This window comes from Alnus glutinosa, chromosome 10, assembly GCF_958979055.1.
Source record: "Alnus glutinosa chromosome 10, dhAlnGlut1.1, whole genome shotgun sequence".
NCBI lineage: Eukaryota > Viridiplantae > Streptophyta > Magnoliopsida > Fagales > Betulaceae > Alnus > Alnus glutinosa.
In genome coordinates, this window is record NC_084895.1 from 10,970,436 (window position 1) to 11,114,614 (window position 144,179).

General features: G+C 35.8%; 2 protein-coding genes, 2 long non-coding RNA genes, 1 other non-coding gene and 1 pseudogene across 13 annotated transcripts; 5 read left to right on the plus strand and 1 right to left on the minus strand.

The window, feature by feature from the left end:
- Window positions 1-6,997: 6,997 nt before the first annotated feature.
- LOC133880062 (probable E3 ubiquitin-protein ligase BAH1-like 1) lies at window positions 6,998-33,763 on the minus strand. Its single transcript, XM_062318936.1, has 6 exons — window positions 33,561-33,763; window positions 31,214-31,467; window positions 30,868-31,125; window positions 28,949-29,086; window positions 14,804-14,862; window positions 6,998-7,226 (listed from the first exon to the last, which is right to left on the minus strand). The coding sequence occupies exons 1-6, from the start codon at window positions 33,712-33,714 to the stop codon at window positions 7,121-7,123; spliced, it is 969 nt and encodes a 322-aa protein (XP_062174920.1). The 5' UTR covers window positions 33,715-33,763; the 3' UTR covers window positions 6,998-7,120.
- Window positions 33,764-42,514: 8,751 nt separating this feature from the next.
- Window positions 42,515-42,593, plus strand: LOC133880792 (small nucleolar RNA R21). The gene has a single exon (XR_009902409.1). It is a non-coding gene; the product is annotated as a small nucleolar RNA R21 (small nucleolar RNA).
- Window positions 42,594-61,426: 18,833 nt separating this feature from the next.
- LOC133880119 (uncharacterized) lies at window positions 61,427-65,612 on the plus strand. Of its 2 annotated transcripts, none has more exons than XR_009902190.1 (5): window positions 61,427-61,683; window positions 62,539-62,770; window positions 62,984-63,166; window positions 63,575-63,803; window positions 65,253-65,612. It is a non-coding gene; the product is annotated as an uncharacterized LOC133880119 (long non-coding RNA). The 2 variants fall into 2 exon arrangements; XR_009902191.1 differs by having other exon boundaries at window positions 62,539-62,709.
- Window positions 65,613-74,315: 8,703 nt separating this feature from the next.
- Window positions 74,316-78,267, plus strand: LOC133879030 (protein INVOLVED IN DE NOVO 2-like; annotated as a pseudogene).
- An 11,847-nt stretch (window positions 78,268-90,114) lies between these two features.
- On the plus strand, window positions 90,115-95,985 carry LOC133879472 (uncharacterized). Of its 5 annotated transcripts, none has more exons than XR_009902092.1 (11): window positions 90,115-90,268; window positions 90,361-90,476; window positions 90,557-90,673; window positions 90,867-90,954; window positions 91,235-91,323; window positions 91,749-91,867; window positions 92,141-92,253; window positions 93,090-93,128; window positions 93,426-93,475; window positions 94,697-94,860; window positions 95,553-95,985. It is a non-coding gene; the product is annotated as an uncharacterized LOC133879472 (long non-coding RNA). The 5 variants fall into 5 exon arrangements; XR_009902090.1 differs by lacking the exon at window positions 95,553-95,985 and adding an exon at window positions 91,486-91,605 and having other exon boundaries at window positions 94,697-94,739; XR_009902091.1 differs by lacking the exon at window positions 95,553-95,985 and having other exon boundaries at window positions 91,235-91,338; window positions 94,697-94,739.
- Window positions 95,986-126,342: 30,357 nt separating this feature from the next.
- LOC133880511 (uncharacterized) lies at window positions 126,343-128,123 on the plus strand. 4 transcript variants are annotated; one of them, XR_009902313.1, is made up of 5 exons: window positions 126,343-126,624; window positions 126,827-126,901; window positions 127,133-127,423; window positions 127,513-127,606; window positions 127,790-128,123. XR_009902313.1 is itself a non-coding variant. In XM_062319462.1 (5 exons), the coding sequence occupies exons 3-5, from the start codon at window positions 127,121-127,123 to the stop codon at window positions 127,831-127,833; spliced, it is 441 nt and encodes a 146-aa protein (XP_062175446.1). In that variant the 5' UTR covers window positions 126,343-126,624; window positions 126,827-126,901; window positions 127,102-127,120; the 3' UTR covers window positions 127,834-128,120. The 4 variants fall into 4 exon arrangements, 3 of the variants coding, with proteins under 3 accessions (XP_062175446.1, XP_062175444.1, XP_062175443.1); XM_062319462.1 differs by having other exon boundaries at window positions 127,102-127,423; window positions 127,790-128,120; XM_062319460.1 differs by lacking the exon at window positions 126,827-126,901 and having other exon boundaries at window positions 127,102-127,423; window positions 127,790-128,120.
- The last annotated feature ends 16,056 nt before the right edge of the window (window positions 128,124-144,179 follow it).

Here is a 144,179-nt window from a genome sequence, read left to right on the forward strand (position 1 = left end):
GTAAGATGATTTTATAGCATGAAGCATAAACATGGATATGAATGAGAAGTACATAAGAGATTAAAGTATTGGGACGAGTCCCCAGCATTACACTAATGGACGAAGTCCATTGGGGCGAGCCCTCGATGCTATAAACCTAATGATCATGTTATGGAGGACGAGTCCTCGGAATGAGTGAGTTGCGAGCTCTTACTACCTAGGGGCAAGTCCCTTATGATGTGGTAGTGCAGCAGCAACTATGTAGATTTTAAATTTATAAGTTTACCTCTCGCAATAGTACATATCGATTGTACTATAGTAAGGGTGATCGAACCACAGAGATTATTGATTGTTTTGCGTAATGGAATATTAAAGAGCGTATTTACTTAACTTAAAGATAAAAATAAAAGTAAAGGTTGTAGAATTGAAGCTACAACAATAAAGTGAAGGAATGAAAGCGGAAATTGAAAGCAAACTTAGAAGAAACTTAGGGTGTTGATCTTATCCAATTCTCAACCAATGAAATGCTTAAAGTTTATATGGTTTTTCCTAACACGCATGAGATGAGCGCGTAATGGGCGTCAACCATTACGACGACCTCGACGTGAAAATACTTTCGTTAAGACGTAGTTATAAAGCACCTAGTTTTACATTAATCTACTCCACGTAAAGATTAGTCTATAATTGAAAAACGTTTACACTACGAAAGGTGTGGAGTGATTAATGCTCCCTAACTTACTACTCTACAACACATCCTAATAAGTATACACAATACATGAAAATCCTAATTAGGCCACAATGATAAGATATCTAGTTTCACACCAAACCATTTCACATAAAGTTTAAACTACAATTGAAAAATATTTTAGACTACCAAAGGTGTAAAATGATTGGTGTTCCCTAGCATACCCAATAAGGTGACTCTAATGAGAAATCACACATCATGTCAAATAGCATCATTACACAAGACATCATTCTCTTTCAAAAATGTTGATTTTACTCACGAAATCGAAGAAAACTCATAGACAAGCCTAACTCTTTTTCATGAATAATTTAGATTGGAATCTTGAAGACAAAACCTTTTAGCATGGGTTTTGCAATCCTCTAGCCTTACACAATCATCAAACATATTAAGAAAAACTCAAGAACATCAAGAACACTCCATGGCTTTTGGAAAAGATTTGATTAAACCCTAAGATGAGATTTAGCTAGACATAATTGAATCTAATCTAAACATGAAATTAAAGGAAAACATTAAAGAAACAAGAAAGAAATGCAGAACAACTATATTTAACTTCTAAAATTCGGATTACAAAAAGGAAGAAAAACCTAAGCTAGAACATGAAGAACAAAAGGGAAAAAGAAGAAGAAATTGCTCTATGGAATTAAGCCCAGAAAACGTGCATCAAAGTAAACTAAAACATGAGAAATTAAAGTGATACACTTGAGAAAATCCGAACAAACCCCAAAAGATGCATGTCTAAACCTAAATCCCTAATCTCATATATATAGAGAATTGGATTTACAAAAGACCATCAAGAATTAATTCTAGCCAAGTATTCAGAGCTGGTCGGCGTCCATTTCTGTCCACAAAATCCAACTTATGATTTGAATTGCATAAAGAATTCAAAAGATCTTGAAATATCTGATTTTCTAGAAGACGGAGAAATCAATCGATGGATTATAAAGTCGATCGATCGCATTTCGCTCGATCGTAGTCGGGCTTGTCCTGGTTCGATCGATCGAGTTTCGCTCGATCGACTTTTCTTCGACTGATGAACTTCGATCGATCGATTATAAAGTCGATCGATCGAATTGCCTTGGTCCATTCTTCAACTAACAGGAACAATCTCGAACTCTGGAAATGACTAAAATACCCTTGATGTATTTCCAAGTCTAATTCAAGTGTTTTAAATTAGATTTCAATTAAGACCTGAAAATAAGACAAAACACAAAAACTACAACCACATGTTATATATACAACAAGAATTAGATCTAACAAATATAAATTAAGGGGTCTTGAATCAAATAATTCAAGACTTATCATGATGTTAAGTATGTATGTGAAAGGATATCCTAGAAGCCATCAAGACAAGTCCCAGAGTGATAAGAAAGAAAGAATGTGAAAGAATGATGTACAAGAAAGCATGCATGGCATAGTTTTATATGATGTTTTTATGAGATGTTTTAAGTGAGTTTTCAAGTTAGACGTATCGATATGCCTATGAGTTTGAATGGAACAGAGTATATATATATGGTTACGGCTAGAGCGCATATAATGTTTTAAAGACATTAAGCTTAATTGTGCTTAGATACTTATATTTTCCAAAGGTTTGGAAATGCTTGTATCTCTGTATAGCTAGGTATGATGCCACTTGTTTTCTACTTAGATGTACTTCTATGCTGGTATTTCCCAAAGGTTGAAAGCTTGTATACAAGTATAGCCGAGTCACATAGTATGTATGTAAAAATAGTATAATGTAAATGGGCTTATATGTAAGTGCTTCCAAGCGGTAGATTGGAATGCGTATATATTCACTGCTATGTAGTATGATGTTCACATGTTTATGAAATATCAGTGTTTACTTTATCAGCTACGAAATGTTTTAAAAAAGAAATGTAATATGAATGATAGTTGGTATTGTAAATGTATGATAGAAGGAAAGAAATGTCGATTCAATGCAAAAACTTAGTGAGTATTATACTACGAAGTTGGTGAACTCATACTTTCGCTTATACAGACGTGGCTAACACTACGATCGTGTAGATGTTGATGCTTTGGCAGCAGGCAACGTGGATGTAGATGATGACCTAGTGGCCTTATATTTGGAGTACTATGATTGAAGCTAATCGGGACGGTTATATGTCACGGACTCAAGGGTAGTCCATATTTTGTAGACTTTTGTATATGGCTTGTGCCGCTTGTGACACGTGTTTTTGTACAGGCATTCTTTTAGTGTGTAATTAATACTTTTATTAAGCCTTAAACAGATAGACTATTGTATGGCTCTGTTGTTGTAAATAACACTTGTTAGTTTTATAAGATTTAATTTCCGCTGCATAGATGTTATACTCTGATATACCAATTATGGGATGTGTACTTAGTGTGACTAATCGTCATGCCGCTATGCGGTTCCATTTTGTAAAAAAGAAATAAAAATAAAAATTGGGTCATCACATCAGTGATTGCTGTAGAAAACACATAACTTATCTTTGATATCAATTGATACGAGCCAACTAATACGAAACATAGGAAAATGATAGATAGGCTAGTTCGAGAGAGTCGTGACCTCCAATGGCTACTTTAAGAGCCTGATCTCTTAAACACAGTAAACTGTATTGTACCAAACAATATTCATTATGCATATTTCTGCATTAAATAATCCTAATCGGTTACAAAGATAACTAACAATTAAAATTGGACTCTTAAATTATTTAACTGACCGACTGGGATTAAGATTGACTCTATTAATTCTAGACTACAATACTACACTACTGAAAAGATGCCCTTTGGTGTTGTTTGGGTTAGTGTCGTTGACACCAAACGACATTAAATAGCGTCATTTGAACAATAAACAATGCTATTTAGAGTCATGTACTGTTCAAACGACACTAATTTTAATTTAATATCATTTGAACAGTAAATGACATTAAAAAAATTTGAATTTAGTGTCGTTTGAATGGTAAACGATACTAATTTTAGGAATTCGGCCCTTTCAACGAAGCTTTCAAGGACGCGCTCCGCTGTTCCGCAGAACCAGGCCCAGCAGCCGCAAAGGAGTCAGGCACCCGAGATGTGCCAGAAGTGTAACAAATTTCACTGGGACGTGGTAGAGTAGGGACAGGCACCTGTTATCGGTGTGAACAATTCGGTCATTTCAGTAAGGATTGTACGGCGAAGGTAGGAGCCCACTACAACAAAACGCACTGAGACTGTTGGCTACAACGTGAGTCTATTCACTTATTCCTGGAGAGTTGGAAGGAGATACGGAGGTGGTGACAAGTATTATCCCCATCTTTGGAATTAAGGCATCAGTTTTATTTGATTCAGAAGCTACGCACTCCTTTGTATCTAGCATGTTTGTGAAACTGCCTAGACTATCTGTTAGAACCCTAGAAATTGGCTTAGTTGTAACAACTTCAATAGGGAAAACTGTAACTTGTAGTAGAATAGCACGTGGATGTCCTATAGCCATCAACGTGAGCATTCTTCCAGCTAACCATTGCCTTTGCACGGGTACGACGTAATCTTAGGGATGGATTGGTTAGCTAAACATTTCGCTAGTATTGACTGTGCGCACAAACTCGTAACGCTTAAACCCTGGGAGAGACAGAGATTTCGTTCGTAGGATCACGAGTTAAGTCTCTACCTTCAGTAGTATCTACCGTTTTTACGAGGAGGCTCATAGTCAATGGAGGCCAAATGTACTTAGCATTCATCAGGATAAGGACTTACAAGAAATTCTTGTAGTATACGATTTTCCAGACGTCTTCGCAACAGACTATTTTGGGTTACCGCCCGAAAGGGAGGTCAAATTTGGAATAGAATGCATTCCGGGAATGAGACTCATATCGAAGGCACTGTATAGGATGGTGTCGATGGAGCTGAAGTCCCAGCTGTAGGAGTTATTGGAAAATGGGTTTTATCCACAGAAGTTCATCCCCATGGGGAGCGCCTGTACTGTTCTTGAAGAAGAAGGATGGATCGATGAGGATGTGCATCGATTTTCGGGAGCTAAAAAAAGTCATGATCAAGAACAAATATCTGTTGCCCAAAATAGATGATTTGCTAGACCAGCTGCAAGGCACCAACGTATTTTCAAAGATCGATCTACACGCTTTTGACAGAAAAATATTATAATATAAAATTTTGTCCATATATGAATATAAGTGCTTTGGACAAAATGTGATATAAAAACTAAAAAGTATAAAAAAGTTAGAATGTTTTTTTAAAAGTTAGAATTAATTTTTTTTTTTTTTTTTTTTTTTTTTTTTGAGAAGTGAAAAGAAATAGAGGGAGAGTTAGAGTGGTTTGCCAAAACAACTCCGCTCTATTTGCTTATCCGTTGCTTTTTAAATCAGTTTCTATAGCTCTTGACAAGGCTGTTTCTTTGGATGAAATGCAAGGAAATCAATGATTTTATTTTATTTTTTCAAATCATTTTTCTATTTAAAAAATACTTACACGCATTATACATGTGTTAGACACCTAAATGTATACAATATATATTATATGTAAGGGAAGGAGATTAGCCGTTATTAATTGCTTCCATTTACTCTAAAATCACTAACTGCAACGTCCAAGACAGTTAGCGATTTTTTTAACCACCTATAAAAGCAGTTATGCCGTGAACGTTTATTAATCGGTTAATAACCGCCTGCTTAATTGTACACCCATGGGCGATATGATGGAAGACAAACATGTTCGCAAGGGGAAGATGTCTGGAGTATGTGTGTGTGAATGTAAGTACTTAAATCCAACATCAGTAAACAAACTTGTTAAGGTGATGTTCCAAAAAGTTAGAATAAGCTCTTACGTGGAGATTTACGTAGTTGTTCTAAGAACTGACCCAAAAAAGAGGATAATAAATAATTATTTATGAAAGTAATATCAAAGTCAGGCTAATTTGGCCAATTTATCAAAGTTATCAATCCAATTTATCTGGCTAATTCCAGGACAAAAATTAGTTACAAACTGGTTTAATAAATTGACAAATGTCTTATAACATGTGAGAGACATATGTGACTTTTAATAGACTTTAATGGTGTTAACTTTCCAGTTTTTCTTTTTCTTTCTTTGCTTTTGAAACCTTTCTTCTTCTAACCTAATCTCTTTTAAATAAACCTGACCTTTAATTCTTCTAGCCCATTCTTCTTCGTTGTTTTTTTTTTTAATTTTTAATTTTTAATTTTTTCCTTTCTTCTAACCCTTCTTCTTCATTTTTTTTTCCATGTTCTTTTTCCAATTAATTGGCTTTCACGTGATGAGTAAGAGTTTAGTTGTGAGAGATTTTTTTTTCTAAGTTTTTTCTTCATAGTATGTTCGTGATGGTTTTTAACAAGTTTACTTGATGATTATTTTATGCTCATGAGTATTCCTTTCTTTTTTAGCTAATTTTTGTCCTTTCTTTTTTCTTTTTCTTTTTCTTTTTTTTTTTTCTTTTTTTTTTCTTTTTTTTTTTTTTTGGCATTTAGGATAGCCCAGCAGGACCTAATTTTTTTTTGTCCTAAACCGAACAATTTTGGTCCTAATTTTTTCTTCTTTTCCTTTTTTTTTTTTTTTTTTTTTTTTCACTTGCTCATCACGTGAAAGTCAATTAATTGGAAAGGGAACATGTAAAAAAAAACCCAAGAAAAAGGGTTAGAAGAAAGGGAAAAAAAAAATGAAGAAGAAGGGGTTATAAGAATTAAAGATCAGGTTTATTTGAGAGAAAGATTAAGTTAGAAGAAGAAAGATTTTTTTTTTTAAAAAAAAAAAAAAAGAAAAACAAACTGAAAGTTAACACCATTGAAGTTTATTAAAAGTTACATGTGCATCTCTCATGTTTTAGGACACTTGTCAACTTATTAAACCGGTTTGTAGCTAATTTTTATCTGTCATTCCTATAGGAATGGAATGACTATTCCAAAGCTAAAAATATTACCAAGCTATGGAATAACTATTCCATTCCTTTGGTTTAATCCTTGTACCAAATGTACGGGTCTCAACTTTGTCAATCCCATGTGCCAAAAGGCAAGAAAAATAGCTCCTTTTTCCTGAGACTTATATCTTGTAACCTCTACTCTTTGTCATAGCTACAACAAAAAATAACTTGGAGCATAATCTATCAATAAGATGATAAGCAATCTCAAGACGTTTCTTCTTTTCTCTGGTCATTATAGATCGGTACAAGTAACAAGCAACATTGCAATTATGTCAAGAAAGAACATCGCACACATATTCAATAATTTAGAAAACAGCACAACACTACCATGTCAAAATTAAGTACATACAGGATATATGCCAAATCAATCCATCTACAAGAAACATAATATCTATAAACAGTAGTTAAATCAAATTCGTGTGCGGTTTCATTTTTGGATACGTACAAAGTTTTCACATTTTTACCTAACACCAGCTATAGATGTAGATAACACCCAATTAGATGCCCAAAAATGCTTGAGATTGATTTTCCCAGTGGTGCTTTGCCTGCTGAATCCTCTCTGTTCTTTCTCTCTTACGTCTCTGCTCCCAGTAATCAGGGCATCTGTTCAATTACGGATGCCAGAATATATAAGGAACTACCAAGAGGCCAAAAAACACAGAGAATTTTTTATTTATTTATTTTTATATTCATTTTATTAATGTTCTATGTTTTTGTTTTACATTTTCACTGCACTCTAATCTTGTTAAAAAAGATAAGTATTGTGCAATAGACCACAAATACAATAAATAACATAAAATAATTACACAGAAGAACACCATAATTTATGTGGTTCCCTTAGTGTGAGGCACGTCCATAAGCAGAGGTGATCACAAAGAACTCACTACAAAAAACAAGTAGTTTCGCTATGTGGTAGATTACCCACGTCGCGATTTCACCAGGTAGGTAATCCACCACGTAGCGAAATGTTTGGCGTGGGTAATTAGCCATGTGGATTGTTGCCACGTTGCCAAGTAGCCACATGGATTATTGCCATGCTGCCAATTAGCCATGTGGCTAAAATATTCATATTTTTCCATAATTAAAATTTTTTCAATCTTTTTTAAGATTTGAAATTTTAGCCATGTGCTTTATTGACCATGTGGCAAATAAACCACGTGACTAATTTATTAATTTTTTTTTTTTTTGAGAATTTAAAATTTTAGCCACTTGGGTTATTTGCCACATGGAAAATAACCCACATCTCCATTTGCATATATATATATATATATATATTAAAAAAAAATGTTTACAATTGGTGTACGTTTCGTGTCCCGCGCGCACCAATTTTAGAATTTCAAATTTGACTTTTTTTAATTAATTTTTTCATTTTTTTTCTTCCTAAAAGCTGTCACCTGGCCTCACATTTAATGCATTTACTCTTTCTCTCTCTCTTAGCTCTCTTCTCTCCCCTTAATCAAAAAAGAAAAGAAAAAAAAAAAAAAACTCTCTTCTCTCTTCTCTCTCTCTCTCTCTCTCTCTCTCTCTATCTCGTTTCTCTGATCCGTCTCACTCTCTTCTGATCTCATTTTGTTGTTTGCATTTTTTTTTCCACAATACAATCGACCACTCACCCCCACGGGCCCGGCCGCACGACTCATCGCCACCACTCGAGGAGATCGGGCGACTCAGAGAAGTAGAGATCGAGATCAAGAGAGGGAGGAGATTCGGCGACGGAGGAGGCCTCCTTTTTGGTGATTTCTAGTCCTTTTTTATGGTGATTTTTGCTCCTTTTTGGTCGTTTTTGTTGGTCACCGGAGTTTGTGTTTTTTTGATGATTTTTGGTCCTTTTTGTCGGTGACGGAGATGAAGGGTTGAGATCTCGCCAAGGAGTCGGATTTTAATTTTGGGTTGGATTTCATGGGGGGAGGAAGGGGAAGATTTCGCCGGCCCTTGAAGAAGTTTCTGGGGAAGGCCAGAAACAGAGCATCGTTGGCGATGGGAGCAATAACGCCGGGATCCCGGCATTATCCGACAAGGGAACAAAAAAAAAAAAACTTGGCGAGGGCCAGAAAGAAAAAAAGAACTCGCCCGATTTTTTATTTTTGATTTAAAAAAATATGTTTTTAGAGATGTGGGTTAGGGGTACGTGGCTAATTGCATTTATTTTGCCTTTTTTAAAAAAAAAAAAATTAAAATTACATTTAGTCACATGTCAGTGGCACGTGGTTAAATTCTACTTCGCTAAATAACCACGTTTTTGGAATGCGCGTGGCTAAATTGCATTTTACTACACCCTGATTCGCTACGCGGACCCCACGTCTTTAATGGACACGTGGCAAACGTCCAAATTTTACTCTCACACAAAAGATATTTTCCCCCCAAAAAAAAAATTAAAAAAATTAAAAACTTCCCTTGTTGTTTCTCTTTTTCTCTTTCACTGTCGCACGACTTCACCTCTTTCTCTCTCTCTTAGTATTTTTTTTTCTTCTTCCTGTCATGTGGCTAAGTGAGCTATCAAAATTTCCCTCATTTTTCTCTTGTGTGATGCCTCAAACAAAGAAGAAAATGAGCCCACCTTTGTCTTACTACAAAAGACATAATTTTTATGTTGGGAAGCATTGTGAGTTACTTGAAAGAAAAGTAAAAAATTAGGCTCTTACGTGGCAAAACAATTAAAGCCACATATCACAAATATTTACCTTGACTTAATTTCAGTACATCTTACAATGTGAAATTCCTTAAGATATCTCCACAAAAGCCCCTAAGGGCAGTCACAATTTACAAGCACAACTCAAGTACTTCAAGCATTTCTTGAAGTTGAGCATAGGACATGGTTAGTCATGCCATGCTTCTTTACCGTTCTCATTTGCCACAAAGCTTTATCAGCTAGTTCTGTCTTCCTGTCGATCCAATTACCCTATAGCCTTCTTTCTCTTAGGCAATTCTACCAACTCCCAAGTTTTGCTTTTCTGTAATGGCTACCTCCTTCGGCATAGCATTTTGAATGTACAATGAATAACATCTACTAAAGCAAAAGAAACTATATCCTGAAATCCAAACTTCTTCAGTGCCTTACGATCACGTTTCTCTTTTCCTTTTGCTAAAAAATAAGGCTTTTCTTGGTGTTGTGAATCTCTAGAAAACAGTTTAGCATCACTTTTATCCATGGGTCAACTCTAATAGTCAAACTCCACATTCACAATTGTCTCCCTCGCTAGTTGTCAGTTGATGCTTCATCTTCACCTTTTCTTAGCGTACAAGCCTCATCAAATACTACATCTCTACTAACAATTTTCGTAATTGAAACCAGATCCCACAGCCTCTAACCCTTAACACCTCTCTCGAAACCAAGAAATATTCACTTTCTTGACTTTGGATCTAATTTTTACCGTTCTCTAATTTCCATGTGAAAATATGCAGGGCAAACAAATATTTTCAAAATTGAATAATCAACCGGTTTACCTGTCCATACTTCCTTTGGAACATTAAAATCAATCGTTGCCTAATGGATTTCGGTTTGTGATGAAGCATAATAATTAACTGCGTAAGCCCAAAATTGTTTTGGCAATCTTGGATTTAACCTCTTGCATCTTGCCTTTCCCACACAATGTTATGTTCATCCTTTCAACAATCTCGTTTTGTTGTGGAGTCCCTTTAATCCAGAAGTGACGAATAATACCTTTTGTTTTGTAGAACTCCAAAAATTCAACATCCCTATACTCTAATCCATTTTTGGATCTAAAATATCACTTTTCTTTAGTCAGATTTTCCACCTATGCTTTCCATTGCTTGAACATGGTGAAAACCTCTCACCTTAATTTGTTTCATAAAATAAATCCAAACCTTTCTTGAAAAATGATCAATGAAGCTGACAAAATAGTACACATCTCCATTTTGAAGATACTGCTCCTAGTCTCCAAACATTTCAATGATCATAGTCGAGAACACCTTTGCTTGTATAAGAAGTCAATTTAAAACTAACTTTTTGTTGCTTCCTATACACACAATACTTGCAAAAAAACCCAATTTCCATAGTTTCAAGCATTTTAATAAATTCTACTAGTGAAGCTCAAACATACCACGCTCGCCTAGATGGCCAAGCCGCATATGCTACAAAACTGTTTCATCAATATTTGATTTTCCTAAAGTAGTACCTCCAACTCCACCTGTAACTGTGTTCCCAAATAACTTATACAAATCTTCAATTTTTACCTTTCGTTACCACTAAAGTACCTTTAGTTATTTTCATAACCCCATATCTAGCTAAATAACTATAGCCTAAGAATCCAATGTGCCTAAAGGTATCAAATTTTTCTTCAAGCTCTAAGGCTTATCTAACATAAGTAAATGTCCTCAAAGTCCCATCAAACATCCTAACTTTTATGGCACCTATTCGAATAGCCTTACACATAATATCATTACCTATCAAAATAGTACCAACATTATGGGATTTAAATGTCTCAAACCACTACATATTGAGACTTATATGATATAAGCAAGCGAAACCCAAAATCTAAGAATTTATAAGAGAATTGGAACACGTAGAAACTCAGAGAAGACATGCGCTAACCTCACAATCATCATACTTCTAATTGGAAACATTGACTCAATCCATGAAACCTTTTTTATTCTTTTTATCTTCAAAATCTTATATCAATACCTTGCAAAATCGTCAATAGTGCCCCATTTTGTGATAATAATATCACTCAACTTCTTTTTAATCTAACCAAGATTCCTCATCATTTGTCGATCGTGGCTTAGATTGAGATTATCTTCTTCTATCATTCTTCCCCTAAGACTTAACCCTTCTGTGCTTTGGGTCAGACCTCGCGACAAGCCCATCAGTCTGATCATTAACTGGTTTTCTTTTTGTTTCATGTTACAAGAGATCTCCAGTCACCTTTTCCAATTCTAGTGTTTTTTTCCCATACAATAATTTTGTAACCAGGTGATCATACCAAGGGGGAAGCGATGCTAATAGAAGTATCTTTTTATCTTCTTTTTCAATTTTCACTTCAATGTTCAACAATTGTGTATTCAACATGTTAAACTTGTTGAGGCCCTCAAGCAAATGTATAGTTTTTTCCATCTCTAAACCATTAAACTGCTTCTTCACGTACAACTTATTCGTCAAATTTTTTGTCGTATATAGACTCTAATTTCTACCAAATTGTCTGAGTCTTTTCTTCATCAATAACATTATGAATAACTTCATCTCACAAATTGAGATAGATCACATTGGTAACCTGGGCATACATCTCTTCCCACTTATCATCATCAACCATATATAGCACTTTGTATACTCATTAAATCAAAAGACACAAGGACACCAAAATTTATGTGGTTCCCTCAATGTGCGCTACGTCCACAGGTGGAGGCCATCATGAAAAATTCACTAACGAGAGATTGAGTACAAAAATAGTGAAGAGAAAACCAGTCAAAACCCCAATAAACCAAAATGTCACTCTCAAACAAAAGTGATTCTTTCCCAAAGGAGAAACAAAAGTAAAAACTTATCTTTTGCTGGGACAAGCAGTGGTGTTGTTTTTTTTGTTTTTTTTTCCTCCTTGGCATGAGGCTATGTACCACCTCACTACAAAATTATAGCAAAGCATTGTTTGAAGATTCGATTTTTGAATCCTAAGATGACATTCACCAATCTTGGAATGGTTACCACGGTTTGCATATCTAAAAGATCTTTTCAGATTAAGTCACACGTGCAATTCTAAGACCCATAGCAAAAGTTATGCATGTTTTTATAAACACTGCGCAGTGTTGTCTAGGACCAACGATCGAACATTCAGAGCAACGATTGATCGGTGGGACCTGGACCAAAAAAAATGTCACTTTTTGAGTTATAAAAAGGATGTTTTGGGGCTAGAGTTCCATTTTGTGGGCCCCCAAACGTCAAAACATGAACCAGCAGCCCCATGAAAGAGAAAATAGAGAGAGAAAGAGAGAAATTAAAGGAAAGTTAAGAGATTTGAGAGGAGAAGAAGAGAAGGGAGTGTGCTTAGAGCAAGCTTTTCTTTTTTAAGTTTTTTGAAGTTTCAAATGATTTATGGTACATGGAGCTACTTTTTCGAAATTTATGTGGTGTGTTGGTATTTGGTTCATGGGTTTGTGTGTTGGGTGAGAATGTTAGAGGAGAAGGTCTCTTCCATAAAAACACCCAAGGTTTTATTTGAAAAGCTTGAGACTTTGGGATTATATGGTGAAGAATGTGTTGTACAAGGATGGAAAACGAGATTAAAAGAGTGTGTATGTGATTTATTTTGAATTTGTATTGATGCTTTGAGCTATTTAATTTTCCAAGTTGTCCAAAAGTAGATCTACGATTGTTTAAGGTGTTGATGTGTAGTAAAGGAAAGCCTTGTTTTTGAAAGAAATGTTGGACTTTTGGTAAAAAAGATGTGGAATTTGATGTTTGGATGCTACTTTGAGGATTGATTTGTGCTTAGGACAGTGTAAGGAAGCCTCTTTAGGCCTTAGAAAGAGCTAGATATGTCAAAGGTAGGATATTTTTGGATTCTTAGAGTTTTTGCTTAGTGAACGATTGAACAATGCGAGGAACGATCGAACGGTCAGAATGATCGAACAATCCTAGTAACGATCGAATGGTGCCCCGGCCTAGTGCAGTATTTGGGGTTTAGGCTCTAAGATAGGGTTTTTAGATGGTATCTTTCTAATTTTGGAAATTATGTGACACAATTGTAGGGTTTGTGTAAAGACTTCAAGAGGATTTTTCAAGGGATTGAATGCAATAATAGGATGATATGCAATGGTGAGAATCGAAAGGGTAGTTTAAGTGAGAAAGGTAAGTAAGCTACCCTTGTGCTTGTATTTTTGTAAATATTGACCCTCTACATTTTATATGCAATGTTATGCAAAGAAAAACCCGAGTTTCCTTTTGAGCATTATGAAATTTTTATGCAGGAAATGTATGACGTGGATTATTTTTAAAAATATTGTCTCAAATTATGCATGAAATGACTAGCTTGGTGTGTTTAAATGGGATGGCTATGCGATATTAAATATGATATTTTTTAATGAAATGATGAAAGTGATAAATGTGATGACATCGATCCAGTGTGTGTTTTAATAACTTTGGAGACAATGCAACATGTCATTAGTTGAGGTGTAGCCTTACCGGCTATTAGGCCTAAGTAAGGGGGGCTAGGTCGATAGGATTTCGTAGAGAGCGTATGTACGAACCAGTACTTCTTGTCGAAAGGTGATGTGCATGACAAGCCAGTGATGTAGAGCTAGTGATATTGTATAGATACTCTATGTAGGAAATGATGATACTTACAAAGGGAGTGTCTTCAGTAAAATGTTTTAAGAGAAATCTTTCTAAAAAGGTTAATTTTGGAAAAGAAATTTGCATTAAAGATACTTTTATCAAAATAATGAAATGTTCACAGTCACACACTAGCACCAGATTACTGGCTTTCTAAGTCGCAGACTTACATTTTACCTTTTTCACCTGTTAAATACAAAGGAGTCATATAGGTTTTGGTAAGAAGGACCTCAAGGCAAATGAAGCCATTTGGCGTAAGATATTGATAAGGTTAATGCTTAATGACTCATTGCAGGATCTCAGAGGTTGCTCATAGTAATTAGTACTTTTGGGTGACGTTGCAAAATTAGTGTTTTGAGACGGGTTTTTGTATTAACATTTAGTATGGATCTTATTTATAGCAATGATGTGTATAATGTACTGATTTAAGTTAATGTGATGATTCTTAGTAAATGCTCTGGTTGTAATGATTAATATAATGTTGAAAGAATAAAAGAAAAGTCATGTATTTTTTCTGCTTAGCAATCTGATTTTGAGGAGTAGAGAATCTCTTAGGGACTTTTTTAGGTGGTATATAGGTTCCCGGTGGCACACCATGTTAATTAATTTCGGAGGCATTACAAGTTAAGTCCACTGCCAAAAGTTTCCTCATTTTTATCTTGTGCAGCACCTCAAACAAAGAAGAAAAAAAGCTCACCTCTACCTTACCAAAAAAGATTAAATTTGTATCTAGGTAATCTTCCTAGGTTACTTGAAAGAAAATTAAAAAAATTGGCCAAACAATCAAAGCGATATCTCAGAATACGAATATAGAACTTGAAGAATGATATCAAGCTAAGTTGTCTCAAACGAAAGGATATAACTCAAGGAGAACATAGAACATAATACACAAACATACCTTTTGCTTAATAGAGTACTAAGCTCATCCAAGCGTACGAAACTTGCAAAAACTCCTTTCTAAAACCAACACAAGTAACTATTAAGTTAATATTCCAAATTGATGAGGTGCTACAACTTAATTCCTACACAGAAGACAAAAACAAGTGCTTCTATTTTTCGCCTTTTTTTTAAAAAAAAAAAAAAAAAAAGGAAAACAAAAATTTATGAAATGAATGAACTATCCCAAGATACTTGAACATGTAAAATTGCAATTAATGTGACCAAATACCCTAAGGAAAGGGAAATGGTTAATCCCAATCATAGGAGGAGCTGATGAAAAATTATAAAGAGACCACACACATTTTCACATAAAACATACTTAAGAAGATTAAAGTTGTAAATGAACAAGGCGATTCGACAACCCGGTTGTACAAAATCGACTCAAATTTGGTTTGTTTAATAAATAACCCAATCGTGAACACAAATAAGGCTTGATTATTAAATGATCTATACTTGTATAAACTCGGCCTGACTCGTATAAGCTTGTATAACTTCATTTTTTTATAGTATTATTCTAATTTCATAATTAGAACATTTTAAGTAAAGAGGAATTATATTCCTAATATAATAGATATAACTTGAATTATTGTTATTGTGAGTCATATACATATATGTGTGTGTTTGTGGCGCATGTCGCACCGTACCCTTTCTTTCTCTGGGAGGTTCCCCATTTCGATTCCCTCCATGTTAGGTCTTTTCGATCAATATATATATGGAAGACTTTATATAAATACTAAAAAAACACATATAAACTCGAGATTAAATTATTTAAGAATCAAGTTAATTTGTTTAATTAACTCAAATGATAAAATCTCAACAATAATTAATTAACTAATAATTAATATGGATTTATGAAGAAAAAAATCATGATATTTACTTTATATAAGAAATGAATAAGTTAACTGAACAACTTGTGAACAAGTTTGAATTCGCTGGAAAAATAAATGAGCCAAGCCTAATTAATAAACTATCTAGTTTGGTGAAAAGATCGAGGATGGCTTGTATTCGAAATAAAAATTAAATGAAGCGAGTTTAAACATTCAATACTCGGCTCAATTACAAACTTAAAGAAGATTATTAAATGTCTCCATACCAAGAAATAAGAGCACAAAAGAAGAATAGTTTCACTTGTAATGGACCTAAGATGGATGCATATGTTTTGGATCAAACACACTAGCAGTTTTTGATAGAAATATGAGTTGTGGGTTGAAGAGATGAACATGATGAACATCAGGTATTGTCATGACCTAGATATATATATACTAAATCACCTCTCTTTGCAATCAAATAGTAATTGATGTTTTATGAAACCGTCTATATATTTAGCTCTGATTTTATATGAAACATAGTCCACATGTCTGTGAAGTGGCTTCATAATCTATTCCATATTATTCTGAATATCTAATCTTATGTTCCCTCCTCCAAATAATCCAATGATACTACTACAAGAAATTAAAATTCAGTTTTAGCCACAAGATTTTTAACAACGACAAAAGTTTCATTGCTAAAAGTCACTTTCAGCAATTACAAATGAAACTCATTTCTAATTATAAGATGAAAAAAAAAAAAAAAAAAAAAAAAAAAAAAAAAAAAACAGACAAGTATCCTATTATTGTGGGAGAACTCTTCTCGCCACAACAAATTAGAAAGGAAACTTTTTTTAGCTGACCCTATTATTCTATTTTTTACTTTTTGCTAAAAAGTTTTATTTACTATTGATTGACGACAAAAATAACATGTCGTTGCCAAGTAAATACTAGCGGCAATATTTTTTTTTTCTTAACTATTAGCGACGATTTGCTCGATGAACTCCATAGCACAACATAATTCACAGAATTAGATCTTTGAGCCATCAAATTAGGCTCTACCCAAATGAAATTTACAAAACCGCTTTCCCAACAAACAATGGCCATTATCTTTTGTTCTTTATTGAGATGCTTCATTCTAGTATTTTTTTTATGACATTCTTATTTAAATTGCATCATGGGAACTCCATATTTCTCTACTTAACAATTTTTGTCTAAAGCCAACCAAGTCTGCTTTCAGGAAGACAAAACTAGAGTATTTGGCCTACATCATCACTAATAGGTGGAGTATTGGTAGAGATCCAATGAAGATAGCCTACATGCAAGAATGGCCTACGCCCAAGACTACCATTGAGCTATGGAGATTTATGAGATTAACAGAGGTAGTGATGAAGTTGAGAGTTTATTTGTTAAGGGTCGTTTGAAAGATTTCTATAAGTCTAGAGGTCAATCTAGTTAGAGGGGCTCAAATAAAGGTAAAGGACAATCAAGAGGCCGATTGCAATCCAAGTCGAAGAAGAAAGTTAAGTATTACAATTGGAAAAACTATGGGATAATAAATATGAGTGTCTAAAGCTGAAAAATAAATAGAAAGATGATAATAAACAGAGGTATTGTTGAAGAAAGATATCATTGTTCAGAACATGTCCTAGAAGTTAGCGTTTCTAAAATTCACTTTTACAATGGGTGTCTCCTTATTTCTGCCTGTAAATTTCATATGTGCCCCAAAAGGGATTGGTTTACTACCTATGAGTCAGTGAGTAGTTGTTCAGTCTTGATGGGAAACGACGTACGTAGTCTGCAAGATTGTTGGTATTGGTACAATCAGAATGCATGACAGAATTGTTAGTACTTTTATAGATGTTCAACATATACTAGATTTGAAAAAAAAAATGTTATTTCTTTGGGCACTTTTGACTCCCTTGGTTACAAGTATTATGGTGAATGGGGTGTTCAGGATAGTGCCCTAAACTCCAATTATTTTATATGACATTTTAGTTTTAATGAATAAAGTTTTTTATTCACTGATTTATTTAATGAGCATTAGGCATATAAGTTGTTTACATATGTGCTTTTAATAATTATTATTTATCATATATATGTAAAGGTCCAAAGGTTGCATTGAAAATGGTCAAGGTATGAGCAATGAGATTATCATACAGAAGATCTTAAACAATAAACCTTGCAATTTGTAAAATATTGTTCGTAGTCACTAATAGAATTGGACATTCTATTTGATATGACTATAACACATTAATCATAATGATTTATCTTAATCATTTGGAGAAAAGACTTCTGATTGATGTATTGGTGCGGATACAATGCAGTACTAAACGGATCATGTGAGTTGTCATTCTTTTATAACACTATAAAAAGACAAAAGTGTCAATCGCCTCTTTATTGGAATAATTGGCAAAAGACAGTTGTTGGGGCAGTAAATTATTCAGGATACCCAGGACAAGATAGTTCTTATCCAACATAGGATGACAGCTGCTCAGAGTCGACACAAGAGTTATGCTGACAACTGAAGACGAAAGTTGGAATTTAAGGCAAGGAATTATGTATTTTTTAGGATATCCCCTATGAAGGGCGTGAGATTTGGGAAGAAAGGGAAACTAAGCCCTCAATTTGTTGCACCTATTGAGATAGTAAAAGGAGTAGGTAAGCTAGCGTACCGAGTTGCCTTACTGCCAGATTTTGCAAGTATGCGCGATGTTTTCTATTTTTTTATTCTAAGAAAATAAATTTCCATCTAGAAACTTGTGGTGGAATGCGAGCCATTGGAGATTAAAGAAGGACAATCATGCGAGGAAATGCCTATGTGGATCTTGGACCGTAAAGGGTAAGTGTTGCGCAACAAGAAGATTCCTATTTTCAAGGTCTTGTGGTGCAACCATAGAGTTAAAGAGATCATGGGAGGCAATGCAAGATATGACAAACCCACACTAAAAGCCAAATGAAACGTTAATCAAGCATCTAAAACCCTAAATCGGTTAAAATATGCATTATGTCATAGTATCGAACTTTCAGTATCTTCGTGGAAAGATTGGCATCGATCGTTCCGTAGTCATGTCGAGCGTTCAGTCATGGGTAGAAACCAATCTAAGACCAAATCCATAAACAAACTTTAATATAACAAGATGTGTGGTTCCAACACTATTCCTCATACGGTCTTATCCATCAATATAGCCTTCACACACACCGGAGTTTGTCCATTTGCATTAAATATCCAACCCAAGTCTCGATCTATCACAAATCTTCTAAAAAAACACAAGGTAGTCCAATTCATTGCCTCATCATTCTCGATACAAGCGCTCTTTTCATCTTTAGTCCATTCAGTTATCGCCTTATCTAGGCCTTCCCAATCACACTTGATGATAGTCCAAACGTCCATTATAACACCGCAGTCAAATTAATTAACTAGGAATTAACTTCATCATTCACTTCCTAGCAATATTCCCTCAGGATGAGAATCAAGGATCTCACACTCTCCGAAGAGAGCCTACAACAAAAGAATTTACACTTACCTATAGAGATAGCTATTAATTAAACCCACAATCTCATAAACAAGCAGCGCAAAACTAAAAAATGATAACATAGATAGCTTCTCCAAATGTTATGGTCAAAGACAAGTCATCAACACAACATAAATATTACAAACCAAATCTAAGAGTCATAAAAGCATAAACTCCAATGCCTAGTCTTAAGAAGATAAACTAGGTAAAGGATCTCAATCATATGGTGGTGAATGTCTCCATTACCGTCCCACAAGTCCTTCAGCCACACAGAATTCAGCTCCTAAAAAATAATCCTGATTATGTCCTCCAAAAGATCGTGACACCTTACAGGGTCCATCATATACTAAACTATATATAAAACAACACATGTTTTATAGGTGAAAAAGATACAAGTCTAAGTCCATGACTTAGTGAGTATAAATACGCATGATTTACATGTTGTCATATGATGAACTCAGATGTTTAAGGTATAAATCACGTACAGTAATGTAAAGTTCTAGTTCCTCATTTGATCAGATGATCATGAATTCAATATAAATATAGTATATGCTATAATAAGTGAATCATGTCATAGCTGAACTCTATATAGTCTATCCAAGCCCTTAACCCCTTCTTGGTGGGTTTGATGCTGTCCCGAGGTAGCCATAGTACAATTCTGATGCCCAGAATATCAAGTGACTCATGCTACTAGTAGCCCAACCGAGTCTGACAGCGGGTGACTCATGCTACTAGCAAAACCATTGTGGTGGCCCCATCCATACATGGTGCGCCGGTCACAAAGAACCATTGGATTCAAGACTTAACATAAAAGCTCTTTGACCATAGGGCTAACCCATATAATAGTAAGCCTATGGCTAGTATCCCACATGTACCAGTGTACTATGTCATATGATGCAATTTAATATTCATTGTCTTTTACATGCATGCATTTACAAACACATCATTTTTATTATCTTGTTATACATCAATCATTCTCACAAAGTAGATTTCACATGAATCTAAAATGCATTTTATTTTAGTTGTAACGGATTTGATATTTAGAATAATCATGCCACGCGGAAAAATAGTAACAAGTATCCATGTGAGTTTTACTCACTTTAGTTGTATAGTTCCTCCACAAAGTCCTCTTGAAGCTCCACAGCCTCAAAATATATGAAAAGACCTTATATTAGTTCTAATGCTAAGCTAAATCAAGCCTTAAGTCCTAAAATGCTAAAAATAGGCTCACTGCTCAACCATCAAACTTTTGGACATAATAGATCGAGCGTTCATCTAGAAGAGGGTCAAATGTTCGGTGCTAGACAAAAACCCATTTTGAATTAAAATCTCCACCAAAACTCATTTTGACATGATATAAGGCCTTAACATGATTTCTAAGACAATCCAAAACTTAAATAACATTCCCATGCAAAACATGGTAGTTCCAACATCATTGAGTCATTAATCAACCACTAATCTTGTATTGAAACTATAAATCAGAAAAAACTAACTAAACAATATATTAAAAAAAAGATAACAACCTAATAACACTGATAAAAACAAGTTAGGCTAGGAAAGTTACCACATTCGAAGAACAAGAACCAAGAGAGCTAATTATCTCTTTCCAAATCACTCTCTCACTCGTACTAGGGTTTTAAATCTATAGGAAACCGAAAATTTGGCTTAAGGGTTGTAATGATCCTTTTTATAGGTGTGAAAAAGCTAAGGATAAGACTGAACCATCTAATTTTTCAAGTATTGCAGGCATCAAATGTTCGGTGTACGATTAAACCAAAGGACTTAGGGTTTCAAGCGAATGTTCAATTGTACTATCGAATGTTCGGTGTACCATCGAACCAATGGTCTTAGGGTTTTATGCAAACGTTCAGGTATACTATCGAACGTTCGGTCTAGGTCTACAATTGAATGTTCGGCTATACTATCGAACCCTCATGTTCTTATTATCCCAATTGAGGTTCACTTAACCCTATTTAGTACTTTGAGGTATTACATTTTTCCCTCCTTATAAAAATTTCGTCATCAAAATTTCAAAATGAGAGAAAATAATTAAGAGGAATAGTAATGTTACCTTATATCTGTAGTTTCGCAAGATCTGTGCTTGGTAAATTCTTCGGTGATCTCGTCCTATTCATTTTTCGGCACTAAAATTCCCTCGTCTTTAAAAGGATACGGAAATTCAACCTGCAGATCATCTAGAGCATCGTAGTCGATGTTGCCTGTGCTATACCAATCTTCGTCGATATCAACTCTCAAATATATCAACTTGCAGATGGAGTTGTTCCACGTGCATTTGGGATCCATTGGTATATTTGCCATGATCCTAAGCTTCATGATCAAGAAAACACACTAGTCTTAGTCGTCATTACTCAAACCATCTTAATCGATAACTGCACAAGTTCAAGATAATTCGAAAGTAACTAATCATACACATAGGATTTTCAAATAGATGTGGATAACGGTTCCTCATATCCCGTGTTGCTTTCCATGATGCTTCCTCGACTCAATGGTTCCATCATAACACCTTGACGATAGGAATCGTCTTGGTGCGCAACAATTGCTTCTTGCGATCCAAAATATGTATAGGCATTTCCTTATATGTTAGTCCTTCCTCAATCTCCAATTGCTTGTACTCGACTACCAAATTTGGGTTAGGGATGTACTGCCTTAGTATCGAAACATGGAAGACATCATGCATCCTTGTTAGATCCGATGGTAGGGCAACTCGATAAGCCAACTTCCCTAGTCTTTGAGTAATCTTGAAAGGTCTGACAAATCGAGGGCTCAGCTTTCCCTTCTTTCTGAATCTTATAAATCCTTTCATTAGGGACATCTTAAAAAATAATCGGTCACCCATTTCTAATTTCAGTGTCCTTCTCTGTTTATCAATGTAACTCTTTTATCGACTCTAGGCTGTTGCCATCCTTTGTCTAATAAAGATTACTTCGTCCCGAGTCATTTCAGGACCCAATAGTTGTCGCTCCCTTTCATTGATCCAATTCGAAGGCGATTGACACTTTCGTCTGTAGAGTGCTTCATAAGGTGGCAACCCAATAGTTGCGTCTTACTACTGCTGTAGGAAAATTAAATCAAACATAGATATTGAAAATTTAAACAAATGTAGATATTGAAAATTTAACCAAAAGATATTGAATCCAAAACACAAGCTTGCAACATATCTTCTAAGATCAAAATGGTTTACTCCGACTGACTATCAGTCTGCGGGTGAAAGGCAGTGCTAAACTTAATTCCTTCCCCATTTCATTTTGCAAGCTCTTCCAAAATCTTGAAGTAAATTGGGAATCTCTATCTGAAATGATTGTTGAAAGGACTCCAAGAAGTTGTACCGCATTTTGCACATATAACCTTGCCAACTTATCCATCAGATCCTTAAATTTCATGGGGATGAAATGAGCAATCTTAGTCAAATGATCCACAATAACCCAAATGGAATCGTCTCTAGTTGACATTTTTGGTAAACCTAGTATGAAGTCTATTGCTAGTTTGTCCCACTTCCACTTGGGCTTGAGTAGTGGCTTGAGCATTCTTGTCGGCCTCTGGTGTTTTGCCTTCACTTGTTGACAAGTAGGGCATTACTCAACATATTTGGCAATGTCTCACTTCATGTTGGTACTTCCAGGATGTACATTGTATAGAGAACGATGAACCTCATACTTGCTTGAAATGGGTGAGCATCCCATCAACCCTTAGGTGAAACTCCTGTGCCTTTCCTTCTTCAATGTGTTGCTTGTTCTTTAAACACTCTTGATCGTTAATTTGACCTATCTTGATCCTTTATAGTAATTATGGCTAAATCACCATAGTAGACAAAATCCCAGGTTTGCCGTTACCAACGACTTCCAACTTTAACGTCTCGAGCTCCATAATCTATTGAGGTTGAGAAATCCCAAGGGAAACGAACTTGATTGTTGACTTCCTACTTAAAGCATTTGCAACCACATTGGCTTTACCCAGATAATAATTGATCTCACAATCATAGTCTTTGATTAGCTCCAACCATCTCCTTAGACTCATTTTTAATTCCTTATTAGTGAAGAAATACGTTAAGCTGTTATCATCCGTGTAGATCTCGCACTTTTTGCCATGCCAATACTTTAAGCGAAAAAAATGGCTGGCAATTCCAAATCATGCGTCCACTAGTTCTGCTCATAGCTTTTCAACTGACATGATGCGTATGCGATCACCTTACCATCCTGCATAAGTTTGCTCCCCAGTCCATAACCACAAAATTCTCAAATTATGTACGTAACATTAGTACATGTATTGATACTAACCACTTCTTCAACCCTTAGATGCTTTCCTCGCAAGTTTCCATCCATAATTAGCGAGTGTTTTTCCAAGTGAGGGTGGTCAAAGGCGTTGACAATTTGGAAAAACATTTAACAAAGCGTTGGTAGTAACCAGTGAGTCCTAAGAAACTTTGAATCTTGCGTACACTGGTCGGCCTTCCCCATTCAACAATTGCCTTGACCTTATAAGGGTCTACTGACACCCCTTCTCTAGAGATCACATGTCCAATGAAGGACATGCTATCCAACCAAAAGTCACACTTTTCGAGTTTGGCGTAGATTTGCTCTCGTCGAAGCCTCTCCAAAATCTTTTCACAAGTGCATTTCGTGCTTCTCCAGACTCTTGGAATAAATTAAGATGTCATCGATGAAGACCACTATGAATTGATCAAAATATTCATGGAAAAATCTATTCATTTTGTCCATAAACACTACGGGGGCATTCATCAATCCAAATGACATCACTAGAAACTCGTAATGTCCGTAATGAGTTCTAAATGTTGGTGGTAGCCTGACCACATGTTGATCTTTGAGAATACGCTAGCTCTTTGTAGTTGGTCCAGCAAATCATCCATCCTTCGCAGGGGATACTTGTTCTTGATTCTAACCTTGTTCGGCTCCCGATAATCGATGCACATCCTCATAGTTTCATTTTTATTCTTAACAAACAACATGGGCGCTCCCCATGGAGACGAACTTAGGCAAATAAAACCCTTGTCCAGTAATTCCTGCAATTAGATCTTTAAATTCTTTAGCTTTGTTGGTGCCATCCTATAGGGAGCCTACGATATAGGACCAGTACCTGGAATACACTCTATTCCGAATTCAACCTCCCTTTCAGGTTGAAACCAAGAATAGTTCGTTGAGAAGAAGTCCGGAAAGTATCGTACTACCGGAAAATCTTGCGAGTCTTTGTCCTTCTTTTCTGCAAGTTTGATGATGAATGTCGAAAAGCGCTTAGTCTCTACTCAAGACAAGCTTCCCAGCCTAAACGGCCGATACGGTAGATGGTAGGGGCTTCACTCGCAATCCCATGAAAGTGACCTCTACTTCTCTCCAAGGCTTAAGCATTACTTGCTTTTGAGTGAAGTTGATACGAGTATAATGCTTCGCCAACTAGTCCATTCCTAGGATAACATTGTAACCGTGCATGGAAAATACTACTAAGTTTGCTGGAAGAACGTTTTCACAAATGTTTACAGGGCATCCGAAAACTACTCGTTTACATACTACAGTTTTTCTTATTGGAGTAGCGTCTGCCAAACCAACTTTTACAGGTCTTACTGCTAGTCTAGTTAGTCTTACAAACATTCTTGATATGACAAAATGGGTAGCCCCTGAGAAAAAAAAAAAAAAAAAAAAAAAAAAAAAAAAAAAAAAAAAAAAAAAAAAAAAAAAAACTAATGCCTTAATCCAAGAATAGAAATGACTACATAAATTCTTCATGGTTCATCCATTGCTTACTACAGGATGCCTTGCTTCCCTCCAATTCGCCATATCATAAATAGATGGGTGATCGAGATTGACAATTGCATCGAGTCCAGGTTAACATCTCCTTGAACAGGAATCTCCATAGTCTCAATATGGACGTCCTCTCCAATGTCTCCCAATTCTAGAGCATTGGAGGTCCAGTATATGGATTCCTTCGAGGTGGAATCTTTTGCAATAAATAAAATAGTCAAAACCAGCTCGGATAGAATCAAGCAACTAACCTTAAGATAAGGTCCTATCGATTAATTAGCCTAAGCTATTGTGTAATCATCTTCCTAAGGCTATGTCTACTAAATCCAATAGTCATCAAAGCATTGCACTCTGATACCAATTGTAACGCCCATATAAAATTAATTAACTGGTAATTATCTTCATGGTTCGCCTCTAAGCCATATTCCATAAGGAATAAGACTCAGGGATCTCATACTCTCCTAAGTGAGCCTGTGTCGGAAGGCTTTTCACTTACATACTAAAATAATTGTTTATTAAACCCACAACTTGATAAATAACCAGAGAAGAACTAAAACATCATAACATCTATAACTTCTCCAAATGTTACAGCACAAGACGAATCATCGGCACAACATAAATATTACAAACCAAATCTAAAACTCGTAAAACATAAAGTTACAGGCCTAGTCTTAAGAAGATAAACTAGGTAAAGGATCTCAATCATATCGTTTGCGATTGTCTCCGTCACCATTTAGCATGTCCTTCAGCCACACTGAATTTAGCTACTAAAAAATGATCCTAATTATGTCCTCCAAAAGAACCTAACGCCTCATGGTGTTCGTCATATACTAAACTATCTATAAAACAACACTTGTTTGATAGGTGGAATAGACAAGTGTAAATCTACAACTTAGTGAGTATAAATATGCATGATGTACATGTTATCATATGCAGAAATCAAATGTTCAAGGTCAAATTCACATCTAGCAATGTAAAGTTATAGTTCCTCATTTGACAAGATTATCATGAATGCAATATAGATATAGTATATGTTGTAATAAGATAATCATTTTATACTTCAACCCCGTATGGTCTATCCAAGCCCTAAACCCCTTCTTGTTAGGGTTGGCACTGTTCCAAGAGACCCGTAGTGTAATACCGATACCTTGGATATAGCATACGTTCATATACTAATAGCTCATCCGAGTCCGACATCGGGTAACCCATGCTACTAGCAAAGCCGTCATGTTAACTCCATCCGTACATGGTGCGCCGATCACAAAGAACCATTGGATCCAATACCAAACATAACAGTAAATCTATTTTACCATAGGGCTAAGTCGTATGATAGTAAGTCCATGACCATTATCATGCACGTATTGGTGTACCATGTCATAAGATGCAATTTAATATTCATCGTCTTTTACATGCATGCATTTACAAAGTCATCATTTTCATTATCTTGTTGTTCATCAATCATTTTCACAAAGTAGAGTTCACATTAATCTAAAATGCATTTCATATGAATTGTCAACATGCGAATTTGATATTTAAAATAGTCATGCTAGGCGGAAAAATAATAACAAGGATCCATGTGAGTTTTACTCACTTGGGTCGTGTAGTTTATCCAAAAAGTCATCTTGAGGCTCCACAACTTCGAAATCTATGAAAATACCTCATATTCGTTCTAACGCTGAGCTAAATCAAGCCTGAAGTCCTAAAATGCTGAAGATAGGCTCACTGCTTGACCATCGAACGTTCCGACATAACAGGTTGAACATCTGGTCACGACATCGAACGTTTTTCTGGACGAGGGTCGAGCATTCAATGTTGGACATAAACCCATTCTAAATCACAATCTCCACCAAACTTCATTTTGACAAATTTCTAACACAATCCTAAACCATAATAACATTCCCATGAAGAACATGGTACGTCCAACGTTATTGAGTCATTAATCCAACACTAATCTTTCATTAAAACAAAAAACCAACAAGAAATTGAAAACCATAAGTTAGGGCACGAAAAACTAACTAAACAGTAGGTTAGAAACAAGATAACAACCCAATAATACTAATGAAAACTAGGTTAGGAAAGTTATGTCGTTTGAAGAATAAGAACCAATTACTCGCTCAATCTTTCTAGGCTTTTAAAACTAAAGGAAACCAAAAATGGGGCTCAAGGGTTGTAAGTATCCTTTTTATAAGCGTGAAAAAGCTGAGGATAAGACTAAACCCTCTGATTTTTTAAGTACTGTAGGCATCTAACGTTCAAGCTGTACCATTTAACGTTTGTTGTACGATCTGACTAACGGTCTTAGGGTTTCAAGCAAACGTTTGGCTATACTATCGGACCAATGGTCTTAGGGTTTTAAACGAAGGTTAGGTTGTATTATCAAACGTTCGGTCTAGTGCTACAATATAATGTTCGGTTATACTACTGAACGCTTGGATGAGACATAAGTCTAAAATCTTCCCCTTAATGAACCCTAATATCCTTACTAGCTAAACTAAGGTTCACTTAACCCTAATTAGTACTTTGGGGTATTTCATGTATAGACTTAAGATACACTCTCATACAGATCATCCAATAAGCTTAATTGGATTTGTCAAAACAGGGAATGGCATTGGGAATTTGGGATTGAGAATGAGACATTTGAAGATGAGTCAAAGATCACACTGACGAAATTAATCATTCACTGAGTGAACCTTAAGCTCTGATACCATTGAAAAATATAGCCCTACGACTCCACTAACACCTAGAAGGAGGTTGAGTAGGTGTATGTCAAAATAGTGCATAATTTAAAAATTTACGACCATAACCAAACTTAATTATACAGCAAATTAAAGAATAAAAATTCTATAGTAGTTTGATAATGGCAGACCACAAAGTATCAAGGCCACAAAATCAACATAAGGATTTTGGTGACGAAGTAGAAATCCTTTGAACACCTCAAAGGTAAAACCATTACGGGATAGCCAACCAAAAAAATCAATCTATTATAGAAGAATGAGAAATTAGAAAAAGTTCATACTTACAAAACCTTTATAAAAGACACATACCTAAACCTGGCAAACGACCCGCTTGCCCGCTACCGCAGTAGTTCCCTTAGAATCGCTAAAAATTTTTTTTACTTGATATTCTTTACCGAAACTCTAGTAGGCTTCACTTGTTGTTTATGAACGGTAGTGATTTTTTTTTTAAAAAAAAAAAAAAAAAAAAAAAAAAAAAAAAAAAAAAAAAAAGTAAAAGAGACTCTAAAAGAGGAGCAATTGAAAGCATAAAAAACTAAACTTTCTCTTTTAGTACATTTTTCTCTGGAAATATTACATTCAATCCTCTTAAAAATCGTGCTCCAAAAGCCCTTAAATTGGCTTGAGAAATTAGCCCTAAAAACTTAAAGTTGCTTACCCAAAAATTGCATCTATAGCTTGTTTGGACGAGATTAATTGCAAATGAGTCATACTGCCAAAAACTTGTCTGCAAACTCGTTCGAACAACTTTGCACATGAAACAGTCTATCTAATTTTTTTGTCATTTATTGACAGCCCGTTTTGAACCAGTAAACATTGGAATTAGAAATTTTCATGAAATACAAAGTTGTAGAATTTTGAGTTAGCTTTCAACGCCATCAAGCTTTCTTCAATTGGAGCTCAAAATAAAAAATTATGACAATTTTAATATGACTAGGTCAATGTTGATAGCATACACAAACTTGAATAATCATGTCTTCGATTTACTTTTTCACCGACTTTACCCCAGAATAAAACATACAAACATGTTTTAACACTAAATTTGCCAACACTAAAAACCTAACATATTTGAAACTTAAATGAGATGAGACTCTTGCAGGTCAAAACTCATCAACTACATACGTATCCTACTGGAAATAGTGAAGTTCTATCCTACTAAGTAGAGATAAAGATATTATGATCCGTAAGATTAATTTAGCTTACGACCAGTCTATTCCAATAATCCAATCTCTGTAACTTAAGTCAAGGTAAGAGAAATGATGCAGATATCAAGTTACCTGTCGGCACAAAGGACATTTTTTTTTGGGAGCTGCCGCCTTTAGTCCATCAACAACAGTCACAGACGCAGCTGAGCAGCCACACATGTAGCAAAACATATGACCACAACTGAGTGAAACTGGGTCAAAGACGGTCTCCTATTGAGAGCAAACAAAGAATAACATCATCAATTGTCGATAAATATTCTTGAGATAAGCAAAAGGACATGACTAATGCTATACTCTCATTCTTATATTCTTTCATGTGGTGATTAAAATTACCATTAATTTGGAATGAATTACTATTAAATTTTAGATCTAATGGTTATTTTAAAGGCCACGACAGAAAGTGTCAAAGTGAGAGTGTATATCGAAGTAGTTCTAAGTAATGAAACTAGAATAGTAGAGTGTGGTATGTATCATAGTTACCGAATATGATTCATACAACTATTGGCAAGAGTTGATTATTAATTAGCAAGAAAACATGAGTTTTAAAAACTGACGTACATTCATGGTCCTGTTAGAATATTGCTGAAGTGAATAAATTCGTCAATTTTTTTTTTATGAGTTTAATTTTTTAAGATAGTTGATAATTTAGCATGATACCATATATAGTCTTTCTTAGCTTTCGCGTTACGAATAGGTAGCCTTGGTCTACTTGGCCAGCTAACCTTTCTTCATTTTTTCGTCATATCTTAGCATACCAATTCTAGTATTTTCAACCGCGCGCCCTAACCTTTAATTTTCTCAGCACGTTAAGCCACAAAAAATTTACATTTAGCATATACGTGTAAGTCTAAAAAATTAAGTCTTACATTGAAAAGATGTTACAAATCTGTGGAATTAATATAGTATAATTGAGCTCAAACTCAAACGCTTAAGTTTTTGGGTTGAGTGGTGTCCTAACATGCTATATTATGATCTTATTAAAAGACTCTCCAAGTTGCTAATCTCTCTAACAAGTAGTATCAGAACTAATAGTGGTGTGCGATATGGTAGTGTTGTAAATGCATGGACAAGGGTCCCTGGAACAGGAACAAAAGGTGCAACCGTGCAAGGAGCGGAGATGGACGAAGGTCGACCTTGAAGTAAGGGGTAAAAGTTCATGGCACGAGCACAAACGAGAGTCCATAGAGTAGGGACAAATGTGCATGGCATGGACAAACCAACATAGCACGCAAGTAATCTTAGAGACGACCCATAAAATTTATATAGAGAAAACTTCTGATTTGAGGGGAAGTGTAACAATGCGGTGACGGATACACACACAAGGAGAAAATTGTTGAGTATACACATGTGAGTGTAAAAAACTTAACTCTCATATTGAAAAGATGTCACAAGTGTGAGCAATTGATATAACGTACATAATTAGGCCAGAACTCATAAACTTAAGCGTTTTGGTTGAATGGTCTCCAAACATATTATAGTATTATGCTTTCAATGAAAGACTCCCTAAAGTGTTAATCTCCCTAACAATTACAATTGTAGCCATCACTACCACTTATCTCACTGGATCCTCTTATTAATTATGTAAAATTCCAAACAACCAATTCTTCAAACTTTCATATCTTTCCTCAATCCATAAAGCTTTAAGGATTTGATTAAGTTCATAAATAACTATAGTTTTTGGATTGATTTATCTCTTTCCACTCTATGGGATTGATTGAAATTATCTCAACCAGTCTTTTGCATCTTAAATTATGATACATGCTCTATTGATCATTTCTTTATGGCTTTGAGCTCCACAGAGAAATTGCTATTAAAGCGTCAATTTCTTTACTTTTAAAGAGATCACAATTAGTTTTATGGTCTTAAAGTTCACATTTATGGAACAGGAAATTCTGGAAATCTGGTTAGAACTTCGTTTTGGGATACCTGACTATAGTGTGAGTCGTGTGTGTGTGTGAAGCACCTTGGCAAATCGAAAATGGGAAACTTACCAAGCATATAGAACAAGTCAAGTCGATATCAAGTTTGGCAAAATCAAAGATCCCACAAGTGAGTGATGGTTTTCCATCACTAAATATAAGGTCAATTCCCTCGGACGACGACGCTGCTGCCTTGTCTGATTTGAACTTGCTTTCCCTTATATTGATGCAGAGAGCCATAAGCTCGTAAAGCCAAGGATTCTGAAGAATTTCAATTTGCATACTTTTGGTTTGGGTCTTGAAGATCTGCCCTTTATTGCAGCAATGGATCTGTGCTTGAAATTAAATTTTTATTTATTTATTTTTATATATATCAAAACCTAAAAAATACATGTATATGGGTTCAGCTAAAAATCACCTTATCATATTTCTTAAGAATTTTTTGAATTGCAGCAGCGTTGATAAGTGCATAGGTAACATGATCTTGACCTTCTTCAATTAAGGCAGCATGGTCGCTTAGTAGGTTGGCTCTGAAGAGTCTGAACCAAAGGAAATACTTGAGAAAGCTAGAGGCAAGATGTAGCTCACGCAACTTCTGCACACGCTCATTGAAGTAACCTACAACTGACGACATTTCCTTGAGAAGAGAGGGAAAGAAGGTTTCTTCGCACACTGCACATATAGCCAACAAATCCATACAAACATTAACTTGTTAATCGAGGTAATTAAGTATATTTGTATATCAGAAAGTCGTTAATCCAACGTGGCATGCATGGATTGTAAAGGTATTAATGTTATATGATAAGGTATTAAAGTTATATATAAAGCTTAATTTAACCTAGTAAGGAACCAATATAAAACTTAATGCCCATACATGCATGCCACGTTGTGCATTTAGTTTTATATTGGTTTCTTATTGCTGTCTCGTGGGGCATTGATTGACTTAATCTAGGTCAATGTCTAGTAATGTGGTGACTTATACATTGTAATAGTAAATTGGGATGTATTGATGTTGAGTAATGATATAGAAGCTTGGTTAGTTTATTTGATACGTTTATTATGTCAATTTATAGCCAAAATTATTACTAGTATTTCCGCTGCTATGTATATTTTCTGATATATTATATATTCATGTTATGAGATGTTTAATGTTAATGTTTGTTCATAGCATGTAGTCATGCCACTTCAATGATCTATATATATATTAAAAAAAAATATTGGTCGTCATAGTACATATCCAATAAATCCATAGAAATGTTAACTTGTCAATCGAGGTAATGAAGTATATTTGTATACCATGCTGAAAGTTAATAAAAGATGGGTGCATTGTAAATACATTAATTATATGGGTGTTAAGTTTTATATTGGTTCTTTACTAGGCTAGACTGTGCTTTATAAGTGATTTCAATGAACTTCAATTAGAATATTAACTAGAAATTTTTAGTAATAGCAAAAATATAACTAGTGTTTTTGTGGGTTGATGTGGACCGTGAGTTGGTGACGAGGACCTTCAAGTCGAAAGTTAGCTAGTCTTTTTGGAGCATATGGCTAGGGTTTTTTTGGGCTAAATGAGCCTTGACAAGAAAATTGAAAATTTGAGTAGAAAAGATTATGATAATCTAAAAAATTAGTCTCATATTAAGTAAGTTTATAAGTGATTTCAAAGAGGTCCAGCATAACTCTGGCTACAGTTGTTTTGAGATAGTAAGGCTGGACACTCATCATTACTATATATAATAGTACTATCTTTACATTTCATCTTCCTCAGTCATTTAAAGTAGTAAATTCTGCACCAATTTTTTTTTTTTTTTTTATCTAAAATAAAAAATATTTAGCAAGGTTGTTGGAAATTATAGAACCATTTATCTGAAAATATCATATTCTAATAATACTCATTTCTGGATAGGAATGGTTATTGAGTTTTTTTTTTTTTTTTATTAACTAGTTACTGATGTTGCGTGAATAAGGATATATATCAACTAATGTTAACCTCCATTTCCTGAAATGATTGTTGCTTAATGCCGGTTTGTTTCGGCGTAAAATATATTTTAAAATATATTTTTGGTATTTTTCAGTGTTTAATAGGGGAGAAAATAACTTTCAATCGTAAAATGATTTCCGTTTGACAAAAAATGCTTAATAAATTTCGAAAATCATTTTTTCCAGACGGTGCATTCAACCCCCTCTTTTAAACAACGCAATCTACCTTCATGATCAAGCAGTCGACTACCGCCAGAAACTTGCTAGTGCTGGAATCCGGTCCCCGAAATTCGGCTAGGTGCGATCACCGTTGCCGAATTTCGGCCAATGGCCGGAATCCAACCAACCTATATTCTGGCAAAACTGGTTGGAATCCGGCCGTTTTGGCTAGATTCCGGCCATTTTGGATGGAATCCGGCACAAATGGTCATATTCCGGCCACCTTCGCCGGATTCCGGCAAACCCAGATTCTGGCAAAACTGTCCGGATTTCAGCATTCATTACCGTAATTCGACCACAGTAGCGGCAATCCGGTGAAACTGACTGAAATTCTGCTGGTCAATAACGGAATCTTGTTATTAGTGATTTTTTCATACGTGTCAAACATCCAAAAAAAAAAAAAAATTGAAAAATGATTTCGTCGAAAATATTTTACGACAGAAATCATTTTACCTCAAAACAAATAGAACATTAAAGTGGGAAATAAATGTAAAAGGGATATGATCCGGGCAAGAGAGAAGCTCAAGCACCCTAAACAAAACTACGTAATTCTTTTCTAGATTTACCTGGGCAATGATCCGCGGAGGTTTGGCTGCCAAGGACGCACGAAAAGTCTGCCCTGCACTTCTTCAAGATCTTCTTGAGCTTCCGGAAGCCATGTCCGGGGAGTTCTTCAGATTTCCCTTGCATGTACTCCCCGTGTTTGGTGAAGAACTTCATCTTTAGCTTTTCTTAAGATGTTTTCAGGTCTCTTTTTCATTCCATCTGGCTAATCAAACGTCCAACCTGAAAAGTTGACTTCCAACTCCCCGATAAAAAGTCAATGGATCGCCAATACTCTCGTCTTTACTAGCTTAATTCCCAGCCTTCCCCCACGTACTGAAAAAGTAAGTAATTCTTTAGAAATTATTGGAGAGCAATGTTATTGCTCGATTTAAAGAAAAAGTGGACTGAATATTAAACCCGGCCAATCACATTCTGAATATATTAATTAATATATGACTGCCCAAAAGATTCGCAGGCGACAAATCATCCCTTATTCACGTCCTGGTTCATTCTGACTTTAGAAGAACGTAACGTACAAAACTAAACAGTTTAATTAATTAGGGTTAAATACTTTTTTTATATTTGAGTTTTGAAAACTTTATTTTTTAGTACTTAAAATTTAATTTGTATCGTAGAAGATATTTGAGTTTTGGGAAAAGACGAACTTGATAACTCTATTAATTTTTCCATCCAATATTTAATGGATTGCGACGAGTCAACCCCTGACGGTTTAAGCGTGACACAATATAAAAAAAAAATAATAAAAAAAAATATATATATATATATTAATTAAAAAATAATTAAAAAAAAATTGAACAAAAAAAGAAAAAGAGGGTTGGCTAAGCCACTCTTTTGACCGGTCTAGTGTGGCGGAACTATCCCCATGTGAGTGCTCGGCCACCCATGGGCAAAGAAAAAAATAAAAAAAGAGTTAGTGTTTTGGCCACCCCATGACCAAACCTTAGGAAAAAAAAAAAAAAAAGTAAAAATTTCGATTTCCACGTGACATTACGACATCATCAGAGTTAAAGATTTGACAACGGAATTTTTTATTTTTATTTTTTTCTTAAAAACTTGAAAACATAACATAACACGTCAGAACTGACTGAATTACCTTAATATATACAAATACGAACTATATGTTTTAATATAATAAATATACTCAAAGAAATAATATATGCGCCACATGCGGTACTAATAATACTCAACCACACTTTTACCCTAAAAGGAATCAATATAAATAATAACGTTTTATTCCTGTGATCCGACGCACACACAGTGGACGGCACAGAGAGCTCAGGCGAGTGAAAGACTTTGAGAGAGTCCTTCTTTTCTGTGCGCACCTGGGCCGACAAAATGGGAGTATCCTTTCCTGTTTCTGTTGCACCCGAGAAGAAGAATTCTTCTTCTCTTCTCTACTATTGATCGAGAGGTTTAAGAGCTGGAAGAGGCTGTGGGTTTTGAGAGAAAACAGAAGAGGAAGAGCATGGTTTCCATACTCTGTTTTTCACAACTCACAGAGAAAGAGATGAACCAAAGAGAAGAAGAGAGGAACAGAGTTCCTGCTGGAAAATGGAGAGAAACCGAGAGAGAGAGAGTTTTGAAAGAATTGAAGAAGAGAGGTGTGCCATTGAAAATGTCTCTGTTTTATACTGAATTGGGTGGTCAAGATTTCTTGGATCAAAATTGATCCAACGACTGTAACCGGATCGTGGGCAGTAAATTTGCTAGAGAGGTGAAGATATTTTGTGCAAAAATATGATAAGGGAAAGAGGGAAGAAGATAACTGTGGATGGGGCTTCACTTGGACTTGGACTAGGTTCGTGGACAGCAATAGGAATGGGCTGGTTCAACGGGCCGGGCTGGGTTCATGAAGAACTAAAATGAGCCCATAAATTATTAATGTTAAATTTTCGTCCAAATTAAGAGTAGAATTTTTCTCGAGTGTTATTGCGCCCTAAACGGAATCCAAAAAATTATAAAATTCAGAGGGTAGCAAGAGGACTTCAAATAGAGTTTTCTAGTTTTTGAATCAACCAAAACAGAAATTGTTTGACTCTATTTTCATCGTTCCAAATTTTAAGGTCTGTTTGAACTTTTATCAAATTGAAAATATAAACACGTCTTAATCAATGAATGAATATTTAATCTTATAAATATTCATATACTAAGGTAAAATACCAATGAATATTTATTCTCATAAAAATTCATATATATATTCTTTTGCTTTATTATTAGGTCTTAAATTCTATTTTAAGACATTATATTTTATGTCTTAAAATCTATGGCGTTATACCGAACCACCCCCAAGGTCCAAAGACCACCCTTTTTTTTTTTTTGCCACCCCAAACCGGTTAAGGGGGTGGCTTCTCTTCTTTCTTTCTTTTTTCAATTTTTTTTAAAGTTTATTATTTTTAAAATTTTTTTTTTTTTTTTATATATTTTACCACGTGTCAACCCTTGCCTTAGGGGTTGACACTTGGCAATCTGTTAAATATTGGAAGGAAAAATTAACGGAGATACCAAGTCCGTCTTTTCTCAAAACACAGGTACCATTTGTGATACGAATTGAAATTCATATAGTAAAAAATAAAGTTTTCAAAATTCAGATACTAAAAATGTATTTAGCCCAATTAATTAAGGTGTTGCGATAGCCACGAGGAAAGTCAATTTTGCGCCGCGTGAATTTCTCTCATTTGTAAACAATACAAAAAAACTTGCTCATTAGAATGAACTCTTTGTCACTGCTAATGGTCCGACACTAACCGCAACTTGTTGGGTCGATGCTAATTATGATCAGTCAACAGCAGTCATGACAAATGTCGCTACTAAAATATTTTTTGTCGACCCAAAAAATTATAGATCTGAAACCATTTGTTGCCACTAATGATCTATATTTAGTGGTGACATCTTGAATTGCTGTTAATAGCTTCCCACAACAGCCCGTGCATGGTGAAAAATTCCCACGAACTTTTTAACGGCGACATATTTGCGTCGACCCAAAAGTCGCTGCTAATAATCTAGACACTAATGAAGAAAGTTCTTGTAGTGGAATTATAATAAAGGTAATTGTGCCGACTTTCTTAGTTTGTTTTCAATCATTTTTTTTATGGTAAAAAATCATTATTGACAATTCTAGATAGACTAAGATTTCTTTTAAACTGGGTTCTATAAAAATGTCATGTGTCCATTTTGCATGCACTAAAAAACGACTTTTTGAGCCGTTTTCGTTGGAGCCGTTTTAACAAAAACAGCTCTGATTAGAGCCATTTTAAGTAAAGTTGTTTTGTTAAAAAGGGCTCTAATTTTATATATATATATATATATATATATATATATATATATATATATATATATATATATATATATATATATATATATATATATATATATATATATATATATGTATTAATTAATTTTATATATAGTAACATGCGATTGATCCTAAGTACTAGTCTGATTGATCATGATAGAATCATAGGATCGATAGAAGATCTGATTGATCCAAATGTATTACTCTAATCGATCGAACATTCAATCAATTAGCCTAGTGCATTAGTCTGTTCGATCATGATAGGATCATAGGATCGATAGAAGATCTGATCAATCTAAGTGTATTACTCTGATCGATCAAACATCCAATCAATCCTAGTGCATTAGTCTGATCGATCATGATAGAGTTCGATCAATCAAATTTGACAAAGTGAAAGTTCGATCTAACGTACGATTAATCCTAAGTACTAGTCCAATCAATTATGATAGGATCATAGGATCGATAGAAGATTTGATCGATCTAAGTGTATTACTCTGATCGATCGAACATCCAATCAATCCATGTGCATTAGTCTGATCGATCATGATAGAGTTCGATCAATCAAATTTGACAAAGTGAAAGTTCAATCTAACGTACGATTGATCCTAAGTACTAGTCTGATCGATCATGATAGGATCATAAGATCGATTGAAGACCTGATCGATCTAAGTGTATTGCTCTGATTGATCGAACATCCAATCAATCCTAGTGTATTAGTCAGATCGATCATGATAGAGTTTGATTAATCAAATTTGACACAGTGAAAGTTTGATCTAACATGCGATTGATCCTTAAGTACTAGTCCGATCGATCTTAAATTGTCCATCTCGAACTAGAGCCGATCTATGAAATATATGTTCAAGCTCGGCTCGATCGTTGAAAACTCAGGCAAGCTCAAACTCCCACTCATGGAGAATGCCATTTGAGTTCATAAACTAATTAATGGTATATTAATGTGAGCAAGTAGCGAGTCTAATATATTCTAAATAACTAAGCAACTATAATATAATTAAGTACAATATATAGCTATTGTTAATTAACCAAGTTTGATGTCAGTTAGATTATAGTTAACTACGATATAAATATATATACACATAGAAATATCGAGTAACATATAATTAAATATATGTACTTAGTATATGTTAATTAATTAGATAATATGTTAGTTTATAAGGTACCTAGTCAAATTTAAAAGCAATCATAGTACAAATTGAAATAGAATTCGTCTAGATTTGCATTCTTATATTTCGGGACACTTTTGGCATAGCAGAAATCTGAATTACGAAAATCCTATTTCACAATTATTTGTAGTATTTTGAGTTAGCTTTCCAACGCCGCTGGTTTCATTTTAATCCAGTATTTAAACGGAAAGTTATGGCCAAAATACTATAACATATGCAGAATCTTAAATTTAATCCAATCCGATTTTGACTCCAATTAGAGAAATTTCGATTTAATCCTTTCAATGATTTTGTTAAACATAACCACATCATCTAGGTCTTCTCAAAGTGTGCTTTCTTTCAAGTTTTGTATTTTTCACCTTAAAGCTGCCGTTTTCTCTCAATGTCTAGTAAAACATTAGAATACCAAAACTAACCAAAAACATTAGAAAATAACGAGGCTAAAGGTTTAACATATGCAAATTAAGGGGTCCAAATATACAATATTTTGCACTCATCATAAGCACTTTTACATCTTATTTATTTCGGCAAAACCTTCGAGTACTAGTCTCATGAAGGACTAAATTTTGGCTTCACAAATAAAGCATTCAACAGATAAAGTACAATAAACAAAAAGGTGTATGAGGATGTGCGCAAGTCGATATACAAAGAGGTCCTTATGTGTAAACCGCTTCTCTTTACCTTAAGTTTCACTGGAAATCAATATTCAAAGAGGTAGGCTATTTTTCACCGAATGTTTTTGTTCATTGTTCATTGTTCATTGATTTTGATTTACTAACATGGAGGAATATGCTGAAGAGTTGAATACTTAATTTTGGAACACAATGAATTTTGGATAAACTGAACTTGCCTTCAATCTTTCATGTAGTTTCTCAGGATTGTCGCTCTCCCCTGCTAATTTAGAAGAAGCCATTGATGCCACGGCTAGATGTCCTATGTAGTCCTCAAATAACTCATTCAGTTACAATTAGCAACACTTTTTCTTTTTCTTTTTCTCTTTCTGCGCAGAAAAAAAAATAAAAAAATAGCAACACGTTTTTAAACAAAAGAATTTAATTGAGAAAAGATGCAAAATCCAATTCATGAATCCAGATTGTGCAATTGGTTGAACACCTATACTATAGGGCATCCCAAAAAAAGACAATACATCATAACCCTACACGAAGATAAAATTGGTAGAAAATGTGTTGGAAATTTATGTTTTCTGAAAGCAAATATTATACCTAAATTTAAAGTTTTCCCCTGACGAGTGGATTTAATTTGTCTTGAGAAGTTGGCATTGTTTTTAAATTTATATATATTTGTCTAATTCGAATTATGATTGTCTAATTTAAATTTATGTGTTTAAATTTTGTCTGGATTTGAATATTTGACTTGTTGAGCCTATTCTTTTGCAGCTCTTTGTTTCTTCCCCCCTCTCTCCCCTCTCTCTTCCCTTGTAACTTTATATGTGGAAAATATTTGATTGAGTAAGGAACTTCTTATATTCCACACTCAATTCTTCTGTTTAATTTAAGGATCAAAAGACACCTAAAGGTGCAATAGCCAAGGCGAGGGCCACTTTTCCTAAAGATGTTCGTCAAGAACAATGGCCTTTGATTTGTAACTCATTTGAATCACCCACATGGAAGGTAAATATATATTCTTAAACTGGTTTGTTAATTAGGATTTATTATATTTGATTACAACTGTAAGAAATATAATGAATATTTGATTTTTGATTGAACACTATCAAGAGAAGTGTAGACGAAATGCGGCTAATAGATGCGAAATGAAAACAAACCACACTGTTGGCACCTACTCATTCATCAACGTTCTTCACAAGAAGGTAAGAAGTTTAAAGTATACGTCTGATCACAGTAATTTTAGTTTATTACCATTAATTATGTGTTTTATATGCAGACAAAAATAACTGGTGTCAAGCCCGGTACTCTCGAATTTTATAGTGATATGCTCAAGAAGAAGGATGAGTCTTTTGTGAATGAAGTTGTTGAGAACTTATATGTAAGGGTGTAATTTCAGATCGGTTATAACCAGCCGGGAAATCGACTCCGGGTAACCGAAAAACAGGTTTGGTACCCGATTATTTATAAACCGGGTACCCAGAACCGGAGCCGGTTATTTAATTTCCTAGACACTCGGTTATAACCGGGTAACCGGGTCCAGCTATATATACTATTTTGGGCCTGATATATATATATATATTGAATATGGGCTTTTTCTTTAGAGGCAAAGGACCGGTCCAATATTGTTCAAAATAAGGGTCCTTGTAGTGCTGTAAAACACACTAACCTCGAGCCTCACCCTTCTGTGACCTCGGTATACTCACGCACGTCGCACGAATCCCACTCTAACTTTTCATTTGAATCATTTCTTTCTTCTTCTCCCTGAAGCTTCTTCTTTTTCTTTTATTATTGATGAATCCCTGAAGCTTCTTCTCTAATGTCTCTTTCCTTCATCCTTCCTCCTATCCATGGATTATTTTCAAATCACTGTAAAAAAAAACCTCCCCTTTTGCCTAGACGCCTAACAAATGATGAAAGCCATAGGTGGTAGGCGAAGCCGCCCAAAGGAGTCGTTCAACCCACCACCACCGTCGACCCCTCTAGAGCACCTCCGCCAATTCGAGCGAGACTCTGAAGCCAGCTTCGCCAGCAGCCGGCCCTCTGTCGGCATGGGCCGCGCTCCCTCCGCCGCAGCCTCCTTTGTGCTCTACAAGAACCAGTCTTCTTCCTCCTGGTTTACCACATTGGATTAATTTGGTTGTGAATTTTTGCTGTTTGGTTGCTGAGAAAATGTGGGAAATGAATCGAATTGGAATTCTGGCTGCTGTTTGGTTGTTTTTTGTTTTTTTTTTTTAGTATCCAGTCTTGATTACCGGTTTTACCTGGGTAATAGGGTAATTCCCAGTTCTGATTCCGGTTACTGAAATTCAGTAACCGGGGAACCCACACCGAGTTTACACCCCTACTTATATGTAAGTAAATAAAATGATTATTCGTAACGAATATAAATAATTAATTTGTGTGAATAACTTAGTTAATGTTCATTTTGCTTGTGCAGAATGAAATGGAAGCAAGAGCAAACTTAGACAACGTAAATTGCACTGAAGAAGCTAGAGATATTCTCCCAAGTGTTAGGGGTTTCACGCTCAGGACATGTTCGAGGGATGGGGTGTGGTGTCAGGCCTACCCGGTCAAATTCTTCTTGAGCACGTTCCACAAGCCGAATTGACATTCATGAGGAATGCTAGAAGCATCGGCAAGAGATCGAGGCATCACATCAAAGGATGCGTGAAGAGATGGCCACATTGCAGACAGAGATGGCCGCATCACAGGAAAGGATGCAGGAAGAGATTTGGGCAGAGATGGAAAGAGTACTATCACAATTTCAAGGGTTAGAGAACTTTTCCAATCGCAAGAATTTTCATACACACATATTTGATATGTAATTGTTACAAAGATTATTGATTAAGATATGAACTCTAATCTTACTAAGCATGGAGGGAGCTCTACCAGAGGTCAATGAAGCAAAGATGGTCATTTGAGGGCACTTTGGTTGTAGTTTTTCTTAGACTTTTTATAATAGTATAAAAGATTCGAACAATTATGGTTTCTATTTAGTATAAGAGATTCGGACAATTATGTTTTGTATCTAGTTTAAAAGATTCGAACAATGATGGTTTGTGTTACAAGGTAAGAGACTAAGACAATTTTTTCGTTAAAGAACTTTGAATAGTAAACTTCCCTTGACATGTTTACCAAGGTTAAAGAACTTTGAGTAAACAAAGTAAGGGAGTAAAATTATATAACAAAATTTTCTTTTTAAGTGTTTGCAGGATGGCAAGAGAGAAAGAAGGACAAGAAATTGCGATGCTAAAGGGCTCAAGTGATCGATGGTAAGTTATTTCAATCCCATTGTCATTCACTTATTGGTGGAAGTATTGTAAGATGTAGCAAGCAGGAGGCTCATTACAAGGTAAGAGATTAAGACAAATTTTTCTTTTAACTTTGAATAGTAAACTTCCCTTGACATATTTATCAAGGTTAAAGAACTTTGAGTAAACAAAGTAAGAGAGTAAAATTATATAACGGTTTTTTTTTTAAGTGTATGTAGGATGGCAAGAGAGAAAGATGGGCTAAAAATTGCGGTGCTAAAGGGTTCAAGTGATCGATGGTAAGTTATTTTAATCTCATTGTCATTTACTTATTGGTGAAAGTACTGTAAAATGTAGCAAGCGGGAGGCTTGCATGGAATTATATGGATGAGTACAAATTATTTGGAGTGTTTGGCTATTGGCTATACATGTTCAATGGTTGTTGGTTGTTATAACTGTTGGTTGGATATATGGTTCCCAGTTTTGCCAAGTGTCTTAACATTTCACTATTTACGGTTGTGGTTTTGGTGATTTTGTGGCTAGTTTGAACAAGCATATGCCTTTATTATTTATATGTGAATTTTGTTCAAGAATTTTGCTTTCAATCCCAGTGAAGAATTTATATGAAATTAGAAGCAGTGGACTCGATTTTTATTTGATGAGCAATGGATTCTGAGGGATTGTCTTTTCACATTATAGAGTTGCAAACTCATACTAGTGGTTATATATTTGTTTGTGAATCTATTGGTTGGAACTATAACTATCTTGGTCTCTAATTTCATTTAAATTATTTTCTATCCATTTCTCATGTCCAGAGGTTACTTAAGGCAATGCAAAAAATTGTCCTCCGCAATTAGAGAGATGATGTGCTTCTCCTTTATGATTTGGTCTAAAGATTTGTTTGTTTCAACTACGTTTTCTTAAGGATTCTTTTTATTGAAGTTTCTTAAATGCACACCATAACAAAACTAGCAATAAAATTTCTTGTGTTTGTTGTGTTGCTTATTGTGTAACACCCCGGTCCCATATTGGGAAGAGATGAATAGTTCACAGAGTGAGTAGTTTATAAAGATACTCATGGGTGTTAAGTCCCACATTGCCTAGTTACTAGGTGAAACTGGGCTTTATAATAGATTCTAGGGAAGCTTCAAATTGACTAGTCCTTTTGGAGTGATAGCGCAGATGTGGCTAGCGCTTTTCCTTGGGTCGTTACAAATGGTATCAGAGCCACCTAGTAACATCAGGTCATGTGGTACTGGAGCACTGCATGACGTGGCCCTGACGGGGACGTCAGGGGTTTAAGGGGGGAGTTTGTAACACCCCAGTCCCATATTGGGAAGAGATGAATAGCTCACATAGAGTGAGTGATTTATAAGAGATAGATGAGTGCTAAGTCCCACATTGCCTGGTTACTAGGTGAAACTGGGCTTTATAATAAATTCTAGGAAAGCTCTAAATTGACTAGTCCTTTTGGGGTGATAGCGCAGATGTGGCTAGCGCTTTTCCTTGGGTCGTTACAAATTTGTAACGACCCACCCCCAATGACACAATATTGTCCGTTTTTGGCTTTTCATACCAGACTTCCCAGGAGGTCACCCATCCTGGGATTGCTCTCGTAGAAGCACGCTTAACTGCGGAGTTCTGATAGGTTCATGACCATCACGGCTTTAAAACGCGTTGTTGTGGTATCAGAGCACGCCGCAGCCATGGTGACCCACCCACAATATTGTCCTCTTTGGTATCTTGGGACTACTCGAACCCTCAACCTCAAGGCTTTGTTCCTTACACCCAACCATCTGGGCTCCAGACGCGTTGTGTCATAAAGAGTGCATTTATACATATAAGCACATCCTCATTCCCAGACGATGTGGAACGTCACAATCACCCCCTCTTTGGACCCAGCGTCCCCGCTGGCGTACCTCATTGGGCTTATGCACGCTCCCACCATCTCAGACTGGGCAATGGCTCTGATACCATTTGTAACGACCCAAGGAAAAGCGTTAGCCACATCTGCGCTATCACCCCAAAAGGACTAGTCAATTTAGAGCTTTCCTAGAATCTATTATAAAGCCCAGTTTCACCTAGTAACCAGGCAATGTGGGACTTAGCACTCATCTATCTCTTATAAATCACTCACTCTATGTGAGCTATTCATCTCTTCCCAATATGGGACTGGGGTGTTACATATTGTGTGTTCCTTTGTTGTCTCTAGCTAGTGCCCATTTGGTTAGGACTGACCCTCTTAAGTCCTCTTGTGTTTGTTGGCTTCCATTATATCTTTTTGTTTAATTAATGTTTAGTCTCAATTTTTTTTTATTTTTTATTTTTGCTTGCATATGCCTTGATTGCTCTCTCTTTTAAAAAAATTTAACTTAATTGAAACTTAGAGACCAACTATAACATCTATATGGATACCTAATCCCAATATCCCAATTTAGGATATTGGGATCCAAATTAATTCTGTGTTTTTGATAATCAAAATACGTAGTTTATATTGATAATTAAGTTTGTGATTTCATGTTATGTTAGGAACTTGGAAAATAATATTATGGGTAAAGTTGATCCTGAAATGAAATTCCTTTAATGTTTTGCACTTGTGCTTGAAGCACTAGAACTCATGTACTTTATTGGCCATGCTCTATTTTAATATTGTTGGGGTTTTCTGAAGGTGAAGATTCGTGTAAAGTGTGTATGCTTTTGTTTCTTTTTACTACTCTTAAATGTCTATCGTATTCTCTATTACAATATTCTATATGAAAATTTTTATTTAAGAAACATTAATGGCAAAATATAGGAGTTTTTCCCATCCACTTTGTAAGATAGTTGTCAAAGTCTTGGGCCATTTTTTCGTGCGAAGTTTAGCATATTTGTTGCTTCTTTTGAGGAAATGTGTTGTCAATGAGGAAGTTGGGATCGTGGGAAAATTATTTAGCATACTTAGTGCTCCTTTCGATTTGGAATTTGCATATTCAAAAGCCAATATGTTCGCATTGTTTGTAAAGTTTTTTGGGAAATTAAGAAGTTTTGATGTCTCTTCCTTTTATCATAATGGAAAATTAGTGGACATTGGACAGAATCATTATCCTTTATAATACAAATTTTTGACTCAATTTTTGTGGTTCTTGGCTCAATTTCAATTTCTTGATAAAAATGAGATTAGTCTAGCTCTTTCACTTCCATATCCTTAATTATAGCAAACTTTAATACTAATGATTACCTTTTGTATAATCATTACAATTGTTTTTTAAAGATATGGTGTAGAAATTATTATATATATATATATATATATATATATATATATATATATAAGCCGAGTTTTTCCTTAGAATGACATAGAATAGTGACACGTGGCATGAACCCATATTTTTTAGTGACTAAACCGGTCATTTAAATACTGAGCCGGTATTTTAAATAAAATTGAACCGGTCTATTTAATCTCTCCCCTTCTCTCTCTCTCTCTCTCTATTAATGATACAAGTAGCCCATCTCTCTCTCAATTAATGATATAAGTATGACTCTTTGGTATTTTTATATTTTTTGTTGAAATCTAAATATAACCGGTCTATTTAATCTCTCTCTCTCTATTAATGATACAAGTAGCTTCTCTCTCTCAATTAATGATAAAAATATGATTCTTTGGTATTTTTATATTTTTGGTTGAAATCTAAATATGTTTCCATTTTGTTTGTGAAATTTGTGATTGAACAATTCTTCATTTGAATGTTTATGAGATTTTTTTTTTGTTCATTTGCTTTTTCGAATGTTCAGAATTATATAGGATTCAAATATAATAGGTATCACACCAACATAAAAAAAAAAAATTCCTACTAATTTTCTATTTTATATTTTGATAATCAAAATCGTGGTTTTCTTCTTGCTATTTTTCTTCTTCATACTTATTTTCATTCTAAACTACACCTATGTGAATAAATATTTTAACATGTTTTAATTTATATGAATTAAACTAAAAATAAGGGTCTTATGTATTAATTGATTTAAATGTTTTATGGGATATTAGTTTTTCTTTTATGTGATTTTTACGATTTTCACTTATTTTTTGTAAGTGTTATTCTGCTTTTGAAAGTCAAAAAATGCAAAATTTTATTTGATTATTGTGCACAAAAGGAATATAAATGCTTTTAAAACACTAAAGAGTTAATTAAGCTTTAAATTTGAAATGTTTTTTTTTCTAATGTTCAAAATTATATGGATTTTATTTTTATTGAAACATATCATATCATATCATATCATATATAAAAGCCGAGTTCTAACTTAGAGTTGACCTAGAATTAGGACACGTGGCATGAATCCATACTTTTAAATATTGAACCGGCCATTTGAGTAAAAAAACTAGTAATTTAAGTAAAACTAAACCGGTCTGTGTATTTCAAGTAAAATAAATGGTGTATTTAATATGACTAATTAACTATCTTATATTGAATAAAAAATGAATAGAAACGTACTCCTAATCAAATCTCTTCCATTGAATAGAAAATGAATAGAAACATTTAATTTTGTTGTTATTAAATTCTCACTAATTTCTACCTCTCTCTCTTCCTTTAAGTAAAATCTTTTACTCTAACACTACTTCCTCTCCCACTAAATGTCCGTTACAAACTAAACCTCAAAGAGTCAAATGTCAGTTTTTTTTTCTTTGGGAAATGTCAAAAGTCACTCCAATATTTCTCGCTTTCTCAAATAAATATATGGAGAAGTAATGGTTTGTGTCTATGCAAAACTGAAATGTTGTTTACATTACCGGAGAGTGGTGCTCAAAGCAAAGAGAGCGAAGTTTTTGCTATTGTTGGAACATTTTTGTTTGTAATATTGCTATAACCTTTTTTTTTTAGTTTGTCTTTCAAGTTTGTCGAGGTTGAGTTCAATAGAATTGTAAATAATATGTTTGTATTTATTTTATGTGCTTCTGTTTTTCTGATTTGATTTTCTATCATTATTTTTGCATTGATAATTTATATTATTTTTTTTTATTTTTGTTGAAAAAGTAGTTTCTTTTACGCAATATATAAGAATGATGGTCGAATTAAAAAATATCTATCTGACCGTAGTTTCTTCCTATACCTACAAAGTTCTTTGGAACTGGAAAAAGTATATAAAAAATAGTTATTTTCTATTATATTAATGGTTATCATTTTTTTTTACTTTATTTTCTATGATTTTGTTCTTTCTTTACATTTTTGTTTTGTCCCTATTTCCTAATTTATATTATTTTTTTGTTCAAATTGCTTTTTTCTTTTTTTCTTTTTTTCTTTTTTTCTTTTTTCTTTTTCCTTTTCTAAATTTTACATTGAATTCAAGGAAACCATGGAGAGAGAGAGTTTACATTAATTATTGTTTTGAGTACGAGGTATGACGATTTTTTAATTTACATTGTTCACTGATTTTTTTTCCTTGTATAATGCACATTGTTAACGTGCTTAATTGATAGACAATATTGATTTTCAAGATTTCATATGAACCGGAAAAGTATATGGAAAAGAAAACTCTAATTTATTCTATAAGTATTTTTTATTTTTCATTTTTTGTCTATATTTTCTATGGTTCTCTTATTTCATTTCCTCTCTTCTTCTTTTTTTCTTTATTTTTTATGTAATTAATATATTATTTTTCATTCAAATTACTTATTTTATCTTTTGTAAATTTTACACTAAATTCAAGAAAATGATGGTGAGAGAGAGTTTTCTATGGTTGTTTTTTGTACGGGGTATGATGATTTTTTAGCGTATTATGTTTATTGAGTAGTTTTTTTATTACTTTGTGTAATACAAAAAAGATAACACTATTATATGGACAAAAATTTCTTACAATCCACATATAAGATTGACATGTGTCATTTGAAATGTGAGAAGCATATGTTAATTAAATAGCATGTACTTCGTAAATACTTTTTTAATAGCATTAATAAAAAAAAATGTGCTTCTCACATGTTTGAAGGATACATGTCTTTTTTAAATGTGAGTTGTAGAAAATTTCCTATAAACCAGTTTATAAGAAATTTTTGTCCCTATTATATTATATTAGTGTTTTTCAGTTTTCATTTTTTATCTATATTTTCTATGCTTCTCTTCTTCCCTTTTTTTTTTTTTTTTTTTATTTATTATTTTATGAAACTGAATTATAAGGAAGAAACCCGCGCATAGCATGGGTTACGAGCTAGTATATATAAAAGCCGAGTTCTTCCTTAGAATGACATAGAATGGTGACACATGGCATGAACTCATATTTTTTAGTAACTAAATCAGTCATTTAAATACTGAACCAGTCTTTTAAATAAAATTGAACCGGTCTATTTAATATCTCTCTCTCTATTAATAATACAATTAGTCTCTCTCTCTCTCTCAATTAATGATACAATTAAAGGTGTTTCTTTAGTATTTTATATTTTTAGTTGAAATCTAAATATGTTTCCATTTTGTTTGTGAAATTTTTGGTTAAGCAATTCTTCATTTGAATGTTTATGAGATTTTTTTTTTTTTTCTTTTATGTGATTTACACGATTTTCTCTTATTTTTTGGAAGTATTATTTTGCTTTTGAAAGCTAAAAAAGGCAAAATTTTATTTGATTATTGTGCACAAAATGAATAGAAATGCTTTTAAAACACTAAAGAGTTAATTAAGCATTAAATTTGAAATGCTTTTTTTTTTTTAATGTTCAAAATTATATGGATTTTATTTTATTTATTTTTTTTAACAGGATTTTATTTTTATTGAAACATAATAGGTACGTATCACACTAACAATATTATAGATTCCTACTATTAATCATACTATTAATGCTTTGATAATCAAAATTCAGATTTTTCTCTTCCTATTTTTTTTTTCTTCTTTACATCTCTTTCCATTTTAAACTACATATATGAGAGTATTTTAAATGTTTTAATTTATATGGATTAAAACTAAAATTATGGCTATTTTGAAAGTAAAATTTTATGTGATTTATATATTCATCCAATGTTCTTTGTACAATGGAGAATTATGATACGTGGCGTGAACCCATAATTTTTAAACACTACACCGATTTTTTAAGTAAAAAAAATCGGTTAATTTTAAAGGTTGAACCAATTTTGTCATAATTTTAATAAATTTATTATGCTTTAATGAAAAAGATCATGGGTGTTAATTTTAATGAGACCAAAATAAGGATTTTTTTTTGCATTATATCATTAAGTATCATTATAGCCAAATTAAGTTGTGAGATGTTTTAAAAAAAAATTAAAATTAAAATCATGCATTAATTATAAGTGGTCAGTTTTTTTTTTTCTCCAAAATTTTATTTCAAAAGTTTTCCTTATATTTTCATTAAGTTCAAAATTTTAATATACAATATTATGATTTCAGAATTTACAACTCTCCAAAATTATAGAGAGACAAAATTTAAAACTAAAAACGTACTGCATTAACTACTCATAATTAATCATACAGGTATTGTATGCATTAATTCTAAAGAAATCATACAAGTAAGCTAAAAAGTCATATGATTCTCTTAGATTGGTTATTTATACATCTCTCTCTTTAGGGTTTGAAACATCTTGAATTGTGAAATCAAGAGCATCCAGCAGCAACATTCAAGAGAAGAACAGAGTGTTGAAATACATAATTTTGTTTTGTTCTTCTGAAGGACTTTACTTTCTTTTCTTTTCTTTTCTTTTTCTTTTTTTTTTTTTCTTTTTTTTTTTGTTTTTGGTTTTGTGGAGTGCGATAAATGTTTAATGAAAGATTTTGTTTTATTTTGTATTCATAAAAAAATATTTTGTTTAGTTTGTTCAGTATTTTTTTAAAATGTTTATTATTACTTGGGTTTTATTTGTATTTAAATATAATAGGTATCACACTAACAATATCATAAATTCCTGCTAATTTTTTACTAATGCTTTGGTAATTAGATTAAACCATGTTTTCTTCTTGCTATTTTTTTTTTTATTATTTATACTTCTTTTTCGTTATAAACTATTCATATTGGCACAAAGATTATAACATGTTTTAATTTATATGGATTAAACTAAAATTAAGTGTCTTATTTTTTAGTTTATTTGAATGTTTTAACGAATATTTTTGTTTTCGTTTGTATGATTTACTCGATTTTCAGTCATTTTGTTTAGTTTGCTATATATATTTTTTAGAATGTTTAGAATTATATAGGTTTTATTTGTATCGAAATGTAATATGTATCACACCAATAATATTAGAGACTCCTGCTAATTTTTTTTATTAATGCTTTGATAATCATAATTTACAGATTTTCTTCTTGCGTTTTTTTTCTTTTTTCTTTTTTCTTTATACTTCTTTTAAACTACTGATATGAGAACAAAGATTTTAATATGTTTTAATTTATATGGATTAAAATAAAATTAAAACGTCTTATTTTTTAATATATTTGAATTTTTTAATTTTTATTATTTTTTGGTATGATTCACTCAATTTTTTTTTTTTTGAAGTGTTTTTTCTACTTTTGAAGGTAAAATAAGGCAAAAAATTATTTCATTAAGCATTGAACGTGATGTGAGAGGATTTATTTGATTCATTAAATGTTGAGTGAAAAATTTTATTTTATTTTGTAGGATTTGGCTTAGGTGCTGTAAAATTTTTAAAAAAAAAAAAAAATTACAACACTATCTTGACCATTGAAAAAACTACAACACATATGCTGTAATATTTGAAATTTAGATTTTCTTTTTGCTATTTTTTTTTATACTTCGGGTCCGTTTGGGTTTGCGATTTCAAAAAGTGCGATTTAAAATAACGATTTTAAAATGTGCGATTTGAAAAAAGTGATTTTTAAAAACGCAATTAAGCGTTTGGCAAAATCACAGTTTAGCCTTTAAAATCGCGAATTTACCTTTTAAAATTCTGCGTTTTCAAAAAAGCATCATCTTATCTGCGATTTGAAAAAGCAGATTTTCTGCGTTTTCAAATCGCAATTTTTAAAAACGCAATTCTCAAACGGTCTATGTTCTGCAATTTGGTTTAAAATCGCACTTATTGTCTACGAAATCGCAATCCCAAACGCACTCGAACAAATATTTTAAAAAGTTTTGCTTTTTTGGGTTAAAATAAAATTAAGAGTCTTACCGTTTAGTCTTTTTATTGAAAGATGTGTGATAATTTTTTTTTTTTTTACAAGCATTTTTTAACCTATAATAAAAAGTACGATAAAGATATGTTTAAATTTTGAAACTAAATTATAATGAAGAATCTCTCGCATAGCGCGGGTTATGAGTTAGTATATATAAAAGCTGAGTTCCAACTTAGAGTTTGCCTAGATTAGGACACGTGGCATGAACCCATACTTTTTAAACATTGAACCAGTCATTTAAGTAAAAAACCGGTAATTTAAGTAAAACTAAATCGGTCCATGTATTTCAAGTAAAATAAATGGTGCATTTAATATGACTAATTAACTCTTATATATAAAGCCGAGTTCCAACTTAGAGTTGACCTAGAATTAGGACACGTGGCATGAACCCATACTTTTTAAACACTAAATCGGTCATTTAACCGGTAATTTAAGTAAATCTAAACAACACGTGGCATGACCCATACTTTTTAAACATTGAATCGATCATTTAAGTAAAAAACCGGTAATTTAAGTAAAACTAAACCGGTCCATGTATTTCAAGTAAAATAAATGGTGCATTTAATATGACTAATTAACTCTTATATATATATATATATATATATATATATATATATATATATATATATATATATATATATATATATATATATATATATATACACACGTGGCATGAACCCATACTTTTTAAACATTGAACCGTTCATTTAAGTAAAAAACCGGTAATTTAAGTAAAACTAAACCAGACCATTTATTTCAAGTAAAATTAATGGTGCATTTAATATGATTAATTAACTCTCTTATATTGAATAAAAAATGAATAGAAATGTCAAATTTTTTGTCATTAAATTCTCACTAATTTCTACCTCTTTCTCTTCCTTTAAGTAAAATTGAAAAAAAAAAAAAAAAAAAAAGAGAAACAGAAATGCTCAATGTATTTCAAGTGAAAATAAACGGTGCGTTTAATATTCCTAATTAACTCTCTTCCGTTGAATAGAAAATGAAAAAGAAATGTTTAATTTTGTTGTCATTAAATTCTCACTAATTTCTACCCCTCTCTCTCTCTTCCTTTTAGTTTTTTTTTTTTTTTTGACATGTCCACACAAAAGGGGGAGGAGGGATTCGAACTAGTGACCTCCGCTTCATGAGGCGTGATCCCTAGCCGATTGAGCTACCTCTTGGGGACCTCTCTTCCTTTTAGTAAAATCTTTTACTCAAACACCGCTTCTCGTCCCACTAAATGTCCGTTACAAACTAAACCTCAAACAATCAAACGACAGTTTTTTTTTCTTTGGGAAATGTCAAAAGTCACTCCAATATCTCTCGCTTTCTCAAATAAATATATGGAGAAGCAATGGTTTGTGGCTATGCAAAACTGCAATGTTGGTTACATTATCGGAGAATGGTGCTCAAAGCAAAAAGAACAAAGTTTTTGCAATTGTTGGAACCTTTTTGTTTGTAAACTGTTATAGCCTTTGTTTTTTTAGTTTGCCGAGGCTGTGTTGAATAAAATTGTAAATAATATGTTTGTTTGTATTTATTTTATGTGCTTCTGTTTTTCTGATTCAATTTTCTATCCTTATTTTTGTATTGATAATTAATATTTATATATGTTGAAAGAGTTGTTTCTTTTACGCTATATATAAGAAGGATGGTTGAAATAAAAAATATCTATTTGACTGGAGTTTCTTCCTATACTTATAAATTTCATTGGAACTGGAAAAAGTATGTAAAAAAAAAAAATAGTTATTTTCTATTATATTAGTGGTTATCATTTTACATTTTTTTTTTTTACTTTATTTTCTATGATTTTATTCTTTCTTTACATTCTTTTGTCCCTATTTCCTAATTTATTTATTTATTTTTGTTTAAATTGCTTCTTTTTTTTTTTTTTTCTTTTTCTAAATTTTACATTGAATTCAAGGAAACCATGGGGAGAGAAAGAGTTTACATTAATTGTTGTTTTTGGTACGAGGTATGACGATTTTTTAGTTTACATTGTTCATTGAAATGTTGAATTGTTTTTTTTCTTCTTGTATAATGCACATTGTTAACGTGCTTAATTGATAGACAATATTAATTTTCAAGGTTTCATATGAACCGGAAAAGTATACGAAAAAGAAAACTCTATTCTATTCTTTTAGTATTTTTCATTTTTTGTCTATATTTTCTATGGTTCTCTTATTTCGTTTCCTCTCTTCTTCTTTTTTCCTTATTTTTTGATGTAATTAATATATTATTTTTCATTCAAATCGCTTATTTTATCTTTTTTAAATTTTACACTAAATTCAAAAAAATGATGGTGAGAGAGAGTTTCCTATGGTTGTTTTTTGTACGGGATATAATTTTTTAATTTATACTGTTTATTGAGTAGTTTTTTATTACTTTGTGTAATACAGAAAAGATAACACTATTATATTATATTAGTATTTTTCATTTTTTATCTATATTTTCTATGCTTCTCTTCTTCCTCCATTTCCTCTTTTTATCATTTTTTTTGTTCTGAAATTAAATTATAATGAAGAATCCCGCGCATAGCGCGGGTTTCGAGCTAGTTTGCTTAAAATTTGAGTTTTTCGTTCCCAAATTGAATTGAGAGTAACTTCTACTTAATTGTTTTTTTTTGTTTTTTAAGTAAGCAAAAAATTTATTAAAAAAAGCGTAAAGGAACTTCTACTTAATTGTTGAGAAGTTGCTTGCAAGATTTTTATTTTATGATAATAATTGATGTGGGTCGTATGCCAATCAGTTCTTATTTATTTATTTTTACTTATAAAAAAAAAATTATGATAATAATTGAAAAACACAAGAGTGATTACAATTATTTTACTCATTGATAAGCACATATATGATTTGCTTTGCCTCGAAGGGATTGCTCAAGGCCTTTGAATCTTCAATGAGAAGCAGGAGATACCGACATATAAAGTGGCTAACATCAGCAGAGAATCAATGATTAAAATGCATGTGAAACCAGAGGTTGTCATATCAGAAATTCACAAGTTAATTATGGGTATTTATTTTCTTTTGAGTGCCACATTGATTTTATGGCGTATGAACTCTTTAATTATTTTTTTTCCCCTTACAGACATCTTCAATTCGTCCCTATGTTGTTTGTGCTGTTTTGAGGGGTATAACATTTGATGAAGGAAGTTATAACAGCTTTATTGATCTCCAAGATAAGCTCCATCAGAACATTTGTCATTATTGACTCACTGCTTCATTCATCATTATTATTATTTTTTGATAATTAAGTGCAAATTTTATTAAAAAACATTGTAAGGAGTATACAAGAAGCAACAGCCTTAACACAGCTTCATTCATCATTATCAACTTGGTATACTTGGTGTCTGCCATGTGTAACTGATTGTACAACTGTGAATTGAAATGTTTCTGAACCATTAAAAGTTGAAGAATTTCGGTGGACTCTTGATTGTGTTTTTCCACTAATTCTAGAGAGGGAAGGGTTGATTTGTATGGTGTATGTGCAGTTTATCTATTAGTTTCAAACACAGATTGACTAAACCATTTGACTCAACTATGTAAATGAATTATTGGAATGAGAGTTATTGAGTGCTTCAAATCCTTCAGATTGACTTAAAGTTTGGGGCCACTTCATGCAAATCTCCTTCTTAGGTTCTTGTTCTTCGGAAAGCCCCTTTGTTTAACCGTCAGTCTCTGCTTATACTTTTTTACTTCGTGTAATTAAATCGTTTCATCCTTTTATCAGTAAAGGTGAGGAATCTGTCAAACATGTAAAAAAATCATACTAAAAAATTTTTGTTGCCTAAGTATGAGAAAGGAGAAACGGAGAAAAGTAAACTAATAATATTCATCTTGAGGTGGTGTAAGCAAACTAGGACCGAGGAATGAGTTCGATTGAAACTTCAAATGGGATAGCTCTTTAGTTTTATTTTCTCAGTTTGTCAGTTGCAACTTACATGCTTTCTAGTGTTTGATTAGCCTTAAGAATTTATGTTGGGAGGTGCTGATAGTGGTGTCTAGTATTACATGAGATAATTTTTCAATGACGATGATGCAGGCAACAATGAGATGGTTTTAATTTAATTTAGGTTTACTTGTTTATAGAAATCAGAGGTATTTTGGTTTTTCCATACTTTTCCCAGCAGCAGGTTTGTTGGGCTTGGTTATGTATGAGGTCTATGTTAAGGCATGGATTAATCTTTCTAGAAGTCCATAAAAAGAAGGATGGATAGAGGCCTACTATGTAAGGCACGTATTGATATTTGCAATGAAATATATGTAAAACGCTGCTCCTGGTTGGACGTGTGATGCATCTTTCTCTTGGGTGTTAATAGTGATGCGCGCTCAAGAACCCAGTGGGATGCTAGTTGACTTCATTTTTTCTTTCTATTTCCCTTTCTTGTTACTTGCTGTTTGCTGTGTTTTATCCCCTTACTCAGACTTTTCCAGCCCTAAACACTAATATCCCTGCCCCAAATACAACCTACAAACCTAATATGTACAATTTGTATCAGATCTGTTAGTATCTTCTCAACCAGCCCCAAAATTCTTAGTTATTAGGTGCTGAACTATAAGATTCTGCACCATAATTGGTGTCAGAAAATTATCTGCCATGATATTTTCATATGATGGAGATTTCTACATCAGTGGATTTGCTTGGGAAGAGGGTAAGGCTCTTCTTCAAGAAGAAATTCTTCTACGAGATCTTCAGGATGATTTTCATGATCGACTGAATACTCTGAACAAGGTGATTTGTTTTTAATTGATTTTGCAAGGAAATGTAAGGAAGTATTTATCAAATTTTGGAGCGGTAGAGAGTGATCATATGACTATCACTATATTCAAGAGTGAGCCAAAATTTGAAATTAAAAGAGAGATATCTCATGTATTTTGAGAAAGTCTGAAGATGCAACTGAAAAATGGGTATCCGGTTTGAGATATTCATAAGATTAATGAAGAAAGTACAATTTTCAAGCCCAAAAAGAAGGCTGAATTGCCACAACGCATGCAAGATGGCCTTAACAGCAAGACTAGACAGCAGAAAGGCCTAAACAAATAGCTAAACTGCCCCAAAAGGAAGCTGAAAATCCAGAAAAAGGATGTTTGCCAATACCATTCCCACTTAGACCATGGGATTCCTTCTTCCAAGACACTCTGTCAAGAAATTGATTCAGCCCTTAGAAAGTTCTGGTGGGGGATTTCCTCAAACCAAAAGACACAACTTGACCCTCCTTGCTTGGAACATTCATTTGCACTCTCAAATCTATTTGAGGGCTCAGCCTTAAAACTATGGAATTTCTGATACGACTCTCCTTGCAATGTTGGGCTGGAAGATGATGAACAATCAATCTTTGTTGTGGGTTGATGCTCTAAAAGCTAAGCACCTGACTAATGATGCTTTTCTTAATGTTCCAATCAAACTTGGGCTTCTTGGCTTTGGAAAGGAACTCTAAAGAATTGACGAGTAGTAGAAAAAGGTGCTTGTTGGGCTATTTCAAATGGGGGCAAAAATCAATATCTGGTCTTTCTCTTGGATCCATTCTCTTCTTAGTTTCAGACTAAATCCTAACCCCAACCTTTTGAACCCACCTGTAATGGGTATATTAGTAGTGTATGGGCTGGGTTATTAGTAGTGGGTTGAATGGGCTTGGCCCATTCCAATTAATGGAGTCTTTAGATAAGGGGTATGTCTATATAAGGCCTAATAGAGTAATGGTAGGATTATGAAAATGAGATTAGTAAATTGTTTACTGTGGTAAATTTGAAGGCTAAGCACCTCGAATGCTCTGGAGACCGGACATCTCGAATCGTCCAATTCTATCCTTTTGTTCAATTCAATACAAATACATTACCGATCAATTTCTTCATCAATTCATCATTTTATTATGTTTTCATCTCAATTTCCTTTACAATTCTGAAATATAAACCCTAAATTCCTAAACAGATAATAAATCTGTTACACCACCATTCAAGTAGCTGATATAATAAACCCCTCTCACCGATCCTGGAATACTGTCATGTTGCATCTCCTTTTTAATCCCATCATTGTCCAGCAAATTCAAAAACATTCATCTAGCACAGAACAACTCAATTGATCGATCGATTTGGGCCCCCTTCCCTCTGGCCAATTTTCAATTAAATCAACCTAGTAAGTGGTTATCCAAAACTCAACCCACCAGCGCCGCCCCCCTCCTTTAGATCCTCAAGATTGGAACTGTCTGTGGAGTTTAAAACTCCAACGCAGATTGAAGCACTTAGTTTAGATTTTTTTTTTTTTTTTTTCCCCCCTTTACGTACTACGTACTGCAATTAATATTATTATAAACAAATTAATTATCGATCACACTTTTAATAATGATAAATATCGATCGTTCAGGAACAAATTAAAAAGGGAATAATAAAGGTAGATGGATTACAAGAATTAAAAAGTAGTGATCGAGGATTAATAAGGAAAGAGGTAACCTACAGGCTACAAGAATTAAATCGAGCCTGATTGATCGATCGATCTTCGAGTTCTTAGAGTTGAAGCATGATCGATGATGGGAGTGCTGTCTGTCTGGTTTCTTCAAGACCACCTTGGCATGCAATTAACGAACAGGAAAGGAAGGCGATCGAAGGAGGCTAGGCGTACGTATGGTAAATCCTAGAGATGTGTATGTACTGTGGATTTATATATACAAAAATTTTCTTCTGCCTTCTGCCTTCTCCTTATAAAATATAGGGTTAAATACTCTAGAGGTACTTGAGTTTTACGTGTTTTTAAATTTAGTACCTCAGTTTCATTTCGTATCACAGGTAGTACCTAAATTTGGAAGAAAAAAGCCCTAGGTAGTACCTGTCAGATTTCTCGTGGGAATTTCAACTTCTCGCCACGTGTCAACCACTGAGGTTGACACGTGGCACCACATAAAAAAAAATTAAAAATTAAAAATTAAAAAAATGATTAAAATTAAAAAAAAAACTAAAAAAAGAAAAAAAAAAAAAAAAAAAAAAAAAAAAAAAAAAAGAAAAAGAAAAAAAAAAAAAAGAGGGGTGGCTCAGCCACCCCCCTTGGCCACCCCCTTGGCCGGTCTGGCCGATCTGGGGTGGCCGAACCACCCCACCCACAGTTGAAAAAAAAAAAAAAAAAAAAAATTGAATGGTTTTGGCCCTAGGGGGTGGCCGGCCACTCCCATGGTGGCCAAGGCCTCCTTTTTTTTCTTTTCTTTTTTTTTCATTTTTTTTATTTTTTAATTTTTAATTTTTTTTTGTGCCACGTGTCAACCTCAGCGGTTGACACGTGGCGAGAAGTTGAAATTTGGACGAGAAATCTGACAATGATTTTTTCTTCCAAATTCGGGTACTACCTGTGATACGAAATAAAATTGAGGTACTAAATTTAAAAACACGTAAAACTCAGGTACCTCTGGAGTATTTAACCCTAAAATATAAATAACCGACCCAAAATTAAATTTAATTGGGTTTTTTGCTCCATTCCAACTTGGAAAAGGATGGAAGCACTTGCGCTGCCTTGTCTTCAGTCTATTAATTCACCCGTGGTCCCTGTTGAGGAAAGGAACGTGTGTATATAGGGTTCTTATAGATCCAATGATTAATTTAGAAAAAATATATACAAATATCATTTCTATTAACAATATCCAATGGTCGATCCGAAACTTTCATTAGTAGCTAGGAGCATTAATCCTAGTAGCATTTTTGCACTAAATTTGGCTGCTGTGAGTGATTTTTCTAAGAGCATTCCTATTAGCATCACCAAAATAGTTTTTTAGCTATTTTGGTGAGCCAATTTGATAAAAATCCTGAAAAATCACTCCCAGCAGCCTCACAATTTTAACCAAAAAAATTTGATGACTGAAATTACTAACCAAATTAGATGAGACATTTTCACTCAACAACCTACTCACCAAATTTTGTTTCACCTTTCTCTCTCACATGATTAGCACATTTTTTTTTTTTCATTTGTTCTCTCATTTTCTTCTCCCATCTCCCATCTCTCACACGATAATGTCCTTATTTCATGGATATGAATAATTTTTTGTAAAAAGATTATATAGAGAAAAAATAAATAAATATGAAAAAAAGTTATTATTTAAATGGAATAATGAATATTGACTAGTTAAAATGGTGAGGCTGCTGGGAGAATTTTAATAAAGTGGCTCACCAAAATAGAAAAAAGTAATTTTTAGTTATTTTGATGAGTAAAATTTGGTGAGGCTACTAGGAATGCTCTAAGGCAATGCGGATTCGATTTTTTTTTCTAATAAAATAAATAATAATAATAATAATAAATATAAATATTCCTTAAATTATTATTTAATTGTCTATGCGTACCTAAATTAGCAATTGTGTCAATGTTTCTACATAAACTATAAAAAAAATGTTAATAAAGCACAATTAACATTGTTTAATAGTTTAGAAAGAATATGAACACAATTAATAGTTTAAAGAACACACGATAACAATTGAGCGGTGGTTTAAACTTTTAACGAGAGTAGATGTGCTTAAACTTTTCCATAAATTTTGAAAGAAATAATTTTTATATAATTTTATTTTGTTGTTTTGTTTTTATATAATTTTATGGAGGGTATATTTATTATTGTATGGCACGACAAATTCATATTGTTTGGTAGTTTAAGAGGAGAGAGCCCCTTCTATACGGTAGAGGCAAAAATCACTGGTTTTTTGCCGACCAATAACCACTTGACACATCAGCAAAAAGCAAAAAAATTAAAATGATACTGAAGTAGCTAATCCCTCCCCATCTCTCTTCTAAACTCTCTTCTGAGTTGATTCTTCTGAAGCCTCACGATTCCAACAAAAGAGACAAACCCCACTGCCCAAATCACGTCCGCCGGTCCGCCAGTCTGCCATCCGTCGTCCGCCCGTCAGCCGGCCCGCCGGTCCTTCCCTAATCACTGCACGTCCGCCTGGACTGAACCACGCAGCCCGCTCGTCCGTTCGTCATCCCCAAATCCGTCCGTCCGTCCTCCCCAAATCCTCCGTCCGTCCGGCCCAAATCCATCCATCCGCCGTCCCAAATCCCCAAATCACTGCACGTCCGCCTGGACTGCCCGCTCGTCCATCCATCCACCCCAAATCCGTCCGTCGGCCCCAACCCATAAATTTTACCAGATGAAATCTTCCCCACACCATTTTCGGTCAAGCCAACACAACCCATAAATTTTTCCATAAAATCAACCAAGTTCAACCCACAGTCAACAACCACTCAGCCACCAAAATCAAAGCCAAAGTATCAATCAGAATTCCACATACCCAATATCAAGGCCAAAGTATCAACCATTCGTTCTCTTTCTGTCTCTCTTGGTGTCTCGTGTTGCAGCAAACCGAAGAGGGAAAGGGGATGACCGCTGGGTTTCGACGATAGAAAACAGGGGATTTTCGGTGGGTTTGATATTTTTTTTCCTTAGGCTTTCACTGCACGTCTGCTGTGGGGAGGGATTTTACAAGGGAAAAATGGAAGAATGGAGAAGCGAGAGGATCAGCATCTTTTTTTCATTTTGAGTCGACGTGTCAATTTTTGATTGGTGGGCAAAAATCCCAACCTTTCTGCCACGACCGGACAGAAGTTATTCCCTTAAGAGGAATATTAACACGATTGATAGTTTAAATAACACACAATAACAATTGAGTAGTAATTTAAACTTTAAGTGGAGTAGGTTTACTTAAACTTTTTCATAAATTATGAAAAAATAAAAAAAAATTATGGAATTAAAATATATGTGAGAATTATTAAAAATGAAGGTGATAACCGAGAATGCTCTAGAATTATTAACTTTTTTTTTTTTTGAAGAAAATACAATACGTCCCCCCAAATCGCCGCCCCTCTCTCTCTCTCTCCCTCCCGCCCAAAGTTCCCCAAATTTTTTTCCTCCCCCCAATCCGCCGCCTCTCTCTCTGTCTCTCTCTCTCCCTCTCGCTCAAATTTCCTCCCCCCCCACCGAAACCGCCGCCCCCCCTCTCTCTCTCCCTCCCGCTCAAATTTCCTCCCCCCCGAAACCGCCGCCCCCCCTCTCTCTCTCTCTCCCTATCGCCGGTCGAGCCCATCCCTCTCCCTCTCGCCGGTCGAGCCCATCCCTCTCCCCCAAATATTCCCCCCCGAAACCGCCACCCCCCCTCTCCTCTATCTCTCTCTCCCTCTCGCTCAAATTTCCTCCCCGCCCACCGAAACCGCCGCCCCCCCCTCTCTCTCTCTCTCCCTCTCGCCGGTCGAGCCCATCCCTCTCCCCCAAATATTCCCCCCCCGAAACTACCGGGAAAAAAGTTTGTACACCGGTGAGATTTGTTTAACGAAGTGACAGCTGGCCAAGAAGATGAGGAACACGCCGGAGGGGGACGGCCTGCCGGAGAGCGAACGAGAGAGAGGAAATTTGGGGGTTTCAGTGTTGGGGGGAAATTTGGGGACTGCGTGGGGGGAAATTTGGGGAGAGTTGATTTCAGCTGGTTTTAGTTTTTTGTTTTTTCAAAAAAAAGAAAAGAAAAGAAAGTGCTACGTACGCAAGGGTTGGTAAGAAGTTGTGCTTTTAGGTGGCTGTGAATCACTTCTCGAGGCTGGAGCTGTCGGCCGTCCGTGAGACACCCATTCTCAGCCTCAGATCTCTGTTTCCTGACTCTTTTATCAGCTTATACCTCCACATATATCTCTTCCTTAACGCGCTTGCATCGGATCGGGTTGTCATGGGTGAGGAGATCTGAAAAACATGGCCTTTTATTTTAGGACAAATTTTTATTCCCATTTTTTTTTACATGATTTATGTGATGGGTATTTCTAATTTCTAATTTCTTTGATAGATCTATTTGCTTCTTTTTCTTTTCCGATTCTATGATATATTTTGCTACGGAGTATTTTAAGCTTTTTTTATTCGAAAGTTTAGGACTTTATTTTGTATTAAAAAGTTGTTTTGTGATGTGTATTTCTAATTTCTTTGATAGATCTATTTGCTCCTTTTTCTTTTTTCATTTTTCTTTTCCGATGATATGATATATTTTGCTACGGAGTGTTTTAAGCGTTTTTGATTTGAAAGTTTAGGACTATGCTATGTATTAGTTGTTGGGTTTCTAGCTCTTTGCTAGTTAGTTCGAGGTTGTATTCTTTGTTGTGCCTATGAAATAATTCATTCATTCATCCAGAAAAAGAAAAGAAAAGAAAAAGAAACATAGAATATAAGCAATCATCCAATTTGATTGACATTTTGTTTGGGTATTGCACTTTGTTTGTGTATGTTTGTTTGGGTATGTATGTTGATACTGTGTTCATGATTCGATTAATCATTAGCCTATGCGCTTTATGTTTGTTACTATCTCCTCTGTTGTTATAAGCCTAGAAATCTGCTGTCAACTCTTTTTCTTCAAGTTTGTGAATGCGTGTATATGGGCGTGTTTTATGCTTTTAGTCATGTTCTCTTCAATTATATGTTTTGTTTTTCTTTTGGTTAGCCTTGACAGCAGTTGCCCATGGTCATTTACTTGAATGAGAAGAAAACGGTTTCCTTATATTTTATTATGGTCTAAATGGTTGTTCCTTGTTACATTGCAGCTCTTTTGAAAGTGAGGTTGGACCTTTTGAACAAATATTGCAGAAGAGAACGCCATCATTCTGAAGCTGAAAAAGCCCAACATATAAAGCAGATACATGACTTTCAAGAACATATTCAAGAGAAAGAGAGACAGCTTATTGAGTTGCAGGAACAGTTTATTTGCGTTTATGGTGTGTACTTCTGTTGTCATATTCAAGTGAAAGTTAAAACTTCAAGTTTCCTAATCCATGTGTAAGTACTATGTATATGTTGAATAAAGCATTTTGTGTTCTTGTTCAAAGTTTCCTAATTACATCATGATAAATGTTGTTGTTTGGAGAATGCTAACTTAAAACAATAGATAATCGTCAGGTTATAATTTTTCCTCTTTTATCCTCCTGGAAGCTATCATATACTTGCCATTGCTTTGGAGGTTCATTGCCTGATAATGATCTAATCTTGCAGCATAGGGTTGCTCAAGAGGCCATTCATTATAAAGATGAACAATTGAGGGAACCCAAGCCTGGATTGCTCGTGTTCAGGAGATGGATGCCTTTCATTCAAATACTAACCATTCTATACGAGCTGAATTGCGAGAACGTACTGAACAATATAACCAGCTGTGGTATGGAAGTTGTCAAAGACCAGGTTAGCTTGCTTTTGAATTCTATTTTGCGGTTTTGGAGTGCATTGAATTGGGAGAATGCTCAGAACACTTTAAACCTTTCTTTGGATTGTCAAAGACAGGTTGTCTTATATGCGGATGCACATGAATGCGTAAATGTATATTATTCTGTCTTTTTCTTATTAGCTTTATACTGGATCTCTGAGGTTGGCCTTTTGAATTTTCATGTATCTGTACGTTTATCAGTGATACTTAGGTCAGCTTTTGTTGACACTAATATATATGCTGCAATAGATAAAATACAATGCGGTTTAATTTCTGCCACGTGTAACCTGTTTGTGTCTTTAATTTTGATTTATTCATTTTTTCTTTTTGGGTAAGATAGATATACAATTTTTATTATTGTTTGCGTTTTGGGTTTTTGTTGTTAGTTTGCAGAGATGGAAAGACTTCATCTGCATGCGTTACAACAGCTCCATCTTGAGCTTGCTGATGCACGGGAAAGGAAAGGAGTGGAACTTACAATGGTGAGTCGCGTTTATCCCAAACAAATTCAAAGGACGTATCTCGGTTTGCACAGAGCAATGGAAAGCAACTAGATGGAAACCAACTAGAGCAATGTTTTCATCTTTTGCTTCAATTGACGGTGCATCAACGCAGGTAAATTGCACTTTTTGGATTGTCATTGTTGTTTATCTTTATAAAGAACTGGCGCCTTTTCCATTTATCATTTTCTGCTGCCAAGTCTTATAGGTAGAACCATGTATATTGGACATGCATAATGGATAACATTCCTTTCTTTAAAAAATAATATAAATTAATAATCTACAAAATTCTGACCCAATGCATCCCTGGACACCGATGGAGAACAGGAATCGGATCCTCTCCATTTCGTTTGAAATTGAGAGGAGCCGATTCATGGTCTAGATTGGCTTAAAAAGATGTAAGGTTATAAATTTGCCTCGTCATTTAAAAGCTACTTAATAGCATCCAGAGAAAACGTTCAACATTCCAAACCAAACCAAACCATCCCACGTGAGAATTGTGAACCAAGGACAGTTCCAGGTGGATCAGAGAGTAGTCTGAGCCTGGGGGGGCACATGGCAGCGCGTCACGGTGGCCCTCGGTTAGCGGCAGTGGCTCCGTTCTTGCTGGGTGTTGGGAAAGCTCTTCGGTGTGTCGTTTCTGGGGAAAGGGAGATGTGAGTGTAGATCGGGCCGACGTGTCTGTGTGGCCTGGAGGTGTTCTGCGGCAGTGTCCTTCAACGGCGCCGGCCGGGGCACCTCGGTGGTCTTTGTCTTGTGTCTTTTTCTGTTCCTCCGTACCTCTAGAATTTCTGTCGTTTGACCTTGGGGGTGAGTTGTGCAAAGGGGCACAATCTTCTTAAAGGGGTGATGTAGAGGCTGGTTCGGTGAGTGAAGTGGAGGCCAGGGAAGAATGGAACGGGTTTATTTTGTTTATTTCTTCACTTCCAAATCATTGAACGGGTTGATTTTGTTTATTTTCTCTTTCTCAACAGCTAAAAAATTAATGGAATTTTCTAAAATATTAGTAGATTTTTATTTTTTTTTATAAATAAAATATTAATAGAATTACAAAGGTCTAAGAATTCCAAGAAAGACAATCAACGAGATCACCGACGGATGCGGACCTCATCCAATCGAACAGTGAGTTCAAAAGTAGAGTCAATCTCAATCTTGGTAGCTTTGTTCCATCAAAGGTCCTAGCATTTAACTCCCTCCAAGTAGTCCACATAGCAAAGTGGTATAGAATACTAAGTGGCGCTTGTTGTAATGATTTCTCCAACATCCCAAAAACTCCATTGATATAGGTATATTCCTAGAAATCCCAAACAAAGAGAATACTAACATATTGGGAACGTTCCTATCATGATGGATTTGACAGACTACAAGTATAAGTTTTGTTACATTTTTTAGTGATAGCTTGTGTGTATTTTTGCTTGTATTCTTTTATTCTATTACTCTTATATGGTTGTAGACAAATATTCTTACTGTTTTGCAATTGTTTCGACCCCTTCATTTAGCTTGATGTTTTGGTATGTGTATGAAATTCTTTAAAGTGGTCGGTAACCTTGCATTAGTTTTACAGGTTGGACAATGGGAGAATAGCCAGAACAGCAAAGTAGGTTTAATTGCTGAAATACTGGAAGGGTATTTGACGAGTCAATTTTTACTATGAAGGTTTAATTTAGCGGATGACTTCTCAGAGTTGAATATGCATATTTGAAAGACTACTATACTGTATATTCACATGAATTTCACATTTACTTATCAAAGCAAGTCGAGTCTACAAACAAACAACAGATATATTTCTTTATGTTTTAAGTTTTCATATTTGTGAATTGAAAATTTGAAATGCTTTGGCCAAACAGAGGTATCATGAGAGTCAAAAAGCTGTTTGGCCCAAACAAAGCAGCAGATATATTTTTATTTACCTATTAGGTTTTTTCATAGCCCTCTTCTCTACTTCACAGCTTCTCTCTTCTTCGCGATTTTAGCCTCTCCTTAGACTTCTTGTTCTTCCTCCTGCAACATTCTTCATTGTGTGCAATGAATTTTGGAAAATTGATATCGTATCGATTCCAGGTTTTTCCACACAGGCTACAGCTCCATGGTTCTTGTTTGGATTCAGTGCTGATGTTAAAAAGAAATAATTTCAAATAAATCTGTTAGTTGATTTTTTAATGCGAAAATTTCAAATAAATTTGTTAATTGATGTTTTTATTGCATTTTACGAAGTAATTGTTTCATACCTGCCGCTGGAGATAGATTTTCTCGAGGGTTTCTACTTCTTGGGCGCCATGAGCGATTGGCTGTGTGTTCCGCTAAATTCAACTCTGAGAGGTCATCCGTTAAATTAAACAAACCTATCTCCGGCGGCAAGTATGAAACAATTACTTAGTAAAATGCAATAAAAACATCAATTAACAGATTTATTTGAAATTTTCGCATTAAAAACATCAACTAATAGATTTATTTGAATTATTTCTTTTTAACATCAGCACTGAATCCAAACAAGAGCCATGGAGTTGCAATCTGTGTGGAAAAACCTGGAACCGATACGATATCAATTTTCAGAATTCATTACACACAATGAAGAATGTCACAAGAGGAAGTACAAGAAGTCTAAGGAGGAGGCTGAAATTGCGAAGAAGAGAGAAGCTGCGAAGTAGAGAAGAGAGCTATGAAAAAACCTAATAGGTAAATAAAAATATATCTGCTACTTTATTTGGGCCAAACAGTTTTTTGACTCTCATGATACCCCTGTTTGGCCAAAGCATTTCAATTCACAAATATGAAAACGTAAAGAAATATATCTGCTGTTTGTTTGTAGATTTGACTTGCTTCGATAAGTAAATGTGTAATTCATGTGAATATACAGTATAGTAGTCTTTCAAATATGCATATTCAACTCTGAGAGGTCATCCGCTAAATTAAACAAATCTATTTCCGGAGATAGATTTTCTTGAGGGTTTCTGCTTCTTGGGTGCCATGAGCGATTGGCTGTGTGATTTGTTTTCGATATATTTTATAATGTATACCCTATTCTTATTATTATTATTATATCTAAAGTGAAGGCTCCGCACAGTACCAAACAGTAAAGTTTTCTTACACCCCGAAGGTTCCGCACAGTACCAAACAGTAGAGTTTTCTTACACCCCATGAAATTACAATTTTACCCTTCGACTTTCTTCATTGGATCTAAAACAGGCAGGAATATTGTCTTTCAACATTTTGTTGATTTTCAAAATTACTATTTTACCCATGATATCTTTCTTTTTTAAAAGAAAAAAAAAATTACTGAACAAAATTACATCAGAAAATAAATTACACTTAAGGGTTGAGCAACTCAAAATTTAATCTGCGCTCCTCACGCTCATTTTCTTTCTCAAGCGCTTTTTTTTTTATTATTATTTTTTATTATTTTTATGTCTTTTGATTTAGATTTGGTCAGATGGGTATCAAATTTAAATTTTAAGTTTTATTATTGTGGCAAGTTTTATATGTTTGAATGCAATGGACGGTGAAAATTAAAAAATTTGAGAAAAATTTGAGTGGTGGCAAGGTACATTTGGCTTAAACAGAATGATTTTATTTTTGGTAGTGGTTTTATTTCTCCAAAACAATTGGTGGTCCGGGCCAGAGAAACTCTTATCTTTTAGTAAGGCAAACACCTTTGCAGAATAAGAGCCATTAGGATATAGATAAAACTGAATTGGGATTACAGCATTGTGTCCATCTGAAAAGATTATGGGAGTGGTGATAGTGGGGCGGAATGATACAGGTGCTGTGGTGGTTGCATTGGCTGCTGCAGTCCCATATGTTTCGGACCCAACTTCGGTTGCAGAGCAGTTGTGCTGGCTGCTGGGCAATCAACGAGGATTTCATAGGCTTATTTTGGAGGGGGATTCTTTGACTACTGTAAATGCATTAAATCAGATTGATCTTTGTTGGTGCATATATGGTCAGTTGGTGGAGGACATCCGGACTCGGCTGAAGGATTTTCTGTGTTGTTCGGTACAACACGTAAGTAGAACTGCTAATAACAAGCTTGCTTTATGTTTGCCTTCTGATGTGGTGTGGATTGAGGAGTATAATCCTCTTATCCATAATATTGTTATCACTGATCAACTTCATTCAGATTAATGCAAATTCAGCATTTTCATTAAAAAAGAAAAAGAATAAAAGAAAATAATAATTTCAGCGGATGCTGATCCGACAATGGCAATAGGTAAGCCCAAAAATGGTCGCAAGATTAGAGCACAGAAGGTGGGCCGAGATAAGATAAAGCCCCATAAAACCCCAATGACAACCAGTACACCACGCTCACGCCACACCAAACCAATACTCGCTGAGATACATCCAAGTTCCAAGACCTTCCATTTAGCCCAATTTCTCTCTCGAAGGAAAAGTTGTATGAAACTCGTCGGCGTTTCTTTCAGTCTCTTTGTAGACGGCAAGCTATTTCGTACAACAATATAAGGTATAAGCCATTAACAGTCCGTCCTTGCGTGTATATTCGAATGATTTATTTTATTTTATTTTATTTTTGTATATATTCGTGATATGCCTGGTTGGTGAGAAAATTTAGGAAAAGAAGAGAAAATATCAATTTTTTTTTTTTTTTTTCTTTTTCGATAAAAAAAAAATCACATTTTTAATCGAAATTGCAATTCCAATTTGGTTGCCGAGAAAATGTAGGAGAGATTAAGAAAGAAATGACAAAATTTGTATTTTCATGCCCTGTTTGGTTGATGAGAAAATGTTGGGAAAGAGAGAAGAATATAAAGTTGGGAAAATTTAAAGGTTGTTTTTTGTTTTTTGATGGGGTGAAGCCGTAAGGGTGATATTTTGTCTGGTGTGTTTCTAATGCAGGCAGTTGGCTCGGTGGGCATGAGGATTCCTCATTATTTTTTTCCTGTTTAATCAGGAACCTAACAGAGGGTATGAATGTTGACGCTATGTTTGGTTGCTGAGATTAATGAAAAAATTAAGTGTTAAAAAATAACGAAGTCTCGTTTCATAAGTCTCATGATTGACAAAGCATGTTTTGTGAGTTTTAGAATTTGGAAGAGTCAACACAAAAGCACTAAAGAACAAAAAGACATCCAATTTGTATTTGATAGCAAAAAGAGAGAAACTAGGAAGACCCTCGTGAGAAAGGATTAAAATATAGAACGTTGGTATTCATTTGTTTTGGGTCTTTCATATAAAGTGTATAAGGATTGCTGAAGAATTTCCATGTAATATTCAACTTAAGCAATGAATGTGAGTGGATCTTCTACAAAGTTTATGTAAATTAATGATAACTTTAATTATTCATATTATTTCTTGTAAGATATTATTGTTTTTTTGAAACTTCTTTTAAGCTCCTTGGAGGGCCAATTCACTCTTATTGGGGGAGCCAGCTTATTCTATTTTCTGGGAGGGGGCAAAATCTTGAAAGTTTTAATACACGCTGTCGCACATATATAGGGGTAGGAAATTTCTAAAATCCACCCTTTAATGTGGTACTGCCCCTGCATGTGATGGGTAAAAACATTAAGCACCAATAAACTGAACCTAATACAGCTATTTAGCATGGTTTGATGGTTGATTTCTCTTCATTTTGAAAACAAACCCCAAAGGTAGCTCCTTCGGCTTGGAATCACACTTCATAAAGCCGATGTCACTAGTTTGAATCTCTTCTTTCCCCTCCCCTCGGGGCCAATTACTTATTAAACAAATAAAGTTCTCTTAATTTTGAAAATTAAAGAAAATAAAGCTTAAGATTTTTCTATTTTCATTTTCTTACCTTCTGTTTTCTAAATAGAACCAACGATTATTGCTGAGAACATTCATCTTGTGTATCTGATTTTCATAGTTATAATTGGAGTTTATGCTCTGTCCTGATGGAAAAAGAAAATGCTCTGTTTTCTTGGAAAACGTTTGGAAAGGAAAAAAGATATAACTCTGAGATACATATTGTTTGTGACTTGTGGAAGGCACACATGTTCGTCTAAGTTATGATTATATGATTTTCTTAAAAGCAAAATAGTGTGAAAGATGATATTTCAACTCCCCGTCTTCCCTTTTTCCCCCTACATTGGGCAACCATTTGGAGAATCTTCACCTATGGAAACAGAGAATTGAACGAGAAACACTGGTGTTTCTTCATGATGCTCTCTAAATTTTAATCTTTTTATTCTCTATATTGTTTAGTTTGAATGATTTGTTGTTTAGAAGAAGTAGAAAAATAAAGATAAACTAGAATTTTGAGTTTTCAGTTTTCCTATACTCTCTTCACATAGGATGACTATTTTTCCCATTAACAAAAATATCAAACATTTTGAAGCTGGATTACACGATATGCCACCTCTAGGCTCCAACATGCAGAGAAGAAAATTGGCAAAGAAGAATCAACAAGAAAATGAAGCCAATGATGACAAACTTTAGTCTATAACCCATGCCCGGCTGCCGGGCGTGATCTCCTCGTGAAGTGGTTTCACGTACGAGCCCTGGATTCGGCCTCTCCAGAATAAGGTAGGTAACCCCCAGTCATCAAGACCTTCCCAGGAGCCGAAGCAACACTGTTTGAACATCCAAATTTGCCCAAATCAGAATTCCTATATCTTCTTTTCATGAACATTACAATTGGGAATTGCCAAACACACACTTACCCACCATTTGTTTTCTCTAAAAGCAAAACTAAAGAAAATAAATCCTAAAAATCTCGTATGCTATATCGGTTCCTGAAAATACTGAAAAGCAATCTGAAACTGACCCAAATCTTTTTCAAAATCAGACTCTTTTTGGTTCTACTGGGTCCCCAACAGTTAAGAATAATAATAAAAAAAGAATATCAATAATAATAATAAATAAATAAATAAACTAAAATCCATTACTTTTTTTTCTCAAACTTATTCTTTCTCAGCTACCAAACACAGAAACAAGAAAAAAATTGAGACCCAATTCTATGAAAACCAACATAGAGAATTTTGGAGGAACTTACACGGCCATTGCTCTCTCTCTCTCTCTCTCTAGATTTGTTGTCACTATTTGTTCTTGAAGGTTAAAATAATATTATTTTAGTCACAATTCTCTCCATTTCACTTTCAATTTCATGGTATAAATTAAATTTTAAAGATTTAATTGTTTATGTATTGCTACATGGCATAACCTTTTTTTTAAAGCTTGGAAAACACGAGATTCTATTTTGGGTTAAATACCCCAGAGGTACCTGAGTTTTACGTGTTTTTAAATTTAGTACCCCAGTTTCATTTCGTATCACAGGTAGTACCTGAATTTGGAAGAAAAAAACCCTAGGTAGTACCTGTCAGATTTCTCATCCAAATTTCAACTTCTCGCCACGTGTCAACCGCTGAGGTTGACACGTGGCATCACATAAAAAAAAATTAAAAATTAAAAATTACAAAATTAAAAAAATGATTAAAATTAAAAAAAATGAAAAAAAAAAATGAAAAAAAAAGAGGGGTGGCTGAGCCACCCCCCTTGGCTAGTCTGGCCGGTCTGGGGTGGCCGAACCACCCCCTAGGGCCATGGGGGTGGCCCCCTAGGGCCAAAACCCTTCAATTTTATTTTTTTTTTATTATTTTTTTTTTCAACTGTGGGGTGGCCGAACCACCCCCTATGGGGTGGTTCAGCCACCCTAGACCGACCAGACCGGCCAAGCCACCCCCATTTTGGCCAAGGGGGGTGGCCCAGCCACCCCTCTTTTTCTTTTTTTTTTTTTTTCTTTTTTTTTTTTAATTTTAATCATTTTTTTAATTTTGTAATTTTTATTTTTTTTTATGTGGTGCCACGTGTCAACCTCAGCGGTTGACACGTGGCGAGAAGTTGAAATTTGGACGAGAAATCTGACAGGTACTACCTAGGGTTTTTTTCTTCCAAATTCAGGTACTACCTGTGATACGAAATGAAACTGAGGTACTAAATTTAAAAACACGTAAAACTCAGGTACCTCTGGGGTATTTAACCATTCTATTTTAAACAGCTCGTGCATATTAGCATAGCATGATTCATAACCCAATGGCATCATGTGATTTTTCATCTCCATTTTAGTTTTAAAAAAAAATCATATTTTTCTATGTTAGCTACCAACTATTATTATTTTATTTAAATATTCTTTCTCAAAAATTTATTTATTCTTTGTAAGAAAAGGAAAAAAGAAATGAGAAAGAATAATAGTATGAGAGCCTTTTCTATAAAGATGGACTGTAAAATTGAACTGAGATTGCAGCATTGTGTCCATCTGAAAAGATTATGGGAGTGGGGATAGTGGGGCGGAATGATACAAGTGCTGTGGTGGTTGCATTGGCTGCTGTAGTCCCATATGTTTCGGACCCAACTTTGGCTGAAGTGTTGGCTGCTTGGAGAGCGGTTGTGCTAGGCAGTCAACGGGGATTTCAGAGGCTTATTTTGGAGGGGGATTCTTTGACTACTGTAAATGCATTAAATCGGATTGATCCATGTATGGTCAATTGGTGGAGGACATTCGAATTTGGCTAAAGGAGTACCTGTGCTGTTTGGCACAACACGTAAGTAGAACTGCTAATAATGCAGCACACTTGTTAGCCAAATTTGCTTTATCTTTGTCTTGTGATGTGGTGTGGATTGAGGAGTGTCTGCCTCCTATCGATAATATTGTTATCACTGATCAACTTCATCATTCAGATTAATGCAAATTCAGCATTTTCATTAAAAAAAAGAGAAAAAGAAAAAAGAATTTGAGCGGATGCTGATCCGACAATGGCAATACACAAGCTCAAAATGATTACAAGATCAGAGCAAAGAAGGAGGGCCGACAAGACAAAGCCCCGTAAAACCCCAATGACAAACAGTACACCACGCTCACGCCACACCAAACCAATACTCGCTTAGATCCATCGGAGTTCCAAGACCTTCCATTTAGCCCGGTTCGTCCACACAGACCACAAAAATACCATCCAATCATTCGCGCGTACATCCTGTATCCTACACTAGCGAAAACGCGCCTCTCATTTAATACCGGAAAACAGAAGGCGGCGAAATATCGACACGTCTACTGACTTCACTCCTTTCCTCTGTTCTCATTTCTTGGCCTCAGCAGTACCCAATTTCTCTCTCGAAGGAAAAGTTGTAAGAAACTCGTCGGCATCTCTTTCGGTCTCTTTGTAGACGGCGAGCTATTTCGTACAAACAATATAAGGTATGAGCCATTAGCGGTCCGTCCTTGCGTGTATAATGCGAATGATTTATTTTATTTTATTTTATTTTTGTATATATTCATGATATGTTTGGTTGGTGAGAAAATCTAGGAAAAGAGAGAAGAAAATAAAGTTGGGAAAATATCAAGGTTTTATTTATTTATTTTTATTTTAAAAAAAATCACATTTTTAATTGAAATTGCAATTCCAAACCACTGTTTGTTTGGCTGTTTGCTTGCCGAGAAAATGTAGGAGAGATTAAGAAAGAAACGAGAAAATGTTTTTACTGGGACAGATGATATTTGTATTTTCGTGCTCTGTTTAGTTGGTGAGAAAATGTTGGGAAAGAGAGAAGAATATAAAGTTGGGAAAATTTACAGGTTGTTTTTTGTTTTTTTGATGGGGTAACGCCGAAGGGTGATATTTTGTCAGGTGTGTTTCTAATGCAGGCAATTGGCTCAGTGGGCATGAGGATTCCTCATTTTTTTTTTTTCCCTGTTTAATCGGGAACCTAACAGAGGGTATGAATGAATGTTGACGCTATGTTTGGTTGCTGAGATTAATGAAAAAAATAAAAATAAAACGTTTTGACGTGTGAAATGGTTTGGATTTGTATTTGTATTTTTATTTTTTGTGGTTAAGTGTTAAAATGAGTTTGATGCAAGTTTTATTCAGTTTTTCTTTTTCTCTGTAACCAGACAAAGGTTTTGATTGTTCATGCTTTGGTTGGTTGTTTCGTTGCTTTGAAAATGTTGGAGAATAAGAAAAGAAACGAAAAATGTTGATGCATAATTACAATTTTTATTTATTATTTTTTTTTTTGGGTATGTGGCAGAGGCGGTGGTAGGAATTTTCTGATGAATATTAACATACAACTAAAGACAAATCAAGGTGTATTTGTCAGCGTGTATGTGCTTATTTATGAAATTAAGAAAAATAATAAAAAAAAAAAGATAATTCTTAATTTTCTAAGAACAAAGGAGAGAAATAACTCATTTAGTATACAGCTCTAAAACTTATCAATTTCCATACAAATGTCTATAAATTAATCTTGAAAGAGAACTTGACTCTTTCTAAATTCTAACGAGTGTGCAAAAGTTGTCGATCTACATTTGCAGAAAAGGAAAATCCACTAAAGAAAAAGTTATGCTTTTAGATCAAATTTATTCAGCATAATCTCCATAATGAAATTCTTAGCAATTTATTTTTTAATATAAACTACCAAATTATTGACTCGATAGTTTTCTTGCATTTTATAACGAAGTCTTGTTTCATAAGTCTCATGACTGACAAAGCATGTTCTGTGAGTTTTAGAATTTGGAAGAGTCAACACAAAAGCACTAAAGAACAAAAAGACATCCAATTTGTATTTGATAGCAAAAAGAGAGAAACTAGGAAGACCCTCGTGAGAAAGGATTAAAATATAGAACGTTGGTATTCATTTGTTTTGGGTCTTTCATTTATTACTGGAGCTGTGACTAGTTTGCATCATCCTATGAGAATTCAAGAAACTTTTATGAAATGTGCTAACCTTACTTTTTTTGTTTTTCAGAATGAGGGGGCTGCCCAGGAGCAAAAGAAAGCCAATGAAAAATTGCTGATGTTGGCAGAGGAGAAAAATGTATATTTTGTATTCCGCCTCTTGAATCAGATCTTTGAAAAAATTATATAATATGTATCAAATCTAGAATTTTCATTATTTCGCCTGTCTTGGATTGGCAATGGCAGAGAGAAAAGGAGTAACTTCACCAAAAAATCATTGAACTAGAAAAGAAGCTTGATGCCAAACAAGCATCGGAGTTGGAGATAGAGCGTATGAGAGGGGCTTTACAAGTAATGAAGCACATGGATGAGGATGGGGATATGGAAGCCAAAAAAAAGATGGATGCAATTGCTGAAGATTTGAAGGTGAAGGAAGAAGAATTGGATGACATGGAAGAACTAAACCAAACTCTCATTATCAAGGAACGCAAAACTAATGATGAACTGCAGGAGGCTCGTAAAGAGTTAATCACCGTATGTCACCCCAACCCCACCCGCTTCTTGGTTTTTTTTTTTCAACTGTTATATAAAAAGTTTTCATTCCAATGAATTGGTTTGGTTGTGGATTATCAATGGCCTCTTTAGAGGGTGGTATGTCTTTTGGCAGTGCCTTGTACTTTTTAGGATCTGAGACACAATACTGAGAAGGCGTAGAGTATGGTGATGGTTAATTGATATGTGAGGTTGGGACTATAGATTTAGTGTAACCAAATTTTTGAATCCAAAAACGCAGTACTAGACTGAACGAGAAACATGGTTGAAATTGTAGAAAGAAGTTATAAACTTTAATAACATCTCATCACATGCAAAAATTATGACAAAGATGTTCTGCCAATCATATTTCTGAGGCAGAGTGATGCTGTTGATCTTTTTTGACCCAATCTTTAGTTGCCAAACCATGCAAGGATCGAAAGGTTTCCAGATCCTTGAACAAGAAGATAAGAACCAAAATGGTCTTTAGAGGATTGCAATAACCAATCAATTTTATTCCTAGGGAGCAGTCCTAGTCTCTGTTTCCTCTTCAGCCTTTTTAATGCCAACATGAATCCTCAACTATAAATGAGTCACAATTACAGTGACTTATCAAAAAAAAAAACCACAAGGAATTCTGACAGATTGGATACTTGAGTGTTTCAAATATTGTAGTTTTGTTTTTCTGTTTATTAATTTTCTTAACAATTGCACTGTACTCGCATATGCACGGCAAATGAGCTTCCCTTTGTGAGCACCATCAGCAAGAAGACAAAAGAACCAGTAGATGATCCAAGTAAAGTTATATAAAACGATGAACAATAATCTACAATTTATTGTATTTCATCATGAGATGTGATGTTGTTCAATTGAGTATAAAGGGATAAAGTGCATTCATTTGCTTCAAAAGCCAATTATCAATAGGACAAGTAGAATTTGGGCCTGATTTGGATATTTCCAAACACGATTTTGTTCTTTCCAGTTTTCATTAATGCATCAGTAGTTGCAAAAATATTTGTTATTGAGATCTTTTTTCCTCGTTTTCTCAGAAGAGTCAACACTTCAGTTACTTGCATAGGTATGTGAATGGAAAAATTGGTCCAGTTGTAACTCTTAATGTGGATTATCTCACTGGTAGTAAAACTCTGAGATGGCCCAGATAAACATCTAAACTGCCTTGAGAGATATGTGAGTGGACCAATGCATTTTTGTGTAATGTGAAATGCTTTTTTACTTTGGTGGAAAGTATAATTCGTTGCTTCACAGGTTTTGATAAAATGGACAACCCGTGGTAACATTGGCATCAAGAGAATGGGAGAGCTTGAAACTAAGTCATTCCTCACTGCAACCAAGAGAAAATTTTCTAACGAAGAAGCAGATGAGAAAGGAGTGGAGCTGTGTTCACAATGGGAGGAGTTGAATCAGAATTCTTCTCTATTCATCTCTACTTTTTTCAAAATTAAATTATATTTTATTTAACTTTTTCAAATTTTATCTCACAAAGTCAAATTTCGAAATTCGCGCAATGAATCAGAATTCTATTCTAAGTTCCAAAAATTCAATTCCCAAACGCACCAGGAAGCTGGCATCCTTTTAAGATCATCATGGACAAAGAAGGGAATGCTAAGGTATGCCTATATGTGATAAGAAAGATTACGACCTTACTTGAACAGGATCTGCCTAATCAAAAAAAAAAAAAAAAAAAGATTCATGTGAACATATTTGTAAACATGTAACTTGCCTGCTTCAATCTCTGGTCATCCAGATATAACCTTTTTCCTTGGAGGTTTTCTCTTCTTTAGCATGATACTATAGTAACTAGGACCATGACTGTGTTGTGACATTTGTAGTAGGTAATGTACTAGATTGCTGACACCTCAAGCTGCTGATTTGACTTTAGAGCTATTGAGCTGGAGAAATGCTAGAACATCTCCTGGTGTTCTCCTAGTGTTCTCTTGCAATGGCATAGATGTAATTAAAAAATTATATCTATGTCCTTTTGAATGGCATAAATGTAATTTTTTAATAAAAAAAAATTACATCTATGTCATTCCAGGAGAACACAAGGAGATGCTCTAGCATTCCTCATTGAGCTGAGCATCCATTTATTTGATGTGGGTTGTGGTAGACTTTTACCTTGCCGTAATTATGATAAAATTGTCTCAGGTTCTCTTTGCCCGTGATTCTCTTATAAGTTTCTTCTTTTGATTTATTTCTTTTAGTGTTTCTCATCCATTTTCCAGTAAAACCATTTCATTCTCATATACTTTTCCATATAATTTCTTAGAGAAATGATAGGGGTACTTACAAACCTTTACAAAGAGAAGTTTACAAACTGATGTGGCGTCTACATAGAATAAATGTTAAAATACAAAAATTGTCTTCTCCCTTTCCAGTCCAGTGGAAGCCCGACCAATAGATCCGGCTGAACCCATATTCACCGGCAAGAACGGAGAACGGTCGGCGAGGACGAAGCAAGGGAACGGCAACAAGGGTGGGTTTTCGGCTGGATCTGGGTTCGGTAATGGATGCTCGACGCTCGACCGGAACTGGGTACGCCGGATCTAGGTTCGAGAGGGCCGGATCTCTGGACGGATCTGGGTTTCTAGTCGGACCAACCGAAACCCACGCCGCTATGCGTGGGTTTCTGGCTGGATCTCTGGTAGAAAACCCACACACACCGATGTAGGTTTGTTGGATCTCAGATTTGGCTGGTGTGCCCAACCTTGACCGCGGAGCTGACTGCACGCCATCCTCTCCAGGGATCTCTCCGCTCTCGCTGGCTGTCCATCCATCCCAAGCTCCCATCGCCGGTCATCCATGACCGGCCGTCTATGGCCTTTGGGAATGGAAGCTTCCACCTAGATTTAGTGTGGACGTGGAATCCTACATGTCTAATTATTTTAGTTAATAAAATGCCACATGTATGCCATGTCAGTTTGTAAACTTTTTTTTGTAAGAGTTTGTAAGTACCCCTAGCATTTCTCAGTTTCTTTTAATGGTTTGAATTGGATATGGCTGTGCAGGAAATAATTGATGAAGAAGATGAAAAATTGAAGAATTTGAAGAATGAGTTTGGTGAGAAAGTTTACCAGTCTGTGACAAAAGCTTTGAAGGAGATGAATGAATACAATCCAAGTGGTAGTAAGTACGTGGTACCAGAGCTATGGAGTTTTGTTGATGAAAGGAAGGCAACATTAAAAGGAGTAGAATACCTGGTAAAGAAGTGGAAAATACGTTGAAGGTATCTACTTTTTAGTGTAAGAGTAGAGAATGTTTGAGACGAATCATATACAGGTTACGGCTTTCATGTTGTGCATTTCTTGGTCTAGTTATGCAAGTAGTTAAAAATTGGACAAATGGAGGAAAATCTGGATTGTTTAGTTGCTTCCAGCGATGACGTTAGACTGATATTCTACTCAACATTTCATGTTACAAAATTATAATAAAATTATTCAATTTGAAGCCGTCGATTGAAAGCACATAATTCCAAGTTGGCTTATCTTACTCTATGTAGACAGTAATCTAATGGCAGTCTACGTAAAATAGGGGTCTTGCAATTAGAATTGAGTATTGTTTTTCAGTAATTCTTAAAAATGTATTTTTTAATCTCTTCGCTTTCCTCACACACTCATTCACGTAGGCATTTGACATATTTCATGCTATTTTAATTCTAGGGAAAAATACAATTTAGCCCCCTCAATTACCATCGATTCTCCGGATGGCACCCCAAACTATCAAAGCTTGGATTTCGGCCACTCAAACTACCAAATGCTTGTTTTTTAGCCCCCTCCGTTAGTTTGTGCCGTCTAAGTTGACGAAAAGTGAGTCATGTGCCGCGCACATGACTCTTTTAACTGAAAGGTCCGAAAATGCCCCTCTCCTTGTGTTTGAAATTCCTCCCGTTGTTTTGATTCTTGTTTTTCAACAACTTTTCTTCTCCTCGAAACAATTGTTCCCGGCCGGTCTCCTACAACTTTTCTTCAGATGGATATCTTCAGCCGATACTCGAACCCTCATCCATTTGGGTCTGCCTCCGAGAAGCTAGAGGGTACTTCTTCGTTTGCCGGCACCTCTACTCGCTCGGACGAAGAAGTAGTTCTCCTAGCTTCCAGCATGCCCAAGAGGCACGCGGGCAGGAAGAAATTCAAGGAGACGTGGCGGCTTTGGCCCTTAGGAGAACCTCTGCGTGTCTCAACTTGGCCGACTCGGCGTGGAGTGTGCGCCTGCCGGCTTCGACTGACGCGGGTGAGATAAGAAGGGCGTGGACTGGCCGGATGACATGGAAAGCTCAGGTGGGGTTCCTTTATGGAGCTTCTCAATCTAAACGACGCTGTCAACTCTGTGGTGGCCGGCTCAACGGCCTAGTCTTCATTGGTTCGGCCGACGGAAGCATCAAGGCGTGGCGAAGAGAGGGGAGCAGGAAGGCCACGCGGCACTTTGTCGCCAATTGGATTGCCATGGCCACCCAAGTTCTCCATCCCGGCGAATGCTTCAGTGGTTTCGAGAGTGACCAATGTTGATGAAGACGGCGGTAGCCTTTCGATGAAGGGTCTTTTGAGGCACCATGAAAGAAGCTCATCGCCATTGAAGTTTCCAAGGCCTAACATGCAACAACTTTTCACCCCGTCTTGAAGAACTTGGCTGCTTTGAAGGTGACCTCTTACTATAAATAGCATTCTTTGAACTGGGTCACCCTCTCTAGTTATCTACATGAAAGTTAACTTAAGCCTCCAATTCTTCTGTTAACATCGTCACTGTATTTCACCTCTGTTTTCATGTTGTAAAACAGAGGTGAACAGAGTCATGAAAAGTGGGCAAAAAATGACTTTTGGTTTGTGAAAACAGAAGCTATTTTCTATCACGGCCAAATGCTTGGTTGAGTTGCAGAGGCTGAAGACGGTGGATGGGGAATACCCACCTAAGATTCTGCATTTCAACCCCAGGTTGAAAAAGGATTGGAGTAGGAAGCCTGTGATCGAGCAAAACACGTGTTATAGGACGCAGTGTTCTGGGTGCAGAATATGGGAGTGATCATGAAGCTTTTGGTTCGTCTGTTGGTGATCGAATGGTAAGGTCAAAATCAGTTGGTTATTTTAGCGAAACAAAAGTGGGGTCCGATTCAAGTATTGGCGCTAATCGGTGTTTGTTAGCTCGGAGGAAGCCGACGGGGGTGACAGTGAAAATGCCAACGGTGAGGCTGAGCAAGTCAAGGTCGATGGGAGTGCTGCACAGTCCATGCCTAGTATAGTGCAAGAGTAGAGCGTTTGTGTTTGATTTTGGAGGGAATAATCAAACAAAATTGGATATTTCCAAGCTGGTGATTAGTTTGGATGACAAAGTCTGAAAATGAAAGGCTTGAGAAACCATTGTTTTCCATGTAAAACTGCTCCGATTGTTCAGAATACAAGGTTGTCGTCTCAATATCACTGCCCCCACAATGGCTGTACTGTACTATCTGAGTGTGTTTTTGTTCATACAGGTCCGTCTTCATTGTTTACCATGTGATGTAAATGGAGATGGGACCAATTTATATTCACCTCTAATAATTGGAGAAGTTTAATTTGGATGGTTAAAGTCCCCTAAATTATGCATTGAGTTGCTAGCTAGTTACAGCTATAGTTATCAGAGGTGAGTGCTGGATTGGAAGGTTACCATGGATTGGGTCCTCCCCATCCACCGTCTTTAGCCCATTTTCAAAATACATGGGTCTCTTACCAAAAGATAAGGCAGCACAAGATTTCTTTCCAATGTAAAGAAGAAAATTCTTTCCATGACATTCTTTTACCATGACTCTCCCATGCATGGATTAACATAACCTGAGTTTCTCGTGGAAGCTGCTTTTAATCCAAATTCAACTAGTCGGTAGTTGAATTTCAAGAACACGAGTTCAGATGCCTCAATAACCTAATATCAAACTCACCGCATATTCTCCTGACATGGCACGTTCCTTTTCTGTTCATGCAGCCAATACCCCCACCTTCATTCACACCCGAGTTGATTTCCTGATCCTCAACGTTCCTATTTTTCTTCAACTTGAACTTGCATGTCGGCAGAGCATTTATAGATTCTGAGGTAGCTCCTCTATTCTAAGAAAGATCCTCACGAGAATAGAGATTATGCAAGGCAAGCAGCAACATATCGTTGTACATAGTATGAAAGGCATTTCATATCCAATACAGTTGAAGGTAAGAAACACTATACATAACCTGCAGGAAAGACTACAACTCCACCAAAGAGCATGAAAGGCATGGCATATCCAATAGGCTCTGTTACACTCGGTTTTAGCTTCCTAAAACAGAGAAAAGACTTCAACTCCACCAAAGACCAGGAAATTTTATTTCCCTCAACTTTCTGGGGACCCCAATAGACCAATTATATATATATATATATATATATATATATATATATATATATATATATATATATATATATATATATATATATATATATATATATATATATATATATATATATATATATATATATATATATATATTTTATTTTTTTCCAACATTTTCTGACAACACAAACAAAATGAGAAAAGAAATGACGAACCTTCATGCAGAGGAAGACCTGTTCTTGTCTCTGTAACTTGGCGAGAACAGCGACAAGATCAGACTTGAGCAAGCGGGACACGTAGGACCGGATGAACTGGTCGAGGTAGACCGGATGAACTGGTCAAGGCAGACCGGGTGGGACTGGAGCCTCTTGAGCTCTTTGGCCACGATAAGACTGACGAGCCTTCCATGTGCACGGCCAACGAGCTTCATGCCGGAGTTGGGAGGTGCTGAAATGAGGACGTCAAACGTGTTTAGAGAGTGAACGAGGAGGCGAGAATTTCAAAGGGTTAGTTTCGGAATTTCAAGGTGTAGGGATAGAGCCATTTTAGCTAAAAGAGCACTTTCCATCCATTCAGACGGCACAAACTAACGGAGGGGGCTAAAAAACAAGCAGTTAGTAGTTTGAGGGGCCGAAATCCAAGCTTTGGTAGTATGGGGTGTCATCCGGAGAATCGATGGTAGTTTGGGGGGCTAAATTGTATTTTTCCCTTAATTCTAATATATATTTTCAGGATTTGTAGCCAGAACGTCATTTTGCGAAGGCATTGTAGATGTGGTGCTTCAAGAGTTTCAATTATTTTGCTATGCTCGGCTTGTAAGTAGGCGTTTGCCTGTATTCATGCATATCTGTATATGAGCAACTTTTAGTGTCTCATTTGGTGATTACTGTCTTTGGTGGAAAAACTGTGGGAATGACTTTTAGACATATCACTTGTTAATATTCAATGCATATGATTTCTGTTGGGTTCTATATATTGATATAGTTAGGGTTTGAAATTGAAGTTTTACCTGGGCGGATTCCATATCTTTCTCCATTTTCTCCCAATTTAGCAGGAAACAAAATAGTAGTCCCAAAAGGGAAGGAAATCCCTCCCTTTCCTTTCCTTTCCTCCCCTATTTCCATTCAACTTCATTCCTCACACCGTTTTTAGTTTTTCCTCCACCCTCTTCCTTTCCCTCCTTTCTCCCCACACATAATGTGAGAAACAGGGAGCTGGCTGTCACCTTTTTTTTTTTTTTTTTTTTTTGTGTGTGTGTGTGTGTGTGAAGGGGATCTGAGCCAATCTCATCTCTGCTTTCATGGATAACAAAACCTCATGAAAATCTGACACGGGACAGGCCCAAAATCATAAAAGAGCTTCCAATCTCATCTCTACTTTCTTGGTTCAATCTCTCTCATTTGTTTTGGGCTTCCAAAGAGCTTTCCCCATTCATGCCAAATTGCCAATCCAGCGGCTCTTAGATACAAAAACCTCTATTTGTTCACAAACACGGGCTGTTTTGACACAGAAAGACCCATCTGGGATTGGGTGTCAAAACGTGAAGAGACAAGATACCCAGGAAAGAAAGAAAAAGAGGTCGAAATCTCTAATGGGTTGCAGGCACAATGGGCCAGAGACATGGCCCTATGGCTCCAGATAAAAATAAATTTGAAAACGAGAAATCTAAAAAACATGAGCTCGTTAGGCAAGCCGGTTTCTGTTTTTGTTTTTGAGAATTGTTTTCAAGAACAAAAACATAAAACCGTTTTCTATTGTTTTTTCGTTAAAAAAGTGTTTGGCAAACTCTTTTCGAAAACAGTTTTTGAAAAGAGAAAATAATGGTTAAGGCGTTTGAACAATTGTTTTCAAAACAGTTTTCACTTATGAAAAAAAATAGATTTTTTTTTTTTTTTTTTTTTTTTTTTTTTTTGTGTGTGTGTGTGTTAATCAAACACTACAAGAAAAATGGGATTTCTGGACAGTTTTTTTATAAATGGTTTTGAAAACCGTCTATAAAAGAAAAATTCTAGACGTTTTTTGGTTAAACCGTCGGGAAAAAAAAAATACGGACGGTTTTATTAAAACCGTCCGTAATTATAAAATTACAGACGGTTTTAAAAATATATTGACGGTTTTAAAAAAATTGTCCGTAATAGAAATTCCGGACGGTTTTTTTTAAACCGTCTATATACTTATAGACGGTTTTCTCAAAACCGTCAAGCCCTAGATAATCTAAAATTAGAAAAAAGGAACCCCAGCTAGCCCAGCTCATAGTCTGGATCTCCAGAAAGTTCGACACTCTCTCTCTCTCAGAGTCTCTCACACCTGGCCGCAGGCGCTTTCTCCCTTCTCCGGTACTATCTCTCAGTCAGTCAATTGCTCTCTCCCTCCTCCGGTGCTCTCTCTCGCTAGCTCGGCTAGCTTGTACCTCAGCTCGACCCATCCGGCCCCTCCCTCTGGAAGTCGAACCCGGCTGGCCTAGCTTCCTCTTCTTCTCCGGTGACGCCCCCAAACATCCCAGCTATCCCGGGCGCCAAACATAGCCTTCGTTTTCCCGACGCCCGATTTAAAGGTTGGTTTTTTTTTTCCCTTCTCCCTCGTGGTTCTCAGCAAGCAAACTGAATTGGCTTTAGTTTTACATTAATTCTATGGGAGAAAGATAAAGGAAGGATAATTATTTGGGACCAAATTTCATTGGAAGCCTCACGCAATTGCCTAATCCACAAACGAGCACTTGTACAAAAGATCTATAGAATCCTTAAAAGTGATGTTTAGTTATAGGTTTCAATTCCTATTCCTTGTTAGACAAAAAATACTTATGCCTCTTGTTCATATTCCTTATTAGATAAGGAATATTCCAAAAGTTTCACTAAACATATATATATATATATATATATATATATATATATATATATATATATATATATATATATATATATATGACATAGATTCATAACAATCAAACTAAAACTTACAACAAACAAAATATACAATCAATCTTTGTCCTAGATTGATAGCAATCCTTGTCATAGATTGATAACAAAACCGGAACAAAAAAGTCAAGTACATATTTGCCAACTAAAATAAACCTAAATGTTACCCAATATCAATCGTCAACAAGATTGATCGGGTAACTGCACAGCATTTTCCGTAGGATCTGTAAATGATAAAACAAATATAGTACGCTAGCAAACAATATGATCAAATCATATCAAGTCCTAAGCATTCAACAAAGTGTGAATTTAAACAAACGTAATCATACCACGAAAAAAAAAAAAAATCTATTAATTATTACATGATCTGCTATCAACAGATGACACATCATATGATGTGCGAAATTTTTGTCTGACACTATGTTATCATGAGAGACTCCATTAACGGATACTGACTGGCGCCACAATGACTCGATTTGGCTAAAACAGGACATAATCTGAGATTGTGTTGCCAACACCTCATCCATTTGTAACTTGTGTTGTGCCCGCTCACCCTCAAGTACTCTCTCGATCTCTGAAGCTTGTCTTGTTCGCTCAGCCTCGAGTGCTCTCTCCATCTCAGAAGTGTGTCATGCCCGCTCAACCTCGAGTGCTCTCTCCATCTCAGAAGCAAATATTTCTTGCGAAAAGACGGTGTGCCTTGATTTTGTGAATGTGGCTGTGATGGTGTATGGTAAGAGCGTATGGACCCCCGTACAGGCCAAATATGTGGCCCAACCTGCCTAACTCTGCCAGCGTACTCCGGCTTATTGTCAAACGCCTGGGCATATGCATCGTCATGTCTCCAGCGTACTGTTCCTTGTGTTACACTTGACGATTCGGTAGAGTCGGTTGGTATTAGCATCACCATCCTCTCCTGCATGTAGTATTAAATGTTGGTGCGTCAAACTAATGTGCATCGTAAATAAGTAATCACACATATAAGTAAAACAATATATGAATGGTGAATAACATACACATCTCTCTTTTACTATATCATTTGGATAGCTTCCATCCTTTCTCGTGTGAGTTTTTATGTACGATTGTGCTCGCGTAGGAGGAGTGTCATTCTTAAGAGTCTGCCAAAAGAATAAAACATTATAACACATGTTTATATATATAAAATGTTTACATTTATATGTGAGGGATAAATTGGTGCACATACTTCTTCGTGTGACAACCTCGCATAACTTTTGGTCCCCGTGCAATGAAGAGTATTTTGCAATGCTCGTAATTGCTTCATATGGTCAGCATACTCCTACACAATTAATATTCTTAGTATGTAAACACTAACACAACTAAATGAAATTAATGAAACTACACAAAATAGTAATATAATTCATGACTAACCTGATACTCTTCGTCACACCATTTATTCAACACCGCATCCAAGTCCTCGGGGTGGTAGTTGGAGAGTCTTCTTGTCCCTACTCTTGCTCGTACCATCTTAGGAGTATCGCCCCGTTGAATGCCTAGTTTAACTTTTGTGTCGTGTCTCCAATTCTTAAGTTTTACACCCATATCCTGAAACGTATCCCGTTATACTTTTTGTAAATCATAACTTGGCGGGATGTAAAAGTCCACCTACTCACTCAGGAAATAGTGTCTTACATGAGAACATTGTTCTCTACCTTTATTTCAAATTTGATTGACTATATACTAATCACTAATTATCAAGTCTTAAAACTTCCTCCTTTTGGTGTAAGAACATGACTTCAAAGATCTAATTAATTCTCAAGTCCCATTATGTTATTGGGAAAACATATTTTTACAATTAAGAACAAACACAAACAATTAACTGTGTGTGTGTATATATATATTAATGGCATCTAGTCATACTCAAAATCTGTCACAAACCTAACTCTGGTTTTCAATTTTTTCTCGACTTACACTTTCTTTTCCATTTCTTACCATTTTAGAAATAAAGTGCAGAAATAAAGTGCAGAAATAATTGCCTATTGTGTAGAAATAAACTAAAGAAGAAATATATGAAATTCAACTGTATATTTTTGTAATGCTTTGATTATACAAAATTTGAACTTATTTATAGTTGAATAAGGCGGGTCAAAATATAAAATACAATAATAAAAAAATCACAAAATCAATACAAACTACACATGAAAATAAATCAGTATATGATTTTTTGTTTGAAAAAATATTTCCATGTAACATAATTGTGAAAAACAGTTTTGATGTTTTTTTAATGTTCATTTTATTTTTCATTTTTTTAAAAAAAAATATAAAGTCTATGTAAAGCTACAGTATATGGAAATACACAAACAAAAACAAATCAAAGAACATCTTTAATTTGTTCCATTTACATGTGCATTTACAAACAATTCTTTAGCTTTCTGAGGGTGTTTTTTTTTTTTGACATGTTTTTGGTTTTTAGTTTGAAGGAATGTTTTGATTACTTCATTCCTTTGAAGCAATAATGCAATTTAATTACTTCATGTCTTTGCCCATGTTTTTAACATTTTTTTTTTCTAATATAAAAGGCATTAACAAATAAAGGAAAAAAAAAATTCTAAATCTAAGCATTTATGCATGAATTTCTTTTTTTGCTAAAGAAAAAAAATTCTAAATTATTTTTGTTAAAGAAAAAAAAAAGAAAAAAGAAGAAGAAACGGGGCACTAACCTTACGGATGGACGGCGTTGGAGGTCTTGTGCGGCCGGGGATGGACGTCATTGGTGGTGGCCGGCGTTTGAGCTGGGCGGAGAGCTACAAATGAGAGAGAGAGAGAGAGAGAGAGAGAGAGAGAGAGGAGATGCATACCGTGTGGTGGTCGGAGCTGATGCGGCGGCCGGCGATAGAGAGAGAGAGAGAGAGTAGAGTGAGAGAGGGACACAGGAGAGAGAGAGAGAGAGAGAGAGAGAGTACAGTGAGAGAGGGAAACAAAGGAGAGGGAAAAACAGAGGGAGAACCGCATATCCCCGCGCGGTTCTATGAAAATTAGTGGAGTGTCATAAATGACACGCCACTAATTTACCGGCGTGTCTTACTGACACGCCACAAAATACTGGCGTGTCAGTCAGACACACCAGTATTTTACTGGCGTGCTGAATCCAACACGCCACTAATTCAGTGGCGTTTAATTCATACACGCCACTAATAATTTTAATGAGGTGTTATGATTTAACACGCCACTAATTAGTGAAGTGTCAAAAACTTATTTACTGTAGACACGCCATTAAATGCAAAGTTTTTTGTAGTGATTATTCAACTATTTAGATAAGAATGATTGTGCTGTTGCTAGCTCCTAATCCTTATACCTCTTGTTCTTCTGCTTGAGACAAGCAATGTTGTGTGCAGTAAATTTCTTCATGTTGATCTCATCATTGTCCATGTTTTGTCAGTGTGTGTGCATCTCCATGGACTTTTTTTGATTTTGTGCTGATGTTAGTTGAATTAAACGGTTATATACAAATTAAGCAACAAAATAAGTCAGGGTAGTTATGAATAAAACAATAAAACATAGCAATAGATATTCATCTAAAATTAAAAGCATGAAAAACAAGTTAGATATAGTTCTAAATTTATATATATACCTGTGCCTGTAAGTTGTGTATATTCCCAAAACCGCTTATTCCAGTGAACAAAATTATTACACTTTCTCCAACATTCATGTGAAGATGAGCAAGAGCCATGGGTTGGGTGGTTTATCCCTTAACTTCAAATTTTCTCAGACCGGAACTATACGGCCATTGATTCTTATAGAAGGCAAAAACGAAAAATTCATGAAAAAAGAAGCAGTTCACGTGAATTGTATTGGCCTGACAAAATACTGTAAAGAGTACTGAGAAGGAAGCAGTTTCATGTGACCTTCAGATTCATGTAATTATTGTGAGATTTGTTTTGTACGTGTACTTCTCTTGTCTTCTTCTTTTTCTTTTTTCTTTTTCTTTTTTTTTGGGGTACATTTCACTCTTTATAAGGCCATCTCCAGCAGAAGCTTCATTTTAACCAAAAAGTCAAATTTGACTATTTTTACCACTTTTTTTTTCATCCAGCAGAATAGTCATCTTAATTTTTTTCTTAACTTCAGCAACAGTGAATAGCCACTACTGGCTATTCACTGTTCACATGTTTACTATTTTTTTATTGTTTTTTTCACTTCCCTCTTTCTCTCACTCCTCTCTCTCGCGTCTCGCCCACCGAAGAGTCTCTCGCCCACCGGAGATGACGATAGCCGACGCCGACGCCGACGCCTCTCTCTCTGTACTGACGCCGCTCGGAATAGGCACCGGTCTCCTCTCTAAGTGCCGACGCCGAGGTCCGACCGAGCCTTCCAAAGCTCCAAAGCCGAACGAGACCGTCCTTGACGACCCAGATGTCGCCGCCGTCTACGTTCGTTGCTGGCCGACTCCACCGTCTTCGTCTCCAGGAACTCCACAATCTCTAGCTTCCCCACCGTCAGATCGCCCACCACATGGTACAAAAACACCGTTCTCAATCCCCCGTTTGTCTGTCGAGAAACACCAAGGAGAAGTAAAGAAAAATGTTGAATCCGGCTTCCCCACCGACAATCGACCGCTCTAGCCACCATCGACCGCACCAGCAACCATCGACTGTTCTGAGTCTTGGGTGTGGGTGGGCAAGGCTGGTTTGGTTCTGGGTCTTGGGCGTGGGTGGGCAAGCTTGGTTTCAGTGGTTTGGTTGTGGGTTTGATGGGGTTGGCCGGTTGGGGCTGAGGACGGAAGAGAGAAAAAAAAAAAAAAAAAACAATAAAAAAATATTATTTAAAAAAAATAAAGAGTGGGATAGATATTATTGTTGGAGTGTTTTTAAGATAACTAGTAGTTAAAATAGAGATTGTCACTTTTTGAGTAGCTACTTTAACTCCAACTGCTGGAGATAGCCTAAGGATTATTCTGTCTCCGCTAACAAGCTTGTTCAACCACGCAGAAATTACCGACCAAAGAAGGAAAACACCAAGAAATTGTTCCTTGAATGAGACAATCTCCTTCTTTAGAGTACCACAAAAAGAGCGCTCTTGCACAGTAATTTTTGTTTGACACCTGTGATGTTACTACTCTGTCCTTCATCTTTTTTTCTTAGAAAAATATTAGATTTATAACACCAATACAACAATTGTATAATAACCCCTCACATGAGGGTAGGTCCCACACACTGGAACCCACCTTCATATGAAAGGTTATTATGCAATTGTTGTGATACTGTAGTGCAAGAATCTCTTCTTCTTATACCTTTCTTTCATCTTCGTTGGTGTAAAATCAGACAGGGTGTTTTTTGTTTTTTTCCAATTCCTTAAATTTTAAAATTACTATGTTGCCCTTGTTTACCCTTCGGTTGGCTAAGAAATCTTTTGAGTATTTTTGTCTTTTACTTAAAATTACGTTTATACCCCTTTAAATTCTTTGAGTTAAAAAAAAAAATGGGCTTTTTAGTCTTTTAATTTGAAATTATAAAAGAGCGAATCGCTTTTGCACAGTAATTTTTGTTTGACACCTATGATGTTACCAATCTGCCCTTCATCTTTCTTCTTATACCCTTCCTTCATCTTCATTGGAGTAAAATCAGGCAGGGTTTTTTTTGTCTTTTCGTCAATTCCTTAAATTTTTAAATTACTATGTTGCCCTTGTTTACCCTTTGGTTGGATAAGAAATCTTTTGGGTATTTTTGTCTTTTACTTAAAACTACGTTTTTACCCCTTTAAATTCTTTGAGTTAAAAAAAACAAATATGGGCTTTTTAGTCTTTTAATTTAAAATTATTGTAGTACCCTTTTCGTTGTTTAGGATTTTTTTTCTTCGGGGGCCTTTTTGTCTTTTCATTTTTCCGCAATTTTTTAATTCGGTGCGCTTTGACGTTTTTGCCCTTACTCGTTTTCGCACAAATCAGATATTCTATTGGTTTTTTAGACATTTCCCGCCTACTTTCTTCTTCTTTCTCCTTCTACGGACATGTCAATTTTTTTTTTCTGCCACCAGCCATACCGAAGGACGATTCTTCTACCAAATCCATCCACAAATCGCGCCGATCGCCTGTTCTTCAAAGGATTTTTCCTCCTGTTGTTCGACTGTCTTCAAATCCTCGCGACAGAAAGAAAATGGGTTTGGCTGTCATGGACGATTTCTTCTACCAAACGTATCGTTCGTTTTGTTTCCCGCTTCTGTATTCGTTTTGGTTTTATTTTTTCCTCACAAATGCAATGCCTTCTTCTACATTCTTCTCGACAGAAAATAGGTTTTCACTTGTTGAGAACTGTCTAAGCCACCCCAGCATCACCGCATCCCTCAGCCTCTGATACTCCACGGCCCTCGTGGCACCGGCAAAACCACCCTCATCGTCGAACGTAAATCCAAATCTTTTCACTCTCTATCTCTCTAATTTTTGTTTCACTCTCTTTAATGGTTTTGCAATTTTTCTTTTCAGGTCTACTGGGTGAGTGGAATAAAGGCCCTCATCTCACTGGCTATGTAGACTTTGCGGAATCGATCAAAGACCACCACCCACAATTCAACCAGTCGTTTCTACACCTTAAGAATTGCTGTAAGGTTTTCTTCGGTTTTTTTTTTTCGATTTTTCCTTTTGATTTTCTCTCCAAATCGGATTTTTTCTCTGCTCTTCTATTGTTTATGGCTTCTTTTCTTCTTCTTCTTCTTCTTTTTTGCCTTATTTTGAATAGAAAGTAGCTTCATTCCACTCATCTTGCTTTATTCACCTTCATATCATGGAATTTCAGGATGATAATCGCTATAATGGTGGAAAAGGTGCACATCTTACTTTGAAACGTGCCGAGAAAGCTCGTGCTTTATTTAACAAAATTCCTGGTAAAGATATTGCTTGACCATGTTTTCTATCTCATAACAATTGGATACAGAGTCGTAAATACTGAGTTTAAAATTCCAGTCGTTTTATTACTAGAATACAATCTGATTGAATATTACACTATGCAGATATGAGTATTACTTATATGCTGGGAAGCAGGGATGTTAGAGGAGATAATAAATAGATTGTATAAAAAATTACGTTCAGATTTATATTCTATGTAGATGCTACCTTTAAATTTTTTCTTTGGTCTATTTTATGAGTTTTTGTTCTATCCTTTAGGTCGTATTTGAGCAGCAATGGTAGAGTTATTGACTTAAAAAACAAAAGCTTGGGAGGAACAAAGCCGGACTGAGTTCTTATATGATGGTGTAAGTAGTTTTCTGGTAATCGCTTAAACATTTTAAATAGACATGTTGCTCCAAGTCGAAACTTGACCTATTCAAGCTCAAGTTGTAGTGCATGTTGATTAATATTTACACTGCCTTTGATTATATATGCAAATTAGATCTTCTGTAATATCTGTTGTGTAGGTACGGCTTCTTTCTATGCTTGAACAGTACAGCATGTTAAGGCAAGAGAAACAGCAAGAAATGCAGAGGCAGAGAGTATCGACCTGGTTTTAGTTAACCAGGCAGATGCTAATAAGAAATGTGCTAAGCAGCATGTCCTTCCTGTTGATATTCGTTTTTGATATGTATTGTGTATGTTGATTGAAATCTTGTAAATTTTGGTGTATGTTTCTGCTCAATAAAAGTTTTTTTTTTTTTTTTTGGAATCTGGATTATTTCTGTAGGAATTGAATTAGTTCTTGGAACTCGAGTCAAGTCGGCTGATTTAAGGCGTAAAACATTATTAACAGCTGCTGGGGAGACTATAAGTTGCAAGATTCTCATCATTGCTACAAGTGCTCAGGTATTAGAACTAATCTTTAATAGACTAATATTTAATTATTTATTTTGCTTTTAATAATAAGTTGATGTTATTAAAAATCATTAAGTGCATATTGCATATAAAAGGAAGAAGCATTTGCCCTTGGAAAAATGACAGATATGCTAAGGATATCGTTTTCCATTGAATTTAGTGACAGTTGCAATGGCTACATCACTTCCCTTGGAAACCCAGAATTTCCGTGGATTGAGTTCATTTTGTTTAAGAAACTCGGTTATCTATCTCTATGTGGTGTAGGTGTTAATGATCAGGGAGAAACTTGCTGAAGTATACGAGTCTGAGCAGCAGTGGTCTAAAGCCAGCTCGGATGCTCAGTGGCATTGATCTAGATTTTGGGATGAGGTCTGAAAGTAAGATCCTTTGTTGTTGTTTTTTATTTATTTTTTATTTTATTTTTTGCTCATTTAAGGAAGTTACAGTTATGAATATTCTGTTATTTTGTAATTATTTTTCTATTTTGATGATTCTATCAGTTGAGTTTTTCTTTGATCTAAATACCGTTTTGCCCTTATGGATTAATGTGTGTGTGGTGTGGTTTTTATTTCATTTTATATGACAAGTGGATTAATGTGTGTGGTGTGGTTTTTATTTCATTTTACTATGTTTTAATTTGTTCATTACATATGACAAGTGTGTGTGTGTGTGTGTGGTTTTTATTTCATTTTCTATGACAAGTGGATTAATGTGTGTTGGTGTGGTTTTTATTCATTTTACTATGTTTTAATTTGTTCATTACATATGACAAGTGGATTAATGTCATGGATTGAACAATTTTCCTTTCTCTGCAAAGTTTAATCAGAATCTAACTAAATAAAACTCATTTTAAGCAATAAATCTGAGTACCCAGCAAGCCATTTTCAGTTTTCCTTTCCCTGCCATTTATTTGTTTCTTTGTCTCTCTCTGCATCTTTTGAGTTATTGGTAGTGACTTCTGCTTATTTCTGCTTCGTCCACCTGCCGCATTTTAATTTCATATTTAAAATTATTGCTTGATCTTATGGTTTGTGAATAATGTTATAAATATTTTGTTTGAGTATTTACTATCGTGTAATTTTGTTGGTTTTGAGTCCTCATCAATATTTCTGTTTGTGCTCTTCTATGGTGCAAAGTCTATCATGATGATTTCATACTTTGTATGCCTTCATTTGGGTATACTTAATGTTCTAATATGAGTATACTGTGGCAGGTGATTGTGGACAAAATTGAAAGAAGTGACATTCCTGAAGTTAGTTGCATTTGCCCTTCTCTTATATTTTGAAATGCATCACTATATTGTTGTGATTTGAATTTCATTTTGTTATTCATGTCTAAGTTGTTAAAATTTAGTTGCAAAAGTAAAAGACTTCAAAGAATAATGATTCTTAACAAAATATTTACTATCATCTAATTCTGTTGGTTTTGAGTCCTCATCAATATTTCTGTTTGTGCTCTTCTACGGTGCAAAGTCTATCATGATGATTTCTTACTTTGTTTGCCTTCATTTGGGTATACTTAATGTTCTAATATGAGTATCCTGTGGCAGGTGATTGTGGACAAAATTGAAAGAAGTGACATTCCTGATATTGATAAGAAGTTAGTTGCATCTGCCCTTCTCTTATATTTTGAAATGCATCACTATATATTTTGAAATGCATCACTATATTGTTGTGATTTGAATTCCATTTTGTTATTCATGTCTAAGTTGTTAAAATTTAGGTCTTGAATGGTTTTTCATTTGAAGGTTCAGCGCCTCCCTTCTTCTTGAGCAAATTGTTAAATAGGGTTAGGGTTAAAGATGGGTTGTGTCATTCTTGGAATTGTGTGATAACCATTCATATTTTATGTAAAACCTGGGAAAATCACATGCATAAGTGTGAATATATATATAATCGAGATATTATATATATATATATTCATAAAAAAAAAAAAAAAATTATAATATTAACAATTATAGTGAAACATAATACCGGGAACCAAGCACGTGCATTGCACGTGCCATCCAACTAGTTATTTTTATATATGTTTGTTCTATAATTAAAGTGGGAGATAAATTATTTCAAATGAATTCTACTTACAAAAAAAAAAATAAAAAATACTGCATATGGTGTCTTGGAATATGGGGCCCAGCTGGACGGTAAGGGCACATGGCGTTGAGTGAAACCGAAACCCAATAAACCAATGACAGTCTAAGATGCCCCCCTATAAACAATGAGGCGGAGGCAACAAGAAAAGCACATAATGGTAATTTCAACATAGACAGACGGTTTTAGACTTGGCTTTAGTTTAATTAGTTGAGTTTGGTTTGGTTAGATTGAGTTTGGAGATTGCGTTATGTTCTGTCAGAAGGCTAGAGCCATCCATGGGATGAGAAGACACCCATTCTCAGCCTCTGCCTCAGATCTCTTTTATCGGATCAGGTTGTCATGGGTGAGGAGATCGGAAAAACTTGGCCTTTCAGGGCAAGTTTTTATTCGCAAAAACGGAAAAGAAGTTGAGGAACCATAGCAGATCTGACCTTTTCTCTTGTGTTTCCATGATAAGTGCTCTTCTATATATATAGATCTCACCCTTCTCCCACGTTTGGAGGATTAAATGATGACTCTTTATAATTTGTTTGATAGATCTATTTGTCTTTTTCCGATGTGATGATATATTTTGCTAGGGAGTTTTTTTTTACAGTTTTTTGATGACTGTAATGGCGTTCATCATGCCTTTTTCCGAGAAAGCTACGGTCAGGTGTCAATTGGAGTCTCCCTATTTTTATTTTTGTAATTTTTTGTTTGTTTGTTTCTTGATGAATTACTTGGAGCCCAGATCTGTGATGGCAACGCCCCTCGTATTCCCACTTCTTTAAGAGCCACAACCATCTAACTCCACTCGCTGCCCCTCTCTCTCTCTCTCTTCCTCCTCACATTTGCTTCTGGTTGACATCTGATTGAGTGGTCGAATCGAAGACTGCCACGCCTACTTGATGAGAGGTAATTGTATTTTTGCTATCCTAAATTAGGGCTGATTTATTGTGTTCAAAAGATTGATAATGTTTCTCTATTACATTTAAAATTGCTGAATTCGAAAACTGCAGATCTATTTATTGATGCTTCATTTAGGTATTTTTCCCTTTCTACTCCATACCGGCTATTTTTTTTCGATTCTAAGCTCCTGATTGTTGTTGTACATCTTCTTCTTCTGCATGCGACAACCAGTGTTATGTGCTATCAACTTCTCCACTTTCATCGCATCCTTCTTACATGTTTTCTGGCAATCTGTGCATTTCTAGTTATAATTCTTGCCTTCTGACCTATTGTTAATTGAATTGAAGATTAATTTAATTTTTTCAATTGCATTTTACAAAAGATTTGAGAATTGAACCATACTTGCTGTAGCGTGAGGTTAGGGTTTCTCGGATGAAATTCTTTTCGGCGCCATTGGCAAAGATAGGAAAGCTTTACACTTTTTATTATTAACAAAAAGTGCCAAACATGTATTTATTGACAACTCAGCCAAATAATCCATCATCAAAAAGCTTTCATATTTTTGCTAATGGCGTCGAAAAGAATTTCATTTGAGAAACCCTCAACCTCACGCTGCTAACAAGTATGGTTCGATTCCCAGATCTTTTGTAAAATGCAATTGAAAAAATTAAATTAATCTTTAATTCAATTAACAACAGGTCAGAAGCCAAGAATTACAACTGGAAATGCACAGAATGCTAGAAAACATTGAAGAAGGATGTGATGAAAATGGAGAAGTTGATAGCACACAACACTGGTTGTCGCATGCAGAAGAAGAAGACGTACAACAACAATTAGGAGCTTGGAATCGAGAAGAAATAGATGGTATGGAGTAGGAAGGGAAAAAAAACCTAAATGAAGAATCAATAAATAGACTTGCAGTTTTCGAATTCAGCAATTTTAAATATAATAGAAACATTATCTTGCTCTTTTGATCAGGATTTCGAATTCAGCAATTTTAAATGTAATAGAAATATTATCTTGCTCTTTTGATATGAGATTTCGAATTTAGCAATTTTAAATGTGATAGAGAAACATTGTCAATCAACAGCATCTCATAACCATTACTTATGGTGTATTAGTGATCATGTTAGATGAACCTATTCAAGAATATCAAGAACAATTAAATCGTGAAATTGTGTTATATGGGGCTGGAACTGCCTAGCTTTTTAATGGATTATTTGGCTGAGTTGTTAATAAATACCTGTTTGGCACTCTTTTTTTATTATTCTTTTATATATATATTTTCCTCCGAACCCTTTATTTTTTTAAAAAAATAAAATAAAAATTAAGTTCTATAAATAAAGCTTGGGCCTTAGGTTCGTTTAGGTTTTCAATTTCAATAAGTACGGTTTTAAAAGACTTGAATTTAACAAACCTAACTTTTTAAGACTCGGACTCTTTGAGCATAGACCCGCACAATCCTATCATCTGAGATGACAACATCATCACCGAGTTTCACGTATTTATTAAGGTACTCACCATGATCTACCTGTTGAGCTGCATACCACACCAAAACATGTAATAAAAAGGAGAGGCCATACTTGAGATTTGTCTTCTTGGCGTTCAACTTCATACAACCTGATTTGAGAGAGAGATGAGAGGAAATCTAGAGTGGAGTGTGGCGGCTAAGAACTGAGAAGTAGAATACGAGCAGTGATTGGGAGGGGACCCCTAGCCGGCCCCCTTCTCCCCCTTTTCAATAAACAAACCACTTATATTCAAAAAGTGAATTGTTTTATTGTTTTATTTTTTCTTTTTCAATAAAATTGGTTTGTTTATTAAAAATAGAGGGAAGGGGGTCGGCTAGGGGTCCCCTACCAATCACTGCTCGTAGAACATATAAGAGGTGCTGATGTGATTTAAACCCTGAAAGTAAAACGCCTTTAAAGTGGTTAGATAGTTTGACTGTTAACGGTTGACGGGGGTTAATAACCACCCATTTTTTCAGCTCTACCCCTAATTGACCCATTTTATCCAATCAAGAGTTGCCACCTTCTACAAAATTCTCATCAATCAATACCCAATTCAATGGGCTATCGTGAACCCCAAGATTTCAATTTAGTAAGGTGTAGTATTTGAAGGGAACACGCACTGCGGACAAAACTTTGAAATTGGTAAGGGTTTATTCCATGGAATAACTATTTCCATCGGAATAGTTATTTCCTTACGAAAAAAAATACATAAAGTTTGATTTTTCACGGAGTTTCACTTCTATAAGATCTCGAATAAATCATGTCATTTGTGCCATGTAATAATATCAAAACTCTTTTAAGCCAAAAACATTAGATAACATTTTGTTTTGGAACTGACGCACCGCCTCCTCAAGCAGTGTTCCCACTGCTAGACCATATTAAATTATTACTCCATATTAAATTAGTACTTATACCATACTCATAAGAAGAGTGAAATTTAATTATTTAATAAATAGTGTAATGGCACCAACTTTAAATTCTAATCATGAAATGAATATATTAATTTCAAACAAAATTGAGAGCAGTGCCGAAACAAAGATTTTTGGTAAGCGGGAACGGACTTGTATAAGTTTTTTACATCAAAATATCCGCTCAATTCAAAATTATAATTTTAAATTTTTATGATATCACAAGCACAATAATATAAACTACTAGTAAACTAAACTAAGCACAATTTATAGGGTTCAAAGAAAAAGGTGTCTTTGAGCGTAGATTCTTTCTCTTAATAAGATCTCCAACAACAATAATGATGAGAGTCAAGTCATAATAATGTTGCAACGTGCAAAGCTAAAATGATAAACCCATTTAAAAGTTAGAACGTATTTGACCAAATATATAAAAGAGAAATTGAAAAAGCACATGGTCCGTAATTCATACCAAAACCACTGTATCGTTATTGTTTTGGTTTCCACAAAATCAAAGGCTCTAAACTTACAAAAAAAAAAAAATAAAAAAAATAAAAAAATCTATAGGGCTCTTCCAAGTTAAGGTTTCTCTACTTGTATGGTCAAATGGGTCCGTAATAGGACTTAAAATGTAAATTAAATGGAGAACCCACATTACAAGTTCTTTCTATCTTCCCATATTTTTCTCAGAAAACAAATAGAGCCATTTGAAAGCATATCCGTATGTATAACGAGAGTATTTCTTGAAAACAAAACAACACAAATAAAAATGGTAGAGAAACAGAAACCGAGAGAGGAAGAGGGTTTTATAGGGCCATTGACTTCGGACTCCTCGAACATCCACCGTTGATCTCTGGGGACGAGAGGAACCTGGACGTAGAATGCCAAGATTCATCATAAAAACCCATCTAATATCCTCACTTCATCGATCAAAAGTAAGAATACTCATATTTTACAAAACAACAATTAACCCATGAAAATATACAAAAGTCTCTGATTTAACAAATAACTCAAGATCAAACCCCCCCAAAAAAAGAAAAAAGTAGTCCTTCATTCCTGGTCCCTTTATCTCTCTTTTTAGCTTTTTATTTTGTGGGTCTTTTTCATTTTCATCTCCTTCCTTCTCATAAATCTCATCTGAGAGAGAAAAAGAGAAAAGTCTCTTTGCAGAGAACATGACACCAGAGAGCTTCAGAATCCCAGACCAAATAATAAGAGGGCATTTTTTATTTTCTCAGAAGCCAATTTGGAGTCTCAAGTCTAGAGGAACTAAATAAAAAGGGTATTTTCGGTTTTCTAGGTTGAAAGAGGGGGTAGATTTGAAAGAAAATTTTTAGGGGGGACAAAATCATTCTTTTGAAGGGACAACAAATATATAAAAAGTATATATTTTAGGAAAGATTTTAAAACTCGTCCCCCCACTAATACACGTGGTTCCGCCCCTGATTGAGAGGGCCATTATTCCTCTTCGGAGGCCTTAAACAATTGTTTTAACTTCCTAATCTTTGAGTCATCTCTGGTTCTACCAAGCCTTTTAGCCGTCCCCGGTTCTAATCGTTTAGTTATCATAAAATAATTAGGCCATTAGCAATTTGGCAGGTTCAACAGCTCATGAATGTGGGTTTCATGAATATTTATTTCTTTATTACTTCCAAATTCCAATCCTTCCCTTAGTCGAAATTTGTTTGCTCATTTGAATGAGTCAAAAAGTAAAAGTTTTGAGTTTGTATAATGTATATAATGTCAAACACTATTACTAACAACTAACAAGTAACAATGGTCTGTTTGGGTGTTGAATCCGAATATTATTCGAATTTAATATACGAATTACGAGATTTAATTTTGTGAGATAAAATTTAAAAAAATTTGAAAAAGTTGAATAAAATATGATTTATTTTTAAAAAAAGTATAATATTATTCAGAATAATATTCAAAACAAACACACCGTAACTAATAGATTAACTAACTTTCTAATTTTTTAAATAGCATATGATATATATAGTATTTTTTTTAATAGCATATTCATATTACATATATATATATATCATATAGTATTAATATCATATAGTTAATACTCCATAGCGTATAGCATTTTGAAGTTAGTAGATAGTAGACTAGTATTTAATACTTAACACCATTAACAATGTTAATTGATTAAAAATAAATAAAACAAACGTTAGTTAAAAATTTATAAAACATTAACACGTTGGTATATATATAATAAACTAACTAGTAGTATATTTAATAGCATGTGCTTCTCACATATTTTTTAATAGCATTAATGAAAAAAAAAACATTTACTTTTCACATGTTTAAATGACATATGCCATTCTTATATGTGGGCTGTATGAAATTTCTTGCAAACTAGTTTGTAAGAAATTTTTACTATTTTTTTTTTCTTGAATTAGCAAAAGTTAACATATATGACAAAATTATATAGGGAATGTGCCACATGTTATCAGTTTTTGGCATTATCTTTTAGGCAAACTATGATTATGTTTGGTAAAGATTGTTAAGTGATTTTTTTTTTTTTTTTTTTTTTGAGTAATAGTAAGAAGTGATTAATGTGATATAAAGTAAAAAAAAATAAAAAAAAATTGCATGGAAAAGTGAAAATGTTTTGTATTGTAGTAGATTTTTTTTTATTTGAATAGTAATAAAAAAAAATATTGATGTGAAAAAAAAAATGTTATGAAGTGATTATTTTTTAGAAAAGTAAAAATAAATGAGGAAAAGTATTATGTTGCTTTAACATAACCTATGTTTAGGTGGGTCAGGACAAAACTGCTTTGCAAATTGCCATAGTTGTTAATCACCACAACAGAGATCCTTAATTGGTGAAATTAAGAATAGTAATATTATATACCACATTTTTGTTATACAACTATCTCACAATGTCACAATGCTGATGTAGTAGTTTTGATCAACTTTTGGATCAATCATTGTTAAAAAAGAAAAAAATAAATTAGTTGAGACTGTCACATTAATATTGTGGGATAAAAATGTGATTTCAAGCTTTACTCAATTAAGAATGCAAGTCCTAATGTGGCAAACTGCATAAACTCAATGAGGGATTTTTGGTGATTTCAAGACTAATATCTTTCCTTATGCTTTCATTTTTCTACCTGATCAACAACAGAGGATCCCCATTTGGTGGAGATGGTACTCTTGGGCATGTCCAATAGCTTGGAGCTTGTATGGGATGACTGCATCAGAATTTGGAGATAAGAAGAACATGCTTGAAACTGGTGAAACAGTTGAAGAATTTGTGAGAGACTATTTTGGTTTCAGACATGATTTCGTGGGGGTGGCTGCAGCTGCCTTTTTTGGTTCGCTCTACTCTTTGCATTTATCTTTGCTATCTCCATTACCATTAGAGTCTTCAATTCCCAAAGGCGATAGAATTTTTTTTTTTTGATAATTTGAATGGGATGGCCAGTATATTAAAATTAAAAAGAAGAAGTAAAGAAAAGAAATTAAAGTTCTCTGTATTCCCTTTACAATTGCTATGTATCATATGACACTTGATTATCGATATTTCAACAATGTTAAGGGATTCTTTGTGTTAAAGTTGCGTTAATAGGGAGAAGGATGCCAAATTTTGGGAGGGAATGCCCTTGGATTGGGCGATAGATGGGGGTCTTGGTGAGGAGTCCTTGGCAATCTTGGACGCTTTGGAAGAAGAATGGGATAAGATGATTGCGAGCCAAAAAACCAAAGGCAAGAGGGAGCTTTTGAATTTGAAAAGCTTCGTTAATTATGGCGAGGTCCGTGCTCCATCAAGGCTTGGGAAAGGCAAGTCTCACATGATGTAGCCATGTAGGGTTGTGTGCCTTAGGGGGGTTTTGAAGTGTTACGTTTACGCGTGTCAGATGTAGTTCTCTATGGGTTTTTTTGTGGGCTGTTATTGGATGTTCCTTTCGACTTTGGGGTTTAGCTCTTTGTGGGTTTAGTTGTTTTATTTTCGTGGGTTGGCTTTGGTTGTTCCTTTGTATACTTCCTGTGTACTTAAAGGCGCCTTTACCTTTTTTTAGTAAAACTCTTCTTATATATAAAAAAAAAAGATCGTTCCATAAGGAGTGATAGTAGTCTTATACTTAATGAAATTCTTGAATTTATCCTACTTATCAAAAAAAAAAAAAAAAAAAAAAAAATTCTTCAATTGATCCTCCATTCAACAATGTCCACTGATATCATGAAGGAAGTTAAATTTCTATATAAACACAATGGTTTGATCTTCATGGGATGTAACATCAATCTAATCATATCCTGGTGTTAGATACCATTAGGTTTTGTCAACAAGTATTTTCTCTGATATATAACAGCAGGAGTTTAATTTCTTTGTTCAGGTCTATCATGCTAGCTTACCTTATTAGCCTATTAGGTGCTATTCATGAGTCCAATTGATTATATTCTCCATTCCAATAAGCTTTTCTTATTCTTGTACGTCTTACTTTGCCTCAACATTCTTATCTATATTCACCAAGTACTGGACAGCTTATATCTTCGTCTCATTAATCTTCAAAATATGAACCAAACACACCTTTGGAGAACAAGTTATTCTTATTTCTAAAAACGTTTTTGGTTCTTCGAGTAGTAGTTCAAAAGTTATGGTGTTTTATCAGGTGAGCCCGTGACTAGAAAGAATTGTTCCTTTCAAGCTCCTGATTCGATCTAGAGAAAAAGAGAGAGTCATGGAAGAACAAATTGTGTCAAATGGAATGACGAAGACTGGCGGTTTAGACGACCATGACCAGTATATTGGTAGTTTTGAAATAATTGTTTTAGAGAGGACGAAAACGTAACACCATTCTACCAAAGAGTGATGTCAGCTCTGATTATGGAAGATGAAACTGAAAAATTTGAAGAAAACAATGGAGAAAGAGATATGTCTTTCCAATATAATAGAGATGATTCTCCTAATGATCATACTTGTCTCTCTGTTATTACTTTTGTCATGAATGACGCGTCTTTTCAAAAGTTTGAATGTTTGAACCTTACCGCTTCTTTTTCTTCTAATGACGTAAGCCCTGACACCGTGCTATTCCTCTATAATCATGACGCGATATTCTCGAGGTTGTGTCATTTAATTTCTGGATCTGAAACGTACGCCCCTTCGGTTTTCGGAGATACTGAAATGATGGCGCCTCTTTATATTTCGGACGCGTAGGGGAGTATTTAATGTTTGGACTACTTTCACTATTCATCCTTTGACATATTTTCATACTCTTTCTTTATCCTCCATTGTCGCCATCTTCTTGAGTTTCTTTTCTTTCTCTGAAACTTCTACTCCTCCTTTCTCTCGCTGAAATGGCTCCCAAGAAAGCTACCCCGAATATTCCCCCTACCTCTCGGATTCGAACCAAAAGGTCCGACGGCTACGTACACCTTTCTCCCCTGGAGAGCAGGGTGGAAACCGCCTGGCCTCTTTGAAAGGCATGAGGGTGTTCTACGGCTGAATTATGACATTCCTCCGATGGTGAGGATGTTCTATCAAACCCCTGGGGCTCGACTTATTGATGGCGGCGACATCACTCTGTTTGAAAGGATGTTTCTAGCCGGACTCCAGCTACCCTTCCCGGAGATTGCCCGGGACTTCGTCCTCTTTCTGATGGTTGCTCCTAGTCAGATCATGCCCAACGCCTGGAGATATCTATTCGCTTCATACATCCTTTGGAGGCTTGTATTGAAGAAGGAGATGAAGATTCTTCAATTCTTGAACATTTATAGACCGAGGCAGACTTCAGAGGAAATGATCGAATTGTGTGTCCGTCACCCCCTCCATATTCATCAAACTTAAGAGTGAGTTGACAAACAACAAGTTCTGGGAGCAACAGTTCTTTCGACTCTCTGGGGAATGGGAATGCCCCGAAGGTACTCTTTTGCCCGAGAACCGTAGGATGTCTCGGACCTGGCAATTGTTGCGGCCTGACCGAAGTGAAACCCCTTCAATTAGCATATCCGACCGGGAAGATGTCATGAAGATAAGCAACTGGTCTGCAGTTAGGGTTAAGGTCGAGAAGTTTGAGGAAGTTGATTTTGACAATCTTGTGACCGAGGAGAATTTGAGGCAATTTCTTGGATACAATATTCCGAGGGACAAGAAGACGATCACCAAAAGAGGAGCTGTCAAGAAAAGAAGTGATGCACCTCCATCTCCGAGGCCTGTCATCAAGAAGAGACCTTTTGGCAGAGCTGAAGAAATTCCTGAGGATGTTCCTTTGAGGAAGAAGCGGAACATCCCTCTGGCTGCCTCAGGTGTGAAGAGAACTCCTCCGATGGTGTCCATGGCTGGAACCAACACCGAAGAGGGATCAACGAGCTTTCGGGGTTTTGTTCCGGAAGTCTCCCCTACACAAGAAGCTGGCTCTTTGCCCCCTTTTGTCCTAAGAGATGAGTCTGGCTCCGAGGCATCGTATCGGGGCCTAGATACTCCTCTTGAGGAAACCAATGCCGGAGCCTCCACAGTAACAAGTCCGGTGCCAGAGAGATCTGAAGAGGAGGGCGAACTGATACCTGAGGCCCATAACGTGAAAGTCACTTGTTGGGTGAAGCACCCAGCGAGGAAAAAGAAATTCGGTGCCCGAGATCGTCTGGTCGAAATAATTTCAGAGGCTGAGTAGATGTGGGGTAGGCTGGTCATAAGGCCTTCTGATACCGAGGAGGTACGACAAGAGTCTGCCCCTTCAGGTGAAGAATCTGTTGAAGAGAGGGATGAGGATGTTAGCAGCCCCCAAGATGAAGTTTTTGTCGAAGACACTGTGGAAGAAGATACTCCTCGGACTCCTTCATCAGAGCATCCAGGAACTCCCCCACCCCCCAGCTATGACTGCGAAGTGGGGAATGCCACCCCTCAAGAATCATACACAGCTCTTGATCAGACCGAAGCCCAAATGGGAACACCTGAGAGAGTAAATACCGAAGAGCCAGGAAGTTCTCAGCAAGCGGGTGTTCAAGATACACTGGGTGCTGGTCTTGAAGTAAGGAGCGTGAATCAATCTGAAGCGAGCCAACATCTCGAATAGCCTGCAGGATCTAGGGTCAATACCGAGGCCATCACTCCCGAGGCAGATCTGCATCCCGATGCTTTTGATTGGAATAGATCCCATACCGAGGCCAGCACTTCTGAATTAAGGCCTAATGAGTCTGAGGCAGCCCTGAATACGGAAGCCGCTCTTTCTGTGGGCCCTAGCTCTTTTCCTAGACTTACAGCGACCTTTGAAGTTTTGGGCAGAGGCCTTCTTGGTCATTTGATGGAGGCCATAAAAAATCTAATTCCCGAAGGGTTCCTGGGAAATGCAGGGCTTCCTCCCCCGAGAAAATTGCTCAAGGCATTCTTATTTCCCATTACCAGGTGAGTTTCCGAAAACAAACTTTTGTTTTAACCAATTTTTAGCACTTCATTCTAAATTTGCCTACCTTCCTCTTTATAGCTTCTGGTGAAGATGACAGCCCTCTGGTAAAGATATGAAAATCGTCAAATGCAGCCTACTGCTCCAGCTCCTGAAGTACAAGCTCGGCTCTCGGCCTTAGAGAAGGAAGTAGCAACTTTGAAAGCTCTCCTTCAGTCCAGGGACGAAGAACTCGCTTCCCGGAACTTGATTATATCCGAGGAGCACTCCGCTACATCTCGGTTAAAAAAGGAAGTGTTTGAGGCAAATGAGCGGTATACTCGCTCTGTTGCAAGTCTTTTTGCTGAACTTGATCGTACCGATCAACTGGCTTCTCTCCTGCGGGCCGTGCAAGACGAATGCTCCGAAGTGTGCAAGAATGCTGAAAATGCTGAAGCCAAGAAGGAGAAACTGAAGGCCGAGGTTGAAAGGCTCGAGGCCGAAAGAGACAAAGCTGTCAAGGCACAGGACCGTTCAAAGAGTCTTTTGATCAAACTTAGGGCTAGATATGATGCGGGCCAAGTGAAACTGAAGCGCTATCTAAAGCAGCTAAGCTATGTGCCATTTCTTCGAGACCAGAGCTGGGCTCGGGGATTCAACTGGGGGTTTGAAAACTTTCAAACTTTGGTGACGAACCCTAAATATAAGTTTGACCCCAAAACTGTTGGGCCGCATCTAGTAGGATTTCCTGACGAAGCAGTCCAAGAAATGGAAGACTTCGGTAAAGAATTTATGCCAGATGTTCCGAGTTGGGGTGCTGACACACCGGATCCCCGAGAGGATCCTCTTGAAGAAGCTGCAGGCTAAGGGTTGTTCCTCGGGCCTGAATTTTTCCTTCTTTCTTTCTGAAATCTTTGTAACCTGTAAAAGATTTTATATATCATTGAATTGAAATCTTAACCTTTTAATTTCCTTATCTCTGAATTTAGATGATCCATATTTATAGCATCTGGAGACCCCTGACTGAGGGGTTTCTTATCTTGGTATCCTTTCCATAACCCTTTCAGGTCGTCCGAGGAAAGGACTTGGGCAGATTCTATCTTGAATGTTCTTATCCCTCCGAAAACTTCCAATCTCGCCGTGGTATCCTTTCCATAACCTTTTCGGGTCGTCCGAGGAAAGGATTCGGGCCAATTCTTAATCTTATCCCTTCGGAAACCCCCAATCGAGGGGTTTCTTCCCATTGAATCCTTTCCATGACCCTTTCGGGTTGTCCGAGGAAAGGATTCGGGCGGATTCTTATCGGGATATCCTTAACCTTATCCCTTCGGAAACCCCCAACCGGGAGGTTTCAGCCCTTTGTATCATTTCCATGACCCTTTCGGGTTGTTCGAGCAAAGGATTCAGGTAGATTCTTTTATGGATATCCTTAGTCTTATCCATTCGGAAACCCCCAACCGAGGGGTTTCTTCCCTTTGTATCATTTCCATGAACCTTTCGGGTTGTCCGAGGAAAGGAATCGGGCGGATTCTAATCCTCATCCCTTTGGAAACCCCCAACCGAGGGGTTTCTTCCCATTGAATCCTTTCCATGACCCTTTCAGGTTGTCCGAAGAAAGGATTCGGGCGGATTCTTCCCTGAGCATCCCCACCATAACTCTTTCGAGTCGTTCGAGGGGAGGAGTCGGGTGGATGTTGATGTAGCTTGATCATCTTTGGAGAAGTTTGATGAAAAAGTGTTTTCATTCTGTTTCGGACTGCTGCTTTATTCTTAGCAGAGATCAATCAAGACCTGGGGACTGTCTGTTCTTCCTTGCTCTCGGTGTTGGACTAACTGAGAAGTTTCTTGCCTTGATATCCTTCCCATAACCCTTTCGAGTCGTTCGAGGAAAGGAATCGGGCAAAATCTTAACGTTATACCTTTAGTAACCCCTAACCGAGGGGTTTCTTCCCATTGCATCCTTTCCATGACCCTTTTGAGTTGTCCGAGGAAAAGATGCAGGTGGATTCTTTTCTGGGTATCCCCCCATAACTCTTTCAAGTCGTTCGAGGGGGGAAGTCGTGCTATTTCTTAGACTTCCACAATTTTTGATATGAATTGGAAAGAGATCTTCTTTATTGAATATAAAATTGTGGAGAAAAAACAAAGAATTACATATAATATTTCTTCAAGTGCTCGGCGTTCCATGATCTCGGGAGTATCTTCCTTGTCTCGGTCATCAGGCGATAAGCTCCTTTCTGATGGCATCCTACTACCTTATAGGGGCCTTCCCATTTGGGTGCCATTTTGCCTTCCGTTGGATCTTTTGTCATTAAGCTCACTTTCCTGAGTACCCAATCTCCGAGCTGAAACTTTTTAGAGACCACCAATTTATTGAAGTACCGAGTTGTTCGATTCTGGTATGCTGCCCATGTAACTTGAGTGTCGTCTCTTTTCTCCTGTAAAAGATCTAGATGTAACTTGGCCTTTTTGTCGTTGAGCCCAGGATTATAGTAAGCTACACAAAAACTCGGGGATCCCACTTCGGCTGGTATCACAGTCTCGGTCCCGTAGGTAAGTGAAAATGGCGTCTCGCCTGTTGGAGTTCTTTTTGTGGTTCGGTACGACCAGAGCACCTATGGAACATATTCAACCCATGCTCCTTTCTTCTTTTCGAGCTTTTTCTTCAATGTCCTTACCAGGGTCTTGTTTGTCGCCTCTACCTGCCCGTTCGCCTTTGGATAAAGTATCGAGCTATAATAGTTTCGGATACGAAGTTCTGAACACCATGTCTGAAATGGCTCACAGTCAAACTGCTTACCATTGTCTGTGACAAAAGCATGAGGGATCCCGAATTGACACACCACCAACTTCCAAAGAAAACTTGTGATATTTGTTGTAGTTATAGTTGCTAACGCTTCTGCTTCTGCCCATTTAGTAAAATAGTCTACAGCTACAACTAAGAACTTCCGACTCCCTTTCCCTACAGGCATTGGGCCGACAATATCTACCCCCCATTTCGCAAATGGCCATGGAGAAGTGAAGGGAGTAAGCTTCTCAGGACTTGTCTTCATAATTCTTGAGAACCTCTGGCATTTGTCACAATGCTTTACAAGAAGAGCTAAATCCCTACTAATCGTAGGCCAATAATAACCTGCTCGAATGGTCTTTTGTGCCAGCATCCTTCCTCTCGAATGGTTTCCGCAAACACCTTCATGGATTTCCTTAAGAACATAATTCGTCTCGGTCTTAGAGAGGCATTTGAGCAGGGGTTCGGAGTATCCCCTTTTATATAGTACTTCTCCGAGGAGGCAAAACCTTGTTTCTTGTATCTTTACCTTCCGAGCCGCAACCTTGTCTTCGGGTAGCAACCCATTTCTCAGAAACTGAATAATCTCTGTAGCCCATTCTGGTTCATTCGGCATTGTATCTGCTTCCATAATGTTAACCTTCGGGGTTATCAATGGCTCGGTCAAAACGATAATCTCCCGTCTAGACGCTTCAATCTCTTCATCTGTTCCTGACGCAATCTTCAAGAATTCATCTGCTCGGATATTTTCATCCCGAGGTATCTTCGTGATGACGACCCTTTCAAAATAAGATTGGAATTGGCGCACCTGTTCCAAATATCTGACCATTCGATCTTCTTGTGCTTCAAATTGTCCTTGAACTTGGTCCACCACTACTTGAGAGTCACTTCGGATTTCAACATTAGTTGCTCCCATCTCTCGAGACAATGCCAAACCTGCTATTACAGCTTCATACTCGGCTTCATTATTCGTTGTGACAAAGTCCAGTTTTATAGCAAAACCGAACTCTTGACCTTCAAGATTCCTGAGGAGGACACCTACCCCGCTTCTGCCCCGTGCTGAGGAGCCATCCACATAAACGACCCAGGTTAATTCTTTTGGAAGTTCTTCCGCTTTGGGGATGTTGCAAAATTCCACCAAGAAATCTGCCAGAACCTGTCCCTTGATAGCCGTCCGAGGATGAAACTCGATATCAAATTGTCCGAGTTCCACTGCCCAGTTGACTAACCTTCTCGAGAGATCAGGCTTTTGGAGAACCTTCTTCATCAGATACTCGGTTAAGACTCTAATAGCATGAGCCTGAAAGTATGGCTTCAATCTCCTAGCTGAGATAACCAAAGTGAATGCCAATTTTTCGATCCGGGGATATCTTTCCTTTGCTCCATGAAGTGCTTTACTTGTAAAGTAGACGGGTTTTTGAATACCTGCATCTTCTTTGACTAGAGCCGAGCTTACCGCTAAGGGGGATACTGCCAGATAGAGATAGAGTATCTCCCCTTCAGCAGGGCGGCTCAACAATAGAGGGTTCGTTAAGTATTCCTTCAACTTTCCGAAAGCTTCCTCACATTCCTCACTCCACGTAAATGCTTTTCTCAAAATTTTAAAGAAGGGAAGGCACTTATCTGTTAACCGTGAAATGAAACGGTTTAGGGCCGCAATCCTTCCTGTCAGCCGTTGGAGTTGTTTTGTCGTTCTCGGTGCTTCCATCTCAAGGACAACCTTGACCTTCTCTGGGTTTGCTTCGATGCCCTCTGTGATACCATGAACCCCAAAAATTTTTCTGAAGAAACTCTGAAGGCACACTTCATAGGGTTAAGCTTCATCTTGTATTTTCTCAGAGTTCGAAAAGTTTCTCGGAGGTCTTCTATATGTTTGGTTGCTTGAATACTTTTAACCAGTATATCATCTACGTATACATCAACGTTTCTGCCAATTTGATTCTGAAACATCCTGTTCACCAGTCGTTGATAAGTGGCTCCCGCATTCTTCAAACTGAAGGGCATCATCTTATAACAGTAGAGTCCTCGGTCTGTGATGAAAGCAGTTTTCTCTTGATTTGCTTCTTCCATGTAGATCTGGTTGTATCCCGAGAAAGCATCCATAAAGCTTAGGAGCTCATGCCCAGACGTTGAGTCGACCAACAAATCAATCCGAGGCAAATGAAAACTATCCTTCGGGCATGCCTTATTCAAGTCAGTGAAATCTACGCACATCCTCCACTTGCCATTAGACTTTTTCACCAGTACCACATTGGCCAGCCACTCGGGGTAATCCACCTCCCGGATAAATCCGGCTTTCAATAACTTTTCTACCTCTTCTGCAACAGCTTGATTTCGTTCGACGGCAAAATTCCTCCTTCTCTGTTTCACTGGCCGATGATTTGGGTCCACATTCATCTTATGGACAATGATCGAGGGATCAATCCCTGGCATATCTTCATGGCTCCAAGCAAATACATCACTATTGCGCCTTAAGAATGCCACCAGATCTTCCTTCACGAGTTGGGGGAGTTGTGAGCCTATACGAACCTTCTTTCCCGGATCGCCTATTTCGAACTCCTCCAAGCCTTCCAAAGGCTTCCCCAACGGTGATTGCTATTCCCGTCCTCCTTAACTTTCTCACCCAGATTGTGCTGCCTCGGGGTGCTTTTCAGGGACAAGTTGTAACAACGTCTAGCTTCCTTCTGGTCTCCCTTAACCACTCCAACTCCTTCTTCTGTTGGGAACTTCATACTGAGATGCGGTGTTGAGGTCACAGCTTTTAAGTCGTTGAGAGTTGTCCTTCCGATAATGGCGTTATAGGCTGAAACTCTATCAACTATCAAGAATTTCACCATGATTACCTTTTGCCTCGGATAAGTCTCTGCCGTCACAGGGAGATCGATCGAACCAAGAAGCAGCACCTTCTCTCCAGCGAAACCCTGTAAGTGGCATGAGACCGGGACCACTTTCTCCCGTGGGACTCCCATGTAGTCAAAGGCTGACTTAAACAGAATATCGGCCGAGCTCCCTGTGTCAACAAGGATCCGTCGAGTCTGATAATTGCTACTGTTAGGGTGACTACAAGGGCGTCTGTGTACGAAAGTGAGACTCCAGCATAATCATCATCCGAGAACCCTACAATCAGAGGGTTATATTTCCGAGACTTGGGGGGCTTTTGGACCGAATACACTTCGAAATCATCCAGTTGCCTGGCATATGCCTTTTGAGCCGAATTGGACTCTTCTCCTCCTCCAAACCCTCCCGAGATGGTGTGAATGATGGGAAGGTTGCCTTGCTGCTCCACTCGAGCTCTACTCCTGCTTCTTTCCCTTCTTTCTTCCCCCCGAGGCCGAGGTGCTGGTTCTCTGCTTCTTCCTCTTCTCTCTTCCTGCCTCAGTTGATAGTTTCTCCTTTCATTCCGATCTTCGCCTCTTCTAGGCCACAGATATTGGTCCCGCTCCTGTTGGTTTCTCTCGTTAACGAGAAATCGGACTAGCTTCCCATTTTCGATGAACTTCTCAATCAATTGTCTCAGTGATACACACTGCTCGGTCAGGTGACCATATGAATTATGGAAGGCACAGTATTTGTAAGCCAAACGTGGAGGCGGATCTCCTTGAATGGGCCTCGGCCTCTGGTAATTCGGATCTTTTTTGAGTTCCATAAGCACCTCGGTGAGGGAGGCATTTAATGGAGTCCACTTGTAATCTCCAAAATTCTTCTTTGTTTTCTTGTAATCCCCGGGACCGGCATCCTGTATGGCCTTAGGATTCTTCTTGCTCTTAGGTTTCTCGGTGGAAGGCTGTTGTTGCTGCTGAGAATTACCGAGAAGGGCTCGGAGTGTTTCCTCCTGATTAATGTACCTGTCCATCTTCACCATAAAAGTATGGAGATCCTTCGGTGGTTTCAACGCCAAGTCGGCCATCAACGGTCCGTCTTTCTTCAATCCTTGGAAAATCGTGCCTTAAATGAAGTCGTCTGGTGCACTTTCTGTCTCCAACTTTTCTTGGTTGAATCTCCACAGATAATCTTTCAAAGATTCGTTTGGTCCCTGTTGTACAGAGAGTAGATACCCTCTGGGTTTCCTTCTGGCCCTCCCGGACACAAACTGCGCCAGGAACTTCCTTCCAAGGGTGTCGAAATTATCAATTGACCTTGGGGGAAGGTTTCTGAGCCAATCTCGGGCCTTTCCTGACAAGGTGAGGGGAAAAGCTCGGCACGCCACAGCGTCAAGTGTCTTGTGCAAGGACACGTGAGACCGAAAATTATCCAAGTGCTCCACTGGATCTTCACTACCTGAAAAAGAGAGAGATTTCGGGTACCTTAAACCTTCCAGGCAGGTCGAAGTTGGATACTTCTTCGGTAAATATAGACTCCTTATGTTGGAAGAGGTTATCCACAAGAGAGTCTTTCCCGTCGCGCTTCTGATCCATAGTTCTCGATAGTGCATCATACTTTGCGTCCAGGTCCAGTACCATTTGCTGCAGCCTTTTTTCAGCATCCGTTGGTGGGGGTGGAACCGGGTTAATGGGCTCCATACGGTCCTCGGTCCGTGGCTCGCCTCTCTCCCCTAACCCTTCCAGGTTTCCATTAGGATTTGTTCCTTCAACCGCATCGTCATTCAATGGTGGTGGAGTCTGAGCAGCTATCAGCAAAGCATTCTGAGCCAGCAAGTCCTCCACATTCTTCTGCGCCTCAGCCAACTGTTTGCTCAGCCGGGTTATTTTGGCCTCTGGACCGGCAGACTCTGCCTCTCCGCGGACATCATCTCGACCTAGATTAGGGTGTCGCGCTTCTTCTTGGTTTTCGTCTTGAACCAGATTAGAACGTCTCATAGTCACCATCACAGATTTATTTTTCGTAAGAACAACTCTTCGTTCCCACAGACGGCGCTAAATTGTTGGTACAGTTTCCGATATGTTGACGTGTCGCCTGGTGATTCGCTTCCTCCCTCAAGAAAATTACCTCAATCCCTGCAAAATAACAAACGACTAGTCGGGGGTTCCGACTACGCACACTCCGATGCCTAAGTCAGATCAAATCAATTTCCTGGAGAGTATTTGTAATCTCAAAAGCTCAGAGAATATATATCGTATTTAATACTTGGCGTAGTGGTCTTATTTATAGGCTTGTAGTTGCAGTTCTACTCGGATTCTTGAAGCCCAGTTGAACTAGGAGTTTGAGTCCTAGTCTGTTTGAATCTTAACCTTATCTTCAGGAATTTGAATAAGGCTACAGAGTCCAAATTGGATAGCACTCATGCCTCTTCAATCTTAATTCCACGTTATTAGTAGTCTTATCCCGTTGATTATGGGATAGAGGCTTATCCCTGGTCTTCCGAGATACTGGCCTTATCTCACTCTAAGACAATTGTAGTATACTTTGACCAACCCCCCGAGGTGATGATATCCGAGACATGTTCGCTCCGATTGGTCTAGGAGATCTCGGAATATTATCGCACCGTAACAGGGTTGTAGAAAGTTTGAGGTATTACCATACCGAGGCAATCTTTTTATGCCGGGTTGTGGTGAAAACTTCCTGGACGGTATCGTAGCTTCTGTCAATCCTATGAGGCATAAATATCCGAGATATGTTCGCTCCGATCGGACTAGGAGATCTCGGGATATTTCTTACCATTACTGAGTTCAATAGGACCGAGGTGTCATCATACCTAGACGATCTTCTTCTACTGGGTCGTAACAAATGTCCGCGATGTAACACCGAGATGTTTCAAGATTAGGATCCACGTGTCCTCGGGGTTAATTTTATCCCCAACATTACTTCTAATAAAAAATAAAAAGTGGTCAAGTCTAGTGTTGACGTACAACATTTTATGTACTAACATGCAGAACATATATTTCAGCCATGTCAGCAGAGATGAAGACGCAAACCCAGTATTGACAACTTCCACTCTCTACCAATAGTATATCTACTATTGGTAGAGAGTGGAAGTTGTCAATACTGGGTTTGCGTCTTCATTAATGGAGTTTTCTAAAAAACCATTATTTTTTTTTTCTTCAAACCCAATATTTTTTATTTTTATTTTATTTTTATTTTTTTATACTTTCTTATGCATTAGTTATGTTCTATTCCTTTTTTTCTTTTTCTTTTTTTTCTTTTTTTTTCTTTTTTCTTTTTTTTTTTTTTTGTGGGGAGTGGGAGTCATTATTGGGCCAGATTTGAAATGGTTGCAGCTCTGAAACAATACCAGAGAGTTGGAAACACATATGTCTACTCGTTAAGATGGTACAAAACTATTCATACGTGGATGTGGGGCTAGGGCAATTATAGTACACTTCGCATTGACTTTTTTTTCTTTTTTTTTTTTCTTTTTTTCTTTTTAAAAAAGAATATATATATATATATATATATATATATATATATATATATATATATATATATATATATATATATATATATATATATAGAAAGTTAATAAAAATCGATTTTCATTTCATATTTTCTTCTCATGTATTCTCTCTCTTTTTGGGCATAGAGTGGGGTAGGGAAGTATTCTTCTAAACTAAAGCTTCTAACACTACAAGTGATGTTTTTCAATCCAAAAGTGCCTCAGCATATGCCTTTTGCAATTTCTAATTATTTGATGCATTGCTGTGTTTCATTGGTTCGCCTTTGGCTAATATTGACAGGCCACTCGAGGAAGTAGTGCTTCAAAATTTGGGGTCACTAGGGTTTCAAAACCAGTTGCCTTGGCTTTTACAAAGAGGACCCTTTGTAGATGTCGGAAATTTGAAGACACAGGACAGAGTTGCTTTACTGAGCCTTCACTTTGAGATATCATTCTTGCTGCACCTTCTTATGGCAATGCTGCAGAATCTACGAGTTGCTTTGACTCTGCAGTTGCTATAAGTTTGCCTTGTGAAACTCAAAAATCTCAAACAGAGTCAAGGATATTAGGTTTATGGCTGCTCTATTTGTTTCTGATTTCAAGGCATATGTACGTTTGGCAATTTGTCTAGTATGTTCATCCCATTTTGCTGGAAATTGAAGGGTGGATTTGTTTGATTAGGGACCATTTATAGAGATCTTAACCACTCTTTGTGATGTGGATTTCTATTTCCAAACTCCATTTTTTTTAGTATTTTGTTTTGACTTCTTGCACTAGCATATCTATTAGATTGTATGTATTGTCCCACATGGGCTATTGATGTATGTTAGATTGTACGTAGGTATTGTCCCACATGGGCTACTGATGTATGTTTCTGTGATTGCTAGCCTATATATATAGGCCCCTCATGTACAACATTATTTGTGATTCAATATACAACTTTCCTCTTAACATGGTATCAAAGCACAAGTTCTGAATCACCTCTATTTTTTTTCTTTTTTTTTCTTTCGTTCGGCCTCTTCCCAGAATTTTTTCGGCGCCGCCATTGCTTCCGCCATACCTCATCACTCTGTCTTCCTCGGTTCTCCTTCTTCCAGTCCTTGTTTCGAGCGGATTCATATACCAATCGAAACCTTGGGAGACAATCGTGCCAGAGCCGTCGAGAACAGCCCACTCGGAGTCCTCACGCTTCCACACTCGCCGCCTGAAGATTCTGCCGCCGCCAGTGGTCTCTGCCTTTCCACCGCCGGTACAGCCGCTCAACTACTCCAGCTACCGCCCAGATCGATAGCTCCGTCTTCTAGCTGCTCAGCGCCACTGAGAACATCCCCATCTGACGGCAGACGCGCCTCCACGCGTCGATCGAAGTTTCTGCCCGATGTTCATGCGCCCACGAGCCGCCACACCTCGAGCGTGCATATCACGCGCCAAACACTTGTTGTTCCACGTCAGCCCTAGAGACACGTCAGAGTGCCACGTTAGCCCTAGTTCCATGTATGCATTGTGCCACGTCAGCTCTGCCCGTTGACTGTTGACTGTTGACCACAGACTGCAGATCAGGTGTTTTCTACTCATTTTTTTTTTGTTCTAATTTCATTTTTCTGGTCTGTTTCTGCGTTTGACCTCTCCAGATGGCACAAAACGAGGTTCTTGCTCATATTCATGTTACTTTAGATGGCACCAACTACATTGTTTGGTCTCAATCTATGAGGAATTTTCTTAAAGGCCGCAAGCTCTGGCTCTATGTGACTGGGGATATCTCCAAGCCAACTAAAGTTACTGCTGAAAGCGATGATGCTTTCCGTACTCGTCTTATTGATTGGGATAGCAAACATCATTAGATTCTTACGTGGTTTCGTAATACCACCATTCCCTCTATTGCGGCTTTATTTGGCAGTTTTGATGATGCTTAGGGTGCTTGGTATATGCTTGCTTCTCTCTACTCCTCGATCGATGGGTCTTGGGAGTACCAGATTTTTCTTGATCTCTATCGTCAGAAGCAAGACTCAGATCAGACTATTACTGATTTTTTTGCTCGCATGCAGTTCTTATGGGATCAGTTGGCTCTTTCTGATCCTTCTTGGAAGGATCCTACTGATGCTCAGATGTATGCTGATCGTAGGGACTAACATCGTCTCTATCAGTTTCTGATGGCTCTGCGGGATGATTTTGAGCCTGTTCGTGGGCAACTTTTGCACCGTTCTCCTCTTCCTACTTTGGACCAAGCTGTCTGTGAGCTTGTTCGAGAGGAGACCCGATTGTCTACCTTGCGCTCTCAGCACAGTCCGCATACTCATTCAGTATTAGCTGCTTCATTGCCTCAGCCCGAGCACTCTGACAAGTTTGACAGGTCTGGCCGTGGGTCCTCCAAGAGTCGTGACAATCCTTTTTGTCGCTATTGTCGTCGTCGTGGGCATACTATTGACAAGTGTTGGCGCAAGGCCAAATCTTCTGCATCTGCCACAGTCGTTACCACTACTGAGAGTGCTTTTTCTTCAACTGCTTCAGCTGCTTCCTCTGGCGAATCTACAGGCTATGCTCTCACCTTATCTCCAGCTGACTTTGAGGCAATTATCAATCAGGTCCTTGCTCTCTGGTAATGCATCTTCCTATGTCCTCTCCGTTTTGCCAGGTAAGTCTTCCTCTTCGCTTTTTGACTCTGCTTGTTGCAATCATATGACGCCATATGCCTCTTCATTTACCACTTCTGCCCCTCCATCACATACATCTTTAATTCACATAGCTGATGGCTCTTCTATGATTGTTCAAACCATAGGAACTGTACATACACCTTCCCTTTTTGTTCCTGATGTCTTTCATGTGCCTAAATTGTCCTTTAATCTTCTATCTGTTGGGAAACTGTGTGAATTGAGTTATAGACTTGTTTTTGATTCCTCTGGTGTGTATGTGCAGGATCCTCGAACGGGCCAAACTCTTAGGATCGGGCATAGAGTTGGGCGACTGTTTGAGCTTTCATCTTTACACCTTTCCATCCCTGGTGTCTCTGCTGCTGCCGCCTCCTCACCATCATCTCTTGCTCTTTGGCATTCGCGTCTTGGTCATGCATCTGTGTCTCGGGTACAAGTTTTAGCTTCTAAGGGTTTATTAGGTTCAGTGTCCAATAAGTCTTTTGATTGTATTTCTTGTCAACTTGGGAAACAACCAGCTTTGCCTTTTAATAATAGTGAGTCTATTGCATTTGATTCTTTTGATTTAATTCATTCCGATGTTTGGGGACCTTCCCCTGTTCCTAGTATGAGTGGCTCACGTTATTTTGTGATTTTTGTTGATTTTTCACGTTACACCTGGGTGTTTTTAAAGAAATCACGTTCGGAATTATTGGATATCTATCATAATTTTGCAAAAATGGTTGAGACCCAGTTTTCAAAACGCATTAAAGCTTTTCGTTCTGATAATGCCTTAGAATATACTCAACAAGCTTTTCAAAATATCCTCAAACATTATGGCACTGCTCCTTACTTGTCTTGTCCAGGCACCTTTTAGCAAAATGGAAGAGCTAAAAGTAAACTTAGGCACATACTAGACACTGTTTGTGCTCTTCTTCTTTCATCTTTGGTTCCTACTCCTTTTTTAGGTGAAGCCACTCTCACAGCTGTCTACACTATCAACAGGTTGCCTACACCTCTTCTTGCACATTGCACCCCTCACGAACAGTTGTTTGGCTCTTCTCCCACTTACCATTAACTTCGTGTTTTTGGTTCTGCCTGTTTTGTTTTGCTCCAACCTCATGAACGCACCAAACTCGGCCTCGTTCTCGGTTATGTTGCTTTCTTGGGTATGGGGTGGAACAAAAGGGTTATCGGTGTTATGATCCCATGTCACACCGTCTTCGCATCTCCCGTCATGTGGTCTTCTGGGAGCATAAGTTCTTTCATGAGGTAGGTAAATTTTGCATGCCATCTTACCCTCCCTTTACCACATTTCTAGAGACGAATCTCTCTCCTTCTATCCCTAGTGATATTTGTCCTGAGTCTTCCTCACTTGAGCCACAATCTTCCCATGCTCATGATGTCGCTACGCTTGAGTCCCCCGATTTTGTTCCATCCGAGGCTCCAGCTCATACCTCCCCACCTGCTCTTCGCCGATCCACTCGGGTAAAGTCTCTTCCATCCCATCTCCAGGACTTTCATTGTTTTCATGCCTTAGCTGCTTTACATGAACCTCACTCCTATCGTGAGGCTTCCACTAACCCTCTTTGGTAGGATGCGATGAAAGAGGAACTTGATGCTTTACACAAGAACCATACATGGGATCTGGTTGACTTACCTCAAGGGAAATTTGTTGTTGGGTGTAAGTGGGTCTACAAAATCAAGACTTGTTCTGATGGTACTGTTGACAGATACAAGGCTCGCCTTGTGGCCAGAGGTTTTACTCAGGAGTATGATGTGGATTATGAGGAGACCTTTGCTCCTGTTGCTCGCCTATCTTCTATGCATGCTCTATTGGCTGTTGCTGCCTCTCGACATTGGTCACTTTCTCAAATGGATGTGAAAAATGACTTCCTTAATGGCGATCTCAGTGAGGAAGTCTATATTCAGCCACCTCCTAGCCTCTCTTCTCCTCCAAACAAGGTCTGTCGTCTTCGTTGAGCTCTCTATGGTCTAAAGCAAGCTCCACGGGCATGGTTTGCTAAGTTTAGCGCCACTGTTTCTCGTCTTGGCTACTCCATCAGCTCGTATGACTCTGCCTTGTTTATTCGTCGCACAGATCGAGGCATCATTCTTCTGTTGTTATATGTTGATGACATGATTATCACTGGTGATGATTCTATTGGTATTCTGGAGCTCAAGCAGTTTCTCAGTCAGCATTTTGAGATGAAGGATCTTGGCACTCTCAGCTATTTTCTTGGCCTTGAGATTTCTTCTTCTTCTGATGGTTTCTATTTGACACAGGCCAAGTATATATCTGATCTGCTTCACGAGCCAATCTCACAGACTGTAAGATCGTCGACACACCGACTGAGCTCAATGCCCGTCTTAATCTACAGGATGGCTATCGGCATTTGGTTGGTAGCCTTGTTTATCTTACTGTTACTAGGTCTGATATCTCATATGCTGTCCATCAGGTGAGTCAGTTTATGGCTGCTCCCCGTTCTACTCACTTTTTTGCTGTCCTTCACATCCTCCGCTACATCAAAGGGACATTATTTCATAGGCTCCACTTCTCCTCTCAGTCTCCTCTTGAGTTATATGCTTATACTAATGCGGATTGGGCAGGTGATCCTACCGATCGTCGCTCCACCACCGGTTATTGTTTCCTACTTGGCACCTCTCTTATTTCTTGGCGCAGTAAGAAACAGTCTGTTGTTGCTCGCTCCAGCACTGAGGTAGAATATCGTGCTTTAGTTGACACCACCTCGGAGCTCCTTTGGTTGCGATGGCTTCTACAAGATATGGGTGTCTCTCTCTCCTCAGCTACTCCTGTCTACTGTGACAATAGGAGTGCCATTCAGATTGCCCATAATGATGTTTTTCATGAACGGACCAAACATATTGAGATTGATTGTCACTTTGTCCGTCATCATCTTCTTCAGGGCTCTTTACAACTCCATTCTGTCACATCTCATGATCAATTCGCGGACCTATTCACAAAGTCTCATCCTCTAGGGCGGTTCCGCGATCTTGTGTCCAACCTCAAGATGGTCTCTCGCACTCCACCTTGAGTTTGAGGGGGGGTGTTAGATTGTATGTATTGTCCCACATGGGTTATTGATGTATGTTAGATTGTACGTAGGCATTGTCCCACATGGGCTACTGATGTATGTTTCTGTGATTGCTAGCCTATATATATTGGCCCCTCATGTACAACATTATTTGTGACTCAATATACAACTTTATCAAAAAAAAAAAAATCTTGCACTAGCTTGATTGTATTTGATATATGGGTTTTCTGCTCTTACAAGGCCCTTCCCCAATATATCTGAGCACCTTGATCTTCGTAGTGATAAAACTGGCAGCAACTCATTTGATGTTTTTGGTAATCTCACTTACCAATCTGACTCGGATTTTGCCAAAACTGGACCCATATATAACAGAGGGAAGAAGAAGGAAGTGCTGCTTGATGATGTTGGTGGCAGTGCTTCCTCAAGAGCTGTATCAGCTCTGGGTAATACTCAAGTGGGTGGAGCAAAAGGAAAGAGAAGTGAGAGAGAAAGGAATAAAGATACATTTGGCAGAAATTCTGTCGCGAAAGCCAGCCGTACATTACTGGGTAATATTAAGGGAGAGTGTAAAGCTAAAACAAAGCCGAAGCACAAGACAGCTCAGTTACTAACTTCAGGAAATGGATTTGTTAACAAGTTCACATAAACAATTCATGCTGAATACTATTCACCCAGAGTTTCTAGTGAAGTGGTTGCCAATGGCAGCAATGCAAAAGGAGGCATAGCATTGATGTCCCACAGTGACATTCCTCAGGATCCATCTAAAGAGATAAAGGAACCACTAGATATTACAAACTTGCAATTGCATGAATTAGACTCTATAGAACTAGGTGTAGTGAATGACTTCGGTGGGCCTCAAGATTTAAGTACTTGGTTGAACATTGATGATGACAATTTGCAAGACCAAGATTTAGCGGGCCTTGACATACCTATGGATGACCTCTCAGAGTTGAATATGAATCTTTGAAAGACAGTATACTGTATATTCCCATGGATTATTCAACTATTTAGATAAGAATGATTGTGCTGTTGCGAGCTCCTGATTCTTATACCTCTTCTCCTTCTGCTTGAGACAAGCAATGTTGTGTGCAGTAAATTTCTTCATGTTGATCTCATCACTGTTCATGTTTTGTCGCAGTTTGTGCATCTCCATGAACTTTTTTTGATTTTGTGCTGATGTTAGTTGAATTAAACGGTTAATTGAAATACTTCACAATTTTTATGAATAAAACTAGTAACAAATTAAGCAACAAAATAAGTCAGGGTAGTTATGAATAAAACAATAAAACAAAGCAATAGATATTCATCTAAAATTAAAAGCATGAAAAACAAGTTAGATATAGTTCTAAAATATATATATATATATATATATATATATATATATATATATACCTGTGCTTGTAAGTTGTGTATATTCCCAAAATCGCTTGTTCCAGTGAACGAAATTATTACATTTTCTCCAACATTCATGTGAAGATGAGCAGGAGACATGGGGTTGGGTGGTTTATCCCTTAGCTTCATATTTTCTCAGACCGGAAACTATACGGCCATTGATTCTTATAGATGGCAAAAACGAAAAATTCATGAAAAAAAGCAGTTCACGTGAATTGTATTGGCCTGACAAAAGACTCTAAAGAGTTTGAGAAGGAAGCAGTTTCATGCGACCTTCAGATTCATGTAATTATTGTGAGATTTGTTTTGTACGTACGTGTACTTCTCTTGTCTTCTTCTTTTCTTTCTTTTTTTTTGGTACATTTCACTCTTTATAAGGATTATTCTGTCTCCACCAACAAGCTTGTTCAACCACGCAGAAATTACCGACCAAAGAAGGAAAACACCAAGAAATTGTTCCTTGGAGAGAGAGAGAGCCCCACTAGATGGAATTTTCTTTGGACCTTTTTGGTTTAAGGAATGCTCTCGTGAGTGAATAAATTAACTCGTGAAGGTCATGAGTGGAGCCCATAGAAACTGCAATACCGTGGGTTATTTTGCTGCGTGTTGATTGGATTAAAATTCTCTCAAATTATTTGTTTGAATTTGACCTGATTAACTAAAAATTGAATTGTTCAACTACTTATCCGGTCAAATGAGTCCTATAAATAGTTTATCACTATCACATGCCTGAATTCTCTCAAATTCGAACAAATAATTTGAGCAGATACTAATAGTGCGAATCCCATCTAAATTGGGTTGTTTAACCACTTATCCGATCAAGTGGGTCTTATAAGCAATCTCTTATAATCACATGCATGCTCGAGTTCTATCAAATTCAAACAAATAATTTGAGAAGATAGTAATAGTGCGAATCTCATCTAATCTAAGAGATCAACAAATCCAAACTACAAGTTGATCGATCCAATTCATTATTATGATTTGGATTTGGTTATGTGGTTATTTGTTTGTGTTTTTTGGATTGGTATTTTTTTTTTAATAATGTGTAGGGACTTCAAAATTATTTGTTAGGTTGTTATTCTTCAGTTTTATTTATTGGGTTGGTCGTAGTTTGTCGATCTTTACCATGTTCTTTGATCTCTCATTTTCCTGGAATGTGAAAGAAGTAGCATTAGTACTGATTCTACCGAATGGTTATTCTGAAAACATAGTCAGAAGCTTTATAAGTGAACCTGTTTGTTGCAATTTCAGGTTCTTTATGTAGTTGTCTGCTTCCTGAAAGCCTCCATAAATAAAATATGCACAAAAAGTGGACCGAAACGGGTCTAAAATCGGCTCAAAACCGGTCTAAAACCGACCCAAAACCAAAATAGAAAAGCAGTTTTAAAACTGCCGGTTATAAAGACGATAACCGCTAACCAACAGTTATAAAAATAACCGCCTCCGCCTAGGTGGTTAGCGGTTGCAATAACCGCCTAGACGATAAGCGGTTTTAGCTAATAACCATTGGTTATAACCATTTGTACACCCCTACTATGTCGTCTGGACGCTCTACTGAAGACTTCTGAAGAAAAACATGTAATTTGAAGTCGATTGCTGCTTCACGTCCGGACGTCCTCTGTCCAAGTCCAAACGCCGCCTAGTGAAATCCACATCATTTCTGATCTACCTTCGGACTATTTAGATTTTATTTTTTTCATTAACGATGTATCAAAATTGAAAGCAAACTTTAGGACCTTTATGCTATTCAAACTGTTAATTTTTAGCGTTCACAAGAATAGAAGCAAATCAACATGTATATACCGGAAGAATGCAACTATGATATCATTCTGTGACGCCGTTTGGTAACTTTATCTAGATGCCTGTTTTTAACTTACTAATGATGCTATTGAATTTGGTCCTCGTACCAAATTTCAAGCTCTACTCCAACCTTGTATTTTTGAATTACGGCTTTAGTTCACCCTTTGTCTTTTTCTTTCCCTAACTTTCTTACTTGCTTTTCTCTTTCTAGCTAGGTGTTTTTCTTGTATACTCCCAGTGTACTAAAGGGTATCTTATGCCTCTTTAATGAGATTAGTTTCTTACCAAAAAAAAAAAAAAAACAGTGGTCAAGTCTAGTGTTGATGTACAACATTTTATGTACTACCATGCAGAACATATATTTCAGCCATGTCAGCATAGATGAAGACACAAACCCGGTATTGACAACTTCCACTCTACCAAATTTAACTATTTCATAGGAAAATATATTGAGGCTAGGAGTATACATATATAATACGTTTGATATGCGGAATAGACCCTCTGAAATGAAATTGATGAAAATACTCATTCTTTTGTTTGGTTGCACATCATTCCTGAGAATATGCTATTTCCATATGAATGAATATTCCTCTAAAAAAGAGGAATAGCTATTCCTCTAATGAAGAACAAAATGGAGTATTTTAAAAACCCATTATTTTTTATTTTTTTTTCTTCAAACCCAATATCTATTTTTTGAAAAAAAGTGTACAATCTTACCTATATATCTATTAATGCTAATACAAATTGATTTTCATTTCATATTTTCTTTTCATATATTCTCTTTCTTTTTGGGCATAGAGTGGGGTAGGGAAGTATTCTTTTAAACTAAAGCTTCTAACACTACAAGTGATGCATCAGGATATGGTTTTTGCAAATTCTAATTATATGATGCATTGCTGTGTTTCATTGGTTCGCCTTTGGCTAATATTGACAGGCCACACGAGGTAGTAGGGCTTCAAAATTTGGGGTCACTAGGGTTTCAAAATCAGTTGCCTTGGCTTTTACGAAGAGGACCCTTTGTAGATGTCGGAAATTTGAAGACACAGGAAAGAGTTGCTTTACTGAGCCTTCACTTCGAGATGTCATTCTTGCTGCACCTTCTCATGGCAATGCTGCAGAATCTATGAGTTGCTTTGACTCTGCAGTTGCTATAATAAGTTTGCCTTGTGAAACTCAAAAATCTCAAACATGACTCGAGGATATCAGGTTTGTGACTGCTCTATTTGTTTCTGATTTCAAGGCATATGTACTTTTGGCAATTTCTCTAGTATGTTCATCCCATTCTGCTACATGTACTCAGAGAGAAACTCCACTTTGTCCAACCCATGCGCCAGTCAACTCCCTGTGGCTTTGACATATGCTTCTTTCAGACACCAATATCTGCAAAAAGTATAAACTGCAAATTGATATTCTAATTGACGAGTGGCTCAAATCTATGAACCCCTATATTTCTGCTTGCTTAACAGCCATAAACGTTATTGGGTAAGAAACAAACGATAATTACAAATATGCAACCAAAGAATAATCACAATTGCTCTTTTGGAAGAACAAGCCACTTTTCGTGTGTGTTGGGGGCAAGATGTATTTGTATTTGGATACCATCTTAACTTCGGCATTTTAGTGGCTGCTCTCATGGTAGCCGAAAAAGAAGAAAACATAAAATAGTTACAGAACCATCTCCTACCTAATAATTACATAGCCAACACATGACCAGAGGATACAAAGATGCACAAAAGAAATTGCATGATGTACAGAGTAATCACAACTAGCAACCATCTCCAGTCAAGATACCCAGAAACCCATCTCCATCCATAAGTATTATGTGTTTGAGGGCCACGTTTAAATATCATACAAGTCATAGAATACCTTAATACGAGCTGTTGAGAAACCAAAAACCAACTGCATGATTTCAACATAGGGTTTTCAATATGAAGACCTACTTTCTTATCCCTAAATCATACATCGATTGACTACCGAATTTGCAACCAAAGCTAAATAAATTTTCCAAATATTTTTCTGTCTTTCACCATATTCTAAGAGATGTTTCACTTTTCTGAATGTTTCCATTTCTTTTTCCTTGGAATGGCCTGATGCCTTTAACAATAAGAAGCAAAAAAATTCCATTAAATATTCAAGTCGGTTTGACTTGAAATTATATTTGAATTTGAATTTAAACTTAGCCACATAATCACCAAGAAACCCATATACACAGGTATTATATGCAATCACCCCCTAATTTTGGCCATAATTAAAACTAAAAGAAAAACACATAAAAATGGTTAACTTTGGTTATACCAGATATGACTTGCCCTCCACTGTGCAATTTATGGTGATTTCATCAAATGAGATTACCAACACTTGATGGACAAGAGCATATTGAAATAATCGGCTCACAAGTGCATGTTTTCTATCCTCCATTCTAAAAAATCTACCAATGTGAAGGCACATTTACAGGTCATCGAATCTTACACAACAAATCTTCAAATTACTTGGAGATGATGTTGTCATCGCAATTGCTAGGATTTCGGGGGAAAATAAAATACATAGTACCAACAGAGGAGGATTAAGATCGCTAAAAATGGATGACAGCAACAGGACGAAGAGACACAATGGAGGTAGTCCATCCAATTAGATAGTGCATAAGCTAGTTAGCACTTTGGACTTTAAGAAAAGACCATGAACGAATAAAATGAATGGCTTCAATTGCATGTCACCGTCCATTTCAATTATATCATACCATGTCCTTTATTTCTTTAGACGAGTGAGTCTCGTAAAGGCACTCTCATGTTTATTATCCTAATTACTAAGAGTCAAAGCAACAACATTGCTAGCAATCTCACATTTACTGCCCAAATTTCTCATAATAACAGTTTTTTTTGGCTGAATTTGGACCCTTTTTATTCTTGCCCTATTTGCTGAATTCGCCATGTTTGAATTTTATCTACAGGAAAAAAGATGAAACTCAGGTCAAAGCAAGTATACAAACAGCAGATCTATTTATTCTCCATTTAGGTTTTCCACTACTCCTTTCCTTTCTACTTCTTACCTTCTATTTTCTTCACATTTTCGGGCTTTGCAATTGGCTCTTCCCGGTTCTTGTACCTTTTGTTCATCTTCTTGCGACATTCAACGTGGTGTGCAATAAATGCCTCCACGTTGATTTCATCTTTATCCCATGTTTTCCTGCATAGTGTGCATTTCCACAGGGCTTTTTTGAATTTCATGCTAATGTTAATTGAATTAAATTGGTTAACTGAAAATTCTTGCCTTGCATTTTAGAAAGAAATCAAGGACTTCGTTCCACACCTGCCAGTACTGGAGCTCAAGCTCGAGGGTTTCTGCTTGGGCACCATTAGTGAAGCTTCAGTCAACAATGGGTTATTGGCTGGGTTGATATATGATTTTTTTTTTTTTTTATAAAATAAATAAATAAATAAATTTTTAATTGAATTTATAGGCATTAAAATATAATTTAATTAAATTATAAATTTAATCATTATAAATTTATTTTTTTTTTAAAAAAAAAAATCACATCATATCATATATATATATATATATATATAAAAGTTGAGTTCTCTTTTGGAGAGAGCCTAAATTCTGTACACGTGGCATGAACCCTTTACTTTGAAAGGGTGAACCGTGTGCAGAACCCATAGAACCGTGCGTTCGTGGTCATTTATGTGTTTCAATAAAAACAAAACGCTGACTCCTCATCTTTCTGTCATTTATGTGTTTCAATAAAAACAAAACGCTCTCATAGACGCTACCTCTCCCTCTCCCTCTCTTTCTTTCTCTTCTATTCTTTCTCTCTTCTCTTTCTTCTTCTCCCTTATTCTCTCTTCTTTCTTCTTCTGTTTTCCTTTTCTTTCTCCAAACGCTCCCTCTCACTCTCTTTCTTTCTGTTATGTTCTTTTTCAGGGCAGATTCTGGCAACTAGTGGACTGTTCCGTTGATGACCTTCCGGTGGGTGATTTAGAAGAGTTTTCCGGTGATTTTTCCTAAGTTTCAAGCATGAAATTATCAAAGGTAATCCTAACAATTTATCTTGATTCTTTTGGGTTATTGAAATATGAAATGGGTTTTGGTTTGCTGATGATTGTTGGATTTGTGATTCACGGCTGGGTGTTACGGTTGAACCATGATTATGCGTTGATGCATTTTGGGTAGAACCCGTTTTTTATCCTCCCATCTGCATTATCCATGTGATCTGCATAATTTGTTGGTTCAGAATTTTCTGTTGCATGACTTTCGGGACTCTTAGTTGCTGCTGTCTGAGGCAAAAGTTTTAAATTTCATATTCAATGTGAGTTTCAAATGACATACAAATACAACGATTTATTTTTTCTATTTCAAACTCTCATTTGAATAAATTATTGTAACCCTTTTAAAAAAATTTGGCCAGGCCTTTATCCTTTTTCTAGGTTCATTAGGGTTTTTATTTGTTATCTTGGTAGGAATTTAATATCTTTATTGCCGTCTCCACAAATAATTTTTTTTCCACAGGGGATCGTGATGTCTTTCTATGGGATTGCAGGTCTCTTTACTAGCAAACCTTGATGAAAGTTTTCTGAGAACACGCTGCAATCTTGGCTACAGAGCAAGTCGCGTATTGAAACTTGCTCAGGGTATTGTTGAAGGCAGAATTCAACTAACACAACTTGAAGAAGCCTGTAAAGGAGCAAGCTTATCCAGCTACAATATGTTGGATGACCAGTTGAAAGGAATTGATGGATTTGGTCCTTTTACATGTGCCAATGTGCTTATGTGCATGGGATTTTACCACGTCATTCCAACAGATTCTGAAACTATTAGGCATTTAAGACAGGTATTCATTTGGTTCTTCCTCTGGCTTTATCAGAAGTATTGAAAATGTACGTGCCTGATATGATTGAAGTTTTTCTTAATAAAATGCAGGTCCATGCAAAAAAATCCAACTCTCAAACAGTGCAGAGAGATGTTGAAAACATATCTATGGGAAGTATGCGCCATTTCAGTTCTTGGAATACTGGTATATGATACAACAACTCTAATTTCGTATGGACTATAGCTTCTACGTATTTTCCTATCATGCTTTCGTAATCCTTTATAATTTTATTTTTTTTGATAAGTAAATATTCAGCCTACATATAATTGCAGTTGTAATCCTTCATAATTAGTTTCACTACATAATATCTCCTCTGTTTTCTATTAGGTCTGAACTCTGGCACTTCTATGAGAAAAGATTTGGGAAGCTAAGTGAAATGCCATGCTCCGATTATCACCTAAGCACTGCCAGTAATATAAGAATCGCAAGTGAAATGCCAACTCTTTACATTTTTTTTGTTTATTATTACCAAAAATAAAATGATGTGAAATCACATAGAGTTCTATAAAAAAACACATGAATGACGATTTGCAGTAGATCAAGAGAACCAAATAAATCTAAGATTACTTGGTTATTTATTTGAAGTTCAATGCTTAATTATTTATTTGGTATTTCAAAACTGTTTCTATTCTTCTTTTGTACAACCGTTTCTATTCTTTATTATTTTTTTTATTCAACTGCCTTATTTTTCCTTTTGTAAATTTTACACTGAATTCAGAGAAATGATGGTGAGAGAGAAAGAGAGAGTTTCTTATCATTGTTTTTGTTATAAGGTATGACGATTTTTTTTTTTGTAATGCACATTGTTTACATTCTTAATTGATAACAGACAATAGCTTTCAAGGTTTTATAATGTATTATGATTTGTTTTTATAGTTTTTTTTTTTTTTATGTTCGTACACCAACATAGTTCATTTCATTTTAAACTACATCTATGGGAACAATTATTTAACATGTTCCAATTTATAAGAACATTAAACTTTATAAATTTTTAAATTTATTTAGTATGTGCGTTTATACTATTGAGTAAAAAATTGTTGTTCAAAATGGTCTTTTAAACATTTATATATATATATATATATATATATATATATATATATATATATATATATATATATATATATATATATATATATATATATATATATATATATATATATATATATATATATATATATTTTGGTAGCAATTAGTTAAATGAGTGAAAAAAAAAAAAATGAATACTAATAGTCCCGCTCATCGAGCGGGTTATAAGCTAGTATAAGTAACAACGTAGCCAATCACCCATTGTCCATTCACTACAAAAATTTTGTCAAATTGCCACGTGCATTTTGACACGTGTACGGTACTGTACACGTGTCAAAATGTTTGCCACGAGTATTTTGACACGCGTCTTACGCGTGTCAGATGTGCAAGACTCTAATTGCACATTTTGACACGTGTATTGAAATACACGTGTCAAAACGTTTTTTTTTTTTAAACAAAAATCCAAATTGAATTTTTAAAACTTAAATTTGGAATTTTTTTTCAATTTAATTTTGTTATTGTTTATTTAAATTTATTTGGGTTAATAAATTTTTATTTTTTTTTCCAAATTTTATTATTTTCGACCACAAAAATATAAAAAAAAACAAACGGTACATTATTAGAGAGAGAGAGACGTAGAGATCCACAGAGAGAGGGAGGCAGAGAGAGATAGGGAGAGAGAGTAGAGAGAGAGACATAGAGATACTGAGAGAGAGGCAGAGAGAGATAGGGAGAGATGCACAGAGAGAGAGAGAGAGAGAGAGAGAGAGGTAGAGAGAGAGAGAGAAAGAGATAGAGAGGAAGAGAGAGAGAAAGAGAGAGAGAGAAAGAGATAGAGAGGAAGAGAGCGATAGAGAGAGAGACCGAGAACCGAGCAGAGAGAGCTGGAGAGAGGGCGGCTCACCGGCGGGAAGGGCGGATGCGCGGTGGCCGGAAGCTGGCCACTGCGGCTGTGACGGAGAGGGAGAGAGAGAGAGAGAGAGAGAGAGAGGGAGAGAGAGAGAGACCAAGAACACTGTACCGAGCAGAGAGAGGTGGAGAGAGGGCGTCTCACCGACGGGAAGGGCTGATGCGCGGTGGCCGGACGCTGGCCGGCGCGGCTGTGACGGAGAGGGAGAGAGAGAGAGAGAGAGAGAGAGAGAGAGAGAATTCAGATCGGAACCCATTTCCGATCTGTATATATATATATATATATATATATTTAATCTATTATTATATTATTATACTATTTGAATTTTAAAAATTATATATATATATATATACACATATATAAGCGGGAAAAAACACATATAACCGGGAGAAACCAAACAATTGGGCACGTGTACTCAGTACACGTGCCCAATCTGGGACGTGTATTTAAATACACGTCCCTAATTGTTAAAATTCTATTTAATTAAAAAAAAATTATATTTGAAAAAAAATAACAGTTTGACACGCGTATTAAATATGCGTGTCCAATTGTTTAAATTCTATTTAATTTTAAAAAAATTATATTTGGAAAAAAATAACAGTTTGACACGTGTATTTAATACACGTGTCCAATTGGACACGCGTATTAAATACACGCGTCCAATTGGACACGTGTATTAAATATGCGTGTCCAATTGTTGAAATTCTATTTAATTAAAAAAAAAATTATATTTGGAAAAAAATGACAGTTTGACACGTATATTTAATACACGTGTCCAATTGGACACGCGTATTAAATACACGCGTCCAATTGTTGAAATTCTATTTAATTAAAAAAATTATATTTAAAAAAAAATAACAGTTTGACACGCGTATTAAATACGCGTGTCCAATTGTGGACACGGTACAATTAGACACGTGTATTAAGATACACGTGTCTAATTGGACGCGTGTCTACAGTAATCGGTACTGTAGACACGCGTCCAATTGTTGTGATTTTTGTAGTGATTGAAGCTTCACTAATGGCGCCCAAGCAAAAAAACCTCGAGCTCGAGCTCTAGCACTGGCAGGTATTGAACAAAATCCCTGCTTTCTTTGTAAAATGCAAGGTAAGAATTTTCAATGAACTGATTTAATTCAATTAACATTAGCACAAAATTCAAAAAAGCCTCATGGAAATGCACACTATGTCAAAACATGGGACAAAGATGAAATCAACGTGGAGGCATTTACTGCACACCACGATGAATGTCGCAAGAAGAGGAACAAAAGGTACAAGAAGCAGGAAGAGCCAATCGCATAGCCCTAAACGTGAAGAAAATAAAAGGTAAGAAGTAGAAAGGAGAGGAGCGGTGGAAAACCTAAATGGAGAATAAATTGTTTGTAGACTTGCTTTGATCTGAGTTTCATCTTTTTTCCTGTAGATAAAATTTGAACATGGCAAATTCAGCAAACAGGGCAAGCAAACTTTAAGAGAAAATGGTCCAAATTCAGCCAAAAAAAAACTGTTATTAATAGAAATTTGGGCAATAAATGTGAGATTGCTAGCAATATTGTTGCTTTGACTCTAAGCAATTCGGATAATAAACATGAGAGTGCCTTTACGAGACTTACTCGTCTGAAGAAATCTCAGGCAATTTGCCTACCTATTTGGACAAGGTAGCTCTATAAGAGGAGCTTTCTCACACTTACTGGGATATAGATTTTGTTTTTACAAAGCAAAGGTTATAACATGGTTATAAAGATATCATTCACTTTTGAGGCATTTTCTTCACTTTCTCGTTAAATAGAGGGCAAAACTTATATAAAGTACGTCTTGAAGACCCACTCAGGTTAGCCAAAAGTTAATGGTCAGTCACTTTTGCTGTCTCTAATTCTTTTTATCTATAGTTTTTTGTCTAAAATTGTGAGGAAATAAAGGACATGGTATGACATAATTGAAACGGACGGTGAATGGCAATTGGAGCCCTTTATTTTATTCCTTCATGATCTTTTCATAAAGTTCATTAAAGTCCTAACTAGCTTATGCACAATCTAATTAGATGGGCCGCCTCCATTGTGTCTCTTCCTCCCGTTGTTGTTATCCCTTTTTAGCGATCTTAATCCTCCTTTCTTTGTTCTATGTCTTTTATTTCCCCCAATCAAATTAGATCGGAGAATCTTCACACACATGCAACCAGTACTGGAGTATTGCTTGATCTAATATTAATGTCTCTAATGGCTCCAGTGAAAGACATGTCATGCAGTACCCTGTCAATAACTGATTCAATCCATAAGTCTAATCTATCAAAAGACTCTAAAGGCACGCAAGTGAGACAAATGCAAGTACCTCCAAAAGAGATTCAAAGCAGACAAAATTGTTTTGCTTCAAACAAAAGTCGCACCAAGGTGCTGAATGAGAAATATTTTTTGAAGCTTCAATAAATCTATTCAAGAGTTTGTGGCCCCCTCTACTAATTTCTGGTCAGTTGGATCTGCAAGGACATGCAAAGAAAATGCCACATAAGGTTCTTTTTCAAGGTTAGAAGTAAAATAGAAAGCTTTAAAAAGCACCAACAAGCACAAAGTATATATGATACACGTACAATTGAACATCTTTGAAATTACTTAAAAACCTAATTGTTACAAGATTGGGACGGTTCCCGCATTCACTTCTGGCATGACGTGTGGTTCTATGATAATGCATGATTGTGAAACCATTACAAACTTGGTCTTGATTGCCTTTGGAGTCTTTTGAACGTGGAGTGTGATTATTGAAAAGGACGGTCTCGTTTGGTAACAGTTTTATAGATATTAAAAATAATTGAAAATTTAAAGCACTTTTTTTAAAAAAAAAATATGAGGAAAAAGATCATCAAGACAATAATCACACTCCCCGCTCAAAAGACTTCAAATTGCTCCATGTCTTGGTTGGGGTCTTGCATGGAGGAGTTTGGAAGGAGAGGAGCTGGGGTTAAAGGGTGAAAGGAGGAAAAGGAATACGGAGGGACGGAAGGAACCTAAAAGATGAGGAAGAGACCCATTGAGAGTGGAGCAAGGAGGCTATCCAACATGGAACTTAGATATAGGATTTTAGACTTATAGTAAGCACTAGCCTAGTTATCAAAAATACATGAAGGAAAAGAAGAGACTCACTTAATCCAAAGCAGCATCTAAGCAATCCCTAGTTGGTTAGGGAGTGTGAGTGATCTCTGGGGCTCAAATTCTCTTGGGGCCTCAATCACTATGCTCAACTTAACCTACACATTAGAGAAAAGAGAGATGAACTGAGTCAGAATAGGAAAGAGTGTCCACACAACCACACAATAACATGGCAAACTAAGTTGTGTGATATGTATTCAACACACAAAGACCAAAAAAAAAAAAAGCTCCATCTGAGTGCATGTGTTGAGACTAGCAAAAAATATTGAATAGATAGGAAATAATCCAAAGGATGGGGATGAAACTATTAGAGTGCATGTGTCGGTTGAGCTATATATTAACCCCATCTGTTCATCCTCAGCCGTGTTAAAGTTTAATTTTGTTACCAAAGGATGGTATACTTGTGGAGAAAGCGTCTGTTTGGTTGCTGAAATCTCTCTCTATTAAGCTTAGTTTGTTTGTAAATTGCTCCTATAGTATCAAGAACATATGAATCAAAAATTAAATAAAGAAAGAAAAAGCCCCATCTGATGCAAAAATTGAATAGACCAATGCTAGAAACGTACAAGCCACTAGCAAGTCCCTAGCTAATAGCCTCATCCCGTTCTTCCCCACCCTAACACTAAAAATTCATAGTCTGCAAGTAAGAGTAATAGAAAAGTTGGATAAGAATATAGAGGAGATAGAAATAAACATTAAACGCATAGGCTAATGATTAATCGAATCATCAACACAGTATCAAACGACAAATCCAAACAAACATACACAAAGTGCAATACAATCAAATTGGATGATTGCTTATATTCTCTATGTTTTTTTCTCTTTTTTTTTTTTGGATGAATGAATGAATTATTTCATAACCACAACAAAGAATACAACCTCAAACTAGCAAAGAGCTAGAAACCCAACAACTAATACAAAGCAAAGTCCTAAACTTTCAAATGAATAACGTTTAAAATACTCCCTAGCATTGGGAAAAAAAAAAAAAAAAAAGACACAAAACAACTAATACAAAATAAAATCCTAAACTTTCAAATGAATAACTAATACAAAATAAATAATCCCTAGGAAAAAATATCATTGCATCGAAAAAAAAGGCAAATAGATCTATCAAACAAATTATAAAGAGTCATCATTTAATCCTCCAACGTGAGAGAACGGTGAGATCTATATATATATAGAAGAGCAGTCATCATATAAATCATGGAAACACTGGAGAGAAGGTCAAATCTATATATAGAAGAGCAATTATCATATAAATCATGGAAACACAAGAGAGAAGGTCAGATCTGCCATGGTTCCTCAACTTCTTTTCCGTTTGTGTTTTTGCGAATAAAAACTTTCCTAAAAGGCCTTCAATCTCATCACCAATGACAACCCGATCCGATGCAAGCGTGAAGGAAAAGATATATGTGGAGGTTGAGGAGGTAATAAGCTGATAAAAGAGGAAACAGATCTGAGGCTGAGAATGTAATGCTACTAGACGTGTTAGAGCACTCCTAATGCTACTAGACATGTTAGAGCACTCTCAATAGCTTATGTATTTTCACTTTTAGGTTAGAATAGATAACCAAAGTGCTAAAAAGAGACTCCATTAGCTTATTTATTCAAACTCTAAAATAGGGTTGCACTATTCACATATCTATTTTTTTTTTCCTCCACGTTCTTTTGTATTTTTGTTTTTTTTCTTTCACTCCACGTTCTGCATGAAGCATACTGCCAAATTGTGCCAATGAGATCCCACACAAATATCTCAATTAGTTGTGATATTTTACTTGCACAAGTGAGAATATTCCAAGTTGCTTTAAGGTTATTCATTTGTTTAATCACTAGTAATAATAAAAAGATAATATTTTTCTTTAAATTAGTATGACCGTTTAAAAATTATTGCATTAGGAAAATGACAGATTTAACAAAATGACTGTTAGAAAAATGGTGAAAATGACCGTAAAAAATTTGCATTAAAGAAATGGCCGTTTTAACAAAATGACCGTTGACAAATATGTGCCTTTTAAAACCCATTAGCTAAACTAGATAAAGTAGATTTTGGTTAGTTATTCTAGATTAAAATATACATAAGTCATTGGGAGTGCTCTTAGCAAGGGATTTTAAAATCTAATTTAATCATTTTTTAATAACCGTTTTGCCCTTTCTATTTCACATTATTTAAATTCTTAACACACTTCCTAACATTGACTTTATTTAGACTGTTAAATACACCAGTTTTAAATCATGACATTTCATTTAAAATGAAATGGAGAAAATCCTATTCCCTACTTGGAGGCACTTAACATGTTATGTTTACAATTAAATCTTAAATTCAAACATCATTAATAAGTAGATGTACTAATTCGTCAAACATAACCATAATGTTTAGACCACTTAGAAATTTAATGATTTGAAAATATGTAAAGACCTACAGATCAATGTCATGATTTAAAATTTAAATGAAGTATATGCATCGTCCTTACTGTGCAGTTTCTTCTGCATCGTCCTTACTGTGCAGTTTCTTCTCAGCCCATCACTTTAAAGGTCGGGCTCCTTTTTCTAATGATTTGAGAATGAGCTTAATAAGCACCCAAAATCTTCTCAAAACTGATTTTCTTAAGCCTCTAAACCAAATTTTATCTTTCAAGATGATATCAAATATTAATGTTCCAAACCATTAAGAAAACATAAAAGCATTCATTTGAAAGTTTAGGACTTTGTTTTGTATTAGTTGTTGGGTTTCTAGCTCTTTGCTAGTTTGAGGTCACATTCTTTGTTGAGGTTATGAAATAATTCATTCATTCATCGATAAAAAGAAAGAGAGAGAAAAAAAAAAAAAAAAAAAACACAAAATATAAGCAATCATCCAATTTGATTCATATTTTTTTTATTTTTTAATTGAAAAATGACACGGGACAGGGGTATTATGGAGATATTTCACCAAAATAGACATTTCTCAAAGGTTTTGATAGTTTGGGAGGACAAAGTGCAAGCTTGGTAGTTTGGGGGTTATCCTGAGAAATGGTGATAATTTGGGGGGCTAAATTGTATTTTTTTCCTTTCTTTTTTGGTTATTTAACCCTGGTCATATATACCAGAACATATATTGTTGTTGGTGTTGTGTGGCATATAAATGAACCTTTATGTAATTCTGAACCTAGAATGTAATGATGTTGTCATTTAAATAGCCATTCTCTACTTGAAGATTCAACACTATTCGGTCAGGGGGTACGACAAAGAAGTTTGATGATTAAATAAACATATTGAACAAGTATTGTGAAGCTTTAAACTCAAAGAAGCAACAAAGGAGTGACTCCAATGGTCTATTTTGGGAACCAAACGAAGCATAAGTGTCATAACAGTATAAGCAGTGTAGGTTAAGAGTGCTAAAGTGTATTTTCCTTTTTTTTTTCTTTTTTCTTTTTTCCTGTTTTATCCCAGTTAGAAATTAGGATCACAAAATGAAGAACAATTTTACTTTTTTGTCCTTTTGAAAAAAAAAAATCTCAAAAGCTATTTTTAGTTTGGGTTCACTAAACATGTTTTCAAGAAATTAAAAAAATAACAAAGAACTATTTATTTTACTTTTTCGAAAATATTTTTGAAAACAATAAATAAAAAAATATTTATAAACGAGCCCTTATGCGGCTTTATATTAGTTTCAGACCTTCATTTGCTTCCATGAGTTCACAGAAAATTTGCATTTCGTTCCCATACCTGTCAGTGTCGGAGCTTGAGGGTTTCGGCAATGCTTTCTTCTTGAGCACAAGAAGCGAAACTACAATTCGTTATTGGGGCATTTGCTGCATTTTGTTAGCTATATTTTATAGCAAACATTCTTAATAATGCATAGTGATTTTTTTTATTATTATTAAATTTCTATGGATAAATTTCTTAATGTGATAAAACTTAGCGGTCCATTTTTTATTTAATCTTTCTTTGAAAATTTTTGTATTTTTATTTTCTTGGTTATGTTTTTTTGGTTATTATTTTTTTTAAAAAAAAATTAAGTTCTATAAATAAAGTTTGGGTCTAAGGTCCTTTTGGGTTGGTTTGAGATTTCAATAAGTGTGATATCCCTACATATCTTCATACAACAAAATTTCAAATCCACCATTGAATTTTTGGGACCCACATTGGGTCCCATAAATCTAAAGATAGATTTGAAAAAGAAATGTGTAAGATATATATATATATATATATATATATATATTCTGGTTTTACTGAGATCTCAATTTTGACATGATCTTGTTGGTACCTCAGTAGGAGCGTGGATCAATTACTTAACGAATTTATCTTATAAATTTTTTTTTTTTTAAACCAAACAAATGCAAAGATCACGGCCATTGCTGGCCACTATCTCAAGACATGCTAGGTTATGCGCTGTAAATGCCTCCACGTAGGTTTTGTCTTTCTTCAATGTTCGCTCGCAGATTGTGCATTTCCACAGAGAATATTAAGATTTAGTGCAGATATTCATTGCATTAAACCGATTAATTGAAAAATTCTAACATTTTACTAGGGAATTTGGATTTCATTCCCGTACGTGTCCAACATTTTCATTCTTTTTTTTTTTATTAAAAAAAAATGTTAGACACATCGGCATTGTTGTGTAATTATTGTGTAAGAATTGTACCGCTAACATCTCATTTTGAACACATTGTATACACGCTCATAATGGATGTGAGACTGATGCATGTGGAACCCATCCCATTGTGAGTGTGTACAAATAACATAGCCCTTCTCTCACGTGTTTCCATGATTTATATGATAAGTGATCCTGTATATATAGATCTCACCCTTCTCCCACGTTTGGAGGATTAAATGATGACTCTTTATAATTTATTTGATAAATCTATTTGCTTTTTTCTGATGCGATGATATATTTTGCTAGGAAGTTGTTTAAATGTTATTCATTTGAAAGTTTAGGACTTTACTTTGTATTAGTTGTTTTGTCTTTTTTTTTTTCCAAGATTTATATGATGGGTATTTCTAATTTCTTTGATAGATCTATTTGCTTTTCTTACAAACGAGCCCTTATGCGGCTCTATATTAGTTTCTGACCTTCATTTGCTTCCATGAGTTCACAGAAAATTTGCATTTCGTTCTCATACCTGCCAGTGCCGGAGCTCGAGGGTTTCGGCGATGCTTCCTTGTTGGGAGCAATATGCGAAACTTCAATTGGTTATTGGGGGTTATTGGCTACATTTTGTTAGAATAGCAAACATTCTTAATAATGCATCAGTTATTTTTTTATTATTATTAAATTATATGGATAAACTTCATAATGCGATAAAACTTAGCGATCTATTTTTTATTTAATTTTTCTTTGAAAATTTTTGTATCTTTATTTTTTGGTTATGATTTTTTAGATATTATTATTATTTTTAAAAATAAAATTAAGTTCTATAAATAAAGTTTGGGTCTTAGGGTCCTTTTGGGTTGGTTTGCGATTTCAATAAGTATGATATTCCTACATATCTTCATACAACAAAGTTTCAAAACTACCATGGAATTTTTGGGACCCACATTGAGTCCCATAAATCTTATGGTAGATTTGAAAATGAAATGTGTAAGATATATATTTATATATTTTTCTGCTTTTGTTGAGACCTCAATTTTGACGTGATCTTGTTGGGATCTCAGTAGGAACATGGATCAATTACTTAACAAATTATTCTTATAAAATAATTTTTTTTTTAAATGAAATAAATGCAAAGGTCACGGTCGTTGCTTGCCACTGTCTCGAGACATGCTAGGTCATGCACCGTAAATGCCTCCACGTAGGTTTTGTCTTTGTTCAATGTTCCCTCGCAGATTGTGCATTTCCACAAAGATTCTTAAGATTTCGTGTAGATATTCTTTGCATTAAACCGATTAATTGAAAAATTCTTGCATTTTACTAGGAAATTTGGATTTCATTCCTGTACTTGAGCCTTTTCATTAACAATGTTGATGTGTCCAACATTTTCATTCTTTTTTTTTTATAAAAAAAAAAAAAAAAAAAAAATGTTGGACACATCAACATTGTTGCGCAATTGTTGTGTAAGAATTGTACAACTAACATCTCATTTTGTACACATTGTATACACGCTCATAATGGATGTGAGACCCATGCATGTGAAACCCATTCCATTGTGAGTCTGTACAAAATAAATGTGTACAAACAGCATAATCCTTCTCTCATGTGTTTCCATGATTTATATGATAATGCTCTAGTATATATAGATCTCACCCTTCTCCCACGTTTGGAGGATTAAATGATGACTCTTTTATAATTTATTTGATAAATCTATTTGCCTTTTTCTGATGCGATGATATATTTTGCTAGGGAGTTGTTTAAACGTTATTCATTTGAAAGTTTAGGACTTTACTTTGTATTAGTTGTTTTGTCTCTTTTTTTTCCAAGATTTATATGATGGGTATTTCTAATTTCTTTGATAGATCTATTTGCTTTTCTTATGATGTTGTGATATATTTTGGTAGGTAGTTTTTTAAACGTTATTCATTTGAAAGTTTAAGACTTTGCTTTGTATTAGTTGTTGGGTTTCTAGCTCTTTGCTAGTTTGAGGTTGCATTCTTTGTTGAGGTTATGAAATAATTCATTCATTCATCGAAAAAAAAGAAAGAGAGAGAAAAAAAAAAAAAAAAAAAAAAACACAAAATATAAGCAATCATCCATTTGATTCATATTTTTTTTTTATTTTTTAATTGACACATGACAGGGGTATTATAGGGATATTTCGCCAAAATTGACATTTCTCAAAAGTTTTGGTAGTTTGGGGGGACAGAGTACAAGCCTTGGTAGTTTGGGGGTTATCCGAAAAAATTGTGGTTGTTTGGGGGTCTAAATTGTATTTTTCCCTTTCTTTTTTGGTTATTTAACCCTGGTCATATATACAGAACATATATTGTTGTTGGTGTTGTGTGGCATATAAATGAACCTTTATGTAATTCTGAACCTAGAATGTAATGATGTTGTCATTCAAATAGCCATTCTCTACTTGAAGATTCAACAATATTTGGTCAGAGGTAGGGTAAAGAAGTTTGATGATTACATAAACAAATTGAACAAGTATTGCGAAGCCTTAAACTCAAAGTAGCAACAAAGGAGTGACTCCAATGGTCTCTTTCGGGAACCAAACGAAGCCTAAGTGTCATAACAGTATAGGCAATGTAGGTTAAGAGGGCTAAAGTGTATTTTCCTTCCTCTTCTTTTTTTTTTTTCCTGCTTTATCCCAGTTAGAAATTAGGATCACAAAATGAAGAACAGTTTTACTTTTTTGTTCTTATTTTTTTTAAAAAAAATCACAAATTCCATTTTTAGTTAGGGTTCACTAAACGTTTATGTTTTCAAGAAAAAAAAATAACAAAGAACTATTTATTTTCCTTTTCCGAAAATATTTTTGAAAACAATAAATAAAAAATATTTACAAACGAGCCCTTATGCGGCTCTATATTAGTTTCTGACCTTCATTTGATTCCACGAGTTCACAGAAAATTTGCATTCGTTCACATACCTGCCAGTGCCGGAGCTCGAGGGTTTCGGCGATGCTTTCTTGTTGGGAGCAATATGCAAAACTTCAATTGGTTATTGGGGGTTATTGGTTGCATTTTGTTAGCTATATTTTATAGCAAACATTCTTAATAAAGCATCAGTGATTTTTTTTTTTTTTTTTATTAAATTCTATGGATAAACTTCATAATGCGATAAAACTTAGCGATCTATTTTTTATTTGATTTTTCTTTGAAAATTTTTGTATCTTTATTTTTTTGGTTATGATTTTTAGATATTATTATTTTTTTAAAAAATAAAATTAAGTTCTATAAATAAAGTTTGGGTCTTAGGGTCCTTTTGGGTTGGTTTGCGATTTCAATAAGTGTGATATCCCTACATATCTTCATACAACAAAATTTCAAAACTACCATTGAATTTTTGGGACCCACATTGAGTCTCATAAATCTTATGGTAGATTTGAAAATGAGATATGTAAGATATATATTTATATATTTTCTGCTTTTGTTGAGACCTCAATTTTGACGTGATCTTGTTGGGATCTCAGTAGGAGCATGGATCAATTACTTAACATATTTTTCATATAAAATAATTTATTTATTTTTTAAAACGAAACAAATGCAAAGGTCACGGCCGTTGCTTGCCACTATCTCGAGAAATGCTAGGTTATGCGCCGTAAATGCCTCCACATAGGTTTTGTCTTTGTTCACTGTTCCCTCGCAGATTGTGCATTTCCACAAAGATTCTTAAGATTTTGTGTAGAAATTCATTGCATTAAACCGATTAATTGAAAAATTCTTGCATTTTACTAGGAAATTTTGATTTCTTTTCATTAACAATGTTGATGTGTCCAACATTTTCATTCTTTTTTTTTTTATAAAAAAAATAAAAAAAAAAATGTTGGACACATCAGCATTGTTGCGCAATTGTTGTGTAAGAATTGTACAACTAACATCTCATTTTGTACACATTGTATACACGCTCATAATGGATGTGAGACCCATGCATGTGGAACCCATCCTATTGTGAGTGTGTACAAAATAAATGTGTACAAACAGCATAATCCTTCTCTCATGTGTTTCCATGATTTATATGATAAGTGCTCTTGTATATATAGATCTCACCTTTCTCCCATTGGAGGATTAAATGATGACTCTTTTATAATTTATTTGATAAATCTATTTGCCTTTTTCTGATGCGATGATATATTTTGCGTGGGAGTTGTTTAAACGTTATTCATTTGAAAGTTTAGGACTTTACTTTGTATTAGTTGTTTTGTCTTTTTTTTTTCCCAAGATTTATATGATGGGTATTTCTAATTTCTTTGATAGATCTATTTGTTTTTCTTATGATGCTGTGATATATTTTGGTAGGTAGTTTTTTAAACGTTATTCATTTAAAAGTTTAGGACTTTGCTTTGTATTAGTTGTTGGGTTTCTAGCTCTTTGCTAGTTTGAGGTTGCATTCTTTGTTGAGGTTATGAAATAATTAATTCATTCATCGAAAAAAAGAAAGAGAGAGAAAAAAAAAAAAAAAAAAAAAAACACACAAAATATAAGCAATCATCCATTTAATTCATATTTTTTTTTTTTAATTGAAAAATTACACATGACAGTGGTATTATGGGGATATTTCGCCAAAATTGACATTTCTCAAAGGTTTTGGTAGTTTGGGGGGACAGAGTACAAGCCTTGGTAGTTTGGGGGTTATCCGGAAAAATGGTGGTTGTTTTGGGGGTCTAAATTGTATTTTTCCCTTTCTTTTTTGGTCATATATACCAGAATATATATTGCTGTTGGTGTTGTGTGGCATATAAATGAACCTTTATGTAATTCTGAACCTAGAATGTAATGATGTTGTCATTCAAATAGCCATTCTCTGCTTGAAGATTCAACAATATTTGGTCAGGGGTAGGGCAAAGAAGTTTGATGATTACATAAACAAATTGAACAAGTATTGCAAAGCCTTAAACTCAAAGTAGCAACAAAGGAGTGACTCCAATATTAATGGTCTATTTCGGGAACCAAACGAAGCCTAAGTGTCATAACAGTATAGGCAATGTAGGTTAAGAGGGCTAAAGTGTATTTTCCTCCTTCTTCTTCTTTTTTTCCTGCTTTATCCCAGCTAGAAATTAGGATCACAAAATGAAGAACAGTTTTACTTTTTTGTTCTTATTTTAAAAATAAAAAAAAAAAAATTAAAAAAAAAAAAACCACAAATGCTATTTTTAGTTAGGGTTCACTAAACATGTTTTCAAGGAAAAAAAATAACAAAGAACTATTTATTTTCCTTTTCCGAAAATATTTTTGAAATCAATAAATAAAAAATATTTACAAACGAGCCCTTATGCGGCTCTATATTAGTTTCTGACCTTCATTTGCTTCCACGAGTTCACAGAAAATTTGCATTTCATTCCCATACCTGCCAGTGCCGGAGCTCAAGGGTTTCGGCGATGCTTTCTTGTTGGGAGCAATATGCGAAACTTCAATTGGTTATTGGGGGTTATTGGCTGCATTTTGTTAGCTATATTTTATAGCAAACATTCTTAATAATGCATCAGTTATTTTTTTTTTTATTATTATTAAATTCTGTGGATAAACTTCATAATGCAATAAAACTTAGCGATCTATTTTTTATTTAATTTTTCTTTGAAAATTTTTGTATCTTTGTTTTTTTGGTTTTGATTTTTTAGATATTGTTATTTTAAAAAAAAATAAATTTAAGTTCTATTGTTGGTTTGCGATTTCAATAAGTGTGATATCACTACATATCTTCATACAACAAAGTTTCAAAACTACAATTAAATTTTTGGGATCCACATTAAGTCTCATAAATCTTATGGTAGATTTGAAAATGAGATGTGTAAGATATATATTTATATATTTTCTGGTTTTTTTGAGACCTCAATTTTGACGTGATCTTGTTGGGATCTCAGTAGGAGTGTGGATCAATTACTTAACAAATTTTTCTAATAAAATAATTTTTTTTTAAAAAAAAAACGAAACAAATGCAAATGTCATGCCCGTTGCTTGCCACTGTCTCGAGACATGCTAGGTTATGCGCCGTAAATGCCTCCACGTAGGTTTGTCTTTGTTCAATGTTCCCTCGTAGATTGTGCATTTCCACAGAGATTCTTAAGATTTCGTGTAGATATTCATTGCATTAAACCGAATAATTAAAAAATTCTTGCATTTTACTAGGAAATTTGGATTTCATTCTCGTACCTGAGCATTTTCATTAACAATGTTGATGTGTCCAACATTTTCATTCTTTTTTTTAATAATAAAAAAAAAATGCTGGACACATCAGCATTGTTGTGCAATTGTTGTGTAAGAATTGTATAGCTAACATCTCATTTTGTACACATTGTATACACGCTCATAATGGATGTGAGACTCATGCATGTGGAACACATCCCATTGTGAGTGTGTACAAAATACTTGTGTACAAACAGCATAATCTTTCTCTCATGTGTTTCCATGATTTATATGATAAGTGCTCTTGTATATATAGATCTCACCCTTCTCCCACGTTTGGAGGATTAAATGATGACTCTTTTATAATTTATTTGATAAATCTATTTGCCTTTTTCTGATGCGATGATATATTTTGCTAGGGAGTTGTTTAAACATTATTCATTTGAAAGTTTAGGACTTTACTTTGTATTAGTTGTTTTGTCTTCTTTTTTTCCAAGATTTATATGATGGGTATTTCTAATATCTTTGATAGATCTATTTGCTTTTCTTATGATGCTGTGATATATTTTGGTAGGTAGTTTTTTAAATGTTATTCCTTTGAAAGTTTAGGACTTTGTTTTGTATTAGTTGTTGGGTTTCTAGCTCTTTGCTAGTTTGAGGTTGCATTCTTTGTTGAGGTTATGAAGTAATTCATTTATTCATCGAAAAAAGAAAGAGAGAGAGAAAAAAAAAAAAAACACAAAATATAAGCAATCATCCAATTTGATTCATATTTTTTTAATTTTTTTTTTAATTGAAAAATGACACGTGACCGGGATATTATGGGGATATTTCGCCAAAATAGACATTTCTCAAAGGTTTTGGTAGTTTGGGGGGACAGAGTACAAGTCTTGGTAGTTTGGAAGGTCATCCAGTTAAATGGTGGTAGTTTGGGGGTCTA

Excerpts from the sequence above, each read along its gene's own strand:
- LOC133880062 (XM_062318936.1), bottom strand. The coding sequence starts at position 33,714 with ATGAAGTTCTTCACCAAACACGGGGAGTACATGCAAGGGAAATCTGAA. Across the intron at positions 31,126-31,213 it reads TTCTTAAGAAATATGATAAG|ATCCATTGCTGCAATAAAGG; the intron begins GTGATTTTTAGC and ends TTTCAAGCACAG. Across the intron at positions 29,087-30,867 it reads TGACTTGTTCTATATGCTTG|GAGACCGTCTTTGACCCAGT; the intron begins GTAAGTTTCCCA and ends TGCTCTCAATAG.
- LOC133880511 (XM_062319459.1), top strand. Across the intron at positions 127,424-127,512 it reads CTATTAGGCATTTAAGACAG|GTCCATGCAAAAAAATCCAA; the intron begins GTATTCATTTGG and ends AATAAAATGCAG. Across the intron at positions 127,607-127,789 it reads TTTCAGTTCTTGGAATACTG|GTCTGAACTCTGGCACTTCT; the intron begins GTATATGATACA and ends GTTTTCTATTAG.